Source organism: Micromys minutus (assembly GCF_963924665.1).
Source record: "Micromys minutus genome assembly, chromosome: 18".
NCBI classification, from domain to species: domain Eukaryota; kingdom Metazoa; phylum Chordata; class Mammalia; order Rodentia; family Muridae; genus Micromys; species Micromys minutus.
Genome location: NC_137953.1, coordinates 11,221,809 through 11,365,987, shown reverse-complemented (window position 1 = coordinate 11,365,987; position 144,179 = coordinate 11,221,809).

Sequence of the window (144,179 nt, the reverse complement as noted above, 5' to 3'; positions counted from 1 at the left end):
CGCCCCACAGCCGGATATCCGCGCCACCTTGTAATGACGGAAGCGTGGGAATGTGTGGGCGGCGCCCCACATCTCCCCCTATCTTTTATACTTTAAGCAAAGTAGGACACCCATATTAGGAGGGCGGAGATAGAGGTCAAATCCTCATTAAGGTGTATAAAGACCATGTACAGGAGTAACCGCTAGGCCTTTTGTAGCCCGCAGTACACCTGACCTGTCCTCTGCCGTTTTTCTGAGGGAGGGACACTGGGGCAGGAAACCCTCATACAAATGGCTTATCTCCCGGAGAATACCCCGCGACCAGGGGTTTCTCAGTGCGATGCTAAGCTCGGCATCCCTCAAGGGCTGCTCAAACCAGACACTCTAATCCTGTGCAATGAACCGAAGTTCTAGGAGTGCAAGAGCTGTCTGGCCGGCGACCTACTGCTTAAGCAAAGACAAACAGATATCGGCTGATGCTGCATGTTCTAGAGCGACCGGCGCTTGGGCAGTAACCACCTTGTCTCTTTTTTGTTTGGGCCTCGAGCTTACAAACCAGCCAGAGAAGCAACGCAAGTCCGCAGCAAAGGATTGCTCCCAAGAGTCTCACCCCCACCCAAGTTAGTATCGGGGGTGAAAAGGTTAGGGGAGACTGTAGCATCAAGTTCCACTGGAATTGGTTTCAGGAATGCCGACAGAATCGCCCATCTCGTCTCTTCTCTGGCTCTCTGGTTCCACCGCGTCAGGAGCAGGGCTGTCATCAGGAGTCTCTGCCGTTTTTCGCGTGAGCCTCTCGGGAACCCAGAAAGGATTATTTTCATCCTGAGGAAAAACACAAACAGCTCCCCTGGATCTTATCAACACAAGATCCGGTCCTTTCCATTCATTAGTTATGACATCTTTCCATTTTACCATCTCTTTTGGTTTATCCATGGGTAGGCAATGCCTTTCAGCTGCCGTATGGCCATGGTCATCAAGATTTAAAAAGTTTAAGGTGAACAGTGCCATGGATACTGCGGTCCTAGGCACGGGGGGCAAGGCCTGCATAATCCCACCTTTCTGTTTTATTAGATATGATTTAAGAGTGCGGTGAGCACGTTCCACAATACCTTGTCCTTGTGGATTATACGGCAAACCTGTAAGATGAGTCACAGCCATCTGGCTACAAAATTGTTGAAATTTTTGTGAGGTAAAAGCCGGTCCGTTGTCTGTCTTTAAGAACTTTGGCTTACCCCAGGCACTCCAAGCCTCCAAGCAATGTTGGATGGCATGTGAGGCCTTTTCTCCAGATAAGGGAGTGGCTACAATTATTCCTGAACAGGTATCAATGGATACATGTACATATTGCAGCTTACCAAAGGCGGGGACATGGGTAACGTCCATTTGCCATATTTGAAGAGGCTGGATGCCCCGAGGATTAACCCCCGAGTGGGGCGCAGGCAGAAACTGACTGCAATTTTGGCAATTGACAACAATATCGCGAGCCTGTTTTCTGGAAATGGAAAAGCGGCGCCGCAAAGTTTCGGAAGTTACATGAAAGTTTTTGTGAAAACTTTTAGCAGCCTCTAGCGGCGAAGACATGGCTATAGCAATTATTTTTGTAGCCCTGTCTGCCAAATCATTGCCTTGAGCCATAGGTCCTGGCAATCCAGAATGAGCTCTAATGTGAGTAATATAAAAGGGCGATCTTCTGGCTAGAAGGCAATTTTGAATTTGCGCAAAAATTGAGGCAACTCTGCTAGACGGTTTAATAATGCCAGCCGCCTCAAGCAAATTGACAGCATTAACAACATAAGATGAATCAGACACTATATTTATAGGCTCTGAAAAACGTCGTAAAACCTCAAGAACCCCTAAACGTTCTACCACCTGTGGGGAGGTTTCTGTGTACTGCCTCGAGTAGACCTGACCGTTAACCACAAAAGCCCCCAGCCCCGTTTTGGAACCGTCAATATAAATAACTAACCCTTCTTTTAGGGGACTACAGGACGTTACTTTGGGAAAAACTACAGGTTGAGTTAAAGCAAACTGTAAAATTGGATGTTTTGGGTAATGATTGTCTATTTTTCCTGAAAAGGAAGTGACTAAGATAGCCCAATCATTTGAAGTGGCAGCAAGAGTGGAAACCTGCATGGCATTATAGGGAACAATTAACAGCTGTGGCTCACTGCCAAAATGCGTGATGGCAGATTTTAGCCCCCTCAGCGCTAATTGCGCCACAGCATCTGGATACCAGTCAATTATTTTAGCTGGCGAGGCATTAGGATGCACCCACAATAAGGGCCCTTGCTGCCAAAGCACTGCAGTAGGGAGCCGGTTTGTTTTAAAAACACATAATGAGAAAGGTTTATCATAATCCATGCGAACCAATTGTGCATCCTGTATAGCTTCTTCTACCAACTGTAACGCTCTTTCTGCTTGCGGGGTCAAACTTCTAGGTGAGGAAACATGCGGATCTCCTTCTAAAACATCGAACAAGGGTTTAAGTTCAGCAGAAGGAATCTTAAGAAAAGGTCTAAGCCAATTAATGTCTCCCAGTAATTTTTGAAAATCATTAAGAGTGTGGAGGTGATCCCTTCTTATCTCGAGCTTTTGAGGGACAATCCTATCAGTGAATAAATACCACAGACCCTAGGAATTGACCAGTATCAAAAATCTGGAGCTTTTCTGTGGCAATATATAGGCCCTTACCTTTTAGGGCCTGTAACAATATAGGAAATGCCTCTTTTAAAATCATCAAATTTTTGTGGCATAATGCAAGACGCACCTGTTTCTTTACTCTCTCTGGGAGGAATGAGAAGGCTTTTAAAGGTGCGCGTGTCTCATAAGGAGGGGCTACTGGTAAAGGAGGCGCTGTCGGGACAACTGGGGACAAGCGCGTGGGCCTATACTGCTCGTCAGGATAATATCCTTTTTCCTCATAACTAGCTGCTCCTTCATCTACCCCTGCCTCCTCTTCTGGGTCTAAGCCTTCTCGCTCATAATCATCATTATCTGAAGTCTCGAGGCTATAAATGTTAAGAGCCTCAAAGTCTTCTACAGGGTACAAGCTGACTCCCCTTCTCCTAACATTAGAGGGCATAAGGGAATAATAATCTGAAGGTTCGTGGGTAGCTACTCTCCCGCTATACCGCGTTTCTGGAGGTCCTTTTTCCTTAGGGGGATAATACCTTTTCCTGCGCGCGCCCATTCTCTCACTCTGTTCGGCTTCTGATAGCCTATCCTGCGCTTCACTCAATACCTCTTGCCCCGCAGCGACAGCGAGCCTACAACTCTCATCTCTTAAACAATTTTGTACCATCGTCCAAATGGCCATGGTTCCGGGCCCGAGGTTTCCAGCATTCTGTGCACAGTTTAATTCTCTACCCAATCTGTTCCATGAGGCTGGTGAGAGAGACCCAGAAACTGCAAACCAAGGGGCAGTACGCTCAACCTCTCTTACAAAACGCTGCAAGATGCGGGTGGGCAATTCTAAATCTCTCTGCTTAAGAATTGACTGCAGGGCTGTAATGGTCGATCGAGTGTGAAGAGCCCATCACAGCGATGTAATGCCCGCGGCTTATTCGCTTGGCGGCCCAAGGCGAAACTGAAAGGCAAGTCTCAGCGCGTTCTCGCTTTTTTTATCTACAAAGACTTATGGAACGCAGGGGTGCCTCTGCTTATCTACGTCCGACTTAAGCACAAAATTAACACCAGCCCCGTTGGACACAGAGGAAATTAAGAGGAAGAGAATAAAAACTGCACTGACGAAGACCGGAGCCTCTACAGACCCTTCACACGGCCGTGGAAGATTTAAACCAAATTAAAGAAAGATCCAGGATCAGACATACCTTGCCGAACTAATCTCCCCGCAGTTCTGAATTCTGTGGTGCAGACGATGGAGTGGTCGAATTTCCCGGGTTTGAGGCACCAGATGTCCCGCGCAACCGTCTCGCCTGCAAGAACGACGCGGCACACAAAATAGAATCCTTCTGCGGTAAACTTTATTAATCTGGAAAAACCGGTACTTGCTTCACGTAACGAAAAGGACGGGGAAAACCAAGAGATCCAAGGAGACGAACAGGACGAACAAGCTCCACGAGACGGCCGAAAACCAACGAGGGGAAGAGAGGAAGAAGAGAGGAAGAGAGAGGGAGAGAGAGGCAGAAGAGAAAGGAAGAGAGAGAGGAGCTATCCAGCCCGTCCCCTATAAAAGGATCAGTCCTTGCCTTGGACGTGGAGCCCCCTGATTGGTTGAAACTCACCAGGCCCTATGACGCCATGGGAAGAGGCGGAACTCATGAAGCGGAAGTTACCCAGCCTGTGCGCACATGGCTTGTTTACTGCTAACTCCAGCCAGATATCAGCGCCATCTTGTAATGGCGAATGCGTGGGAATGTGTGGGCGGCGCCCCACAGCCGGATATCCGCGCCACCTTGTAATGACGGAAGCATGGGAATGTGTGGGCGGCGCCCCACATTTACTAACAGCCCATCATTTTTTCCAGGCATACAACATTACTGCATCTGTCCTCTTACACTTCTTGTTGCCTATCACACCTACTTTTATCTTAAAGGAGTATTTTTAATTTCATGTTCTTCTAGTGTTAGTGCTCTCTATTAAAGGGGTATTTTCCAATGTCTCTGCCTCCACTGATATTGCATACTCCTTAAAGTACTTGGGAAAATAGAAAAAGAAGAAACATAGTCAGACCCACTCCATGAGGCCACAGAGAGCGTGATGCCTAAACCACACACAGAATCAACTAATAAAGAGCATTTCAGACCAATTTCCTTTATTAATATTGATTCAAAATAATAAAAAATTTTGCTAACTGAATCCAAAAATATACCAAAATGATCATTCACCATGGTCAAGTAGGCTTCATTTCAAGGATGAGGGGAAGGTTCAATATATAAAAATCCATTAGTATAATCCACTAAGAAACAAATTCAAAAAAGACACATGATTATCCTATTAGATTCTGAAAAAGCTTTTGAGAAAATCCAACACCTCTTCATGTTAAAAGACCTGGAGCAATCATTATTTCATGCCACATAACTAAACATAATAAAAGCCATATACAGCAAATCAACAGCCAATATATATTTATTTATTTTTCTTTTTTTGAATATTTTTATTTACATTTCAAATGTTATACCTTTTCTTGGTTTTTGCTCTGGAAACCCCCTATCCTATCCCACATCCCCCTGCTTCTATGAAGGTGCTCCGCATCCACCCACCCATCCCCACCTCCCTGCACTGTCATTCCCACACACTGGGATATTCATCCTTCATAAGACCAAGGGCCACTCCTCCCATTGATTCCTGAAAAGACCATCCTCTGCTTCATATGTGGGTGGAGCCATGTGTGGTTCCATGTGTGCTCTTTAGTTGGTGGTTTGGTCCCTGGGAGCTCTGGGGTGACTGGTTGGTTAATATTATTGTTCTTCCAATAGGATTGCAAACCCCTTCAACTCCTTCAATCAATTTAAATGGAGAGAAACATTATTTAATTCTTCCAAAATCAAGGACAGGGCAAGGTTGTCCACATTGCCTTATCTATTTAAAATCATACTTCAAATCATAGCTAGAGCAATTTGACAATAAACATAGATCAAATATTGTGGTATATTTGCACAATGGAGTATTACTCAGCTATTAGAAACAAGGACTTAATGAAATTCTTAGAAAAATGAATACATCTAGAGAATATCATCCTGAGTGAGGTAACCCAGTCACAAAAGAACAGACATAATATGCAGTCACTGATAATGGGATACTAACCGCAGAAAGCTTTGTATACCCAAGAAACAATTCACAGACCATATGAATCTCAAAAAAAAAAAAAAAAAAAAAAAAAACGAAAGAAAAAAGAAATAAAAAGAAAAGAAAAAAGGCCAGAAGGTGGAATATTCAGTCGTTCTTAGCAAAAAAAAAAAAAAAAAAAAAAAAAAAAAAAAAAAAAAATGTATAACACCCTCTCACAGTGTACAACACCTTGACCTTAAATCACTAATAATTCAAGAGCTAAGAATATAGGCTTGTAAAAATTCCTGATATTTAAATAGTATTATGCTTAATCTTTACACACCAAGAAGACACTGACAATTTCCATGTTGCATTTCGTTTTACATGCATTTTATGCTCATTGTAACTAGTAAGGTTTCAATGCATACTGTCAAACCTTAAAAAAAAAAAAAAAAACAAGTACTGACAAAAATTTATTCATATTGTTTTATGTGAAGTTGCTATTAAAAATCTGTACATTTATCTCTGCTTTTTGAAAATAAAGGTGTTTAAATAAAAAAGAAATACAAATTAGAAAGGAAAAAGTAAAATTTTCACTATTTACTGATATAATTTATACATAAATGACCCCCAGAATTTTACCAGGAACTACTACAGTAGGTAAACAACTTCACATGGTATTTTTATGGAGACATACAGGTAAACCAATGGAACAGAATTCAAGAACCAGAAATAAACATACACATTTGTGGACACTTGATCTTTGACAATGAAGCCAAACAGCCATACGGTGCAAAAAAAGAAAGTATCTTCAACAAATGGTCCTGTGTCTAACTGGTGGTCTTCATATAGAATAATGCATATTGATCTATGTTTATCACTTTACACAAAGCTTAAATACAATTGAACCAAGGACCTCAAAACAAAACCCTATGCTTGCATACAACTTCCTGGATACCTCTACACAATTCTTTGGACTTACAGAATGCATTATTTTCTGCTATAGTAGATTTCAGTCCTGTAACAGGATCATAATAAATTTAGGTAAGTAGATTTGTTGTGACTGGGAAATGCAATTGTCAAATTTTGAGAGCTAATATTGAACCACATACAGAAAGTTGAGATGATCTGGAGAGATGATTCAGCCATTAAAATAATGAACTACTTTCTTCCAGAGGTCAGAATCAGTTACCGGAACCCATGTCAGACAACTAACAAGTAACCATAAGTCTAGTTTCAGGTCACCCAGCCCCCTCTACATACTTCATAGAAATATTACTTGTGTGCACAAGCTCACATATAAACATTATTAAAACTTGTATAATAAAATTCTTTATAATGGTATTTAACGGTCTAAAAGTAAGTCATAAAATTGCATATTGTGCTTAGAAAATATGTCCATCAGCAAACATCTAAGATTTTGTTCCTGTATATGATATCCAGGTTTTGATCCACTCTTAAGGTGAAATTAGCATATAACCTGCTGGGAAGTATTATAGTCCCAGCTGGAAAATTGGAGAAACTGGAAATGTACATGCAGCGAAGAATATCAAAATATCCTCACAGTAGCACATTCTTAAATATTTATGGAAGAGAGTAAATAATCCTGAAAATATGCCCGCCACAGTGCATGAGACAAACATGCACTAAAACATTCATTAAAATAACTGATCTTCTTTTTCCTTTTCAAGCTGAGCCACTGCACAAAGTAGATGGAGAGATGAGGACAAAAGAGTCATTTAATAATTTATAAGACATGAAAGCAGATGCCAGTGATGGATCAAGCTATATACTTTCTTGGAAATAAATAAACGCAGTTAGTTTGCTTTTCAAGACATCTTCAATAAATTTGCATACACACTGTACTATATGTCTCTGACAACTTACATTCAGAGCAAAGGAATTCAGAGACAGCATAAGAATTAGGATTTTTTTTTCCTATTTAGATATCCCAATTAGGAACTTAAAGGTTTTACTGTTCCTTATTAGTTAGTATGTTTAAGAACTATTCATTTGCTTATTTAGAAATTGGATTAGAGTCTAGCCTCAGCCTTGTAAGTCCTAGGAGTGCAGGAATGTATCACATTTTTCTCTGCATAAACCAGTTTTTGATTTTCAGTTATTGGTCACTAATCCCAGGAGTTACTAAGAATAGTATACCATATAATGCCAGTAACCTACTCATGAATATCCTTGATTTTTATAAATTATGGTGAGCATCATATGTCAGATCTCTTACCCAGGTGCCCAGAGTCAAATTCTAGAGAAGAGCCTCTAAACTCTTCAGGATATTTTCTTCTTGCTTCTGAGAATGGTGATGAGAATGTCAGAGACTCAGTGTTGATTTCACCACTCCCAAAACAAGCATCCAGCTCCACTGGCTCTGGCATATCAAAGCTAGGAGTATGGCCACTGGAATGAGTGAAGCTACTGGAACTCATGAAAATCAAGTTGAATGAAACAGCCAACACTTTTTTTTTCTTTTCTAAAGGCCTTAAATTGTAAACAAATGGGTTGATTTTCATAATCCCCATATAGTCACCCACTCTTCAGAACCCTGTGAACTGAAGAAACCATTCATCATGAACTCCTATACCATTTTATATATATATATATATATATATATATATATATATATATATATATATATATATATATATAGATATATGCAATGATATATATGCATGTCATCTTTTGAATAAAGCTGTCTAATTAAAAATAATGAAAGAATCAACAAAAAAGAAAATATTCAATTAAGATTTTTTAAATGTTTCTTTATCACTTATTTTTCTATAAATACATTCATTTCTTTTTCTTGGTTATTCCCTGCTGCATGTGTGTCCTTGTGAGGTTTTTATGTTATTCAACTTGGTATGGCAGCATTCAATCAATATATTAAAAATTTTTATTCTTCAGGAGCATTGACATTATTTCCTCTTTATCTTCTTTCTTAGATAGGTTTATGTCAGGCTTCAAAAAATAGTAATTCTGGCTTCAGAGTGAGTTAGGATGGTTACTACAAATGTGAAAATCACTGAGGTTAGTTCTTATTTAAAAGTAAAGTAAAACTGGTAAGTGAATGTTTGTACATCTGAGGGATTGTCTATTTTTTATATAATCATTGACAATCATACCATGCATGTCTTTTTGGGACTGGGTAACCTCACTCGGAATAAAATTCTTGGTTTCCATCTATTTGCTTGCAAAATCCTTATGTCTTTGTTTTTAATATCTGAATTGCTATTGAATAATTGCCCCACATTTTGTTACCCATTCTTCAGTTGAGGGACATCTAGATTATTTCCAGTTTCTAGCTATTGAGAATAAAGGAAATAGTAATATGTTGGATCAAGAGTCTTTGTGGAATGAAGAACAGCTTTTAGGTACAGTCCCAGGAATGGTCTGGAGGTAGAACTATTTCCAATTTTCTGAGAAACCCCCAAATTTATTTCCAAAGTTGTAGAAGTTTGCACTCCTGTCAGCAGTGGAGTAGCACCCTGTCACACACACTCCTTGATCCACATTGTCACAAGCACTTGAGATTTTAATCTTAGCCATTCTGACCAATGTAAAATGGAATCTCAGACTTGTTTTGGTTTGCATGTTCCTGATGACTAAGAACTTTGAATATTTTTAATTACTTTATTTATTTACATTTCAGGGTTGCCCTGTCAGTCCCCCCTTTCACAGTTCTTCATTCCATTTCTCCTCGTTTTTGCCTCACAAAGGGTGTTTACTCCTCGCAGAACTCTCCTTTTTCTGGGGCATCAAGTCCATTGAAGATTAAACACATCTCCCACTGAGGCCAGACCAGGCAATCCTCTGCTATGTATGTGCCAGGAGACTAGTAGCCCCTTTATGCTCCTGGATGGTGGCTTGGTCTCTCAGAGCTCCTTAGGATCTGGGTTAGTTGAGACTGTTGGTCTTCTTATGGGATTACAATTGCTTTCAGCTTCTTCAATTTTTCCTCTAATCCACCCACAGAAGTTTCAGACTGAAGTATAATCGTTGGCTGTAAGTATTTGCTTCTGTCTCAGTCAACTCTTGGTATGGGCTTTCAGAGGACAACCATGGCAGGTATTTTGTTTCTTGTGTTGAGAATTCCCTGTTTATCTTTGAGCCCCATTTTTAATTTAATTATTTATGTTGTTTGTTGTTTCACTTTGTGAGTTTTTTGTAAGTGTTGTATATATACCCTTTGTCAGATTTAGGGTTGATGAATATTCTTTCCCATATTTAGACTGCTGTGTTATCTTATTGACAATGTCTCTTGCCAGAAGCATTTCAGTTTCACAAGGTCCCATTTATCAATTATTGGTCTTAGAGTTTGAGCCTTGGGTGAGCTTCAAGAAACTGCCTCCAGTACCAATGTGTTCAGGGCTATTTACAACTAAAATAGCATAAGACTATCATTCATAATAACTCCTATAGAAAAACTTCCTGTATTTATGTAACAGAAGAATAGTTCATTAAGTGAATTTATTCTGTACTATCATACATAAACAGTATTCTCAATCTTATCATGATGGAAAGTCCAAAAGTGCTAAAAACAAACTGGACTAATTCTTGGTAAATGAGTGTAACCAAAAGGAGACATGAATAGAAAATATACTCTTTATACTTCTATGTAAGAAGAGCAAAATAACAAGCTCATAAATCACCTTTGCTAAAAAAATAGATGTGCTACTGAATGAAAGCATAGGGCCTGGAATAAAGGAGAAGATTCTGGAGAGGTGACTACGTTCTACACTCATGATCTGGGGAAAGGGAGAGGAGTTGATTCTTAAAAAATATAAAGCTCTATACTTTCTTGTAGTTTTCTTCATTTATAATACGCTTCAATCAAATGTTGAAATTGTTATTGTTTGACAGAAAATGTCTATTCAACACACTTGGGGAGAAAGAACACACAACGTTGTTTGTCACTGTTTATGAATTACCTGGATATCCCTATACATTGGTGAAGGAAATGAAATGGTTCAATAAGTTTGTTGTTGTTTTAAGCAACTGAAATAGAAACAATCTAAGGGATGTGCATCATTAGGTTTCCAGGGATTCATCTTGGATAATACGTTTAAACAAAGTTTTAATTAAAAGTCATTTTTTCATCATCTTTTTTTCTAATTAATCAAAGCAGAATCATAATCCATACTGTTACTAGAACTGTATTGACACCTTCCCCTCTTTGTTAATAAAAAGGCAGAACACATTTCATAGATATATAATATTTATTCTCAATTAAGACTATTAATAGAAATATTTTTAAAGAAGCAATTCAGTTTGCAAGCTAATAAATTCAGTTAAAGCATAAGAATATAAAATATCAATCAGCTTTTGTAAAATGCAATAAATATGTTTTACACTATGGAGAACAATTCAAATTATAAATTTATTATAATATTAATAATAATCTAATTAAAAACAAACACAAATGTATATATTTTATGTTTATGCACTTCTCTATATCCCCCAAATCAAGACCACTTAATGAACTCAGAAATCATTTAAACATTCTTAAGTTAAGAATGTATCAAGTGTGTAGAATAGGTAGCTTGTGATATGCTTAAAATCAATAATAAAACCTTGCAAGTCCAAAAGAACATGGCAGCAAATTTTGGATAAGGCAATATGTAACATTAAATTTTAGGTTAAGGGTAAGTTTATTGGTAAGAACAAATTTCCTGAGAATAGGTTTTTTTTCTTATGTATAATAGTACCATCCTGTCCAGCTGTTCAAAGATGAATTCAATATTGTGAGCTAGTGGCCTAGTATCTGTGAGCCTTGTAAAGTGTTTGAAATGGTTCTGCACAGTTGGCCAGTTAGAGTGCAAGCAGAACAAAAACAGTTGTCATGACCAGAATCAGGGTGCGGAGCACAGAAGACTCAACTCTGACTGCAAGATGCCCATTGACTGCTGACCTCCTGTCAAAGTGTAACCACCCTCAGTGTTTAGTGCTCTTCCCTCTAACAGCTTCAATTGACTAAAAGAGGATTTCACTTGAAGATGCTTGTGTGCCTCTGCATACATATGTGTGTGTGCATGCTCTTTGTGTGCATGTTTGTGTGCATGTGCATATGAGTGTGTGTGCCAGATGACTTGCTTTTGCTCATTCATTTCATCCTTACTGTCTAGCTTCTCTGCTATATTCACCTTTATAACTTAAGCATGATGGCCTTAGAGGATGGGCTTTCATATTTAAATTATTTGATAATCTGATCTTTTGGCCCTTAAAATATCATTTTCATAGGTGGGTTTTGTCTTTTCCTGTTAAAAGTTTAAGGTATAATTTTAACATCCTGAATGTGCACACTATTAGTCTTCATATGGTTCACATGATTTTCATATGCACTTGTTTTATTTCTTTTATAAGATCTGGTACCAGGAACATAATACCTTATAAAGCTCATCTGCTTCCATGACAAGTAGCTGTCCTATTAAAACGCAGGTAGGCAAGCTATAATTTCAGGGATGATATCTGCAATATCTCCACACAGTTTATCTTATTCACTAAATCTATTCATTATCAACTCCACTGAGCATGCTCTCCAGTATGTGTGCCAACTTCTTTAAGAATAGCAAATGAATATCTTTGTTTTGTAAAATAATGTCATTTTTTTTTAAAAAAAAAAAAAAAGAATAGCAAGCGGAGTAAGTTGGAGGTAGACTGAACAGATGTTCATAAATGATATGGACAGGCTTGTTTCTAACAGAGTTTCAAATTATATATTATAAGTGATTTTCTATTGAAACATTCCTTTGGATGAGAGAGTGCCACACCAATGTATAGAATTATGTAGGAGAAATTTTTGAATAAAGTTTAATCTAAGACAACATGAAGATAATTTGACTGATCTCAGAAGAAGTTTTGGTGATAACACTTGTGTACTTACTGTAGGAGCATTAATAGCACATCAGACACAAGGCTCTGTGTTTTTGTTATCATCACCCAGGCAGTTAAGTACCCATTCTATACAAAGCACATAGTATTTGCCTATTTCTAAACCTCATATACATGGAGTGACACAATAAGGTTTATTTTCCACATTATTCTTAAATGATTGTTTATGATTATAGTTACTTGTGTGATTTCACAGTCCATATATTCCTTCTATTATGTAGTAAATTCATGATAATTCTATGTTTGACTATTAAGAATATTATTGCTCTAGTCATTTAGGTATAAAAGTGGGTTCATTAACAACTACTATTAAAATTGATAGGCAGAATATTGTTCATACACATATTTAGACATATGGTTAACTGTGCTCTCTATGTATGACCATATATACTTATCTACAAATATATGCATGCATATATATATATATATATATATATATATATATATATATATATATATATATATGTGGGTGGGCATGGGCATGTATGTTTTCTAGAGTAGAAATTGCCAGATTTTCTGTATTTTCACTGGTATTTCCAGTGATGTTGGTGATATCAGCATCGTATCTGCCTGTGTGTCAGCATGCTTTCAGTTTCTTCTCTGATTATATGTCAGCTCTTTATGTTTGATACACTCTAATAGAGAACAAGGTGACAGCTGAATATGCATATAACTTTAACAACATGACAAATGAAGCTCAGGACATTTTCATTGTTCATTCTCATGCCCTTTAAGAAGTAAGTGGTCAAGAATACTACTTTTGTGGTGTATATGGGATTCAGTTATCTATAAAATTTAAGATTATTTTAGCTTTAATGGCTCTATTTTTAGGATGCTGTTTTTGCGTTTTTTATTATTCATTCCATTTATTTATATCTCAAATGATATCCTACTTCCTCATTACACTCCACAAACCCCCCACCCCATCCTACAATCTCATTCCCTTTCCTCTTCTTCTCTGTGAGGGTGCTTCCCTACCCACCAACCCTTTCCCACTCTATCTCTCAAACATTCTACATTGGAGCATCAAACTTCTGCAGGACCAAAGGCCTCCCTTCCCATTGATGTCAGACAACTTGTCCTTGGTCTTCTTTTTCATTGACATGTATATATATATATATATATATATATATATATATATATATATGTATGTATGTATGTATGTATGTATGTATGTATATATATGTGTGTGTGTGTGTGTGTGTGTGTATAAAATGCATAAATATGTAAACATGATCTCTTGAGTCCATTTATTGTTGTGTGTACACATCCTCAGACTCACCATACTTTTCCTGAGAAACCAGAGGCTATCTTTAGAGAAGTGTGAGTCTGCCTTTCTCAGCATTTTTTAGTTGCCTGTTGTTGTTCGTCTAGGGATGGTGCCCTGTCATCTTTCTCCAAACACATTAGTGTCTACTGATGCTGTTCCTCTTCAGGTCTTCTTTAGGCAATCACATCGTTGAGTCATCATGAGAGCAATTACCATGAGACACGATCTTGTACAAGATTTCCTGGTCTTATGGTATTTACAGTCTTTCTTCTTCCTCTTCTGCTATGTTCCCTGATTAATTTTTTTAAAAGAACTTTATTTAAAAACAAAACAAAGATAAATGTACAATTTTTTAAGCATTTTTTTAAGGTTTGATTCTCTGCATTAAGATCTTACTGGTTACAATGAGCAAAATGTGCATGCAAAACAGGATGTAACCCAGAATTAGTCAACGTTTTCTTAGTGTGTAAAGATTGAGCCTAATGTTTTTTTTTTTTTCCTTGAACTTCACACAGTTTGTGAATTGTTTCTGGGGCAGTCCAAGCCTCTGGGGTTAGCATGACACTATCAGTGACTGCATATTATGTCTGTCCTTTTGTGACTGGGTTATCTCACTCAGGATGTTATTCTCTAGATGCAACCATTTTCTTCAGAATTTGGTTAAGTCATTGTTTCTGATAGCTGAGTAGTACTCCATTGTGTAAATGTACCCTCTGTTCCCACCTGGCGGCTTTGGGGTGCAGAACAGGGCTCAGACCATCTGCCACCTGGATCAGCGGAGCCCTGGAGATAAAGGCCTGGTGAAAAGGGGATCCGAGTAGTCAGGGGGCAGAGAGATCTCTGATGAGCATGCACGGAAAGTGTGCCCCTGCCCTGCCTGATGCAGGGACCAGAAACACAGCATTGGGACCTCTGTTCCCACCCAGAGGCTTTGGGACACAGAACAGGGCTCGGACCATTTGCCACCTGGAGCAGCAGAGATGCAGGGACACAGTACAATTACAAGAGGAAGGCAAGAACCTATCACTGACAACAAGATGGCAAGAGGAAAGCAAAAGAGCATATCCCAAGGAAACCAAGACAACCTGGCAACACTAGAACTCAGGTATCCCATCACAGCAAACAGCGGAATGCAAAACACTCCAGAAAAAGAAGACACAGACATGAAATCCTGCCTCAAGATGATGATAAAGAGCCTTATACAAGCACAGGAGGAAAAGGATAAAGAATCAGAAGCTTTTAAAGAAGAAACAAGAAAAACACTCAAAGAACTCAAAGAACTAGAAGAAAACAGAACCAAAGAGTTGAAGGAATGGAAGAATGAATTTAAAACAGAAATGGACGCAATAAAGAAAACACTAAAAGAGACAACCCAAGAAGTAGAAATCCTAAAAAAGAAATCAGGAGTCACAGATGTAAGCATTTCCCTGATTCTTAGGTGTTGGAAATGCCTGCAGATATGACAGTTGGGGATGGAAACTTCCCAATCAGTCCTTTTTTGGCAATTTGAGCAGTTGTGTTTTCTAGAATGGACTCTGTCTCCCCAAAATGATTTTATTATGAAGTGTTAGAGCTACACTAACCTGTTAATATTTCCATTGCTTTAAAATGAACAGTAAGTCAAGAAGATGACAGAATGTAGTAGATTCCGAGTAAATATTGTCTTTTGCAATTGTAAGATCATGACTCACTTTTAGAATAATAATGTATTTGAAAAGTTACAGGTCTAACCACTTTGCATTGGGTATCTGATTAATTCATTCTAAGGTATAAAAGATTCCTTCAATCTAGTGATCATTAATTGTCTGTAGTTCTTTGTCTGTACATTGGACCCATGAAAATATCACTGTTTCAAGTTATTATGCTCACCAATTCTGAATTGTTTAGATCTTGTTTATTTTTCAATAATATAAAAAAGCTACTTCTCTACATATATATGTACATATGCATTCTTTTGAGGCTATCTTAAGGTTGTTTTTGTTTCGACAGTATTTTAGGATCATTTTGAAAATTATCAGCAAATGCAATATTATTAGATGAATAATTGAAGTTAAATTGAAAATAAATTGAATTTAGATATGAATTTGTAGAAAATAAATGCTTATATAACTGAAATTTAAATTGTTAAATATCATATCATTACTGATTATTTATTTTCCCTCAGGAGAAGCGTTTGGTCTAGCAAAGGCTCGTTTTCCCATTTTAGTGAATACCAAGGTGTTGAGGTGGAAGAGGGTGTATGGGAGAAAGAGCACCTTCATGGAGGCAATTGGAGGGGACAACATTTGAAAAGAAAGAAATTATGAACATGTGAACGTAATACATAAAGCACACATTTTGTTCACTCATACTATTTTAAATCTATATATTTTGTATTATTACAGTAATAGCTTTACTTATGTAAATAAGTAAAATTTGTTTTAATTCCCTTTTAGAATATGTGAATTAACTCATAGTTTTCACTTAAAAATTGTTCATACAATGTTGGAAACCATTTAATGTATAATATTATTTCTCAAATAATGATAGCATTTAGTATCTTTTATTTATTGAAAATAATTTCTCATAGGATATATTTCTATTATGATTTTTTCACTCTCATCTGTTTCAGCTATCATTAAACCATTGAAATTATTTTTTATCAGTTAAGATTGCAATAACCAAATATTTCTCCTTTCTTGACTCTTTTAATATCAAGTACTTACTGTTTGTCTTCTGGTATACTATTAATATTTAAACGGTTATCATTCAGTTTGAATTATTACTAAACCAAATATCTACACAAAAGAGAGCTGTTCCGAATTTTCTCAAGGATAGAGGAGTTGGCTTTGAGACCCCAGCCCTCTCTGAAGACATATTAATAATCAATAAGAAAAATCAATGAGCCCACCACTGCAGGAATCTATGGGAAGAAGAAAAAGGAGGGGTAACAGTGGAGAATGGTGAGGTGAATGCATTATAGTAAGTTGTATGTATGCATGGCGTATGAGCAAATAAAAATGACAATCATTTTTAGTAATCTACACGGTATTTCATTGGCAAGAGGGCCATCCATACACTGCAAAATTTTGCCTTCTAATTTTGTTATAATTCACTGTAGTCTCCAGCCTATCATTAATTTTTGCACATTTCTCACAAGCACCTTAAAAACACAACATGCAGAAAATTGGGGTCAGTCCTTCTACATTTGCACATTTCTACCCTATTATAACTGTGCATTTACTTTTTTGAGTTTTGCTTTGCCTGCTTTATTTTCCACATTCTCTCAGTCAGGAGATAAGGACTTTTAATATCCAGAATTTCATTGTAACATTTTATATTTTTCTTTGGAAAGATGAATTTATTTTTATCACTTTCTTTGAGGCTGTAATATCTGCCATTTTGTCACCTACACTGAGTTTACCCATGTGTTTTATGTAATGTTTCCCCTCTTCTGTTATTCCTCAAATATATTCAGAATCTCTTATAGCCCACAATGTTCATTTTTATCAACTTATGTTTGAAACAATAACTCTTGAGTTATTATCTTAATGCAAATGAAATGTTTATCATTTACAAAATGATGATTTATCATTAAATATTATATGATTTACTATCATCTGTCTTACTAATATCACTGTTAAGTGTCCTGCACTTAAATATAGTTCAGGCCATATGCAGTATTATTTTATTATGCTATCATATAATGTTATCAAATTACATATCTTCTAATTATTATATATTTTCAGATAGTTTTATATGTTATATGTTTAGATCTGTACATCTGTGTGTATGTTTATCTCTGTGTGTTTTATATACATAGGTTTCTTAAGATTTGACCTGTTTGTTATGATGACTTATATATCATAATTTATATTTAGGTGGAAGGCAGCAAATTATAAATGTGTGCACATTTTTAATTAATTTTTATTTTTAATTTAATTGTTACAGATATTTTTATGAAGGTAGAAAATAAGGTATTCTGACATTCTAAATGCATTTAATATTTCTCTGAACTTTCTCATTCTCTTGAATGGTAGCCTTATTTTCCTCTTGAACTTTTATAGAGAATATATATATATATATTATCATCTAGTTAGTTCTCATATACCATTTTAATATCTTGACTATTATGTTACTAGGGTTATCATTTTGATCATTTATTTTATTTTTGAAATTATATTTGCATCTTTCCCTCTTCCAAAACTTCATTGTTCTCCTTTGAATGCCTGAATGTGTATGTGTGTGTGTGTGTTTGTGTGTGTGTATATGTGCGCATACATGTCAATTTATATACTGTGTATGTACATATGAATTTGTGTGTATGTATGTATGTATATATATATACATGTATATATATTCACGTATCCATAAATACAATCTGCTCATTTTGTCAACATCTCATTGAGAAAGATTATTTTTTCAGCTCACAAAATTCCAGAGTTGCCTGTGATTCTTTGTATGGAATTGGGGACCCATGGGCTTTTTTGCATGCACTTTAAAATGTTGGTTGTTATCCTTGTTCATGCCATGTTTAGGTACTCACATAGGTGACAGTTTATTGGGTTATATTCTAATTCATGGGAGAAATAATTTCACAGTTAACTCTTTGACCTTCTGGTTCTTATAAAATTTCTGCCCTCCTTTCTATGATGATTCTCAGATTTATATTTTTTATTTCTGTTCACTCAGAAAGTCATTGAATTTTATTATAAAATTATTATGAATTTATACAAATTTGTAAATTTTATTTTAATTATGTGTATGTGTGTTTATGTACTCAAACCACTAGTTAAATTCTTCTTATTCACCCTCTTATAGCAGCATTTGAATTTATTGAGATCATGAAGGCTGAGTCCTATTTAAATATGTTTTGTTTTGTTTTAAACCCATGTGCTATGGTTTTGTTTAGATTTTTTTAACTGATGAGCTTGTTTACTGAATGTTTTCCCTCCCCATTAACTTCTAATTTTTAAGCATTACATCTGTTACAAGATAGCAAATATTTTATACAAAAATGTTAATTTTTGAAGATCCTATGAGTGACCAATCTAGAGCTTGAATTTTTGTTTGTTTTGTCATTGTTTATCTTTTACTTTGTAGGTTCATGAATAAATTATGGAAAATTTCACAAAGTATTGACTGTACATTTGTCTTGTAAAATGGTACTATTATTAAATCTTTCAAATTCCCAAACTTATGTTTCCAGTATGGCAGACAAATTTACGAAGTTGTCCTTGATCTTTTTGCCCTTCCTCAAAATCCAGACAGCTGTGATTATAGACTGTGTTAACAAGAATAAAATTTAATTAGTTCATACATCTCTACTTTCAGTTTGTCACCCTTGTTGACTGACTATGCAGTTCTACAGTCATATATTTTGTATTTCATTTGCTTAAATACATATTAAACTTCTATTTTTCCATAGAGCATTTTTTCCTCAGTGGATGTTGGCTAAGAGGTTTACTATTAGACATGAATCCAAGTCTTTGGTTTTCTTTCTGTCTATAACATAGAGATACTTTCTTCCATGTGTGTTTGCCAACTCCACCTTGACCCACCTAGAAATTTGTTTCATTATGTTTTATATCTCTTCAAACTAGTAGTGGCTTGGCATATGTAGTTCAAATAATTTTCCTCTTCTTTTGTAGAAGAATAGTATTTAGATGAGCAGAGATGGTACGTTAAAACTGAGTAATAGAAAGCACTTTTACATAATAATATTGTACACACACACACACACACACACACAAACACACACACACACACATATATATATATATATATATATATATATATATATATATATAAAATCGTAGAATGTATACATTAACCAATTCTTTATTAGATTTTGACTATTTTTGTGTTACTAATTTAAAATTTTTCTTTGATTATCTTTGACTTACTTTACAATTAGACCTCGAGGTATGATATTTTATCATGTATATAAATACCTTTTTCAAATAATATGTCTAAAAGCATTCACTGGGAAAGTATACAGAGGCTGAGTTTTTCCTTTACTTCATGTTTTTGTCAGGCCGATCTCTGTTTTACTATTCTAGAGATATTTAAGTTCTGAATACAATTTTATAAAAATTCAATCTTGATTTTGGATTTTTTTTTTACAACTGTATTTGAAAAAACAAAGATAAATGTACAGATTTTAAGCATTTTTTGCATAAAAGTATACAATACATTTTTGTCAGTACTTTTTTTTTTTAAAGGTTTGATAGTGTGATTAAGATCTTACTAGTTACAATGAGCATAAAGTACATGTAAAACAAGATGTAACCAGGAATATGTTAAATTTTTCTTGGTGTGTAAAGATTTTTTTTTTTTACAATGAGCAAACAGTACATGTAATACAGGGTATAACCTGGAATTTGTCAATGTGTTCTTGGTGGGTAAGCATTGAGCAAAAATTTTTTATTTGTTGTTTTGTTTTGTTTTGTTTTTCTTTTTTTTTTTCATTTTTCTTTCTTTTTTTTTTGGACTTGACACAGTCTGTGAGTAATTTCTGGGCAGTGCGAGCCTCTGGGGTTAGCATCCCACTATCAGTGACTGCATATTATGTCTGTTCTTTTGTGAATGGGTTATCTTACTCAAAATGATATTCTCTAGTTGCAGCCATTTTCTTAAGAATTTGGTTAAGTCATTGTTTCTGGTGGCTGAGTAGTATTCCATTGTGTAAATGTACCATAATTTTTGTATCCATTCATCTACTGAAAGACATCTGGATTCTTTCCAGCTTAAGGCTATTATAAAAAGAGCTGCTATGAACATTGTGGTGCTTGTATCTTTGTTGTGTATTAAAGTGTCTCTGGGGTATATGCCCAGAAGTGGAATAGCTGGGTCTTTAGATAGTACTGTGTCCAAATTTCTGAGGTATCGCCAGACTGATTTCCAGAGTGGTTGTATCAGTTTAAAACCCCACCAACATTGGAGAAGTGTTCCTCTTTCTCTTCAATCTCACCAGCATCTTTTGTCATCTGTGTTTTGGATCTTGGCCAATCTGACTGGTATGAGGTGGAATCTTAGGGTTGTTTTGATTTGCATTTCCCTGATGGCTAAGGATGTTGAGCACTTCCTCAGCTATTTCTCAGCCATTCGATATTCCTCAATTGAGAACGTTTTGTTTAGCTCTGTACCCCATTTTTTAATAGGGTTGTTTGATTCTCTGGTGTCTAGCTTTTTGAGTTATTTGTATACCTTGGATATTAGGCCTCTATCTGATGTGGAGTTGGTAAAGATCTTTTCCCATTCTGTTGGCTGCTGTTTTGTTTTCTTGACAATATCCTTAGCCTTACAAAAACTTTGCAATCTAATTAAGTCCCATTTGTTAATCTTTGACCTTAAAGCTTGAGACACTGGTGTTTGGTTCAGAAAATTTTCTCCTGTGCCAGTGTGTTCTAAGGTTTTCCATAATTTCTCCTCTAATAGTTTCAGTGTATCTGATTTAATGTGGAGATCTTCGATCCACTGTTGAGCTTTGTACAGGGAGATAAGAAAGGGTCTATTTTCATTCTTCTGTATGCTGAGTGCTAGTTGGACCAGCACCATTTGTTAAATAGGCTTTTCTTTTTCCATTGAATATTTACAGCTCCTTTGTCAAAAATCAAGTGACCATATATGTGAGGGCTCATTTCTGGATTTTCTATTTTATTCATTTGATCCACATGTCTATTTCTTTACTAGTACCATGCAGTTTTCAGCACAATTGCCTTGACATCAGGGATATTGATTCCTGCAGATGTTTTATTGGTGTTGAGGATGTATTTTGTTATTCTAGGTCTTTTGTTGTTTCATATAAAATTGCACTTTGATCTTTCCAACTCAATGAAGAACTGGGTTGGAAATTTGATGGGGATTTCATTGAATCTGTAGATTTCTTTTGGTTGGATATCCATTTTTAAAATGTTGATCCTTCTAATCCATGAGCATGGGAGATCTTTCCATTTTCTGAGATCTTCCTCTATTTCCTTCTTTAGAGGTTTGAAGTTCTTGTCATACAGTCCCTTCACTTGCTTAGTTAGAGTCACAACAAGGTATTTCATAGATTTTGACAATTGTGATGAGTACCTTTTTCCTAATTTCTTTCTCCACATGTTTGTCTTTTGAATATAGGAAGGCTACTGATTTGCTTGAGTCAATTTTTTTAAACGACTTTATTTTGCAAAACAATGATAAATGTACAGATTTTAAACATTTTTTGCTTAAAATTATACATTTTTGTCAGTACTGTTTTTTCAGACATTAAAATAAATTTTACATAAAACCATGTGAATATATTTTTTAGTCAGTACTTGATTTTTTTCAAGGGCTTGACAGTATGCATTGAAAACCTACTAGTTGCAATAAGCGTAAAGTACATGCAAAACAAAACGCAACATGGAAATAGTCAAAGTCTTCTCGTTTTGTGAATATAAGTATATTTTTTTGTTTTCTTTATTTCTTGGACTTCATACAGTCTGTGAGTTGTTTCTGGGGGTGTGCAAGCCTCTGGGGTTAATATCCCACTATCAGTGACTGCATATTATGTCTGTTCTTTTGTGACTGGGTTATCTCACTCAGGATGATCTTCTCTAGATGCAGCCATTTTCTTAAGAATTTGGTTAAGTCATTGTTTCTGGTGGCTGAGTAGTATTCCATTGTGTATATGTACCACAATTTTTGTATCCATTCGTCTTCTGAAGGACATCTGGGTTCCTTCCAGCTTCTGGCTATTATAAATAGAGCCGCTATGAACATTGTGGTGCATATATCTTTGTTGTGTATTAAAGTGTCTCTGGGGTATATGCCCAGAAGTGGAATAGCTGGGTCTTCAGGTAGTACTATATCCAATTTTCTGAGGTATCGCCAGACAGATTTCCAGAGTAGTTGTATTAGCTTGCAACCCCACCAACAGTGGAGAAGTGTTCCTCTTTCTCCGCAGCCTCGCCAGCATCTGCTGTCATCTGAGTTTTGGATCTTGGCCAATCTGACTGGTGTGAGGTGGAATCTTACGGTTTTTTTGATTTGCATTTCCCTGATGGCTAATTTTTATCCAGCCAATTTGCTGAATATGTTTATCAGAAGTAGGAGTTCTCTGGTGAAATTTTTGGGGTCACTTAATTACACTATCATGCCATCTGCAAAGGGTGATGTTTTTACCTATTCCTTTCCGATATGTATCCCCCTAATCTTCTTTTGCTATCTAATGGCTCCAGCCAGGACTTCAAGTACTATGTTGGATAGGTAGGGGAAGAGTGGGCAGCCTTGTCAAGTCCCAGATTTTAGTGGGATTGCTTCAAGTTTCCCAACGTTAAGTTTGATGTTGGCTGTTAGTTTGAATTATCTTGCTTTAATTATGTTTAGGTATGGGCATTGGATTCCTGTTCTTTTCAGGATTTTTAACAAGAAGGGGTATTGAATTTTGTCAAATGCATTCTCAGCATCTAGTGAGATCACCATGTGATTTTGTTCTTTGAGTTTGTTTATATGGTGGATTACATTGATGGATTTCCTTATATTAAACCATCCCTGCATCCCAGGGATGACGCCTACTTAGTCATGGTGAATGATCGTTTTAATGTGTTCTTGGATTCAGTTTGCAAAGATTTTGTTGAGTATTTTTGCATCAATGTCCATAAGTGAGATTGGTCTGAAATTCTCTTTCCTTCGTGGGTCTTTGTGTGGTTTAGTTATGAGGGTTATTGTAGCTTAATAAAATGAGTTAGGTAGTATTCCATCTGATTCTATCTTATGGAATAGTTTGGAGAGTATTGGTGTTATGTCTGCAATAAATGTCTGATAAAATTCTGCACTGAACCCATCTGGACCTGGTCTTTTTTTGGTTGGGAGGCTTTTGATGACTTTTTCTATTTCTTTAGGAGTTGTGGGATTGTTTAGATGGTTTACTTGGTCCTGGTTTAACTTTAGGATCTTGTATCTGTCTAGGAATTCATCCATTTTCTCCAGATTTTCCAACTTTGTGGAGTATAGGTTTTTGTAGTAGGATCTGATGATTTCTTGAATTTCCTCAGTTTCTGTTGTTATGTCTCCACTTTACTTTCTGATTTTGTTAATTTGTATACTCTCTCTTTGCCCTCTCGTTAGTCTGGCTAGGGATTTATCAATCTTGTTGTTTTTCTCAAAGAACCAACAATTGGTTTTGTTGATTTTTTTCAATGGTTCTTTTTGTTTCTTTTTGGTCTATTTCTGCTCTAAGTTTGATTATTTCTTGCTGTCTAGTTTTCTTGGGTGTATCTGCTTCCTTTTGTTCTAAGGATTTAAGCTGTTTTGTCAAATTGCTGATGTATTCTCTTTCCATTTTCTTTTTGAAAGCACTTAGGGCTATGAGTTTTCCTTTAAGTACTGCTTTCATTGTATCCTATAGGTTTGGGTATGTTGTGTTTTCGTTTTCATTGAATTCTAGAAAATCCTTAATTTCTTTTTTTGTTTCTTCTTTGACCCTGCTATCTTATACTGAGCGTTGTCTAGTTTCCATGTGTATGTGGGCTTCTTTTTTGTCCTTGCTGTTGTGAGAGACCAGCCGTAGACCATGGTGATCTGAGAGGATGCATGGGAGTATTTCAATCTTCTTATATTGATTTAGGCTCGTTCTGTGTCCAATTATGTGGTCAATTTTCTAGAAGGTGCCATGGGGTGGTGAGAAGAAGGTGTATTCTTTTACTTTAGGATGATATATTCGGTAGATATCTATTAATTACAGTGGTTCAAAGTCTCTGCTAGTTTTACAGTGTCCTTGTTCAGTTTCTGTTTCCCTGATCTGTCCATTGGTGAGAATGGGGTATTAAAGTCTCCCACTATTATTGTGTGGGGTGAAATGTATTTTTTGAGCTTTAGTAGGGTTTCTTTTATGAATGTAGGTGCTTTTATATTTGTAGCATATATGTTAAGGATTGAGAGTTCCTCCTGAGAGATTTCCCTGGTAATGAGTAAAAAGTGTCCTTCCTTATCTTTTTTGATAACTTTTGGTTGGAAATTTACTTTATTTGATATTAGAATAGCCACTTCAGCTTGCTTCTTGGAGATGTTTGCTTGGAACTTTTTTTCCCACCCTTTTACTCTGAGATCATGTCTGTCTTTGTCTCTGAGATGACTTTCCTGTATGCAGCAAAATGCTGGATTTGTTTATGTATCCAGTCTGATAGCCCATGTCTCCTTATTGGGTAGTTGAGTCCATTTATGTTAATAGATATCAAGGAATAGTTGTTTCTGTTTCCTGCTATTATTGCTTTTGTGGGTTGAGTTGTTTCTGTGTCTTTTTCTTCTTTTGGTTTTCTTGCTTAGGAGTTTTCTTGTTTTTATTAGGATGTATTTCCCCTCATTGTATTGGGTTTTCCACCTATAATTTGTTGTAGTGCTGGGTTTGTGGTCAGATATTGTGTAAATTTAGTTTTGTCTTTAAATATATTCATCTCTCCCTTTATGGTGATTGATAGTTTTGCTGGGTATAGCAGCTTGGGCTGGCACTTGTGCTCTCTTAGGGTGTGCATGATGTCTGTCCAGGCTCTTCCAGCTTTCATAGTCTCTGTTGAGAAATCAGGTGTGATTCTGTTTGGTCTGCCTTTATATGTTACCTGACTTTTTCCCCTTACTGCTTTTAGTATTCTTTCTTTGATTTGGGCACTTGATGTTTTGACTATTATGTGTCGGGAGGTATTTCTTTTCTGTTCCAACCTATTTGGAGTTCTGAAGGCTACTTTTATGCTCATGGTCATCTCATTCGTAAGGGTAGAGAAGTTTTCTTCTATGATTTTGTTGAAGATATTTACTGTGCCTCTTAGTTGATATTCTACTCCCTCTTCTATTCCTATTATCCTTATGTTCAGTCTTCTCATTGTGTTTTGGATTTCCAGGACATTTTGGGTTAGGAGCTTTTTGTTTTTTTGCATCTTCTCTGGCTGTTTTGTCTGTGTTTACAATGTTGTCTTCTGCCCCCGAGATTCTCTCTTTCATCTCTTGTAGTCTATTGGAAATGCTTGCTTCTGTGACTCCTGATTTCTTTTTTAGGTGTTCTACCACTATGGTTATCTCTTTTAGTGTTTTCTTTATTATGTCAATTTCTTTTTTAAATTCTCTCTTCCATTCCTTCATCTCTTTTGTTCTGTTTTCCTCTAGTTCTTTGAGTTCTTTGAGTGTTTTTCTTGTTTCCTCTTCAAAAGCTTCTGATTCTTTTTGCTTTTCCTCCCATTCTTGTTTAAGTATCTCTATCAACAACTTGAGGTATGATTTCAGGTCGCATCTTCTTTTTCTGGAGTTTTTGGAATTCCAATATTTGCTGTTATGGGAGAGCTGGGTTCTGGTGTTGCCAGGTTGTCTTGGTTTCCTTGGGATATACTCTTTCACTTCCCTCTTGCCATCTTGTTGTCAGTGATATTTTCTTGCCTTTCCCTTGTATCTGGTCTGTGTCCCTGAATCTCCACTGGTCCAGGTGGCAGATGGGCCTAGCCCTGTTCTGTGCCCCAAAGTCGCAGGGTCGTAACAGAGGTTCCAATGCTGTGTCCCTGGTCCCTGGATCAGGCAGGGTGGGGGCGTGCTTTCTGTGCGCACTCTGCAGAGATCTTTCTGCTCTCTGGCTGCCCACATCTCTTATTCACCGGTCTTTAAAACTTTAGGAACTGATGGTCCGGGTGCCAGATGGGCCGAGCCTTGTTAAGCGCCCCAATGTTGCTGGGTGGAAACAGAGGTTCCAATGCTGTGTCCCTGGTCCCTGGATCAGGCCGGGCAGGGACGTGCTTTCCATGCACACTCCGCAGAGATCTCTTTGTTTCCTTGCTGCCCAGATCTCCTACTCACCAGCAATTTTGGATTTTCATCTGCAACACACTATTTCAATTCACTATTTTAATGTATATTTACTGAGAAATTCAGACAGTTACTACAACCTTTTCTTCCTAGAATCTACTGTATTTAAAGTGCCCATTGAGGAGGAGAAACTTCTTAAGAATAAATAGAGAATGCATAGTGATACACCCACTGTTGGAGACAGTTTTAAAGACTTATAATACAGAATTTTATAGTTATATGGATAAGTAATATAAATGTTTCTAGAAATATTAAAAGAAGTAAAATTTTCATCCTCTAATCTTTGGATTCTCTAATTAGGTACAGCAAGAAACTACTCAACCAGCCACTCTATGAAAAAAAAAAAAAATGTTCAATTAAAACAAATAATTAAAAGGATTTGAATTTGCAGGCAATAGTATGAGACCTAATATAATTCAGTTAAAAGCATGTGTGTTGTTTCAGCTCATTAATATTACTGAAAAAATTAAAAATGGGTAACTTTTAATATGAGAAGGATAAAAATGCAGAGCGTTCCAAGACGTTGTTCTGGCTGGGTTACTTCAACTTGAAAAACAGTAGAGTCATCAAATGAGAGATCCTCAATTGAGAAAATGGGTCCATAAAATCAGGATGTTGTCAAGACTGCAAGATATTTTATTAATTATTAATTGATGGGAGAAGACCCAGACCTTTGTGTGTCATTTTTGGATTTGCCCTTACAGCATGTGCAGAAGATGATATTTCTATTACTGGAAAACTTTTCCAGTTTTTCCATTACATTAAAAACCTTGACTTATTCTAAGTAGCTTAAGGACCAATTTCTAGTGCCTGTTTTTGACTATTAAGTTACATTAAGCCAACTTTACCCATTTTCATTTACTGGCCTAAGGTTTAACTTTGACAGCATATACAGAATTACAAACTTTGTCAATCAATTTTGTAAATCAATTACATTGTACTTAACAGGACTATAGATACAGTTCTCCACATATTGAATAATTTTATCATTTGTAAGGTGATTATTAATTTAAACATAGTTATCTTTATCAATTTACAATAAGTTGGTGCCTTTCATGAGATTAAATCTTGAGTCAAAACTTATAAATTTTGTAATGAAGAATCTGGAGGATCAAATTTAACTTTAATCCACAAATAAATTCCAAGAGATAATGTAAACATCATTTCTAATTCTTTTGTACTGCACTTCTACAGACAACCACATTTTTATATTATTTAGTTTCTCCAAATAGCTAATTTTTTAACAATGACATCAAAGACATAACAAACAAATAAGTGGTTATATATGTGTTTTACACTGTTGTTAAACCACACTTTGATGAAATTAAGAAATACAGAGATATAGTTTACAATTTACTGTCAGTTTAAATGTAGTAAACAACACCAAGATGATGGTGCAGGAGATAAATCAGGGAGTTAAATATTGCAATTGCATTTTTCAATTTGCAACAATTTTGGAAACTGTTTACCTCTTAGTGGTTACCACACACACAGAATTTTTTATGGGTTGTTCAGTTTTGCTTTCTTTGCCACTGACACAGAGGCAGGTTGGGAGAAATGCTTTAAACTTACATTCTTCAGTCTAGATAAAGCATGGTAGATCTCATCACAGCTTTTCTATAAGGTAGAACAGCATGAAACTATATTTTAGTATTATCCATACTCAAAAAGTATTTGAATGTTTATAAGGTTGAACCTAGTGATTAGAGGAAAGACATGATTGAAGAGCAGTGTACGCTTGGTTATAAGATTTTTTGTAAGTGGATAGTAGAAAATTATCAGTGGTGAAAGGACTTTGGATCATTTGTTGCTGTGATAGAAGGTTTTTCAAAATTATATGAATTTGGAATATGAAGGCACCATTGTCTGGGTATTAACACTGTTTTTCCAAATTGCAATAAAAATGGTGTTGCCAAGACTAGTAGAACTTCTGAATTCAAGCAGAAAAATAGTTTTGAGTAGAGAAAGAACACATTTTTGGGGAGGGGGGATAATGAGATACCTTTATGAAAGGGAGGCAGTAAAGAACTTAAGAACTTAACTGGTCCTTGGGAATTCTGTTAGGTTAGTTTCAAGAGAAGAATAAAGGAACAAGGAGGGTGATATGACAAGAGATAAGTTCCCCAAGAAACAGTCTCTGGAGTATGAAGATGTATCAGAGAGATACTTAGGTTCATAAAAACTCCCTCATCCATGTGATGATGGATGTGCATTGTGGAGATGGGATGCTGCTTGATGTAGATACAAGACTTTTGTAGCATGCTTCAGGGTCCAGAGAGATAAAGCTAGCAGCACTGAGAAGACACATATATAGAATGAGAGATAGTGGGACAGGAAAGTGTAGAAAGACAGCTGAAGAGAAGATTCCTTGGGGAAAATGGTGGTAAAAGCAAGCCATCAGTACTACAAGAGGGCTGAGTCAGCAGTTTTGCAATCAGTTAAAGGAGTGACTAGATCCCTAAAGGGAGGACTCAGCATCTTCCTTGGGTTTCGGTATCAAGTATAAGTAGGTGCTTCATAAAATTCACCAATCACAACTGTCAGAACTTTTTTCAGACAGATAAGGTTTTGACATCTTGTAGCCTGCTGTTAAAGGCTCTTGAGAAATGCTTTAGGTTTCTTTTGCCAAACTCAGGTAGGGGTCAAGTTTTTGTAATCAGTACTGCCACTTTGAGATCTTGCTATGTGACATAACAGACTCATCCTCCAATTGAAACTACCATTATAAAAATATCCAGAACACCACACTTTAAGCAATATCTCTTACAACATTCACCATGCAGAAAAAGCCTGTTTTTTTATAAGCAAAGATGGATTAAGATGTTTTGAAATTCATAAACAATGTGATATGTTTCACTCAGACACCATGGTATTGAAGAGTCTAGAGAACATTATATTAATTGAGGTAAGTCAGATGTAGAAAGAGAAATATGGCATTTCTCTCTTTAAATGAAAATTTAAAACAACAACAGAAAACTCCACAAAACCGAAACTAAAATTGCAACAAAAGGAAATAAAAACCATGTAAGGAACTAAAGAGGTATTACTAAGAATTGAAAGAGGAGGGAGGAGGTATGAAGCTAAGAAGAGAAAATATCAGCAATGTGTGATGAGCAAGTCTACTTAACTAAAGTATTGAAGATTGTGCTGAAGCTGTTTGTATTTTAATGTTAATTTCACTTCCCCAAGAAGGGCTGCCCAGTCACATACTCAAGAGGTGACTATCTGAACCTTCCCATTTTAATTATTAAAATAAAGAAAAGCCAGTGACAGATGGGGAGATGCTAGTGAGGTAGAGAGAGGAGAGCTTTCAGAGGTCAGAGGACAGATGGTAGAGATTGTGGCAATATGGAGTTTCCAAAGGACCAGTTAGACCTAGGTGGGGTTGACTGGTGTAAAATAGCTATGAACATTAATGATTATCTAGGTTTAAAATCTCATATAGAAGGGCAGTTTGTATCTTTGTCTATTTGATGCAATCTTGTTGCATAAAGGGTTATGGATTGAGAGTTGAATATATAAACCTGTATGAAAAGCTATTGGGCTTTAGAGTTGTATTTATGTGGGATTTTGGAGTAGAGAAACACCCCAGGGCAGAGGCAGAGAACAGGCAGTAGAAAAATGGCAGGGGAGGGAGCTGAGCAGACAAGTTGGGCAACAGAGGTGTGCCTGGCCCCAAACCAAAATAGTGTCTGAGGAGTGAGAACTCAGGGCCAATAAAGAGATAAACTTTTCAATGCATATACATGCAATTCCCAGTAAATAGTATGTTAATGTGGTTCATACTACACAATTTAAAATGGATAACTGAGAGGCATGGTAGATATGCTAAACCACTATTAACCTTTTTACTATCTATATGTATCAATCACATCATGGCAAATTGTAATAATCGATAAAAAGAAAAAAATATTTTCTGTTTGCTAACTCATCTTGAGAGTTCATGTCTCTGACCAATACAGAACAATGTTAGATGTCCAGCACACACAGTTTCCTGAAAGAAAACTCACAGTTGAGTATTTGGGGTATCCTAACTTCAAGGCTCAAAATGCACACCTGGTAGATCAGGCAAAGGGAGGTTACTATCAAGCTTAAAACAGAGAGGAGAGGGACAAGTGCAGCCCAGAGACACATAGATACAGTGAGGGATCACTTCCAAACACCCACTTGCTCTCCATTTTCTATCTCGGTTTTCTTACTACAGGACTCTGCCACCACTTCTGAGCTGGGATTAAGATGATAATGCAGAAAACGTGGATGTAGATTTCTACTTTCATGGAGTACATATGGAAACAATGTTATTTTGAAGTTCTTACCATAGGTCTGTATTTTAATATTGTTACATCAAAGCAATATGAAAGGATCTGACACTGTAGTTCAATGATAAGGCACTTCCCTTCCATGCACCTTGGAAACAAAACAGCTTAACAAAGAATGAACTGATAATTTTTAGCAGAGAGATTTCTTTCCTTTTCCTTTACAACATGCTATAGGAGCTTTATTTAAATATATCCCTTTAAGTATTTTTATATGGACTTGGTTATTGCATAATTTTATTTTCAGGTTCTTAAAGCTAAACCACCCTCTAGAAAGTCACAACCAGTCCTGTATGTTCTATGCTTTGGATGCTAACTAATATGTAATTCTCAATCCATGTTTCTTTCTTAAATCTAAATCTATGTTGACTATTGCAGTAATGTGTGATTTTTTATTTGCCCCTTGATTTATAATTAAATCAAGATGCATTTGTAAATACCTCCTCTGGGCAAGGAGAGAAAAAATGTAGATATGTTTTTTTGAACTTTAATAAAAGAGGATTGAGAAAGTGTGATTAATATTTCATTTTTTCCATCTTTGAAAATATATGAGGATTTTGACAGTGCTTTGGGCTATAATGTGAATGAAGTAACCAACATATTTATCTAGTTACCACAAAATAAGAATTCTGACTTAATATTATTATATAATCTAAAATGTAAAGTTGTCAACAATAAGATATTGAAGGAGGTAGTATAAAATATTTAAAGAAAAAAATACTTGAACATACAACAAGCAAAGGAGTTGCTATATCTTGTCTTCTAATTGTCTTAATTTATTGAAAATAAAAGAATCATTAATTAGAAGATTCTAGGAATTCTGGATTTTATGACTATCGTTGATCTATTTCTGATAAGAGAAATTATAGTCATTCCTCTCTAACCTCTCTTTAATACCAGTTTCTATTTTTAGAGAATACTTAAATTTCAAAATATTTGTAAAACTTATCATTTTATCTTGACGTTCACCTGACTCTAATAACCTTTTGTGTCACAGATGTAAATTTTTATGTTTCATGAATGAGAACTCAATATTCATTGAGGTTATTTGTTCCCTAAATTTTTATTCTGTTGTTAAATATTCTAGATAATATTTTTATATTTATATATCTAAAGTTGATTCTATTTTGCTTTAATTTTATTTTCTATTTCACTCTCAGGTTTGCAAGAAAAATTTTCAAACTCATTTTGTGTTACTTTTCTCATCATATAATCATTTTCCTCATCATTTAGTTTTTTTTTCTATTTTAATTTGTTTATTGAAAATAACATCTTGTTTTACATGTACTTTATGCTCATTGTTACTGGTGGGATCTTTATCATACCATCAAACTTTAAAAAAAAAAACAAGTACTGACAAAAATGTATTGTATAATTTTATGCAAAAAATGCTTAAAATTTGTACATTTATCTTTGTTTTGTAAAATAAAGTTGTTAAAAAAAAGAACTGACAGTTCAAAATTAAAAAAAAAAAAGAAAATAACACTTTCAGCAAGGCAAATCACAAGTCAGCCTTTTGAAAGGAAGTTCTCTTAATTCTGCTTTTGGTAAAAGTAGATTCTTTTCTCATACAATGTATTCTGATGACATTTCCACTCCTTCTGCTTCTCACAGTCCTTTCCCACCTCCCTTATCTTCACAATACACTCCTTTTCTGTCTTTTATTTTTGAAGAGCAGGCTTCTAGCAAATAACAACTAAACATAACAAAACAATTTATTATGAGATAAAACAAAACATTCCCATCAAAGCTAGCCATAGGAACTCATTGAAAGATTTAGAACCACAGGAGCAGCCATAGGAATCACAGAATCACGTATATACAGACTCGGGGTCCACAAACATACTAAGTAGAAGAAAGCTATACTGGATACACAGAGGACATACTGCGAACTTATGGAGGCACTATTCTCACTAATTCAGTCTCTCTGTGTTCATATGACCCTTGCTCGGTGGAGTCAGAGCACCTTTTCCTGGTGTCCTCCATCCCATCTGGCTCTTCCATTCTTTCTGCATCCCCTGAGGTTCAATAAACTCTGAGGGGAGAAGTTTCATGGTAGAATCCCAATATGAGCTTCTCTCTGTCTCTGTCTCTGTCTCTCTCTGTCTGTCTCTGTCTCTGTCTCTGTCTCTCTCTGTCTGTCTCTCTCTCTCTCTCTCTCTCTCTCTCTCTCTCTCTCTCTCTCTCTCTCTGTGTGTGTGTGTGTGTGTGTGTGTGTGTGTGTGTATGTGTGTAGGTGTACTGTTTGACTGTTTGCTGTAAGTCTTATCTGCTCCCATCTTTTGCAGGAGGAAGTTTCCCTGGTAATGGCTGAATAACACGCTGAAGTATGAATAGCAGAATATCAATAGTAGTGATTAGTTTTGTCTTGTAGTTTTTATTTTTGTTGTTTCTTTGTCTGACAAGTAGTATTTGATTTTACCCCAATTCTCTGGACTATCTAGTCTATGGTTCTTTGTCATCCAATCAGTATGGAATGTGGGTTCCATCTCATGGAGTGGACCTTTTGTTATTACAAATGTCTTTTGGATGCTTCAATTTATTTACTACCCTTGCAGTGGAATATCTTGCAAGCATAACATGTAGGCCAATGTTTTTGCTGTGGGATTAGTGTTTACTGAGTAACTTCCTGGACTATAAGTATTAATATGTTGAGGTTAAGGCTCCATCTTTTACTGATATTTCCCTAAGGCAATTTGATAGCAAAAACTTTTCCATTGAAAATTTTCCCAGATCATATTAGGCTGTGACAAGTTAAAAATAAAACACATGCAACAAAAATGTTGTAATTTATCATTTAAGGATAAATGATCTATATTTACTTATTTTTTTCAACTTGATATATTCTGAGTATCTCTGTTAAATATCATCTATTATATATATTAATTTCTAAGATGAGTAGATGATTAGTTAATATGTTGGTATAAAACTAAATATATAAAATGCAGGTTTGTTTTCTATTAATATAACTAATATTAATATTAGTTCTTTTCTTAAGGTCCATGGATCTTTGAGCTGCATGCTTTTGAATTGGGTTTATCATAATGAGAATGAGTTTCCACCCATGGACTTAAAATTTAATCCCACTAGATCATGGTTGGTTACTCCCCTAACCTTTTTGACAATTTTGAATCAATAAGTATATCTTGCCAGACCAGTTGTTCTAACTCACAAGGTTCAGTAAGGCCATTGATGACATATATTCCACAGATGATTTAATAATATATACCTATTTTATAATTTTAATATATTTTAGGTGATAATTTTTCACTAAATATAATGAAATGTCAAAATATTATTATCAAACATTTACTTGGAAAATATGAATATCTATACATTTATATTTTTTCTTAAATTTTCTAATGAAGGTCCTAAAATTTTCCCATTAGAGTTAAAGTGTCAATACTTAGGGACTAGAGTAACATTTGAAAAGTGACATAAATATGTGTTGAAAACAGTATATAATCATCTATGAATGGATCACTCTAAAAAAATATACTCAAGAAACTAGAGAGGAGTATAGTGGCATATGTCAAAATTGTGATTAAAATCCAACTATCTTAAACAGAAGGTCATGTGGCATGTTAAATATTTACTGTCTTTTGTGCTCTTTCCAAATATTTAAAAGACTTAGTTTGAATGTATGGAGGTTTTGGCAGGGAACTGCAATACATTGATTAGTACTACTAATCAATTATTTGATTTATTCTCAGGAAATCCAAGGGCTCAAGGCTCCAGTTATAAGACGAGTGTGTTAAATGAGGTGTGCTATCTCTTTAACAATTCCACTTGCATAACATTCCCCATCAACTCAAAACAGATGGGCTGATGGAGTGTTTTAATCAAACACCCAAACAGATGGTAAGAAAATGTATAATCAGTGAACCTCAACATTAAAATAAATTGATATCTTTTGTATAACTTGTCTATTGGGATGTGTGTCAATCAATGTACTTCACTTTGATATATATCAAGAGAAAAATCTAAAATTAGGAAAAAGTAATAAGCACATGCTCCATTAGACAATGACAAAGATCTTCATGACATCAGTCCAACAGGAAAGAAGAAAACTGTCATAGCTATCCAAGAAACAGACTATCAAAAAAAAAATAAAAAATAAAATAAAACCCAATGCAAGGCAAGGGAAAAGCTCTTTTGAAATGTTAATCAAAGAAGTCTAAGAATGCTAAAAGATAATTAGCTGTAACTATTGTCCTTAGTTGCATCCAGAGATAGATGCTAAATCTCTCTTACTGATGACACCATATGAACAAAATCTAAAGGTCCAAACAGTATAAACCCTGAAAACTGGCCCTGTAGAGTAGCTTTTATGGTCACAAATGGAGCAATGGAATCTTTGAAAAAAGAGAAACAAGAAAAATTCCTACCATGCTATGATTCCTGAGATCTGCAACAATAACCAGGGTGGCAGGACAGACATAAACACTAAGAAACCAATACATTGGTACTATTTCTAATGGTATTAATATCTGCCCAACAAGATGTGAATCATTGCTGGTATTGGAAGCCTAGTTTTCACTGAGAAGTAACACTTTGAAACATGTTCATCATCTTTAGACATTGTGGAAATCAAAATTAAAACAGCCTTGTAATTTTATCTCACCAAAGTCTGAATGGTTATCTATTACTGTGGAAAACACGCAACCTTAAATGGAATACAGATCCTAACATAAGATGTGATATTATTATTATTGGATATTCTTTATATTTACATTTCAAATGTTATCCTGTCCCTCCACACACCTCCCTCCTCCCTCTCAACTTGATTCCATAAAGGTGCTCCCTCTCCCAATCACACTCTCCATTTCAGTGTCTTGGCTGTTGATTATGTTGTTCTTCCCATGAGGGTGCAAACCTTTTAGCTATTTTAATCCTTTCTCTAGCTTTTTCACTGGTGTTCCTGTGTTCAGTCTGATAGTTAGGGCAAATAGAGGAGCAGGGAGTCAAGAAAAGATCTATAGGGACTGCCTCACCTCAAGAACCACCACATGTACTGACACCAAACCTTAGCACTATTGATGATGCCAAGAAGTGTTTATTGGCAGGAATCAGACATAGATATCTCTTCAGAGGCTCCCTGAGAGTCATACAGATACAGTTGAGGATGTATTTTTTCTGGATTTTCTATTCTATTCCATTGATCCATGTGCCTATCTCTGCAGCAGTACCATGCAGTTTTTAGCACAATTGCCTTGTAATATAGCTTGAGGTTAGAAATAGTGATTAACACAGATGTTTTCTTGTAGTTGAGGATGGAGTTTGCTATTCTAGGTCTTTTGTTATTCGAGATAAAATTGGACATTGGTCTTTCTAACTCTATGAAAAATTGGGTTGGAATTTTGATGGGGATTGCATTCAATCTGTAGATTGCTTTTGGTAAGATGACCATTTTTACAATGTTGATCCTTCCAATCCATAAACATGGGAGATCTTTCCATTTTCTGAGATCTTCCTTGATTTCCTTTTTTAGAGATTTGAAGTTCTTGTCATACAGGTCCTTCACTTGCTTAGTTAGAGTCACACTAAGGTATTTCATATTTTTCTGACTATTGTGAAGGGTATCTTTTCCCTAATTTCTTTCTCCACATGTTTATCCTTTGAATAGAGGAGGGCTACTGATTTGTTTGAGATAATTTTATATCCAGCCACTTTGCTGAGCTTGTTTATTAGCAGTAGAAGTTCTCTGGTGGAATATTTGGGTCACTTAAGTACACTATCATGCCTTCTGCAAACAGTGATGTTTTTACTTCTTCCTTTCCAATTTGTATCCCTTTGATTTCCTTTTGCTGTCTAATGGCTCCTGCCAGGACTTCCAGTACTATGTTGAACAGGTAGGGGGAGAGTGGGCAGCCTTGTCCTGTCCCTGATTTTAGTGGGATTGCTTCAAGTTTCCCATTGTTAAGTTTGATGTTTGCTTTATATTGTTTCTATTATGTTTAGGTATGGTCCTTAGATTCCTGTTCTTTCCAAGACTTTTAACATGAATGGGTGTTGAATTTAGTCAAATGTTTCGCAGCATCTGGTGAGATGACCATGTGGTTTTTTTCTTTGAGTAAGTTTATATTGTGGATTCCACTGACGAATTTCCGTATATTAAAATATCCCTGCACCACAGGGATGAAGTCTACTTGATCATGGTGAATGATTATTTTGATGTGTTCTTGAATTCGGTTTGCAAGGATTTTGTTGAATATTTTTGCATCAAAGTTCATAAGTGTGATTTCTCTGAAGTTCTCTTTCCTTGTAGGGTCTTTGTGTGGTTTAGAAATGAGCGTTATTGTGGCATTGAAAAATGAGTTGCGTAGTGCTTCACCTGACTCTATTTTGTGGAATAGTTTGGAGAGTATTGGTATTAGGTCGTCAATAAATGTCTGATAAAACTCTGCACATGTAATGATTTTTAAAGGCATTTTGGAATAACACTGTACAAATATTACACTGAGATATATTTCTTCTTTTCTAAGTTTTTTTAAATTTATGAGTTGTACCCATTGGGTTTGGAGCTCACTCCCATTTTGACCAGTAACTGGTTTTGAGAACTGACATCTATGTTTAACTGTGAGTATAAAGTTAAGTATTTGATTGGATTGAAGTTAAAATTATCTACCACTAGGGACTATTTCTTTCCTATTGACTTGACATTATGTTGGGTTTGATATGTTGGTTACTATCAAGATGTGTGTGTCATTATTCCACTTTAGTGTTATCTTGCCATTATAGTAGTTCTTAGTTACCACAGCTGAGTAGGATTCTTGCATGTTTGCTTACCTCTCTATAGCAATTGTGGTCTTATAAAAACTAATACCAAGAGGAACCTTATAGGTCAGACCAGATCAAATCCACTGAGCCTTTTGTCTGGAGTTCATGGTGTTCTTAACAATAGGCTTTACCTTCAGCATCCAGGAGGCAGCCAAGAAAAACCACAGGAGCAGATAAAGTTAGAAAAGTCTCTTAGACTCCAGACCACCTGTGAAAGATGATTCTCATGCCAACTACATGAGCTCCTGTTCAATGTCCTAAATTTTTAGGGGTAGCATTATCAGCCCAAGTGTGTGTGTGTCTGTGTGTGTGTTTGTGTTTGTGTGTGTGTGTGTGTGTGTGTGTGTGTTTGTGTGTGTTAGTCAGGATTTCTATTCCTGCGCAAAACAAGAAGCAAGTTGAGGAGAAAAGGGATATATTCACCTGACACTTTCTACATTGCTGTTTGTCACCAAAGAAAGTCAGGACTGAAACTCAAATAGGTCAGGAAGCAGGAACTGATACAAAGGCCACAGATAGATGTTACTAACTTGCTTGCTTCTTCTGGCTTGCTCATCCTGCTTTATTATAGAATGCAAGACTACCAACCCAGGGATGGCACCAACCACAAGAGGCTGGGTCCTCTCCCCTTGATTTCTAATTGAGAAAATGCCTTTCAGCTGGATCTCATGAAGGCATTTCTTCAAAGGAAGCTTCTTTCTCTGAGACAGTTCCAGCTTATTTCAAGTTGACACACAAAACCAGCTAGTATAATAATATTTTCTAATTAAATGTTAAAGCTCTTCCTTTAATTATCTTAAATATGTTTGGTTATGTATTATAAAAAGCTTAACTGCAGTTGGTGGATCTTTAACTATAAAAACTTACAATATCAAAGATTTTAAACAGAAACTATTTTCAATCATTGATACAAACACACACACAGACACATACACACAAATTTATATTAGTTTTGCAAAGGTTTTTTTTTTTCTTCTTTTAGAACAATCCCTTACTTTAGTACAAGATATTTATTCTTTTTTATTAGATATTCTCTGTATTTACATTTCAAATGTTGTCCCCTTTCCCCGACTCTTATCTCTCCTCCCCCTTCCCTAGCATCCAAGAAGGTGTTCCCTCTCACAACCACCCTGTCCACTTCAATGTCTTGCATTTTCTTAATTAGGAAAAGGTTCCTTCACTGGACCAAAGGCCTTTTCTCCCATTGATGCCAGACAGTGTTATCTTCTGCTACATATGCAAGTGAACAATGGATCTCTCTATGTGTACTCATTTGTTGGTGTTTTAGTCCTTGGGAGCTTTGGACGGTTTGTTTGGTGGATAATATAGCTCTTCCCATGGGCTGGCAAACCATTTCAAATACTGCAGACCTTTCTCTACCTCTTTCATTTGGGTCCCCATGTTCAGTTTGATGGTTAGCTGCAACCATTCTCAACTATATATGTATGATTCAGGAAGAGTCTCTGTGGGGCAACCATATCGGGCTCCTGCCAGTAAGTACTTTTTGGCATCAGCAATAGTGCTTGAGTTTGATGGTTGCATATGGGGTAGATCTCCAGGTGAGGAAGTCTCTGAGTGATCTTTCCTTCAATCTCAACTCCTCTATTTTTCCCTGTATTTACTCTTTTTAGAATTTTGTTCTCTATTCTAAGGACTGCAGCCTTCCTTCTTTGTGAGTTTCATAAGGTTTGTGAACTGTTTCTTGGGTATTGCAAGCTTTTGTGGCTAGTACCTTCTTATCAGAGCTTATCAGATGATAGCTTCAAGTTTCATCCATTTGTCTAGGAATTTCATGAAGTCATTGTTTTTAATAGCTGAGTAGCACTTCAGCGTGTAAATGTACCAGAATTTCTGCTTCCATTCCTCTGTTGTAGGGCATGTAGGTTCTTTCCAACTTCTGACTATTATTAATAAGGCTGCTATGAACATGGTGTAGCATGTGTCATTGTTATATGTTGGAGCATCCTTTGATTATAGGCACAAGACTGGTAAAGCTGGGTCCTCAGGTAAATGTCCAATTTTCTGAGAAAATGTCATACTGATTTCTAAAGTGGTTGTACTAGCCTGAAATCCCACAAACAATGGAGGAGTGTTTCTCTTTCTCCACATCCTTTTCAGCATCTGGGTTTTTGATCTTAGCCATTCTGACTGGTGTGAGGTGAAATCTCAGGGATGTTTTGATTTGCATTTCCCTTATGACCAGGGATGTTCAACATTTCTTTAGGAGTTTCTCAACCATTTGGTGTTTCTCAGTTGAAAATTTTATGTTTACCTCTATACTCGATTTTAAATAGGATTATTTGATTTTCTGGAGTTGAAATTCTGTGTTCTTTGTATATATTGGATATTAGCTTTCTATTGGATGTAGGATTTGTAAATATCCTTTCCCAATCTGTTGGCTGCTGTTATGTCCTTTTGACAGTGTCCTTCTTAATGTCTAAATTCTTATGTGATAACCTAACAAAATGATACTATGAGAGTTGGTAAAGGTGAGTTATTTCCCTTTTCTATTCTGTCCTTGTCTTTAAATTTCAAGTTGGATTCAGTTCCTTAATTCTGAAGCAATGTCTACATATAGGCTTGCTCTACAGTTTGTACTTTCTTGTTTGTATTTCTCTTTTTGGGGTTCCAGAGTTTGTTCAGCACAATGCACCTTTACAGGTGGTCTTTTGACCTTGGAGATCTATGGTAGAGCACATTGGGTTCTCCTGCTTCCTTTTTTTCCTCTTTTCTTCCCTCTTTCCCCTTTTTCATGTTTTATTTTTTGTTTTGTTTTTACCTCTAAAGATTTTCTTGTTCTTCTCCTTAGTTCTGTTAATTTTCTGCAGTTTTCACACACTTATCTGTACTCTTGGTATCTGTGGTTTGATGTTGTAAATTATGTTTAGGCCATTTTCCATACCTTTGTTCATAAAGCCAAGGAAAGTTCATTAATTTTGTGGTTTCAATTCGATTTTATATTAAAATTACTTCAAATAGCTAGACAATTTCTCTCCCTTAAGCAACAAAAATTTTTCTGTGGAATTTATATGTTAATAGTGCAGAATTATAATAGAATTTTTGAATTGACCTTTTTGCAAATTTCTTTCCATATATCCACTATTAAGTCAAAAATCTACAATTGCATTTGACTTTTATAATTTTAACTCAATATTCAATAAAATCAACACACATACAATACACTACACATACAAATATAATTATACCAGCATGATATTAACAGTTAAGATATAAATTAAGAATTATTCTAAGACACATTTTTCCATCCATCTCTTTCCTTCTAAAGTAGAATTGCATTCAATTATTTTTCTGTATTACAATATGTTTCATACATTAAAACATACCTACATACTTATATCCCCATTATAATTAGTTAATGTCTTCTCTTTTACTATGTCTTTCTATTTATTTTTATTAATTATTTTATTTATTTATATTTCAAATGTTATGCCCATTTCCAGGTCCCTTTCTCCATAAGTCCCCTACCCATTGTCTCTCCTCTTTACCAGTAAGAGTGTGCTCCCCTACCAACCACCACTCCCACCTCACCCCTCCAGCATCACCCTTCCCTGGGGCTCAAACTGCCACAAGACCAAGCACATCCTCTTCAACTGAGGCTAGAGAAGGCAATCCTCAGAGGCCATGGGCCAACCTATGTAAAATTTTTGGTTGGTGGCTTAGATCCTGGGAGCTTTAGAGAGTCTGGTTCATTGTTAACTGTTTTTTATTTTCCTATGCAATTACCTTCAGTTTTTTCAGTCCTTTCCCTAACTCTTCCCCAGGGGTTCCTGACCACTGGTACAATGGCTGATTGTAAGTATCTGCATTTGTCTCAGTCAGCTGCTGGTAGAGCCTCTCATTGGACAGGCTCTGCTCTGTAAGTACAACATGGCATCAATAATACTATTGAAGTTCAGTGCTTGCTATTGGGACAGATTTAGAGTTGGGGCAGTCTCTGAATGGCTTTTCTTTCAGCCTCTGCTCCATTTTTGTCCCTGCATTTTCTTCAGATGGAAACAATCCTGAGTCAAAAATTTTGAGCTAGGTGGGTGGTCCCATCTGCCAACTGTGTGCTCTGTCAACTACTGGAGGTAATTTCTTGAGGTTCCATTTCTCCATTATTGGGCACATAGCCAAGCTCATCTCTATTGGGTCCTGGGAGTCTTTTAAAACCCTGGTGCTTGAGACAGTCTAAAGGTACCGCCCCATACCCACCCCATGCTGCTGCATATTTATATTCATTCTAGTGACCTTCTGGGCTTCTCTCCTGTCTACTCCTATACCTGATCTTGCCCTGCATTTTTCTTCCCTCTGCCCTCTCTGACCTCCTGTGATTATTTATTCTCCATTCTAAATAAGTTTGAAGCATTCTCACTTGGGACTTCCTTCATGTTAAACTTCATATCATGAATATTCTGAACTTTCTAAACACCAAATGCCTTTTCTTTAATAAACAAAAAATGTAATAATTATATACCCTTGAGTCTCTCAACTGAACCACAAACCAAAGAAGATACATAGGCAGAACCTAGGCTTCCCTGCATATAAGTGGCAGATATGCAGCTTGGTCTTCATGAGGGTCACAAACAACTGAAGTGAGAGGCTATGCTGCCTGAATGGTACATTCTAGCTGGGTTGTCTTGTCTGGTCTCAGAGGGAGAGGAAGCACCCAGTGTTGCAGAGACTTGAGGTACCAGGACTGGGAGATACTTAGGGGTGTCCCCACCTACTTAGAGAATAAGGAAAGGCAGTATGGAAAAATATTATGAGAGGGGTTGGTTGGGAGGAAGGCAGTGAGTAGGATATAATGTAAATACATACATACATACATACATACATACATACATACATGTATACATACATAAGATATTTTACAACCCAAATGGCCTGGCCCCCTCATGGTTCCCACTCTCAGGCTTCCCATCCTCATCTCCTTCTGAGAGGACAGCCCCTGGGTATTCATTCCCCCACCATGAGGAATTAAGTCTTTGCAGGATTAGGCATATCCTTTTCCACTGTGGACTAACAAGGGAGTCTTCTGCTATATGTATGCCAGGAAATTTAACCAGCCTGTCTGTACATGTGGATGGTAGTTTTCTATCTGGGAGCTCCCAGTGGTCCAGGTTACTTGCCACTCTCAGTCTCCCTGTGGAGTTGCCATAGCCTTAAAGGCCTTTCCAGTATCTCTTTCATAGGGGCTCCTGACCTCAGTCCATTGTTAGCCTGTGGGTTTCTGCATCTGTGTCATTCAGCTCCTAGGTAGAGCCTCTCAGAAGACAGCTTCCCTCTCTTCCTGTCTGCCAACAAGACAAAGGATTACTTATAGCGTCAGGAATTTTCCTAAAATTAGGCTTGTCAGTGGTCTGCCATTTCTTCAGTCTTTCCTCCATTGTTGTCCTTGCCTTTCTTTCAGATACAACCAAATTAGGTTGAAAATTTTGACTACAGGAGGTGATCTGTTCATGTTTCATATACCCAATGTTGGGAATTTTGGCTAAGGTCATCCTACTGACTCCTGGAAGTCTTTCCTACCCCACATCTCTGGGACTTCCTAGAGATTTTCCCCAGTCCACATGCAAAGCAGCTCAATATTTTCATTAATTTTTCTGATCTTCTGGGCACTTTCTCTCTCTCTCTCTCTCTCTCTCTCTCTCTCTCTCTCTCTCTCTCTCTATCTATCTATCTATCTATCTATCTCCATACCTATTCCTCCTATTTCCCTCCCTGTTGGCTCTCCCACTTAGGTTTCTCTTTTCCTCTGATTTCCAACATCCTTAGATAGAATGGATAGATCAAAAACTCAAGCAACAATTCACAATTCATGCTGAAAAATATGTACAAAAAGGGAAAGAATCCTTTTTAGGGAGAATTGCAAACCAAAACAGCCACTCTGGAAACCAATCTGCCACTTTCTCACAGAATTGGAAATAGTTCTACCTGAAGATCCAGGTATACCTAACCTGGTCATATACCCAAAAGCTGCTCCATTATATAAGGACACATGTTACACTATGTTCATAGGAGCCTTATTAGTAATAGCCAGAAACTGGAAGTAACCAAGATCCCCTTCAATAGAAGAATGTGTACAGAAAATATGGTTTATTTACACAGTGGAATACTATTCAGCTATTAAAAATGAGGACATCTGGATGGAACTAGATGATATAATCCTGAGTCAGGTAACCTGGACCAAAAAATACATGCATTTTATATACAAAATGATAAGTGAATATTAGCCAAAATGTACAGAATACCCAAGATACAGACCCAAAGAATGTAAATAGAAAGGAAAGCTCAAGTAAAGATTCTTGAATCCCACTTAGAAGAGGGAACAAAATAGTTAATATCTGTCTTATCTGTTTCATCTCTTTTAGGTAAATGGATTTCTGTCCACTTTTTGAAAATAATTTTGATAGCAGTCATATTTATGAATTTATATATTCATATCACATATGAGGATATTTAGGAGAATAAGGAGTTTGAGATCATTTGTGTCACATAGTGAGGTATAAAACTCAGGGCTACATGAGTTCTATAACAAAAAATAGAGAAAGTGAGGGGAATATAAGAGAGGAGGGTGGCACAGTGAGAGAGAGAGAGAGAGAACAGAAAACAGAGAAACAGAGAAACAGAGAAAGAAATAGAGAGAGAAACACAGAGAGAGTGAGAGTATTGGGTGGGGAAAGAAAACAGAGACTTCCAATTTATTGTTATTTCTTTTGAGGAAACATAAATTCAAAACCTATGTCTATCTTGTAGATTAACGCAGTTCAACAGGGACAATTAATAACAAAGTTGACTGTTTCATTATGACACCTTGTTCTAAGTTCTTCCTATTTATCACCACCTGAAGTCTATTACCCTTGTGTAATTTTTTACTTCATAGATACGATTAAACAGAAAATGCAAATCTATTAATCACTGTTTTTAGACCTTGCTGTTTTATCTAATACTCTGTCAGTTCTGAGGAAAACATGCTAGAAAAGAAAAATATTTAATACACATAAATTAAAACCTCAATTTATATAGTAAACAGCAAAATAGCCCTGACAAGATGTTGTCAAAAATAATTTTCAACCAAAAAAAAAAATTAGGTAGATATTTTTCTCCCCAGGATACGTGCAGAATCAATATAAACATTTTAAGGTGATATATCTTTCAATCAATTTGTTGTCATTGTAATTCTGAATTTGGCTACTATACAAATACTATAAACCCTAAGTTGAAACTTGTTTGTTGTCAGTAAACTAATTAGCATAGTGTAGTTTGCATACAGTTTGGGGAAGCCTATCAACTTACTACATAAATATTTAGTAATTATTTTTTCAACTCAACATGCATTTATTGAACAACTTCTCTATTGAAATGCTGGTTTTTTGAGAATTCATAAGATAATAGGAAAAAATATAGTAAACTTCAGTGAAGAAATTTTAGTGAGAAGATCATGTTCAAAGTCTGTATAGAAGAAAGATCAGCATCACAGATAAAAGTGTAACTCATGGTATGAAAAATAATCACAGTGGTAATGCAAAGGAGACTAGGGAATGTCTGTCAGAGTCTGGGGACTTAAATAGTAAGAAGAGAATGGGGTCAAGGTAGTTATAGAGACAATTATTACTAGAGGTGGAGAATTGCATGGGAAAGGGTATAAGAACTCAATAGCTCTGAAAGCAGCTAGCTAAGAAGACAGTTTAGCTTAAGCTAGGGTCAAATGCTACAGAAACTAAAAGCAACTTATATACTTTGTCAATCCTTGCAGATATGAACAGTTTATGTTTGTTCTTTCATATACAATGGTATAGGAAGTCATTGAATCAAGAATATCTTTGAGATAGTAGGTAATGGGTCTGCAGATTAATACACTTATAGGAAAGGAGGAGTCTTCATGTGTGCCTACATTCAGGAAGAGTTAAATTACTGATGTAAGTCATGTATCCAAATCATAGTCTGGAATTTCCTACGAGAAAATTTGACTCATTTCAATTCACTAAGTTCTAAGCTGTTTCACAGAATAAATGTATGAATTCTAAGACAGAAAACATGACCATTCTAAAATATAAATACAATATTAATCTGGCTTCCTGCTTATAAAGCTATCACATTTTAAAATCTCCACCACTTGTGATTTTTATTGCATATTTTCTTTACTTACATTTCAAATGTTATTCCCTTTCACAGTTTCTCCTCTGGAATATTCCTATCCTATTCCCCCTTTCCCTGCCTCAATGAGAGTGCTCACCCACCTACCCACCCACTGGCTCCCACCCACTCTCTCCCACCTCCCTGCCCTGTAATTCCCCTTTACTTGGGCATTGGCCCTTCACAACACCAAGAGACTCTTCTTTCCTTGATGCCTGATAAGGCTATCCTCTGCTACATATGAGGTCCCTCAATGTGTACTCTTTGTTTGGTGGTTTAGTCTGTGAGCTCTTGGGGGGTCTGATTGGTTGCTATTATTCTTCTTCCTTTGGGGTTAAAATTTTCTTTTACTCCTTCAGTCCTTTTTATAAATACTCCACTGGGGATCCTGTTTTCAGTCCAATGGTTGGTTCAGAGCATCTAACCCTATATTTGTCAGACTCTGGCAGAACCTCTCAGGAGACAGCTAGATAAGGCTATTGTCAGCATGTATTTATTTGCATCCACAATATTGTCTGTGTCTAGTGACTGTATATGGGATGGATCACCTGGAATGTTATATGAAGTTTAAAAATCTGCCTCTCTTAAAATTTGCTAGTAGACAAATAGCTTACTGCTTCTTCCCAACTAATGTAATATTTAAGATTATATGTTATCTACAAATAGTATTATTTCCTTCATTCTATTAATTTTCATTTGCGTTTTTGTTTCTTTTCAATGAATTTGGAGGTTTCAAAGAAACTCGTTTGTTAGTAAAATCTAAGAACACATTCTTCAGTGGAGGAATGTGCAGACTGAGTCCTTTCCCATAGCATTTTTCAGTTACCAGAGGTTTACTTATCCTAAACATCAGGACAGTTCTATTCCAGATCACATTTTCTGCTGAAGGCACTGTGTTGAAATCAGGGCTGAATTGCATGGCCCTCACTGTTCTTTGTTGTGAAGAAGAATTTATACTGTAACACATGAAATGAGTTGAGGTAGGAAGACTCTGATTGCTGACTTCTGCAGAAGGATGCCATTGTCACATGAAGAATCCCAACTGCCAATTTTTTCCCTAATATTCTCTTCTGAAAAAGACAAAGTGACCAGAAACTGAAATTAATATTATTTAATCATTAAAAATGTGGGATGAATTGATTATTGAATTCCAGTATTCTGAGCATCAGCAAACATGTATGACTGTTTCAGAATTCCTTACCAGGCAGGTGATATTCTATATTAACAGCTAACATTCTATGCAGAAGTAGATTACATTAATCTCATTTAGCCTCCAAATAATTTAAACCTGAAAGATTATTTGTGAATACTTGATATGGCCTTAGAACATCCCTGTGAGATCCAATAGCTTATCCCTCAAGTCATATGTGTTTCTATTTCAAAGAAATGTTCCTAGCATTTGAATCAATTTCAGGCAATGGATATACAGGCATAAGTGAATCATTTTCATACACTTGTGCCATATATCATATTTCTCTTCAAGTTACTGTTAAGAATGAGGAGACCATACTATAGTAGAAAGTATTAACTACTTTCCATCATGTGGAAATTTGAACATCCCATAAAACTGTCATGTTACCTTAGATATCACTCTACGGATTTTATTATTAAATACTAATAAAACATTTTAACTCGAGGAGAAAAAATTAAATGGAAACTAACATTTAATCTGGCATTATAGTATATATTTTAGTTCTATCTTTTACAGGTGGAAATAGGGGTATCTGGAATTCAAAGTCATCTTTAGATACAAGCAAATTCAAGTTCAAGGCAAGTCTGGTTGTGACTCTTAATGGTTTTTTTTTTTTTTAAAATCTGCTCACAAAGTTATGTACATATATATATATATATATATATATATATATATATATATATATGTGTATGTGTGTGTGTGTGTGTGTGTGTGTGTGTGTGTGTGTGTGTGTAGTGTGTGTGGGTGTGTGTTATAAAGAAATTATTTTTCCTTACAGTATTTAAATTTCTGAAGAATCAAAGCAATTAAAAATAAGTTAGTGATGAGAAAATTTTATATACTTGATTCTGACCTGTGTAAGATTTCTTGTTATACTCTTATGATGAGCAGAATAAAATATATGGTCAGAATAAACCATGCCTTCCCAGTTTTATGTTAGGAATAATCTGGAAAACAGATACTGTGGTTTCTTTGGAGGAATACTTAGAGGCAAGGATTTGTAATATAGGTGCAGATTGCTTAATTTTCTTGCAGAAAGAGTTAAAATCTTTCAGAGAAGTGCATTTGCCAAAGCCTGGTAAGAAAAGGGAAGCCCTGAAAAGGAGGGGAACATTTGAGTCTTCAAAGTGCTTATATAACTAGAAGCTCTGTGGCTCAGGGGACTGAGGAAGTTTTCCAGCTGCTGGAGATTTTGTAGGGGCTTGAGGGACAATCTCTGGATAATTTCACCAAGAACAAATACTTGTTCATGATCATTGATGAAGACTTTGAGAATCTCAGCTTTCAACTACACTCTTAAAAGTCAAATATACAAAGCTTAGGCCAGCAGAAGAACTTGCCTGGCTTCCGGTACTCCTGTGTCTCAACAGCATCTCTTAGTCTATATTTTATTGAATATAAATATTTAATAGTATCTTCTGAATTACTATTTTAAACCCAAGGTACATTAAGGTCAACCATCATTTTTAAATTCTAAAGATATACAAACTATGCTATTGATTGTTTTTTTTTTCAAACGATTCACAGAAAGTATCAAATATCAAGCACATTAATGACCATTATCATTTCTACAATAGAAGACATTTCATCATAAACTTGCTATTAGTTAGGTAGCATAAGCCTTGTAAATCCATTATAATTTAATTTTTTTCACAAGTATATTTTAAATCATATAGATGAATGGAAAGGCTTTATGTTTCCTTTTTAAGTAAGCAATACTCCTGTATTCTTTATCATTTTATATCCACTAAGTAAAGATGCATGTAAAGAGATATTAAGAGTTTATTTATAATATCAATAAAAAATGTCACCAAAACCTAATACACTGCATAATGAGATGAGTAACAGTCATGTAGTGCCTGGAAGAGCCCTGTTTCCTTCTTCTGGAGCTCTTCTCAGTGAATCAATGCAGTAAAGCAATTGAAAACTGTAATAAAGAGGTTTTGACTGAGGGTTTGAACAAAAAGTTTGTGTTCATGAATTTTTATTTGGAACTATAAGATTGGATATTCTTTAAGCATAGGATGAAATTGGATAACTCACCATCTGTCAATAGTAAGGGGATTTTAGTCTGAAAAAGGATAAAGCTCCCAGACCGTATGTTGATCCCTAGGATAAGAAGCTTTGTGCCTGGGAAGTATACAACTTGTGACACAGATCTGACATCTCAAAAACAGCTAAAGTGTCCAGCTACCCGAAAGATAAAATTTAATCTGAAATTTTATGCTATAATGTACTTTTCTTTGTTTATTCCTTTGCATTTGATCTTATCAAAGACTGGTATTCAAAATGTAGCATTTAAAACAAACTGAGGAACAAACTCTGAATTCATTTTCTCTCCAGCAATATAAAATCAGACCATCCTCCCAAGACATCCATACGTTTTCATATGTGAACTCTTTCAATAGAATGCCCACAAAACCACAGACTCCTATAAAAGAATCTGCATTCAATCTCCTGAAATTGATTGTCTATTTTAAAAATGTTAGTGTGGAAGAAGGAGAGCCAGTTCTCTTGAAATGTATGGCTCCCGAGAAATGGAGCATGCTGTTCAAGGATAGCATGGGTCCATCCATGTGTACTCTCTGCTTGGTGGTTTAGTCCCTAGGAACTTTGCTTAGTTGGTATTGTTGTTCTTATGGGGTTGCAAACACCTACAGCTCCTTCAATTCTTTCTCTTACTCCTCCATTGGGAACCCCAGTTTCAGTTCAGTGTTTGGCTGAAAGCATTTGGCTCTATATTTGTCATGTTTTGGCAGAGCCTCTCAGAAGACAGCCATTCCGGCTCCTGTCAGAATGTACTTCTTGGCATCAGCAATATTGTCTGGGTTTGGTGGCTGTATATGGGCTGGATCCCTAGGTAGAGCAGTCCCTGGATGGTCTTTCCTTCAGTCTCTACTATAAAATTTGTCCTCATATTTTTTACTGTGAATATTTTTCTTCCCCCCTTCTAATAAGGACTGAAGCAGCTGCACTTTGGTCTTCTTCTTAGCTTCATGTGATCTATGAATTTGATCTTGGGTATTCTGGACATTTGGACTAATATCCACTTATCAGTGAGTACATTTTTCATTTTTTTGTGATTATGTTACCTCATTCATGATGTTATTTTTCTTGTTCCACCTGCTTGCCTAAGAATTTCATGAAGTCATTGTTTTTAATAGCTGAGTAGTAATCCATTGTGTACATGTACCACAATTTCTGTATCATTTCCTCTGTTGAAGGACATCTGGGTTCTTTCCAGCTTCTGTCTATTATAAATAAGGCTGCTATGAACCTAGTGAGGCATGTGTTCTTGTTATATGGTGAAGCATATTTTGGGTATATGCCCAGGATTGGTATAGCTGGGTCTGCAGGTAGTACTATATCCCCTACTCTGAAGAACTGCCAGACTGATTTCCAGAGTGGTTCTACCAGCTTGTAATCTCAGCAGCAATGGAGGTCTGTTCCTCTTTCTCCATGTCCACACCAGAATCTGCTGTCACTGGAGCTCTTTGTCTTAGTCATCTGACTGGTGTAAGGTGGAATCTCAGTGTTGTTCTGGTTTGCATGTCCCTGATGACTAAGAATGACGAACATTTCTTTAGGTACTTCTCAACCATTCAATATTTCTTAACTGTGAATATTTCTTTAGATATGTCACCCATTTTTAATGGTGTTATTTAATTCTCTGGAGTCTAACTTCTTGAGTTCATTGTAAATTGGATATTGACCACTATCAGATGTAGGATTGGTAAAGATTTCTGCCCAATTTGTTGTTTGGTGTTTTGTCCTATTGCCAGTGTGTTTTGACTTACAGAAGCTTTGCAATTGTTTGAGGTCCCTTTTCTGGATTTCTGATCTTAGAGTATAAGCAATTGGTATTCTGTTCAGAAAAATTTCCACAGTGCCCATATGTTCAAGGCTAGTCCCCACTTTCTCCTCTATTAGTTTGAATGTATCTGGTTTTATGTGAAGGTCCTTGATCCTCTTTGACTTGAGTTTTGTACAGGAGGATTTGACTGGATTGATTTGCATTTTTCTACATGCTGACTGCCAGTTGAACCTGCATCATTTATCAAAAATTCTATCTTATTATCCACTGGATGGCAGAATTAATATAATAAAAAAATAACCATCTTGCCAAAAGAACTCTACAGATTCAATGTAGTCCCCATCAAAATTACAACTCAATTATTCATAGATTAGAAAGAAAACTATGCAAATTCATTCAGAATAACTAAATACCCAGGATAGTGAAAATTTATTATTTTTAATAATTTTTATTATTCTCAACAATAATAAAAATTCTGGGGAATTACCATACCTGACTTCAAGCTGTGTTACAGAGCAATAGTGATAAATACTGTATGGTACTGGTACAGAAACACATAGGTAGATCAAAGGGATAGAACAGAAGAATCAGAAATGAACCCACACAGTTGATTTTTGACAAAGGAAATACTTCTGAAAAAGCATGTAATGATAGGAAAAAAAACATGTTAGGCAATAGTTTCATAGATGCTCAGGGAACTAAGTCACAAAAAGTAAAGAAAACAGCGCCCAAGCAAAGAGGAAACAGAGAGAACGAGATATGAAGCCTAAAATTTTATGCTGAAATATATCATAGCTACAAGATCCTATTATAAGTGGAGTAACAGTAGATTTAGAAAGAAAACAAAAGAATTTATGAACATAAAACAAAATAAGTTGCTGAATTTCAGGTTAAAAAAGTTGGAAAATGTGAACATAATAAAAGTGACCTTTGAGGGGACATTTAGAAAGCCAAACTATGCATTTAGGAATTTACAGGATAAAAAAAAATAGTTAAAGATTGGGAGAGAAAAATATGAATAAATCATGATTTAAAAAAACATACTTTTAATTAAGTGCCTGGACATAAAATTCATAGAAGTCAAAAAATCCTTAAGGAGTATGCATTTAGATACTAAAATGAAAGTATAATATAATTCACATTTTGGGTCCAAAGGAAAACTACCATCTTATAAAGAACTGAACAGATATTCTTGATCCAATCAAGGTGACCAAGCCAGTAATCCCATAATAGTTATTCCTGGTGACTTCCTGATGTCTGAATCAAAGGATTCACCACCTAAAACAAATAAGAAGAATTAAAAATGTAGTTTGTTTAAAATTGTATGAATTGCCTTTTCTTTAAAAAATCAAAGATTTATTTAATCAAAAATAATGTATAGCACAAATAAAACAAAAAAAATTAAAGATGAATATAATCTAATAAAAACATTAAGTCTAGTATGATTTTTAAAAGACAATGTAAAGTAATCAAACTGAGTTATTAAATAGTAGTCTTTTTACTTTGTAAAATGCAGAGGTGCAGCATTGCATATTAACTCTTCACAACTAAGTCATTCCTTACCCTTTCTCAGTATCTTGTTCTGACAGAGAAATCAATCCATATTGTATGGTAGAATTTTCTGAATGGAGAATTTAGTATCAGTGGCTCTATGATCATAGGATAGAAGAAAATTCTTAAACACTCTGCGCTGAATAACTGAGAAAACTCAGTTCACACTAGAAATCAAAGAGAACTAAACTGATATCAAATTTAGTAAGCCAGAGGTGACAAGAAAATAGAGGAAAATAGATATCAAATGACCATCTTAATAGTGATGTATCAAAAATGGTATATTTAATAGATTTAGAACCATTCTTTTTATTATTATATGTTTTATCTTTTTTGGGAAAAGTTGTTTAGTTTCTTTTAGTTTTTTTTCTTTTACTAGCTAAGCCTTTTCTAGCATTTTATGTATTTATAGATCTTTGATTTACAGAATTTTTCTAGGTCACTTTACTGATGCCTTAAGCAATACTGTGCAAAAACAACTAGAACATCTTTCAAGAAGTAGGAAAACTTTACCAGTTTTGGATTGGAATAACTAATTCCCGGTATTGGTGAAAATACTAATTTATTGATTTATGTCCTTTATATTGCAATAAAATTTAAGAAAACATGCCATGCCTGTTGTGTAAGATGATCATGCATTTTACTTGAGCTTCTTTTGGGGATTTGCCAATTCCTGTATAGGTGGTGATCATGTAATTCATATGAAGGTGGATTGTCAGGTTTTTCTCTGACCATAACATTCTGTTATTTGTAAAACCTTACCCACGCAGTGCATTAAAAAAATAATAATAGGATTCTAGTTCATGTGCTTTAGACACTCACTCTCCCACTTTGTAGAGGAATTTTGGTCAACAGGGTGGTTAATAGAAGGCATCTCTGTAAGCATACATTTGTAGCTTAGCAACAGCCGGAAATCAGCCTGCACTTTCAGGGTCCAGTAAATGCAATTTCACTCAGTAAAGACCTTTCATGTCTGTCTTGTTGTTTTCTTTCTTTTATTTATAACTTTTGAAAGAAAACATTTGTTTAAAATTGCATTTGTTTACTATCAAAACAACATAGGACTTCTTTTCAAGTGTAAAATATATGGCAATGTATTGAAGCCTAATTTGCAGTAGTAATGTTTAGTTTATGAGAATCTAATTTTACTTCACCCGTGATAGAATCAGTATGCATGGCAACATGAGGGTACCTAGCAGAAGTCAGGCAGCATCGAGCTTATTTCTGAATCAATAGTCTTTCCACGATTTTTTTCTAAGATATTTCTTAAATATAATGACTTTAATTTTGTATAAATGTAAATCAATTTGATTTGTTTTATAAGCTTATTTTTTAATTTGTAAAATATTTTATAATTGTGCATATGTATGTATGTTTATTTGTTTATTTTAATGAGTCTTATTTAACTTATTCTCTCAAAAGGGATATAGTCATTCTCCCAAAGAAAAAAATCATATGAGAAGTATTGACATACTCTGGGTATTTCTATTTTTGAATGGCTGTTAACTGTCAAAACTATATCAAACACTTAAGTTAATCAAATAAATAGACAGGGTAGGATTACGAATAACCTTCATAACTTTCATACTGAAGAAGAGTTTTGTTTTCAAATAGTAGTAGTAATACACAAAGACTACAAAAAACACAAATGGAATGCTCTGAACTTAACCATGCCAATTTATTTTAATTTTAGAACCTGATGGAGCTGAGTTATAATTGAAAAGGCCATTCGAAGAATGTTTACAGGGTCTCATTGAACCTGACAAAACACAAGTCCTCAGAAAACCTTCAAAAGAAAAATTAGATCTTGAATGTTTGAAATTCTACATGTCTTTAAAGTGACATAAGTCACACAGGTCATCTCTATACACTGGGTCCATTTGTGCTCAGATTCTGCTTGGGTAAGATCAAGAATGGAAATATGGATGAGAAACAGAGGTCTAGTACCCTTAAAGGCCAAATTTATAAATAACAAATGAATTTATGACCCAACATTTATTAATTCATGATTGATTAATTATATCTGTGTAAATACTGTAACTATCCTGTATGAACTGTGCAGCACTAGAGAATGAGGTTCTGATGCATGTTTTCTGTGTGTGTGTGTGTGTGTGTGTGTGTGTTAATGCTGTCTCCATGTATTTTGCATTATACAAGTGTCAGAGTTTCATTATTCACACAAAAGATTTCATGGTTATTTTTTCATAGTCTGGAAATCTGAATCACTGACTTCATTAACTTAAGTCCTTCTTTCTTCCACACAGGGCCAGTGGACTGCTGACCTGAGCTACCTACCTGTCAGGGAGAGTATGGAAATAATAAGAGGTAATTTGCTTCCATACCTTCATCCCCAAAATGCACACCCAAAACACTGCAAAAGCATCCATCCCTTACCATTTTGGCTCTTTTGTATTCAATAGTATAACTACTTTTACAAATGGCTTCATTACAAGTAAATATCACTTTTTCAAAGGATTTTTCTTATGCCTTTTATCCATTTGTTTTTTTTTTTTTTTTTATTTTAAAACAGAGGCTTCCATCGGACTAAGTAAAGGGAAACAAAAACATTTTTCATATCTTTGTACTTCCAGTGAACCTTCTTTTAAAACTGAAAGATATTGTGAAGAAACAGAATTTTAAGATGCATAATTTCCATCAGATTTCTTAACATGCCTTTTAAATCCATGAGTTTTAAATATTCTATTTACCCAATTTTTAATAGAAAGTATTATACTACACATTAATGTTTGGATGCCATAATGAAGATATACAGAATATTGCCATCTAATATTTTGAAAAGCTAAAGTTCTGGTAAGTCAGATATATAACAACTCAGAACTATTAGACAAACTAAGTCACATAATGAGAACAAGCAGTTCACTCATTCTGTGTGGAGAAATGAAAGAGGATTGATGCTAATAAAGTCAATGATTCAGATCTCTATTATGGAAAAAAAAAAAAAAAACAACCTTGAACTCTTTTGTGTTGGCAGCAAAACTTTGATGCCCTGAGGGGGTCTATGATTGAGATTTGTGACACATAAACCCAGTGTCTTCTACAAACCTGGTTTGTGTTTGTAGAAGTGGTTCAGTAAAAAATGTACGTTGAAACTCTAACCTTACTGTGTATAAGTATGTTCTGAAATGTAAATACATTAACTAAAAAGGAATATGAATCTTCAAAGTAGAATAAGATCATATATGAAACTGTCAGATATGTTGCAGGTATGAATCCTGATTAGCCAAGACATCTTCGCCAGAATAAACGTTGTCAGACTTATCTGAAAAATAAATTCTGCTTTGATTCAAAGGCATGTAATAGACTGTGCCAAACTGAATTTCGTCCATGCAATTCCCAACACTATTAATGAAACTCTATTATACTTTCAGACAGGTTTTTAGCATACTTGTCCTATGAGAAACTCACACAAAAGCTAACAAAAACAGAGAGAGACCCACAGCTAAACATTAAATAAAAGAGTAGGGAAAGGAGGGGTTGATGAACCCCAAGTGGATATAGACTCCACAGAAGCCCAAGAGAGTCAACTAACCTAGATCTTTGGAGCTGCCAAAGAGTAAAACAATAGTCAAAAGGCATGTATGGCTGGAGCTTGGCCATCTGCACATATTTAAGATGTGCAGCTTGGTCTTGTCTCTAAATCTGATGCCTCTCTGCCTGTGGATTCCATTACCTAACTACGCCAACTTGTCTGGCCTCAGTGATAGAAGATGTACCTTGTCCGGCAGTGAATTAATATGGCAGGGTGTAGTGGCACCCAGTGCAGGTATGAATCTGCCCCTTCTCAGAGGAGAAGGAGAGGAATGAATGGGGGGAGCTATGTAAGGGGGCTAAGAGAAAAGTGTTGCTGATATTGGGATGTGAAATGAATGAATGAATGAACAAATTAATTAATTAACTAAAAAAAGGTTATGTGGAGGCCAATCACGATCATGCTGAATGCTGCAGGTCCTTTTCAATACCTACTAACACCCTTCTGTTGTACTTTCTGACTTAAATTTTGAATCAATTACCCACAGACAGTGAAGGCTAAGGAATCATCTACGGGAAAAATGTGGTCAATACTCAAAAAATACTCCTGCCAAAATTTTTCATGGGTAAATAAAGAGTAATACAAGCAATCATGAATAGTAAAAGTGTGGTCTAATGATAGGAGATATTGTTTAATTTTTCTCTCCGACCACAGGCGGCTACACAGCGGTTTTGTATTTCCTATCAGTAGCTCTGACATTAGAGTAAATTGTGTTCATTACAGTCTCAAAATATGATTTGATTTGGCTCAAAGTTCACCATTTTGTTAGATCACAGACACAGTATTTAACATATTTAAGCAGATAATTCCCTTGTACAGAAGATTGATTATGTCTTACTTAACCCTGTTGTGTAGATTGGATAAGAAAATATATTTATTGTATTTAAGATACTTATTGTCATGAATATATGTGCCATTCAGATATATATATATATATGAAATATAACTAATCAATATGTTTTCCACCTGGATTAATAATATTTCCAGTCTAGAAAGGATGAGCTTTTACTGATTAAAGTAATCAATTGAAATAATAACTTTTAGTCTAAGTATCTGGAACTACATTGTCTTATTCTACTGGAAACGGTTATGAGTTATAGTGAACTGCAGGATGATATCAAGAACCGATAAATAAAGTATTTGCCACAAAGTTAATGGGGAACACAAACAAGAAAAGAAACTCAAAACCATGTTCTAAAGGTAAGAAATAAAGCAAGTAACCATAATTCACAAAAATAAAATTTTTACTTAAAGCTAAACTACTATTATATTGTAAGAAATATAAACTTTAACATAAAGACAGAAGAAAGTGCCCCATATATGCATCAAGAAAAATCAGATAGGAAACTAGTTCAATTTGAACATTAATTTTTTTTATTTAAATTAAGTTATTTTACTAGGTAATCAAAGTATCTTGAAGAAATTCATGACTGGGTTCTATTTCAGTAAATTGAACTTCATTATAATGTCCAGTATCATAATTGTCAATCCTTGTATAATTAAAATATATACAGAGACATTACATCACGGAGCTTCATTTGTGTTCTAATTAAATTTTGCACATGGCTATTAGATCATTCATTATAGTTGGATTGTGAAAGAAAATGAGGTAACATGTTTTCCATATTTAGTAGCATCTAATTTTAGTCTGTTTTCCTTATCAAAAATATGAAAAATTATCATCACTTCTAAAAAGAATGGAACAAAAGAAATATTTCAATAATCACTTATATTAGTCTTCTTTGACCAATATATTCTGCTACCATTTGTCTCAAGTATAGAGTCAATGGTTTAAATATGATCTAAAGATTGAATGCCTCTAGACCAGTGTAGTGTTTCCAATCACTCAATGCATGGTGTCAATCCCATCCTCAAAAATCCTAAAACAGAAATAAAAAGCAAATGCATGTACTTTGTAATATAATCCAGAAAATGTATTTATTACTCATATAAGATGGCTATATATTTTTTAAAAATTAATTGTGACAGTGTTTCTGAAATGACATAGGTCAAGAGCCATAATATTAGACCTTAAACGCAATTTTTCAAGTACCACTTTTACAACTACTTTTCATTTTTAGGATATTATTAGACTATTTACATTGTCATATAAATAGAAAATATATTTCAAACAATTAAAAATGAAATAAAATTTCTATCTTGCTCTTTCAGTTCTGAAACATGTAAGACCTTGTTTCTTACATTATCTATTTAACAAAATAAAATCTATTCTAAGTTTGTCATTTGTGATAAACATTTTACTACTTTAGCATTTATTAATGGAACAATTAATATTAAACATACATACTCAATTACTTCATGAAATTAAATAGCAAATTGATGGAACTAGAAAATATCTTCCTGAGGTAACCCAGTCAGAGAAGAACACACAATGGTATGTACTCACTGATAAGTGGATATCAACCCAACAGTTCAGAATACTCACGATACAACTCACATATTATATGAAGCTACAAAAAAATAAAGACCAAAATTTGGATGCTTTAGTCCTGCATAGAAGGGTGTGGGGGAAGAAAATATTCAAAGAACGTAGAGGATTGCAGGGACTTGACAGGAAGGAGAGGAGAGAGAAAAGAGCAAACAGAGTCAGGTATTGGAAGGGACTGGAGAGAGGTACAGAGTGTTAGGAAATATGTAGCAATGGGGGACAAGAAGCTGTTGGATGCCACTAGAAAGTCCCAGATGCCATGGGAACCCCTTTCTCCCATGGCCCAGAAGGAATGACTTAAGTAGAAATACTCAACGAATGGGCAAATAAAACCTGTCAGTTGGTGCGGTCCCCCGTGGAAGTATGGGGAACCAACCCAGCCCAAAAATTTTAATCCTGAAATGTTCCTTTTCAAAGAAAAGAGAAAGAGAAAAATATAATGGAGATGGTAGGAAAGGCCATCCAGATTCTTTGCATTTAAAGACACCAGAACCCCCACACTATTGCTGATGGCAAGAAGTGCTTGCTGACAGGAGCCTGGTATCTCTGTTCCCTGAAAAATTCTACTAGTATCTGACCAATACAGATGAGATACCCACAGCTATCTATCAGACTGAGTCTAGGGACCACATTGAAGACTTAGGGAATGGACTGAGGAGTTTAAAGGAATTTTAATCCCATAGGAACAATGAGTTAACTCAGAGGTCCCAGGGACTAAACTGCCAACCCAAACTGTATACATGGAAGCAGCCAAGGCTCTAGATACATACATATGTAGCAGAGAATAGCCTTATCAATATCAATGGAAGGGGGCAGTAGGATGATCCTAGAAGGGTGAGGCAGGATTGAGTGAGAGGGTGGAGTAGCATCCTCAAACAGGCAAACAGGATGGAAGATGGGTGGGATGAATGGGAGATTGGTAAAAGGTTAACTGCTAATCGGTATATCATTTCAAATGTAAACAAATTAACAAAAGAAAAAAAATCATTTTATTAAAGTATATTTGCTTAAAAATATTAAATAACATTTACTTGTTAATTATACTCGACTTAGCATTTTAAGATGGGCAATTTTATATAATTTTTTTCTTTCCCTGTTCACTTTAAATTTGGGACATTGCATCCTATCTCACCCTGAACTATTTTCCCCTACTAAGTTTTGAGGTTAAGCTACCACATTTAAGAATCCATGCAACCATTCTGCTGCCCAAGCAGCTTCATAATCAATGTTACGTGCAAGCATTTAATGTTAAGTTATTTATTCACATTAATGAACACAACTCATGATGCTAAAGGCATGAGATCGGCAAGTTGCAGAAAGAAAACTATAGTAGTGAGATTAATCGGTACCCCTCAATGCTTACTGGACATCTGGAAAAAAAAAAAAAAAGCTTTTGTAGTACATTATTAGAATGTTGCTCTATCTATGAAACATTCTACAATAACTTGGATTTTTTTGATGCTGCTTTCCTGAAATTATTCAAGCTAACATTTCAATGTGGGAGTTATTTGTTGTAATAAGCTGCAAGTAAATTGTGTGCTGTAATTATTTGATGCTTTTATAGGCCTCGTAAGAAAGACTTGACATAAAATGAATCAAATGTACTCTCTTACTGCAGCTATTTTATCCCAATCATAAAAACACAAACATCAAATTACCATGAATTAAACATAACATTATCAGTGCCATGTTTTATTTCATTTTCCCTTTCTAAGAATAACTTTGCACTTCTGTCATGATGTTGACAGAATAGGCTCTAGAGCCAGGACCCCACAGTTATCCACAGGTATTTATGCATCGGAGCACTTAGGCACTATAACTGCCATAAAAAAGATGTTATGAAATTTTTAGGATTTTTTTTATGTGAGGTAATTTTACATACAGAGGAATCCATGTTTTATGCGTGGCAATTTTGGCTCATTTATTACCCACATTTTATAATTTCAAAGGTACCCCTGCCTCCACCATGTACAAGGCATAAAGCAAATGGTTCTCATTATCCAATACCTATTATCTTCTGTATTTTCATGGTTTTTTCCACCATTTTCTTCCTCTGAGACATCAAATCACACTGGTTGGTGACTTTGTGCAATGATTTGTGATACAATTCTCGATAAACAAGAAGAAGATTTTATCTAACAATACTATACTGAGGTAGGGTTAATCCTACACCAGGGCTAGGACTCTGTGTCCACAAAATCTCTATTCCTTTCTTTGAATTGGCATCCAGTGACTGTCACATGACCTCAAACTTTGGTCAGAACACTGAGACTAGTGGCCAAAGACAGAGAGCACTTTATGTACTAACAATAATAACTTATTCTGACTGTATGTTTGTGCCATGTAGATTACTTGTGTGTCTCATAGATATTTCTCCCCCCCAAAGCTATAGTTTACTTTCTGATTTTTCGCCTACAACATCCTCCGTGCAGCAGTATGAGAAGACATAAATATAAATATGTCAAAGGTTTTAATTCATTACTACTTTCTACAACATGTGGGCTAGAACTGCCACATGGCATTACAAATGAAATCCAGAAATAAGTGTAAAAGAGAACACATCTGCTTCTCTTAATTCATAATGGTAACCCGGTAAAACAAAATATTTTCCTAGAAAATATTTATTAATTTAAATTGTTTGTCTTTGAGGTATTGTGTTTGGATGGGGTTATTTGGAGGGGTGCAAAAATAAATTTCTGACAAATGATAAAACAAATTAAGATTACTACCAGAGACCAACTTGATGAAGCAATGGATTTTCTGGAGGTTTCTTACATGAACATGAATGAAGAGCATTTATTGGAGCAGAAGTGACCCAAAGAGAGCCACATCACACACCATGGGTAAAATGTCATAAAAGCTAGAGAGATGTAGTATACCATAAGAGCTCCAGTCTACTTACCAGGTTGGACAGAGTCTTCCCTAGGTAGCTTTATTGATCTGAACATCTAGCAAGCTCAACTAGTTAAACTTGTCTAGACAGATAAACTTATCTAATAACAACCCTGATGCTTCAATAAGCTTGGAGATATACAGCTCTAGTGGTTGACAACCTTAGTGATTATTATGGTCAGTGTCAGGAACTTCCTGAAGCTATTGATTTGTATCTCTCCTAAAAATGCAATATTTGACTCCTTTTAAAATACCCAATATATTGATAATATTGAATGCAAAATAGAGGGTTTTACTTTGGAGAAAATTGCTACAAAGCATTAAGCTATATTTACATGCAATAAAATACCCAAAAGTATGCAGAAAGTGAGAGACCTTAAAAGTCACATTCCTGAATATAAAATAGGCTGTTCATATATGAAGGATCAGTGAACATTGTCGCTACCATCTCTGACCAGCAGAAAGGGAGAGACAAGTTCTTCTCAAAGCAGTTTATTCAGGAACTTTACAGCATGGCAGTGAAAATCTTTCTCTCTCCTGGTCTGTCTCTCTGTTTCTCTTTCTCCCTCTCCACCCCTAAGCGCAGTCCCTTTATCCTCTCTCAACTCCACCTCCTCAGTCCATGTTGCGTATCTGCAGTTCATAGGTCTGCATCATCTGGCCTGATCTCGCATAATGGGTGCACCTGTGCAGCTCACATGGTGGGAGTGGCTAATCTTGGGGGAAGGAGAAAGTCAGGTGCAGTCCCAAGTGTCATCTTCGAACTGCCGCCATACCTGCCCTCCACAGAACCTAACAGAAGAGTCTGTTAATAGCCAGAGGGAAGAGAGGACACTAAGTAAACAAGGCTTTCTAAACACAGTAGGACCTATGCACATATTAACTCACAGTTACTGTGGCAACAGATGAAGCCTTCATGGGCTTCCAACTGGTGGGATCTCAGTCATGAGAAGAGATGTGGACACAAAGTTTCACCCATAAACCAGAAGTTAACTCAATTAATAACCCTTCCTAAATGACAAATTGACTTTTCCAATGGAATCTTACTGTGTATACAAAGCACTTTTAAGGGCAGGCCATAGTGTAACAATGATGATCAACACAAAATGAACTCAAAGCACTTTAGGTCCTTTTGTGTATATATTACAGTTCCTAGTTTTGAGAAATTAAGACATTTCTGAGTGCAAATATGTGTGTCTATGTATCTGTACCTGTTTCTTGTACTTTTTTCTTTGCTCCTTTTCTTCCGCTTATTCATCTGTCTTCTTGTATACTGGTTTATTTGTCTTTGCTTTATCTCATCTTATGCTATCTTATTAATTTTATGTGTCTGGTTCTTATATGTACAGAGAGAAAGGTATAGATTCAGATGGGAGAGAAAGTGTAAAAAAATGTGTGGTGATGTGAATCATGGAAAACCATAATCAGAATATATTTTATAAAACATATGTACTTTCTATAAAGATCAAGTAGAAATAATATATGGTTCCTGAATTAATGGAATGTTGTAACAGCAAATTCCCTGCTCACTGGGCAGTGCTGGATACTTTTTGTACTATAATTTCTGTAGTTTTTTTTTTTTTCTTAAACGATTTTATTTTTTAAAACAAAGATAGATGTAAAGATTTTAAACATTTTTTTGCTTAAAATTATACATTTTTGTCAGTACTGTTTTTTCAGACATTAAAATAAATTTTACATAAAACCATGTGAATATGTTTTTTAGTCGGTACTTGATTTTTTTCAAGGGCTTGACAGTATGCATTGAAAACGTACTAGTTGCAATAAGCGTAAAGTACATGCAAAACAAAACGCAACATGGAAATAGTCAAAGTCTTCTTGTTTTGTGAATATATGTGTAGTTTTTGTTTTCTTTATTTCTTGGACTTCATACAGTCTGTGAGTTGTTTCTGGGGGAGTGCAAGCCTCTGGGGTTAGCATCCCACTATCAGTGACTGCATATTATGTCTGTTCTTTTGTGACTGGGTTATCTCACTCAGGATGATCTTCTCTAGATGCAGCCATTTTCTTAAGAATTTGTTTAAGTCATTGTTTCTGGTGGCTGAGTAGTATTCCATTGTGTATATGTACCACAATTTTTGTATCCATTCGTCTTCTGAAGGACATCTGGGTTCCTTCCAGCTTCTGGCTATTATAAATAGAGCCGCTATGAACATTGTGGTGCATATATCTTTGTTGTGTATTAATGTGTCTCTGGGGTATATGCCCAGAAGTGGAATAGCTGGGTCTTCAGGTAGTACTATATCCAATTTTCTGAGGTATCGCCAGACCGATTTCCAGAGTGGTTGTATTAGCTTGCAACCCCACCAACAGTGGAGAAGTGTTCCTATTTCTCCGCAGCCTCGCCAGCATCTGCTGTCATCTGAGTTTTGGATCTTGGCCAATCTGACTGGAGTGAGGTGGAATCTTAGGGTTGTTTTGATTTGCATTTCCCTGATGGCTAAGGATGTCGAGCACTTCCTCAGATGTTTTTCGGCCATTCGGAGTTCCTCAACTGAAAAAGATTTGTTTAGCTCTGTACCCCATTTTTTAATAGGGTTATTTGATTCTCTGGTGTCGAGCTTTTTTTTTTTTTTTTTAAACGATTTTATTTTTCAACACAAAGATAGATGTAAAGATTTTAAACATTTTTTGCTTAAAATTATACATTTTTGTCAGTTTATTATGTGTCAGAGTGCATCAGAATTAAACCACTGATCAAAAAAGATCTGCTTTTCTTCAAAAGGGGAAAGAAGCAAACTAGCAAGAGGACATACACATATCTATTATTACAATAAAATACTAAGGCAATGAGATTTTTGTAATTTCTCAAGGGCACAAGTGTAGATCTCAGTGAATAAAAGAGGCCTTCCAAATAAGAAGTTGATTCTCACATGAAGTTGAACTCTTCTGAAGATGATGTATCTCAGTATGTGATTCACAGTCTCAGATATCATTGAATCACACATTAGAATGAGCCACCGGATGTTTTTAAAAAGTTCTGCAACACTGACAGTGTGATATTTTGTTTTCTGAAAAGTAAAGGTCTGCAACAGGCATATAATGAGAATTTAATATTTTTCTTCAATACATTTGTCACTTTATAGCATTACTTGTGAAGATTGTCAAGAAAACAAATGGGCTGCCATCTTTAATTTAGCTTTTACTGCTGTTTCATTTCATAACTTCTGTTTCAAAAGAACTTATAGATATGATTATAAAGTACTTTAAAGAAACACAGCACATGTAAACAGATATCGGTGAGTACTCTCTAACGTATAACTGACTGAAGTCCATTTGTGATAAAGAAGAGATCCAGAGTTATTGCTATTTGATCTCATCAAGTTATTTGAGGATATGAAGTCTCTAAATATCTGTTCTGTTTAGGTGTCTTGGGAGTGATGGATTTACACATCTGAATGCCTGATGAACAGAGTTACAAGATACATTCACTGCATATCTGAGGAGCCTGAATTGATCATTCTTACAGTACTTACACCGTTGTTATTTTGTCACTAAATCCCACTAAAAAGTGGGATGCTTTGTTTTTGCGTTGGGGCTAGCATGGTTAGGCTTTTCTTTGTATCCCAGTCTAGTCTGAAGTCACTACATAACTCAAACATGCCTGAAATGCAGACATCCTCAGCATCCGGACCACCAGATCAAGAAATACTCTTCATATCATCCGATTATTTCTTTTAGACTGTTTTAATCTTCACTCAAAATAGTTACATTAGTTTAATATGTAATAACTCTTGATTTGACAAAATTCATACTCTAGTACAATCATCTTGAATTTTCACCCTAGGAGGTTCATCATCTTCCAACTGCCCTGATTTTTCTCCCTACTCTGTTACCAAATGTAACTTTATGATTGCTTTGAAGAACACACTGTCATAATGGCACGGTCTACAAATTATTAAACATCAAAAAACGAATCATAGCAAATTAATATTTTACATCAAAGTCTACCCAAAATTAATAATACATACACATTTTAATAATAAAATATTGTAAAAGCATGATTAATTTAAATGTGACAACTGACAAGAGAGAGAATGTTTGATATGTCAGGCACCTTTTCTCAGGGAGGGTAATTTACAAGACATTGTCTGGATCCTCAGATCATTAAAGTTGTTATTTTTTTTTAATTATGTGACTTTAGTTTATTTAGGTCAGAGCCATTAACATTCTCATTAAACATTTCTATATTGGTTTTAGCACATGTTCCAAAGTCAGACGTTGAAACAATCATAAATCATTATTTATACCTTGTTATTATTAAATAAATCTAGATTACTTAATTTATTTAATATAGATAACTTAAGGAATGTGAATGCCAATTTTCCAGCTGTCTATGGTAATTCAGTTTTAAGACAACTGAGCTATTATTTCTTATTAAATAAAAAAAACAGCTTTAATATAAAATTTTCTAAAATGACAATTTTTAAATTGACAGTAAAATAACCCAACTAATATATATGTTACTCTTATGTTATTCTATTGATAAACAGTTGATAAATAATTTAAACGGGGGATCAAAACCTTGACATATTAATATCACTGTCATAAAACAATAGATCTATATTTTGTATATAATTTTCAAGAAGTATAGACTAAATCCTTGAAAAATTACTAAAGTATGAATTTAAAATTGAGCACCAAATAAGTCAGAAACTTATGAAATCCATGCTTGACTATATAACAACATATTGAAAAATCTTAATCTCTGATCGATAGCAAGGTAAGCAAATGAAACAGAAGAAAGAAGCAAAGGGCAAGTAAAGGAGCAACATGGATAAAGGTTGGGAAAGGAAGTAAGAGAAGAGAGCACCATCTCTATGTAATCCTTTCTAATGTTACTCTCCAACACATCACAGGAGTTCTTGGGTTAGTGCCTGATTGTAGATATAATCCAGAAATTTGCTGAATTAATACAGTGTTATTTAACATAGACAAAAAATTAAAAATGTATTATTCCCTTCCACACACATACACTTTAAAGTACAGCATCTATTCAATGGCTTACTATAATCAAGTGAAAAAAAAAAAACCCTCTAATTTTCATGTTTTTTGTAATAAAAGCTACCAAACAAGTAGACAAATTGACAATTATATTAGAAAATATAAAATAAATATTAGTATCTACTCACCTAGTAATATAACCCTATAATTGAATAGGTAGGTGGATTAGAACAAACAATGCCAGTAATTTTCTACACAATTTCTGATATCATCAAGAAAGTGGACCATAATTTCCATTCTCTAGTGTGTTTTGTGATTATTTTTCTAAAAAAGACAAGGCAAATGAGTGTGAAGAAATATAGAGGGAAGCAAATCGATATTTCCTTTAGTCATTTAACGTCAAAGTATGAGCTTATAAGTAACAAAATATATATAATGAGAAACTGATAATATCCATTTCAAATATTCTGATGCTTTTCCTCTTATAACCATTTCATGCTAATGCTTAGATTTGGTCATCACAGAGACAAGAGGGTTCCTTTAGCTGCAGCTAACATAGCCATAATTTAAGGTTTCTGGTACAGTAGATAAATAATATCAGGTAAGATTCCTACAAACTACACTGGGAAACTAGAAGTGTCTGGAGAAGTTATAAAAGTCAGTTTATTTTAAAAATTATCTTATTTTATTTACATTTCAAAGGTATTCCCTCTTCCTGGTTCCCACTCCAAAAGCCCTCTTCCGAATCCCCACTCCCCATTGCATCTAAGAAGGTGCTCCTCCACCCACACACCCACCCACTCCTGCCCCATCCCTCTAACATCCCCCTTCTCTGGGACATCAACCCTCCACAGGACAAATTGTCTCCACACCCACTGATGCCAGATAAGGCAGTCCTAGGTTACATATGAAGCAGGAGCCATGAACCTGCTCATGTACACTCTCTACTTGGTATTTTAGTGCCTGTAAAAATGCTGTTTTAACATTCAAAGAAAACACAACCCTTCAACAAATTGTATCACTTTGTGAACCCTATAAAGGAACTCATGTTTCAATTAGTGTTTATTAAACTCCTACTCATTAAGCCATTTTTAAACTCTGGATGTGGTAAATCCAACTGCAAAAAAAATTTGAGTACTACACTGTTAACTTAATATTAGAGAACAATGTTAGTGCTATGCAAAATTTTCTACTAAACATATAATAACCCTGACTATAAAATAGCAGTGTAATTCTTCTCTTGTTAAAATTTACATATAAATGTAGCAGATGTGCAACTTGGTCTTCATGTGATTTCCAAACAGCTAGAGCAGCGGCTATCTGAAAAGATGTGACATATTTTCTTCTATCTGGGCTGCATTGTCTGGCATCAGTGGGAGCGGATGCGTCAAGCTTCCAAGTGCCAGGGTTGGGAAATAACCAAGAGGACCCTCCTGCTTAGAGAAGGGCACAGAGGTATAGGGGAAGGGTTGTTGATGGGGGGGGCTCAGGAGCACAGCGGTGAGCAGGATGTGAAGTGAATAAGTTAAAATAAATAAATAAACAATAAGACAAAAATTTACATATGAAGGCACTTACAAACTGTGTAAAACAAGGGCTTATGATCTATTCCCAGACTCTACAAACAGCTCACAATTATCTATAACTCCAGTCTCAAAGGATCAGATGCTCTAGTCTGACCTCTCTGAGCACTACAGTGAGCAGATGCACAGCCAACTAAGAAAAGCCCCCATACACATAGAATAAATGAGAACACATTTTAGAAGTAACTGAAATATCCTGAAAAGGTATCTATAAGAGTGAGACTGGGAAGACAAGATGGTAAGAGTGCTGTAATTGGAATGTAAATCATATTTAAAAAATGATGCATTCATTAATTAAAATATATGTGGTATTATAGGTATGTGAACCCTGTTTTTAATGACAATATATCTTCTACAGTCAAAGAATACTGGGAATAGCAAGTTTACTATCAATGTTGATTCTCACCCAGAGACTTGGAGGTGATATTAATTATTTCTACTTATAGAATTATATTTTCTTCATTTCTATTATCATTCACATGAAAGTTGATTTCTATACAATTTCTGATGATCAATACATTTTTAAATCTTAACGATGAATTATATACATTTAGTGAATGCACAAACTATGAATAAACATAATTGTGAATTGCTGCATAATTCTGCATATTTTTGCATAACTCTTATTACTGCATTTGGCACTATCACCTACTTAGCAATTCATGGACAATTATGTTTTTTAATCTAAATAATATAAATGTCATTAAAATAATTTTGTATATATTTGCATGAATTATAAAATTATAATAATGTTTCTGTCTAATATATTTTTAGAATTTATGTATCTATGGGAAATGCTTAATATTATTTTATTACTTATTATATTTCTTGAGATTATAATATAATTAATTCCTTTTTCCCTTTACTTTTCTCAGTTTAAACCTTTATATTTTTGTTTTTCCTACTTTGCTCTCCTTCAAATTCATGGTCTTTTTTTCATTAAGGTTTGTTATAATCCCTAAGGATACATCTTCTATACCTAATATTTTAATAGGTCTTTGTATATCTTGAATGTTGTTTTTTTTTCTGTTTAAGTGAAAATGTTCCTCAAAATGCATTGCAAACTAGTTACTGAGTTGCTTTCAGTGTTGTGTTGAATAATAAACAAATTAAACACTATTTGTATACAATTTTTGGCATGGAAAAATGTTTTACACATTCAAGGGAAGGTTAACTCATAGGATATCATGACCTCACTGATCAGAGGGAGGTATCTTGGAAAAGGCAAACGATTGCTGTGAAGGAATAAATCAATAAAACAAAATGATAATTTTTATTAGAAATCTACCTGTTTTCCAGATGAAGACCAGACATTAATGGATATGTTCACTATTTATAGAACAAGCAAGGAACCTCATTGTTTTCCTCATTTGCATACTGAATGTCAAAGTACAGAAAGTGACAAAAAAAACATATGTTATGTGAAGGAGTTTAAGACATCTCACAAGACCTTGTGAAATCTTTACTATAACAAGTATATTATTGTCAACACTGAAATGTCCCTGTGGGTAGCTTAACTGAAGAAGCTGAATGTCAACCCTGGGCAGCTGGATGATACAGGTAAGAGTATCTGTCTCAGACAGTGTGCATATGAATAGTGAGTTTACACTATAAGTTGCCTGGCAGGATGACTGGCCAGGGCCTCCAATATATTTAGATGTACATGCAAGTCAGTTTTCAGAAGACAAGCATTTGTATTTCATTATATACTAGGAAAACTTAACAAGATTTTAAAAGGATGGCCCTGTGAATAAGAACACTTGATGCCATGAAGGAAATAAAGTCAAATAATAAATTGATCACACAGTGAAAGGTAATACAGATCCATGTATACAGTCAACATTTAAGGAATTATAAATAAGTGAGCAGAATAAAATTAATGATCATCTGACCATATAAAGAACAAGTAAGAAGCCTAAATGAAATGAAGGATAAAAGTGGGTCAGGCAACTATACCATTAAAAAAGTACTGAATGGCAGGGACTGCTGTTATTAGTGAACATTGGATAGACAATCAGTATACATCCTACAAACTGGTGCCTGCATTTCCTCAAGGTAAGATTATCTATATATTTAAGAAATAAGGAACCCATGTTAGTTCACTCTGGCAATCTTTGCTGTACACCATAACCTGAGCAGTGTTAACAACAGAAATTTATTTAGTCCTCATATTTCTGGAGGGTTAGAGAGTCTAAGATCAAGAGAGTGCATTGACTATAGTTGACACTGAATCTCTGCTAACAGTCACCCGGGTAACATCTTAAACTTTAATAGCAAACTAGAAAATATTTAGTTAAAACTGGCAGATAAAGAGAAAGATAGGAAATTGCATGATGTTTATTGATGCACTAATTTAAAATCTTTATACTAAAAAGATTTCTTCATCTGTTATCAAGAGGGAATAAAGGACTTTACCCATAACATACTGTCCATGTTTAAGAAAGATATGCCACATTTAACTGTCATCCAATGGAGTTATGAGAAAAGGGAGGAAGAGAGAAAGTCATGGTCCTACCTAATATCAGCAGTGAAGAGCAGGCAACTTCAAGCAAGACTTTCTGCCATAACAACCTTTCAAACCATTTTACAATGGAAAGTGGCAATGGTATTTTCTTAGAAGCAAATAAATCACATCTTTATTTGTGCCAAGAGTTACTTTACCACCATAAAGATGCTCCAATAAGAGCTGCAAAACTGTGTTTAAAATAAATAAAAAAAAAAATGTGTGATGCACAAGCATGGAGGCTTGAGATTGTATCTAATATCCCATGTAGAAACACAAAACAAAAACAAATAAACAGATGGACTATGGCAGCCAGGCATCAACAGTCTGCCTCAAGAATGTGGCAGAAAGAGACAAGAAGACTTTTGGGAATTGATATCTACAAGCCTAACTCAAGGTTCAGTAAAAAACTGGAGGGGCTATGCTCTCAGAGGTGAAGGAAAGTGGGAAGGGGGAAGAACTCTGTAAAGAAATATTGGGAGGAGAGACAACAGTTGATATTTTAATTAAATAAATAAATAAATACATAAACACATAAATAAATAAATACAGACTCTCTCAAGGAAATAGGGAGTGATATTCTTTATTTACATCCATATGTATACACATGTACTTACACCAAGTCAAACAACATGTCTACACATCACACTGTGTCTGCCTTACTGCATGTTTGCCTATGTGTACATACAGAGAGACATATAAAAACAGGTTTTTAGCACTTTATATTAATACCTTTTTTATAATTGCCACACTCAAATACATATATAAATGCAAACAAAAGAAATTACTCAAAAACATAGAAGCTATTATTCAAAATATGGGTTGTTATATTGGTTTCCCTTTTTTTAATTGAACAACTTTATTTTAAAAAACAAAGATAAATGTACAAATTTTAAGCATTTTTGCATAAAAGAATATGAATACATTTTTGTCAGTACTTGGTTTTTTTAAAGGTTTAATAGTGTGCATTAAGATCTTACTAGTTACAATGAGCATAAAGTACATGTAAAACAAGATGTAACCTGGAATTAGTCAAAGTTTTCTTGGTGTGTAAAGATTAAGCATAATGGTTTTTCATATCATCCTGAGTGAGATAACCGAGTCACAAAAAACGACATAACATTCAGTCACTGAAAATTGGATACTAACCCCAGAGAGCTCAGAACACCCCAGAAACAACTCATAAACTATATGAAGTTCAAGAAAAAAAAAAAGATTTCACTTTTATTTTAATAGTGCTCCCAGTATATTTGGATTTACACTTAAATTTTCTAATGCTATTGAGGTGTGTTCAAACCCTGATTCTTAAATGTCTTTACTTTGGTATACCTTTCCTTCATTTATTTCTTGATATTTAAAAAATGTATTTTCTGTGTGCAAGTGTAGGTGCACATGGAACTCTGTGTATGGGGAGCAGAGAACATCATTTGTAAATAGTCTCTGCCTTATACTGTGTTGAAGAAGGATGTCTTCAGATCTCTGTGTTACTGACTACTATATACTATATACTCTGAATATACTCTACACTAGATTAAAGAAAGCAATTCCTGTCTCCACCCACCACCTCGCTTTAGTAGTGCTGGTATTACAAAGAAATCCCACTATGTCTGATTTTCGATCATATTTTTGCTTTGTGATTATGTGACTCCCTCTTTCCCTCCCCCCCCCTCTCTCTCTCTTTCTCTCTCTCTCTCTAAACAGAAGATTTTAAAAATAATAATTTTAATAATTTGAAATTTGCCTTTACCAACCAAGTCAACTTCCTGGCCACATCATTTGAAGTTTTGTTTTCATTGATGAAACTAGGCCTATAGTCCCTATGTAACTAGTGCATTGCTCCACAGAACCATTTTCTAATCCTTGTCTGTCTTTTAAAAAAAATCTCATACATGTTTTAAAAGATTTCTTTATTATCAGAGCACTTTTATGCCACAAATATCTCTGTATATGATAATGTATAAAAGACTGAGATTGAATATTAAGTACTAAAATAATGAAAGAATTATGCTTTATCCATTCTTCTTCTTGATAGTAGACTAGTTATGAATGGTGGCTAATTACAATCAGTTACATGTGTAGTTAGAAACATGACTTTACCAGCTATTTCTGCTAGAATATTCTTATGTACTTGTATGTAGATTACAAAAAAAAAAAAAAAAAACCAGTGATCCTTAATCAGCTATGTGAATGCTGGATCCATTGGAACACATAAAATATTATAAATCCACCATGGCCTCCTATTCCTGATTCTTCCATTTTGCATATGCCAAATTATGTTGCCCTTAGAAACTAGAGGCCAAAGGAAACAATTGCTCGTGCATTTTGGTCAAGCCAAACAGGCTAAAAAAAAAAATCCTAATGAGATTATAAAGTTTTTCTGCATGCTAAAATTGTGTAAAACAACAATCAGAAAAAGAAACTGATCAGGCTGGATGTAGAGTAGCGTGCCTTTATTCTCACTACTTGCGGGGAAAGGGCAAACAGATCTTAGTGAGTTCCAGAACAGCACAAACTACACAGTAAGACCTTGTCTAAAGGAAAAATATTCTGAGCAATGGCTCCATTTATATGTCTATTCTGCATTGTTAGTGTGAAATTGTTAAAATAAGATACATGAAATTCATAATTAAAATAAGTACAAAGACCTTAGAGCAAGGAGCCAGAAATGAACCTTTTTTTTATAGGGTCTCTTGCTTTTCTCCTCACGTAGGTAAATTTTTGAGCGCTCTGCCTTGGTTAAAAAAAAGTACATTTTGTTGTTCTCACAAAGTTGTTATCTTCTCAAACAAGTAATGCCTCACACTGGGTAGAGCCTTTGGGAAAGAAGGAGCAAGATTAATAACTGTAGATTGTTTTAAGTGTAATTAAGGGCCTGGGAAATGTCAAAATCCAATAAAACAACTGTTGTGTTCCCTACAGGGCTCTGTGACAAATGCATCCATTTGGACACGTGGATAACTCGCATGGCGAGATAATGAGAGAGTCAATAGTCCATGGTGATCAGTGTAGCAGGTGACAAATCACTTTCCCTTGTTTTTCCTCTTGTGGTTCTTCAGGGCCAGCCTTATAAATAGATGGATTTAGAGCCTTAGGTTTAGTGAGTGCTGAGAACCAGGATGAATTTATCCTCATCCCAATTGAGATCCTTTTGCTTGAGCTTAGTAGCAGAAAAAAAAAAATTAAAAATGCCCTCTAAAGCTGTCTATAAAATTATGTATTTTAACTTGGAAATGACTTTTTCTTCATTGTTTTTCATCTCTAGTTGGACCATGTATTTAAGTTAATAGAGTAATTTCACGTTTGGACATATGTCTCTTCAATTATTTTCCTACTTTGTTCTCTATACTAGGCAGTTTTGCTTATTAGGTACCAAAAATATGGATCATACTGAGAGCTATGATCTCTATGGAGCCAAACATCTCATTATGAAATATCTGAGAATTACAACACTAATATTGTAAAACTGTAAATTTAGTTTGTAATTGTGTACCATTGTTGTCATTTAATTCTCCATAAGTATTTAAACTATTCTGCCTCTTGAAATGGAGGATGACACAGAGCAATTCCTTTGTTTCTTCCAGATATCAAAAAGTATAGCAAAGTAACAAAATATTTTGAACATTGTTCTCATGCAAATTATAACCCAACAGGAAATAAAATATGCACTCATTAGTTCATTATGTGCATAAGTGAAATATAGTATAATATATATTTAAATATTTTAAAAATATAAAGTTCATCATGTATTTTAGTGTGTTTGCTATGTACGTGTACATGCACATCAAGTGCAGAAGATGCTGTGAGTTTCAATGGAACTAGAATTATGAATGAGTATGAACCACATGGCATGGGAGCAAGGAATACACCTTTCATCCTGTAGAGGAGCAAGAAGCACACTTTATTTTTTCAAAAAGTAAGATTGGAAATTCTCTGTATTTACATTTCAGATGTTATCCCTTTCCCAAAATCCCCTCCTCCATCCACCTCCCATTGGTTCAGTGAAGGTGCTCCCTCTCCCAAACTCCCTCTTCCACCTCACTTACCATGGGAAAATGAGCCTTCACTGGTCCAAAGGCCTCTCCTCCCATTGATGTCAGAAAATGCTATCCTCTGCTGCATATGTACCTCAGACAATGGGTCTTTCCATGCTAACTCATTGGTTGATGCTTTAATCCCAGGAAGCTGTGGTGGCTTTGGTTAGTTGATAATTTTGTTCTTCCCATGGGTTGCAGACCATTTCACCTCTTTCAGTCCTTTCTCTAGCTCCTTCATTGGGATCCTTGTGTTCAGTCTGACAGTTATGTTCCAGCATCCTCCTCTGTATCAGTATGATTCTGGCAGAGCCTCTGAGGAGACATCCATATCAGTTTCTTGCTAGTAAGCACTACTTGGCATCATAAATAGTACTTGGATTTATTGGGCACATATGGGGTGTATCCCCAGGTGAGTCAGTCTCTGGATGATCTTTTCTCCAATTCATACTCCTTTACTTGTCTCTTTATTTCCTCACATGAAAGTTTTGTTCTTCCTTCTAAGAAAGACTGAGACATCCACTTTCTGTCCTTCCTTCTCTTTGAGCTTCATAAGTTCTGTGGATGGAAATCAGCTATGCTCTCCACAGAGCTAAATAAAAAGTTCTCAATTGAGGAATATAGAATGGCTGAGAACATCTAAGAAAGTGCTTGACATCATTAGCCATCGGGGAAATGCAAATCAAAACAACCCTGAGATTTCACCTCACACCAGTCAGATTGGCCAATATCCAAAACTCAGATGACAGCAGATGCTGGCGAGCTTGTGAAGAAAGAGGAACACTTCACTGTTGGTAGGGTTGTAAAATGATACAACCACTTTGGAAATCAGTCTGATGGTTCCTCAGAAAAATGGACATAGTACTACCTGAAGACCCAGTTATTCCACTTCTGAGCATATACCCCAGAGACACCCCAATATACAACAAAGATGCACTCACACAATGTTCATAATAGCTCTATTTATAATAGCCAGAAGCTGGAAAGAACCCAGATGTCCTTCAGTAGATGAATTGATACAAAAATTGTGGTACATTTACACAATGGAGTCCTACTCCGCTATCAGAAACAATGCCTTAACAAAATTTTTAAGAAAATGGTTGCATCTAGAGAATATCATCCTGAGTGAGATAACCCAGTCACAAAAGAACAGACATAATATGCAGTCACTGATAATGGGATAATAGCCACAGAAAGCTCTGAACACCCCAGAAACAACTCACAGACTGCGTGAAGTTCAAGAAAAAAAAATATACTCAATCCTTACACACCAGGAAAACTTTGACTAATTCTGGGTTACATCCTATTTTACCTGTACTTTTTGGCCATTGTAACTAGTAAGACCTTAATGCACACTATCAAACCTTTAGAAAAAAAAAAGCCAAGCACTGACAAAAATGTATTTGTATACCTTTATGCAAAAATGCTTAAGATTTGTTCATTTATCTTTGATTTTTAAAATAAAGTTGTTCAAAAAAATAAAGTTCTGTGGATGGTTTCTTGGGTATTCCAAACTTTTTGGCTTAGTAGTATCCACTTACAAGTGAGTACATACCATGAGTATTCTTTTGTGACTGGGTTACCTCACTCAGGGTATACTGAGCTTCATGTTCTATCCTTTTGCCAAAGAATGTCATGAATTCATTGTTTTTGATATCTGAGTATTTTTCCATTGTGTAAATGTACCACAATATCTGTATCCATTCCTCTGTTGAGGACATTTGGGTTATTTCCAGTTTCTAGCTATTATAAATAAGGCTGCTATGAACATGGTGGAGCAGGTGTCTTTGTTGTCACATCTCTTGCCACTAGATGACAGTTTTATAAATAACAGTTCATGTCCAATGAAAGATAGTATAAAATTCTGTGTAACTTTTACTGAAAAACCTTGGTGCCAGACAAGAAAGTATCCCTAATATGCTTTGTAAACAGATGAGTGCACATAGTGTGACTGTTCAAACAGAATAGTACATCCTGGCAGTGAATATCTAAAGACTCATTAAGGAAGCAAAAGAGTCATTTATAAAATAACTTTTTGAAAGCTTGATAGGTTCACTTGAAAATATATAGATATTGGAACTGACATAGATATGGAACCACTGAGAAATGTTAAGAGGATTGGGTTGCTATTTTAAAAACTATATTCATTCTAGAAATTGCAAAAGCCACAATTATAAAAACAATAAAATTAGTGTGTATTTAGATGCATTTCAAGATCTTAGATTATTAATGAGAAATTTTTAAAAACTCTATAGAGTGAAAGAATATTAAAAATCAGAACTCAAGGTAATGAAAGAAAAACAAACGTAAAATGTATAGGAACAGAGAAACAAATATTTGGTTCTTAGAAAGAATTAATGACTCAGGTCAACATGATACATATCTAAAGAGAAGATTATAACAGATGCCATCAAAGTCCAGAGGACATTAGCATAGTATTTAAAAATTTACATTCCATTAAATTGAAAAATTTGAAGAAATAGATAAATTTTAATGCTTATATGCTGTTATTATTATTATCATCATCATCATCATCATCATCATCATTATTATTATTATTATTATTATTATTATTATTATTATTATTATTATGTGTACATGTGCTTTTATTCCTTGCTCCTACCTATCAATGAAAACACCGCATTATATTTGACTGTGATAGTGAGTCATTTTGCTTGACAATACATTACACTGGAAATAAGAGTATAAAACTCTGCTAAACCTATTTATTATGTCTTAGACCTTCATTTATCTATTGCTGCACACCTACAGCAAATCTGTAATTTGAATAATTTGCAATTCTTGACACGAATCTCTAGAGTAAACTGACTGAAAAAAGATTTGATGGGCAGGTGTTCTACTTAAAAGACATATGGTTGAATAACATACAATGTTTATTTTATTTGTATCCCTACAAAGTTCTATAGTGGTTTACACAGAAACTGAACAAATTTGCATTTCTTCTGGTAAGATATATAACCATTGTTTTTCCAAGCATCATCTGTACTCACAATTGTTATTCTTTGTTCTCCTGAAAATATCCATTTTTTTTCCTGTATAAGATGAAATACTGATCTAATTTTGATTTGAATTTTAATCATGATTAAAATAGTCAACATTTCTAAATATTGATTATTATACTTTGTCATCTGAAAATTATATATTCATTTATATGTCTCTCTTGCTGGTTAGAATTTTGTAGTCCTGGTAATTTTTGAGGTCATTCTACGCCTAATAACCTGATAGTATAATAGGGATAATAACATACACATACACACACACACACACACACACACACACACACACACACACACAGATATATATATATATATATATAGATAGATAGATAGATAGATAGATAAATAGATAGATATAGATAGATATTCCAAAGATAGTAGTAGTCACTGTAGCCATATTTGGTGTGATCACCATCCTTATTCATATCAAAGTATCAGCAGGCAAGATACATTGTTAATTTAAATGCCATATTGAGATGCTTGGTTCTCACAAGTTGTGTTCACCTATGCCAAAAGTAGAGCAATAGAATGTGCTGGATATTGAACTTTCTATAAAACCAATGAAATAAACTTCAAGAAAAATATAAACAGTATGTATAACACATGTATGTAAATCAGTATATACAAAGAAAAATTAGAAAAATATTTATTTTCCTTTTTTACTCTTTCTAAATTAGATTTATTTTTACTTATAGTTCAAATGTTATGACTTTTACTGGTATTCTTTCTCAAATTCCACTATCCTTTCCCCCTTCTCCTGCATCTATGATTGTGCTCCCTGACCCAACTACCTGCTCCCATCTCTGCTCCATGACATTTCCTTACAAAGGGTCATTGAGTTTACACAGGACCAAGGACCCCTCCTCTCATTGATACCTGTTAAGGCCATCCTCTGCTGCATATGTGACTGGAGCTATGGGTCCCTCCATGTGAGCTCTTTGGTTGGTGGTTTAATTTTTGAGGAATCTGAGGGTTCTGGATGGTTGATACTATTTAATCTATGGGGCTAAAATTCTTTTCTGCTCCTTTTGTTCTTTTTAAAACTCATCCATTAGGGACTTCATCTCATTCCAATGTTTGGTTGAGAACTGTGTTTCTTAGGCTCTTGCAGAGCATCTCAGGGACAGTTATATCAGGTTCCTATCAGCATACACATCTTTCCATACACAATATTGTCTGTGTTTGGTGATTGTATATGGGATGGATCCCCAGATGGGGTCATCTCTTCATGACCTTTCCTTTACTCTCTGCCCCACACTTTCTCTCTTTAATTCCTCATAAGAATATTTTGTTCTCCGTTCTAAGAAAGAGTGAGTCGTCTACTCTTTGGTCTTCCAACTTCTTGATCATTATGTGGTCTGTGGATTGCATCTTGGGTTTTCTGAGCTTTTGGGCTAATGTTCACTTATCAATGAGTGCATATCATATATATCCTTTAGTGATTAGGATACCTCACAAAGGATGATATTTTCTAGTTCCCTCCATTTACCTAAGAATTTCAAGAAGTCTTTATTTTTTTTTAACGACTTTATTTTACAAAACAAAGATAAATGTACAGATTTTAAACATTTTTGCTTAAAATTATACATTTTTGTCAGTGCTGTTTTTCAGACATTGAAATAAATTTTTACATAAAACCATGTGAATATATTTTTTTAGTCAGTACTTGATTTTTTTTCAAGGGCTTGACAGTATGCATTGAAAACCTAATAGTTACAATAAGCGTAAAGTACATGCAAAACAAAATGCAACATGGAAATAGTCAAAGTCTTCTTGTTTTGTAAATATATGTATATTTTTTTTGTTTTCTTTATTTCTTGGACTTCATACAGTCTGTGAGTTGTTTCTGGGGGAATGCAAGCCTCTGGGGTTAGTATCCCACTATCAGTTACTGCATATTATGTCTGTTCTTTTGTGACTGGGTTATCTCACTCAGGATGATATTCTCTAGATGCAGCCATTTTCGTAAGAATTTGGTTAAGTTATTGTTTCTGGTGGCTGAGTAGTATTCCATTGTGTATATGTACCAAAATTTTTGTATCCATTCATCTTCTGAAGGACATCTGGGTTCCTTCCAGCTTCTGGCTATTATAAATAGAGCCGCTATGAACATTGTGGTGCATATATCTTTGTTGTGTATTAAAATGTCTCTGGGGTATATGCCCAGAAGTGGAATAGCTGGGTTTGACCTCAAGCTATATTACAAGGCAATTGTGCTGAAAACTGCATGGTACTGGTACAGAAATAGGCATGTGGATCAATGGAATAGAATAGAAGATCCAGAAATGAGCCCTCATGTATATGGTCACCTGATTTTTGACAAAGGAGCAGTAAACATTCAATGGAAAAAGGACAGCCTATTCAACAAATGGTGCTGGTCCAACTGGCACTCAGCATGCAAAAGAATGAAAATAGACCCGTTCTTATCTCCTTGTACAAAGCTCAAGTGTAAGTGGATCAAAGATCTCCACATTAAACCAGATACACTGAAACTATTAGATGAGAAAGTAGGGAAAACCTTAGAACACATAGGTACAGGAGAAAATTTCCTGAACAAAACACCAATGGCTCAAGCTCTAAGGTCAAAGATTAACAAATGGGACTTAATGAGATTGCAAAGTTTCTGTAAGGCTAAAGACATCGTCAAGAAGACAAAACGGCAACCAACAGAATGGGAAAAGATTTTTGCCAACTCCACATCAGATAGAGGCCTAATATCCAAGGTGTACAAGGAACTCAAAAAGCTAGACACCAGAGAATCAAATAACCCTATTAAAAAATGGGGTACAGAGCTAAACAAAACGTTTTCAGTTGAGGAACACCGAATGGCCAAGAAACAACTGAGGAAGTGCTGGACATCCTTAGCCATCAGGGAAATGCAAATCAAAACAACCCTGAGATACCACCTCACACCAGTCAGATTGGCCAAGATCCAAAACTCAGATGACAGCAGATGCTGGCGAGGCTGTGGAGAAAGAGGAACACTTCTCCACTGTTGGTGGGGTTGCAAGCTAATACAACCACTCTGGAAATCTGTCTGGCGATACCTCAGAAAAAAAGAAGTCTTTATTTTAACAGCTGAATAGTACTTCATGGTGTAAATGTACCATATTTTCGGGATCCATTCCTCTGTTGAAGGAAATCTAAGTTGTTTCTAGCTTCTGTCTATTATAAATAAGGCTGCTATGAACATATTGGTGTGTGTGTGTGCTTGGTATATTTTGGAGCTTCTTTTTGGTATATTCCCAGAAGGGGCATAGCTGGCTTCTTAGATAGTATAATGTCCAATTTTCAGAGGAACCATGGACTGATATCCAGAGTGGTTGTACCAGCTTCCAATCCTACAAAAAAAAATGGAGGAGTCCTCTTTTTCTTCCACATCCTTGCCAGCATCTGCTGTCACCTGAGTTTTTGATATTAGCCATTCTGGCTGGTGTGAGGTAGAATCTCAAAATTGTTTTGATTTGCATTTCCCTGATGACTAAAGATGTTGTAAATTTCTCTAGGTGCTTTTCAGCAATTTAATATTCTTCTTTTGAAAAATCTTTGCTTATCACTGCCACCCATTTTTAATAGGTTTGTTAGACTCTCTGGAGTCTAACTTCTTCAATTCTTTATATATTTTTGATATTGGTAAAGATCATTTCCCAATTTGTGGGTTGCATTTTTTTCTTATTTGAATAGTCCTTTGCCTTACAGAAGCCTTTCAATTTTATGATGTCCGATTTGTCAATTATTGTTCTTAGAGCATATGTTATTGGTGTTCTGTTCAAGAAAATTTCCGTTGTGCCTATGTATTCAAGGTTTGTCCCCACTTACTCTTCTATCAGTGTGAATGTATTGGGTTTTATATGGAGGTACTTGATCCACTTGGACTTGAGCAGCATATAGAAGAATATGAAAATCAGTTACAGCTTAAAAATGTTCACTCACTACAAGCATAGAACTGGCAGTTCCTATATTCAAATCAAATTAGAAGTTCATAGCGGCTCTATTTATAATAGCCAGAAGCTGGAAAGAACCCAGATGTCCTTCAGAAGATGAATGGATACAAAAATTGTGGTACATTTACACCATGGAATAATACTCAGCCACCAGAAACAATGACTTAACCAAATTGTTAAGAAAATGGCTGCATCTAGAGAATATCATCCTGAGTGAGATAACCCAGTCACAAAAGAACAGACATAATATGCAGTCACTGATATTGGGATGCTAACCCCAGAGGCTTGCACTCCCCCAGAAACAACTCACAAACTGTATGAAGTCCAACAAATGAAGAAAACAAAAAAAATATATTTACAAAACAAGAAGACTTTGACTATTTCTATGTTGTGTTTTGTTTTGCATGTACTTTACGCTCATGGTAACTATTAGGTTTTCAATGCATACTGTCAAGCCCTTGAAAAAATCAAGTCCTGACTAAAAAATATATTCACATAGTTTTATGTAAAAATTATTTTAATATCTGAAAAAACAGTACTGACAAAAATGTATAATTTTAAGCAAAAAATGTTTAAAATCTGTACTTTATCTTTGTTTTGTAAAATAAAGTCGTTTAAAAAAAAGAAATTTTTCCTTGATATTTTAATTTTACTTCACTTTCATTTTTTAAAAAAAAAGTATTCCTAACAATTTCAATATTCCCTATCATTACCCTGAATTGATGCTTACTTTTGTACAGGCTTTAGTGATACAAATGATTAAAAAATTAAATTATTTAACATTACTAACCCAAATGGAGGTGCGTATGTTTAAGTACATTGGTGTTTTTGATGATGAAAATTTTCATATCTACATTTGAAATTTTATTTTATTAAAGTAATTGAATGCTTTTTAAAATATCTTGCTGAAATTTCCTTACTTGTTCAGACATGTTGTCAAAATTTTATAGTAAATTCTTCAGTGCATGATATGTCTCTCTCTCTGTCTCTCTCTGTCTCTCTGTCTCTCTCTCTCTCTCTCTCTCTCTCTCTCTCTCTGTGTGTGTGTGTGTGTGTGTGTGTGTGTGTGTGGTTATTTTTTTACTGTGATTTTGTGGATATATTCCTGCAGGTGTACATGTAAAATTGTGTATGAACATGTGTAGGACAGAAGTACAGTGGTATCATTCATTTTCTGTAATCAATCTCTATATTTTGAAGCAGGGTCTTTCACTGAAGGTGACCTTCACTAATACAACTAGCTTAGTTATTTCATAATCCATAAGGATTCATCTCTTCCTTCTCCACTCAGTACTACTGTGATTATTGGTACAGATTTCTGTGCTCATCTTCGACTAGACTTCCATATATTCACTGGTGATTTCATAGAGCCAGAGTCATTCAAGTTCTGTTTAGGAACTCTCTTACCTCCTGGCTGCCCTTTGTTAATGAAACTGAAGCCTTTTCCAACTTTCACTTTTATTAGATTCAATATCTGCTTTTAGGTTGAGGTATTTGATCCACATGGAACTGAGCTTTGGAAAAGATGATAAATATGGATATAATTTCATACATACTGTCATTTAGACCTGTACCTCTTATTGAAGATGCTTCCTTTATTCCACTGGAAAATTTTGGCTTCTGCTGAGACTGATCACTACCTTGTCTGCTCCTGTGATGACACCACTGTTTGAAGTCCTCCCAGGAGTTTGTCTGCATGTGGAGCAACTGCTAAGGGCCAATCCCAAACAACAGCAACAGCTGGACATCCTGAGGAGCCCAACAGACTCATCACCCCCAACACCTCCCACTCAAATTCCACACCCCTTTATTCCTGAGCCTTCTACTGAGAAAGATTATCAGCTTGTTTGCTTCTCTGCAGACCCCACAGTCTTAAGGCTTCCCTGGAGTTCTGCTACACACATGGCAATAGTTTCCACAGTCTAAAGGCCTCTGAGGAGAACAGCTATGTGCACCAACAGCTTGAGTGCTCCTGTGAAGATGCAACAGTCTGAAGGCCTTTCCAGAGATCTGTGGCAGCCAGGCAAACAGATCACCAGGTTGCCTACACCTCTGAAGACCTCACCATCTGAAAATATCACAGGAGATCTACTACGTCCAGGGCCGCAGGCCTCATAAGAGACCTGCTGCAACCCAGCAACACAGAAGGCAGGCTACAGACCAGCTATCAAAAGAGACATCTAGATGTCTATAGTCAAGTGCAAGAACATAAGCAACAGAAGCCTATATACTTGGGCATTAGAAGAAGAACCTAGTTGTTCTGCCATAGCCAGCCGCAGATACACAACACACCTGAAAATTCTAGAAGTTCATCTAAAATTCTATCTAATGAATTAATAGAACACTTTAAGAAGGATATAACTATTTCACTGAAAGAAATGAAGGGCAACACAGGTAAACAGGTAGAATCCCTTAAAGAGGAAACAAACAAACAAACAAACAAAAAACTCTCTTAAAGAAATACAGAAAAGCACAATCAAACAGGTAAAGGAATTGAAAAAAATGGTCTGTCTTTTTCAGGTTTTATATTCCTGCATAAAACATCATAACCAAGTTGGAAGTTTGAGAGGAAATGATTTATTCCTCTTACACTTCAAATTGTTTTTCATCACCAAAGGAAGGCAGGACAGGAACTAATACAGGGCAGAACTTGGAGGCATGAACTGATGCAGAAGCCATGAATGGATGCTGCATACTGGATTGCTTACTCTGGTTTGCTTCTCTTGTTTTCTTATAGAATCCAGGACTGCCAGCCTAGGGATGACACTACTCACAATGGGCTTAGCCCTCTCTCTTCGATCACTAATTTAAAAATGCATGTAGAGAATATCATCCTGAATGAGATAACCCAGTCACAAAAGAACAGACATAATATGCCGTCACTGATAGTGGGATGCTAACCCCAGAGGCTCTGACTGCCCCAAAAACAACTCACAGACTTTGTGAAGTTCAAGAAACAAAACAAAACAAAACAAAACAAAAACAATTATGCTCAATCCTTACACACCCAGAAAACGTTGACTAATTCCAGGTTACATCCTGTTTTACATGTACTTTTTGCTCATTGTAACTAGTAAGACCTTAATGCAGAGTATTAAACCATAAAAAAAAGAAAAAAAACAAAAAAAACCAAGCACTGAAAAAAATGTATTTGTATACATTTATACAAAAATGTTTAATTTTTTTCTTTTATCTTTGTTTTTTTTTAAACAACTTTATTTTACAAAACAAAGATAAATGTTCAGATTTTAAACATTTTTTGCTTAAAATTATACATTTTTGTCAGTACTTTTTTCCGATTTTAACATAGTTTTTACATAAAACTATATGAACATATTTTTTAGTCAGTACTTGATTTTTTTTCAAGGTTTGATAGTATGCCTTGAATACTTAATAGTTACAATGAGCATAAAGTACATGTAAAACAAAATGTAACATGGAAATAGTCAAAGTTATCTTGTTGTGTAAAATTTTTTTTTGTTTTGTTTTGTTTTCTTTATTTCTTGGACTTCATACAGTCTGTGAGTTGTTTCTGGGGGAGTGCAAGCCTCTGGGGTTAGCATCCCACTATCAGTGACTTCATATTATGCCTGTTCTTTTGTGACTGGGTTATCTCACACAGGATGATATTCTCTAGATTCTGCCATTTTCTTAAAAATTTGGTTAAGTTATTGTTTCTGGTGGCTGAGTAGTATTCCATTGTGTAAATGTACCACAATTTTTGTATCCATTCATCTTCTGAAGGACATCTGGGTTCTTTCCAGCTTCTGGCTATTATAAATAGAGCCGCTATGAACATTGTGGTGCATATATCTTTGTTGTGTACTAAGGTGTCTCTGAGGTATATGCCCAGAAGTGGAATAGCTGGGTCTTCAGGTAGTACTATGTCCAATTTTCTGAGGTATCACCAGACTGATTTCCAGAGTGGTTGTATTAGTTTGCAACCCCACCAATAGTGGAGAAGTGTTCCTCTTTCTCCGCAGCCTCGCCAGCATCTGTTGTCATCTGAGTTTTGGATCTTGGCCAATCTGACTGGTGTGAGGTGGAATCTCAGGGTTGTTTTGATTTGCATTTCCCTGATGGGTAAAAATGTCGAGCACTTACTCAGATATTTCTCAGCCATTCGATATTCCTCAACTGAAAACGTTTTGTTTAGCTCTGTACCCGATTTTTTAATAGTGTTATTTGATTCTCTGGTGTCTAGCTTTTTGAGTTCTTTGTATACCTTAGATATTAGGCCTCTATCTGATATGGAGTTGGTAAAGATCTTTTCCCATTCTGTTGGTTGCTGTTTTGTTTTCTTGACGATGTCCTTAGCCTTACAGAAACTTTGCAATCTCATTAAGTCCCATTTGTTAATCTTTGACCTTAGAGCTTGAGCCATTGGTGTTTTGTTCAGGAAATTTTCTCCTGTGCCTATGTGTTCTAAGGTTTTCCCTACTTTCTCATCTAAAATTTCTTATCTCCTTGTACAAAGCTCAAGTGTAAGTGGAACAAAGATCTCCACATTAAACCAGATACACTGAAACTATTATCTTTGTTTTTTTAAAATAAAGTTTAAGAAAAAAAACAAAACAAAAATGCTTAACAGTTGGATCTCACATAGTCATTTCTTCAAGGGAATAAATCTCTTTTTTCTTTGATAACTCCAGCTATTTAGAGATGGCACCAAAAAGCAAATAGTTCACGGATGAAGACCTAACATTGGAAGTAGAAACAATAAAGAGAACACAAATGGAGGCAACCCTTGAAATGGAAAAATCTAGGAAAGAGATCAGGAATTACAAATGTAAGCATCTCCTATAAAATATGAGAGATAGAAGTATGGTTCTAATATAGGATTTACTGTCATTATACAGAGGAATTTTAAGACTATCAAATTGTAAACACAAATATTAGTATATATTGTTATTTCTCAAATAACTAATATAGCTGAGAATATATAGTCATATATGCTTCCAGGAATTGAAATTTGTTATTTGTTCATAAAATATGAGGGGAAGACAATTATCAAAATCACCAAAATTTGAATTTAATCTCATGATAAGGTTTTTCAAGAAAGTTGATTATTAACAAATGGAAGTAATGACTTACTATAGGAGAATTAAATATAAAAATGATTGTATTCAAAGGCAAAAAACAGAAGAAAAGTAATTTTGAAGAAAAAGGTAATATAGATTCTTTACTGATAATTTCACAATTTTTGTCTAGAATACAAACTGAAATTTTACTTAAGTGGCAGATATTTTACTATAAACAAATGACCTTTCACATGTCATTTTAAGCTTTGTTTTGATGAAAATTTTTATCAAATTCATTTCAATTATAGGACAACTTACACTTATGACTTATTTTAAAGTTTTGATTAAAACATACAAAAATTCAAAGATACAGAAATCAGACACTAATATAGTTTTGAACACAATCAAATAAATATATCAAGATTCATTAATCCTAGAAATAGTGTATATTTATATAGGCAAAAGTAAAATTATTTATTCAACAATTATTTGTTGAATACTTCTTACAGGGCAAATCATAATCACTTGTATTAATGAAACACAAAGCGATCATCTGCTTTCAAAGACATTGTGAAAATAAAAATAAATAAATAAATAAAATATGGATTTAAACAACATCTCTTGTTCTTGCCTGTGTAGAAGATTATTTGATTTATAGCAAAAAATATTGTTCTAGAATGTGTTACTAAATAATAAAATTAACCAAATATTCGCATATTAAAAGTTTGTGAATACAATATCAAAAGTACCCATGATGGTAAAAATGCTTTACAAATGTACTCAGAATATATCTAGATACCAAGGAACAGAAATGAGAGGCAGAGCATTTTTATATTTTCTTAATTTATAAGAAATACTATGTATGTATATTGTATATACACATGATTGCCTCTCTTTCTGCTTCCTCCAGCACTGCCACGAACCCCCATTAGCTCTCTCTTCAACTCATAATTTATTTTATTTTACTATTCATGTGAGATGTGTGTGTGTGTGTGTGTGTGTGTGTGTGTGTGTGTGTGTGTGTGTGTGTATTCCTGTTGCTCATATGTATAAGTTCTTAACACTGACAACCTTATATTGAGTAATCATTTAAGGGCCTCATCTCTGGAGTAGAATCATTCTCCTCCTTTTCTCTCTGCAGTCATTCATTTTCTATACCTTTTTAATCTAGAGGAAGAACTTTATAGATTTTCCCCATTCAGAACCACTCTGAGAGATGAGAAACATCGATACTTGACCTTGTTTTCAGAAACACAGCAGAAACCGATTGAATGCAGCTTGTATGATAGCTAAGCTTTGTCTTTTGAGCAGTAATACAGACTGTGAATCTCCAATGTGCAGTTGACTAGCAAGAATATTTGTTGTCTGTAAGATTCCTTGTGGCAAATCTGTCAGAAAGTTTTGACTTCTTTATGTCTTCTTATGAAATTCTCCCATTTGGTCTATACACTCAACAGGACACTTCTAGATATTACAATAATGCTCCTCATCTTCAATGATATTACAATGATGAAAAGAATTTATTCCAGAGAGCAGTCACCAATATATTTATTTTTTTCTTTTATAAAAATTAATTATTCAAAATAATGATTTTATTTTGACATTATCATTTGTGTATATAACCTATTTAAGTTACAGCAAACTGCCTGCATTGTACTCTCCTTTCCCTTTCTTTCTTTCCCATCATCGTCCTTCCTCTTTAAAAAACAGTCCCCTCATCTGCTATGTTTTTTAAGCTAGATTCTGAAACAGAGAGAACATAACATAATTTTCTGCTTCTGGCTTATTTCGCTCAGTATATTGATCTTCATACGTACCCAGTTCCCTGCAGATGTCTTCCTTTCTATATGGCTCAATAAAAGATGATTGTTTATCTGAATTTTTCCCTTACCTGCAATTCCTCAGAAAACCATACGAGAAAAAAATAGAAGATTGAAAAAAAATATTGGAAAGTTGGAAATTGGATGTCTGGTGTCCAGGTTAAAACTTGACTGTCAACTCAATGCAGCCTAAACTCATCTTAGAGAACCCCCCAAGGGATATTTTAGGACTGCTTGGTCTGTGGACATGCCAATGGAATTGTTTGATTGTTAATTGATGTAGAGGTCTTAGCCAGTCTATTCTCTGAGCATGTCATCCTTAGAGTATAAGACTTCTATAGAAAATAAAATGGCTGGTGAGTCAGCAAGGAGTGCCGTCCATAGTTTCTACTTCAATTTTTTTTTCAGTTCTGAAATTCATGGACTAAGATCTAAAGTCATATAAAACTTTTTTTTAATTAATAGTTTCTGGACAAAATGTTCTATTCTGGGACCAGAAAGGCAAAGAGAATATTTAGAACATAAGATTATGAATAAAAATTCGATATGGATAGTAGGGAAGTTAGATGTACAAGGTACAACTGAAATCCCCTTCTGTTTTCCTCAGCATACTTCTGTGCCCGCCCTCAGCATCATGGATTGAAATGAGACATTTTCATTTTTTTTCTTCTTTATTATGCAGATTATTCTATATTTCAGATGCTTCTTAGCTACCATGTTTCTCTGCTGCCCTGTGAATTTACTGAGTGATATAAGGCATTCTGATGATGAAAGAATAATGCCTATGAGAGTGTTCACCGAGGGGCATGAATTTCAGATAAACATTCCTGCACAGTGTCCTTTGTTTGCTTAGTATATAGGCATTTTTTTCTCTGTCTTCCTTGGAATTTCTAGAATTATATCCCACCTTCTCTATAGGGGTAAGTTTCTAAGTAGTACCTTTTGTTTTAATTTATTTTTTCTCTGCTTGCTCCTTTCTCCTTGATGTTTGAGTTTCCCCTCTGAGCCTTTTCGCACACATGTTCTTGTCTTACAATATTTTGAGAAGTGAGTGTTGTAAGTATAACTAGTTAGATAAAATGGAGAAATCTTGATGCAACATTTTTAAAAGATGTTGTACGTTTGAACACTAAAACAAACAAACAAATAAAAAAACAGGTGTTTCTTTGAAGAATGGGAGTAGATAATTTCCTCTATCTGCCAGTATAAAATAATAGTACTCAATTGTTTAAAATGTTACATCTTTACTAAATTTAATTTTTCACAATGAGGAAGTCTGGATGAAAGTGGCTAAATAATTTTATACATGGTGAAATAAGTTTATGTGGTATGTGAAGGACAGTTAGCAAGTTCATTTTAAGTAATATCTTGCCAAAGCAGCCTGTCCATCCCTAGCTCCAGTAGTCAGAGATCAGAATGCAATTATCCTGTTCTTACATATATAGTCTCCAATTGGTAGTGGCTGGCAGGAGGAGGTCTAAAGCACTGCTTCTCATCTTCAAAGTTTACTTTTGGTGAAATGGGCCTACATCTGACTGAGTGCAGTAGGCCCTGGCAATTGACTAACACACAATTTAGGAACCACAGCCAATGGACACTTCTGTGCATTTTAGCATATCTGTCCAATTAACTTTCATAAAGTGATAATTTCAGTGATTGAAGTATATCTCAGTCATGAGCCAAAAATTGTAGTGCTACAGGTCTCTAACTCACAGCATACAAATATGGCATGTAGACAATAAATATCATCATTCTATATTTTATCATAAAATGGTCACTTTCAAATAAAGTAAAGAAATATCTGCTATTTTTTTCAGACAACTTGCATTTCTTAGACATTTGTTTAACTTGAGTCTTTATATTATGTAAGAAAAGGCCAGTTTTATTATTCTCCATCTGAATAATGTTGATATCTAAACTCATAAACCACCCCTCTCTCTCTCTCTCTCTCTCTCTCTCTCTCTCTCTCTCTCTCTCTCTCTCTCCTTTTTCTCTCCTCTCTCTCTCACAGACACACACACACAACATGCACACAAGAACATTTACACATTCTATCATAATGCTATTTGAAATATTACAACATAGTAGTATTTTTTTAAATCAAGTTGTATAATGCTCCCATTGTTTTTATGACCCAGTATTGCTTGGGATTTTCTCCCCCTTTCTTGTTTCACATAAAATGAATTTTTGGCTTTTTCTGTTACTTTTAAATTGGAATCTGTGAATTGTTAACTCCTCTTCCAGGATATATTGAGGTGAAGAAAATTTAGATCAGTCTATGCTTAAAGTGACCTTGGAAAAAACAGGGATGTTAAGAGTCATGTGCTTGGGTAGAATCAGAGAAGCTAAGGTTAAGTTTCAATTACCTAACACCTTCATTTGATGCTCTTGCTTTTAAAATCTGAAATATTTATTTGAATTATTACAGAATGTCTTCTGAGAAATACCAGAATCTGGTAGAGATAGAGCTTCTCTGACCATGCCAAAAAACAAAACCAAACCAAACAAAACAAAAAAAAATAAAATATAGAAAGAAAGAAAGAAAAACCTCAGTGATTGAGTGATTAATACATATTTTCTTCATGTGGACATATTTTACTATGGGCTTACAGAAATAAACAACCATAGAATGCAGGGAAGTAAAAACAGCTGAGGAATGGTGTCTAATAATATAAATGATATATTTCAATAACCAAACACATTTTTTAAAATTTAAGTTTTTAAATATCACCAATTTTTCTTTCCAACCCCATAAGTTTACTTTATATATTTTTATAAAACACTGTAAGTTCACATATAATTATCCCAATATGTGATTAAGTATAGTCCCTTAGAGATCATAGGGAACTTATCAATAGTTACATCTCTATCAAATATTAAATATTATTTCTTCAGCTGTAATCAGTTGCTAAGGTTATCTCAGCAAGGGTTGTGACTTAATGAGTCCCTGCTCCTTCCATGCTGTGACTATGGCTGACTTGATCTTGTGGAGATCTTGTACAGATAGTCATAGCTTCTAGAGCTCATAAGAGCAAACATTTCTAGTCCAGAAAACAAACTTTTATGGCATATATCCTCTGTCTGTGGCTATTAAATCATCCCATCTAACCTTTGTGGAGATCCCTGTGCTGTGAGGAGCACTTTCTGAGATTTTATGTATCAGTCTATGATAAAATTTTCATTTCAACATACCAGCCATTCATGCATATTACTACCACCCTGATCAGCGTTAAGATATAGGAGCCCTCCTTTATGTGGCATCTTCTGAAGCTCAGCATCATGTTCAATATTTTGTCAACATAACCAATTTGTACAAAAATTGCCTGGGACTATTAATTGTCAGATTTCTCTGGCTATCAAACTTTAAGCATTCAGTACATCATAGGCTTTTCATCGGTAAGCTCCATGTTCAAAAGAGAAACCTTTTACTCCATTTGCCACTCTAACTCAAGTCTAAATCAAGGAGATAACTTGATGGGGTTATTTTTCCAATACTTGTGATAAAAAGCTTTGTGAATTTCCCATGTTATGACAATATATTTTAGATTTCTGAGAAATAGAAATCAGAGTCTCTCTAGCTAGAATATAAACTAAACCTAACAGGTTGCAAAGGCTTCAACAATACTCAAAGACATAGTGATTTCCAGCACTAGATAAAGCTCATGTCTGATGATGAGTGTTTGTCTTTGTGTAAGACAATGCTCATTATCCAGTTATCTACAAGATACACAAACACTTCCAAATTATTAAATGCCTCAAATACTACAGGAGTGAATTTTTCTCTAAGAAATGATCTAACTTTCATATTCTACTTAGGTTATGGTTTTATTTTGGATTATATCTTGAATCAGGCATTATTGACATTTAAAACACTCCAGTGATTATGGAAGTATAAGAAAAACTATGGTGAGAGACTATGAGGAGTATATGGGGGGGTGACACTAGCTAATATTCCTACTAATAGGAGATATAGAAATTGAAGTGGCTAGCTCCTGATTCCGGCAGGACTTCCAGTAGAAGAAAGGTGACATGAACCCAACCTCAAAACCTTCAACCCAAAGTCTGTACAGTTTATAACATATGCATTGATAAAGATGGAGGAGAAACTAAGGGCACAGCAAACCAATGACTTGCCTAATTTGAGACCCATCCCATGTGAAAAAAGCCAACTCCTTACACTACTAATGATACTTTGCTATACTCCTGAAAGCCTACATCTAGGAGAGGATTGACAACGATAGAAAGACCCATGGCCAAATATCAGGTGGAACTCTGGAAGTCTTGTGAAAGGGAATGGGACAGAATCGAGAGAGCAAGAGGTGTCAAGGAATCCACAAGAAAACCTACAGAGTCATGGAGGGCGGGTCACACAGACTGAACCACCAAACAAAGAGCATGCTGGGCTACAAATAGGTCACCTACACATCTGTAACAGATGTCCATATTGGTCTTCATGAGGATCCTCTAACAGAGGCCATCTCTGACTTTGGTGCTTGCCACTGTATCCTCTTACTTTACCTTGATTTCATGATTGGGCCTCAGTGGAAAATGTGGTGCTTGGTCCTACTAGATGTCCCAAAGTGGGGCTTCCCTTTCTTTGAGGGGTAAGCAAGAGGATAATGGGGCTCTTACAAAGGTGAAGCTGGGACAAGATGAGGGTGCTGCTGCTACTCAGATGTAAAATGAATAAACAAGCAAACAAATAAGTAGGAACTACAGTACAAAATTAGCTGTGCCTAAGAAAGCCATGCCTGAAATGTGTTGCTTTAATAAGACTTAAAATCTGATTAGGTGAAGAATTTTTTAGATATAAAAGTCATTTGGTATAATTATGTTTAGTTCCTAGAACAAATTACTAATGTTTTTTGTGTTGTGATAAATGGCCATGTAAGACAGCACACATAATTAAGAGGGTGGCATGGAACGGGGATGATTTATTTTCTATTACAGATCTAGCACTGGTAACATAGGATGTGGGCCAATGTATAATGGAAATATATTTCTGAAGTTCAATAATTAAATATATGCAATAATCTGGGTAAAGCAGACTTGAGAATCAGGAAGAAGATATATGGTAGTAAAAGCTGTCTTCAATTGTCTGCAGGGGATTATAATAGAAAATAATAAGAGTGGGTACATGAAATTCCTAGGAAAATTGATGTATTTAGAGAATTTCAACCTGAGTGAGGTAACCCAGTCACATAATATGTAGTTGCTGATAATTGGATACTAGCCCCAGAAAGCTCTGAACACCCAGAAACAACTCACAGACCATATGAAGCTCAAAAAAAAAAAAAAAAAAAAAAAAAAAAAAAAAAAAAAAAAAAAAAAAAGTAGGAAGTGCTCAACATCCTTAGCCATCAGGGAAATGTAAATCAAAACAACCCTGAGATTCCACCTCACACCAGTCAGATTGGCCAAGATCCAAAACTCAGACAACAACAGATGCTGGCGAGGTTTCGGAGAAAGAGGAACCCTTCTCCACTGTTGGTGGGGTTGCAAACTAATACAACCACTCTGGAAATCAGTCTGGCGATACCTCAGAAAATTGGACACAATACTACCTGAAGACCCAGCTATTCCACTTCTGGGCATCTACCCCAGAGACACCTTAGTACACACAAAGATATATGCACCACAATGTTCATAGCAGCTCTATTTATAATAGCCAGAAGCTGGAAAGAACCCAGATGTCCTTCAGAAGATGAATAGATACAAAAATTGTGGTACATTTACACAATGGAATACTACTCAGCCACCAGAAACAATGACTTGACCAAATTCTTAAGAAAATGTCTGCATCTAGAGAATATCATTCTGAGTGAGATAACCCAGTCACAAAAGAATAGAAATAATATGCAGTCACTGATAATAGGATGCTAACCCCAGAGGCTTGCACTGCCCCAGAAACAACTCACAGTCTGTATGAAGTCCAAGAAATAAAGAAAACAAAAACAAAACAAAACAAAAAAAATCTCTATACAACAAGAAAACTTTGACTATTTCCATGTTACATTTTGTTTTATATGTACTTTATGCTCATTGTAACTATTAAGTTTTCAATGCATACTATCAAACCTTTAAAAAAATCAAGTACTGACTTAATATATATTCATATAGTTTTATGTAAAAATTATTTTAAAATCTGAAAAAAAATACTGACAAAAATGTATTGTATAATTTTATGCACACAATGCTTAAAATCTGTACATTTATCTTTGTTTTGTAAAATAAAGTTGTTATAAAAAAAGAAAGAAGAAGAAAGAAAAGGCCAAAAAGTGGAAGCCTCAACCCTTCATATATATATATGTATATATACATACATATATATATATATGAAATATGTGTTGTATAGCACCCTCTCAGAGTGGGGTACATATAGACCTTAAACCATTAAACCCAAGAACTAAGATTGTGACAATTTTTGGAATTTAAAAAGCATTATATTTAATCTATACACACCAAAAAAACTTTGACTATTTCCATGTTATGTTTTGTTTTACATGCACTTTATACTTATTGTAACTAGTAAGATTTCAATGTATACTATCATACCTTTACAAAATCAAGTACTAACAAAAATATATTCATATAGTTTTATGCCAAAATGCCTTTGAAAATCTGTACATGTATCTCTGTTTTCTTAAATAAATTTGTAAGAAAAAAATGAGTATATGATTTTTCAAAGTTTTAAGTTAATGTCAGTTCCTTGAATAGCCATCAGCCACTCAAGGACATAAACCTGTGTATGAAAACATGGCCTCATGCAACAGCAACTGGAAATAGAGATAAAATAATTTAGTGCTACCATTGATGAAGGTAATGAGTTGCACATGCTGATTATAACTTTTCTACTAGCAAACGAACATAATAAACAAAATATTTTGATTTCTCATAAATCATTACTTCAATTACTAAAAGGACAGAATAAAAACTATTCTTCTAATTCCAGCTGGTCCTGTACTTTGACATTTTTGTCCTGTTTTATACAGAACAATTGAATAAACACATCAGAAACTATCCATCCTGTAAGGAAGCTGCTATAAGGAAAAAAAAAATTATATACCAGCCAAACATCTTGCAGAAGATTAAATTTTAGATTATAAAAAAAACATGCTAATGAAAGTAAAAAAATCCCATCTAAAATTGGGGTTGCTATGAAGTAAGGATGAGAAACATGAAATGGAATAGCTTTAACTAGGAAGAGGGTAGGGAAGAATATGGAGGGGGAGATAAATAATTCTACGGTTGTTTGGAAACTCAATAATGTAACAGATTATGTTTATTTAAAACTGCATAAAATGTATGTGGGAATATATATACATATATATGTCTATACAACATTCACATTTGAATAAAGGGATACTGTTTGTCACACTGGTCATTGCAAGAGCCATAGACATAAAACAACAACAAAAAATAGAAATAACAATAAAATCATAAAACCCATACCATGTCTTGGGAAGCCTCCCCTACTGCTCTTTCAGGAGTTAAGGAAATTCCCAACATATGATAGGATATTGCTGCGTATACTTGTTTGCCTTGCAGAACTTAAAATAAGAACCTATTGCAGAAAATAGCACAGATTTCAGAAGCAGGGTTTGAAGGTAGTCCTTAGTAATTTTCCCCAAAGACTCCTCCCTAAGAATTCTTATAGTGTCTGAAATAGATATGCAAGCGATCGATGGAAAACATGAATCAATAGTTCCACAAAGCTGTACTGCCTACAAATGACAGAAAATTTTAGCATCACAGTGTATCTCCAGTAGTGCCACTGTGAGGCTTTTACATGGAAGATAGCAAGCAGATTTCTACTTGAACTTAAAGCCCAATCAATACGAGAAACTTAATGCCTGGTGCTGTAAATCTACCAGACTGCCTGTAACTGATGAGGCCATGGAACCTAGAAGATAATCTACTTTCATTTTCCCAAACCACTATAATCTTTAATTGTATTTTTAATAGCCACCCTTAAGACCACAGATAGGATACCTCTACCTTGACATCAAAAGATTTTGAAGTTGATGACGAGGACTATAGCAGCAGCTGCCAAAATGCAAAGAAAAGAAAAAATGATCATAGAGGGCCCAGCTCCTGATACATACAACATAAACCATTGAACTATGAATCAGACAACATCACAGGATTAGTGAACAGATTATGACAACCATAGGAGCAGTTTCTTCAATATATGACTAGATAACTACTCTCATGAAATTTTATTATATTTCACACCTATTCGTATATCTATAATACCTAACAATATCAATATTAAGCTGTAAGAATACATCTTTTTATGGAGTATATTTGAGTGGTTAAGAGCATGTTCTGCTATTGAATAGGACCCACTGAAAATCCTCTTCTTATATGAGGCTTCATATATTCCCAACCACATATGACTCCTGCTAGAGAAACTGAAAATCTCTGGCTTTTATGAGCACAGCACTCACATGTGCATACCCATGCACGTGTACACATGCACAAAGACACACACACACACACACACACTGAGAGAGAGAGAGAGAGAAAGAGAGAGAATGCAAATATAAACCATTTAAATAAAAATGAATTATGAATCACAGAACCAGAATAAGCAGTCCATGTTCAGTCTAAATTTTAATTACCAATCCCTTGTTTATTTCAGGGAAGCATTCTTACTTCCTTCTTCTCTTATTATGCTTCTTTGGTTGACTAAATTTCATCATGTTTTTGTAAAGTGGTGATAGATTCTGTTTCCTTTTTTTCTGAATTGACTGCAAGGTACAAGATCTATTCTATTTTTAAAGCATTACAGTGTGATCTAAGAAAATGAAAGAAGATGTGGTGCATATTTATGTGCTTGGTGCATTCTCCCTAAATTGGTGAGTGTATGTAGGAAATATTCTTGCTATATGGACACATAGTTTAGAAATATAAACAGTGCCTTTCTCAGCCATCATCAAAGAAGCTTGTTCCTGCAACAGACAAATATGGAGACCCACAGCTAGAGTTTATGAAGCTAATAAAATATCTTGGAACACTGAACCATAACTGGGATGTCTCCATTTATCCCCTCTTCCAAGGACTCATAGAATCCTGTGAAAAAGGTAGCAGAAAGAATGTAAAGAGCCAGAGAGGATGGAAAACATCAAAATAATATCCTATAAATCAGAGTGAGAATGCACACATGAACCCAGAGAATAATAGAGATGTACACACAGGGTTTCCAGGGACCTGCGCTAGGTAATAGAAAAAGAATGACACAATTCATGAGAAGGAAAAGAATGCCAGCACTATTAATTGAAGAAGCACATATGACTCAGAAATTGAAACTGCATGTCTGGGCACACTCACTATTGGGAAGAGAGTCTAGACCATTTTAGAAGATGAAAGAACAGGTCAATACAAAAAAGCAGATCCCAACAGACACTGTATTGAGTGATTTTCTAGAAGAGTAAGTGTTCTTTAGATGATCTACTAAAAATGAAGCAATCTAACAGATTTAAACAAAAACAACAGCTTTAAAAATATCAAAAGGACTTAGCAAAGGACAGATATGGGTTCCCAATTATGAAGATATACACTTGAGAATCTTTAGAATAAACTACAGCTAGTAAGGTCAAGTCATTTTGGGAAGGATTTGTCTCAAAGTGGCTCTCATTTCTGAGACATCAATGAAATGATTTACCATATTATATTTAATATATGAATACCAATAATTTCACTTATTTTTAAAGTATCCCATGTAAATCTAATTTGTTATGATATTTAATTTTAAAATATTTTCCATTTGGTAATTATAATATTTAAAACCTCAAAAAGGAAAGAAAGAAAAAGTCCTTGTTTTCCTTTTATTTTTGACATCTTACTTACATTATACAAAGAAACCTATTATTTAGTCATGTAACAAATATTTTTTTAGAAACCAAAGCATGTATACACAAATTAGTTATTTTTATCACATGTCTACAAACAAAAATAAATCTATTATACAAATATAAAACTCAAGAAAAGAAAGGTAAAAAATGCGAAAGTTATTTCTATATTTTTCTTTTAAAAACCATAATAAAAAAAATCTGCATTGAATCTCAAAACTGAGACTGCTTCCAATTAAAATTTAACTCTACCATATTGTTAACTTAAGGATTATTTAAATAATATTCTGGGTATCAATAAATAATTCATTTGTTACTAATTAGCAAGGCCTGCATTGCCTTTTCAATGCCTGTTTAACAAGCATTCCCAGACTTTCATAAAGCCAAAAACTGTAGATGTAGATAAAGGAAAGCAAGCATAATCAATTATTGAGAATTTTCTTAGTAGATGCTGAAAACTCTTGAAATAAATCTGATGTTACAGAATAAAAATATTAATTTTATGTCAATTATAAGAGTGATATGTAAGTTACGTCAAATTTACCATTCCCTTCTTAGTCCCATTGGGACCAATCATATATTCAAAGAGTCTGTGAGTTTCTGTCAGAACTGTAGAATTTTTAACTAAGGGTGGTCAAAGCCTGAGTTGATGATATTCATGTAGAAATATGGTCACTCAGTGAATTGCATTATTACATTTTAAATATATTTTTGAGCTAGGAAAATACATTTGGAAATAACTTCTTTTAACTCTTTTTATAAGGAGAATATTGGCAACAGCTATAATGAGATATTTAAATGGAGAAAGGTGCATGCCACCATGTTAAACAGCTTTATTTCAATTCTAAAAACCTAGTGAAGGGATAAAGAGAACAACTTTTCTTCTTTTACTTCCCGTGTGTTTTGTGAAATCCATTGAGCCCTCTATTTGTTTGAACAGAAACACACACACAGCACACACTCACAAAAAACAAGTAGTTAGAAGATAGAGAAGAGAGAGAGAGGGAGAGAGAGAGGGGGGGGGGAGAGAACCTAAGTAAGAAGAAGATAACTTTAAATTATATTTATTGGCCATTCTGCAGACACAGAAGATATAACATTGCATGAATTTATCCTTTGCTACCTTTTCTTGGAACAAATATTCAACACACTATGTCTTGAAAAGTACATAAAAATTACAAGGTAGGTAGACTTTAATATGTGTATCTATATTGACTTTGCAGAGAAACAGACTGAATGATGATATAGATGTAGATAAATGATGGTTAGGGATATAGTTGGTGTACTGGTTGGATTTGTGTCTACTTGACTGACACAAGCTGGAGTTATCATAGAGGAGGGAGCCTCAGTTGAGGAAATGCCTCCATAAGATCCAGCTCTAAGGCATTTTCTCAGCTAGTGATCAAGGCAGGAGGACCAAGCCATTGTGGGTGGTGCCATTCTTGTGCTGGTAAACCTGGGTTCTATAAGAACAGAAGGGGAGCAAGCCAGTAAGTAATGTCCCTTCATGGCATCTGCATCAGCCTCTGCATCCTGAACCTCTTGAGATCCAGTCATAACTCCCTTTAGCATTGAACATCATTGTGGAGAGTGTAATCTGAATACTTCCTTTCGTCCACAACTTGCTTCTTGGTCATGATGATTTGTCCATGCAGAGAATACCTGACAAAGACAGTTGGGTGATAGAAAAGGTGGATTATGATGAACTGTTGATAGATAATAAATACTAAATAGGTGAGAAACATAGATAATATAGAAATCAACAAAGAATATATATATATATATACATAGATATATAAAGTGATATATATTTTTCATATATATATATATACATATACATATATATATATATGTATATATATGTGTATATATATATATATATATATATATATATATATATATATATATATATATATATATATATATACACATATATAGACTGCTAACTATGGGAGTTAAATATACAGCCCACAACAAGCACTCTACAACCTGGAAGTACAGAATTCCCAACATTTTGGCTCAATGTAAACTCAAAGCATTAGAAGCCAGCAGGCTAGTGGAGATTATGATGTGGCATTTGCCTTTCCTCCCAACCTCCAGCACATTCAATTATGTCCATTCACATGAGTTTCATTTTTTTTCTAGGTCTACACAATCACACAAAATCTCTTCTGGACACATTATCAGAAATATATGTATGGAATGCTTGAACAGTTTTCAAGATATCTTTCTTAATATAGTGGAGCTTTTGGATAAGGTTACCCATCCTAGTTGAAACTATAACATTTTTTCTAATGTATTAAAAAATTCTCTACATCCTTAGACATCAGGGAAATGCAAATTAAAACAACCCTGAGATTCCACCTCACACCAGTCAGAATGGCTGAGATCAAAAATTAAGATGACAGCAGATACTGGCAAGAATGTGGAGAAAGAGGACACTTCTCCACTGTTGGTGGGGTTGTAAACTGGTACAATCACTCTGAAAATCAGTCTGGCTATTCCTCAGAAAATTGGACATAGTATTAACTGAAGACCCAGTTATTCCACTTCTGGGCATATACCCCAGAGAAGCTCCAACATACAATAAAGGCACATGCACCACAATTTTCATAGCAGACCTATTTATAATAGCCAGAAGCTGGAAAGAACCCAGATGTCCTTCAGTAGATGAATAGATACAAAAATTGTGGTACATTTACACAATGGAGTACTACTCAGCTATCAGAAACAATGACTTTATGAAATTCTTAAGAAAATGGACCCATCTAGAGAATATCATCCTGAGTGAGATAACCCAGTCACAAAAGAACAGACATAATATGCAGTCACTGATAATTGGATACTAACCCCAGAAAGTTCTGAACACCCCAGAAACAACTCACAGACTATATGAAGTTCAAGAAAAAAAAGAAAGAAAATGAAAAATCATTATCCTTAATCTTTACACACCAAGAAAACTTTGACTAATTCCAGGTTACATCCTGTTTTACATGTACTTTATGCTCATTGTAACTAGTATGATCTTAATGCACACTATCAAACCCTTAAAAAAAAAAACAAGTACTGACAGAAATGTATTTGTATACTTTTCTGTAAAAAATGCTTAAAATCTGTACATTTATCTTTGTTTTTTTAAATAAAGTTATTCAATTAAAAGAAAAAAACCTTATCAGTGTTGTGTTTATTTCCACAGAGACTCTTTCTTTCATTCCTATTATATTTATTTATGAGTTTATTTATTTATTTATTGCCTAGACTTGTTCTTCCTATTGTTTTTTTTAAAGTTCATTATGTTAACTAGTATTTCACTATGGATCCTACAGAAGACTTTTATTTGCCAGGAAGAGAATCTACACATGACATTCAATACAGTGATGAGCATCAGATTCCATTCTCCTCCAACTATAAATAGAGGCCTTGGGTGGCAATTCCTTCCTCATTATTGATAGAAGTCTTTTCAGTTGGTCTTCAGGATGTCACAGTATGATGCCACAATCTGGTAATGTTGCCTCTTTCCCATTCCCATTTTGGATTTTTCTGCCTCATAATCTTATGATATTCTAGACAATCAAATGAAGCTTTAATCAGATTGCACCAATTTCAGCATGATAGATGATGTCTACTTCAGAATGAGATGCTATCTGACCTCAAGTGTTGAAATGTCAGAGTGATGGCATTATTCTTCATGCCTTTAACTTTATCCTGTATTAACTAACCCTGCAACTCAGCTGCTTAATTGCTATCTTGTGTTGGCTTCTTTAGATACTTCTGTTAAGACAAGAATGGCCTTCACTTTATTTCCTAACCAGTTCTTCACAAGTCCTTCTGACTTATCTCTCCATAGGTCCTTTTCCAAGTCATTTGCAATACTGTCATCTTTTTTTTTTTTTTTTTTTTTTTTTTCAAAATTGTTGCCTTGTGTTACCCTCAGTGTTTTGGTCTGTATGTCATCATTATTTTAGTAGCTCATGTCTTTCTTATTTCAGGCTCCATGAAATTGTGTTGAAAATGAAAATCTTTGTATTTACCTATCATGCATCTTGTTGCGTATATGACTAACTTTACTTTTTTGTTGCCTTAATTCTTATTATCCACAACTTATAGTAAACTTATATATCATGTTGATTGAGTGTTGATACCAAGGAGCAGGAAAGAGCTGCAAAAGTGTGGCTGTGATTTAGTACCCAAAATGCAAGTTAATAAAGAACAAGAGTTCACAGACAAAAAGAAGTGTTTAGCAAATATCTAATACCTACCCTGTCTTCACTTGGGATGATGTATTTATAAGTAGTCTGTGAATCACAACCCTGATGGTGCTTACACTCAAACTGTTAATTCATCAACACAAGTATAAACCTAGGTAACCACTAATACTTCTCAGGATATGATAGATTTTGTGAAATTATAAATCAGACAACAATTTAGTGTGATGGTATTTACACACACACACAGACACACACACACACACACACATATATATGGATATATACATACATGCATACATACATACACTAATTTTTATACTTAAATTAATCAGAAAAAAAACAGGAAGGCAATGGAAATATTTTAATTTACATTATAATCTAAGAAATATTGATAATTTGGAGAAATTATTATATTTGGATATGATTCTATTTCCCCTGCTACTGCATATTTGTGTGTGTGTGTGTGTGTGTGTGTGTGTGTGTGTGTGTGTGTGTGTGTGTGTGTTTAAGTGTGGCATGGGGTATGAGTGTGGGGCAATCTCATGCCATAGTATAGGCATAGAGGCTAAGGTCAAAAAAGCAATCAAAAATTCATTTTCATTTTTATCCTTGTTTGAACTAAGGTCTTCTGTTGATCCTCTTACTACCTCACCTCATCAGTACAGAGGTAAGTACTGCACAGCCATATATATATATAAATATAATTATTTTGTCTCTGGATATTGAAATGTCAATCATCATGCTGGTCTAGCAAATCCTTTAACAGCAGAACCATCTCCCCATTCAGTTCCAGACTTTCTAATGTGGAAAAGCTAAATGGCTCAAGCCATTATTCTGCTAACCTGTGAAAACCGTATGCTTTTATGACTATAAATATTGGAGACACTGTGAATTTAAAAGCTCTGTGGTGTTAGGTTTTAAGTCATACACTGCATTTAGATGCTGTATTGTTCTCATCGAAATTCATGCATATTTAAATTTTAATTACTTTCTTTGTTTTTTCTGTCTTTTATAATACTTAGGCCTTGTGTAATAGCTTAAAATGTATAATTCTTCATAAATTTTAATATAATTCATAAAATATAAATATAATAACTTTATAATAGATTATATAAACACACATATACACTTAATGCACATAAACATACAGAATTGAATAAATCTATCTTTGGTCACCAGTGAAAATTCAATATGCTATTTCATGCTAGAATATACTGATTTAGAAAAAAGTAAAAGATAAGAATTTAGTGAAAACTCCTACGAATACCTATTTAGAAAATGTATGACTCTGTTAAGTAAAAATTGAAAATTAAATACTGCCCAGGATGTTTTTCTTTGAGTCAGTGACAATGAGAAGCAGAGTTTCAGTGAAAAAAATCATAATTGACATTTGGTTTAATATCACTGTCTCAACAGGGCACCAGAATATTTTTTTCTCTGACAGTTTAGGAAACATTGTTGTTTTGGTGACATTGTAAAATCAAGAGGTGACTGTCTGTCTTCTGCTCTTTCTTGGCATCATATACATCACAGTAAAATGGTAAAATTTGAGTTTGAGCAAATGTTCCATCTTTATCTGTACATGTTTCTATTTTTAATAAATATTTGTTGACAGTTTTTGTTCATACAATATAGTCTGACATAATTGTGTTCCACTGACTCCCCTCTGTCATTTGTATGTACTACTCACTCAACTCCATGGCCTTTTTCCTTCCTTTTTTAAAGGAAAATAAGAGTTGTAAAAATGCACAGGTAAACCTGTAAAAACTTAAAATCGGAAAAAATAACATATAATTAATAAACTGGTAAGAAAAAAATATACAACTCAATGTGAGTCACAAAAACAAAACAAATAAACAAAAAAAAACAAAAAAAAACAAAAAAAAAAAAAAAAAAAAAAAAAAAACAAAGAACTTACTTAACTTGTTTTGGTTACCTTCTACTATATTACTCCCCTGGAAAAAAACTGATTTTGCTTTCCAAAAAAAAACCCTTTTCAGTTGGAGTCAGCTTTGTGGTTGAAGGTGGAAACTGTGTCTACTCCTCCATCTTAGTGTGGCATCCCATTTGGCATGAGCCTATACACACTCTGCATGCTGCTGCTATTTCTGAGAGTTCATATCTGCATCATTTCTGCTGTTCCTAGAAGATGCTATTTCCATGGAGTTATAGACCTCTCTGATACTGACAAGTTCTCTTTAGCACAATGATTAATTTTGTTCTTGTATTATCTGAGTACTGAGCTATACAACTCTTCATGCATATACCCAAAAGTAGCTCTAATATCTAACAAGGACACATGCTCAATAATGTTCATAGAAACCTTATTTATAATAGCCAGAAGCTGGAAACAAGTCAGATGTCCCTCAACAGAGCAATGGGTATAGAAATTTAGGCACATGTATGTAATGGAGTATTACTCAGCCATTTAAAACAATGATTTTTTGAAGTTCTTAGGCAAATGGATGGAACTAGAAAATATCACCCTGGGTGAGGTAACCCTGCCACAAAAGAACACAAATGGTATGTACTCACTGATAAGCTGATACTAGCCCAAATGCTCAGAATGCCCAAGATAGGATTCACAGACCACATGAAGCTCAACAAGAAGGAAGACCAAAGTGTAGACACTTCAGTCCTTGTAAGAAGGGTGAACAAAATAATTATGGGAGGTAGAGGCTGATTGGGACTTGGGAGGAAGAGAGAAAGAGAGGGTGAGAGATAAAAGGAAGGGCAAGATCTGGTGTGGGTGGAGACAGGGATATGTATGGAGGATAAGAAAATTACAAGAAATGTGTAGCAGTAGGGGTTAGGGCAGTAGTGGTAGCCACTAGAAAATCCCAGATACAAGGAAAGCAGGAGGCTCCCAGGACTCAACAGAGATGGCATTAGCTGAAATATCCCAAAAAGGGGATAGAAGACTTGTAGAGGCCATATCCAGAATTTAGGCATGGCCCCTGGTTGAGAGATGGAGCCACCCATCCACCTCAAAAATATAAACACAGACTTGATCCTGTCGAAAGGAAATATAGGAACAAAGAGTCAAGCACAAAGTGAATGAAAGGTCATCCAGAGACTGTCCTACCTAGGGATCCATCTCATCACCAGACTTCAAACCCAGACACTATTACTGATGCAAAGAAGCACTTGCTGACAGGAGCATGATATAGCTGTCTCCTGAGAGACTCTCACAGACCAACCATTGGACAAAGCATGGATACTCCAATGGAGGAATTAGAACAAGGACTGAAGGAACTGAAGGAATTTGGGAACTTATATGAATGAACAACAATATCAACCAACCACCCTCCCCCTGGAGCTCCCAAAGAGAACACATGGAGGGACCTATGACTCTAAATGTATATGTAGCAGAGGATTGCCTTAGCTAGCATAAGTGGAAAGAAAGTCCTTTAGTTCTGTGGAGACTTGATGACCTAGGTTAGGGATTGATAGGACAGTGAGGCAGGAGTAGGTGTGTGGGTGGAGGAGCACACTCAGAAGCTGGAGGAAGAAGGATTGAGAAGAGGGTTGCAGAGGTGAAACCAGGAAAGAGAGATAGCATTTGAAATGTAAATAAATAAAACTACCAATAAAAACATTATAAAAAGTGATTCAAAGGGGTAGTGAAGTATTTTCTACGGTCACCTTGAATCTTTAAGAGTAGGATCACAGCGAAGATGACTGAGAGAGAGTATGGTGAAATAACATGAAATAAATTATTGTATGTTTTTGATATTTTTTTGCTATCGATTACTAGTCATTAGTTATTGATTTCGATTTGGAAGCCAGATATAGTTTGATAATGTTGAGATTATTGATACTTTTCAAACATTTAAATTTGTCTTTTGGCATATTTAAAGGCTATTACAGTATCTACCTGAAATCTTTTCACTATATTTTGAACATTGTGGACATAGTGAATTTAATCATTCTCTAAGTAACCAAAGACTATTACAATTAAAATTACTTCAGAAACATAACCACAATACATTATAGAAAATGTTATTTTTTTGCCACAAAAATGTCCTTAGTTAAATAATTTTTTCTTCAAAAAAACTCATTAAACCATAGTTTTTGACCCTGGTCATCTGGAGATTTTTCTTTAGAATCTGAAAAACTCTAAGCTGAACAATTTAATTTTCATGTCAGTGCCCTGGACACAGGAACTTAAACTGTTTATCACTGTGGAAAGTTCGCAGAAGAAAGTGCTATGCTACTTTGTAATGTAGACAAAACAGTCACACCTTGGAACACCTTGATACTATTGTGTGCCTTTGGATAAAAATATCTCTAAATGGGAGAATGAGATGGTGAGACTAGATAGAAAACTAAATACAGTGAATACACTTTAAATCATGTCTTAAAACTGCCTTTTAGTAAGCATATACAAGACAAAGGAAATGTTGAAGTTAAAATGGAATCTCAAAATGAGTTATGCCAATATTTAAAATGCATATTGTTTTATTTGTTACTCTGAAAAATATTAGAGCATGATTTTTGATATGCTACAGTTATTAGAAATTTCATGGTAACATCTCTTATGCTTTAACCTTATTCAGAAATTCTCAATAAAACCTGTATACTAAATATCCTACATAAGATCTTCATATCACTTCTAATATTTCATTTTGAACTGAGAGCAAAAAAAAGTTTGGATACTAATAACTTTTCTGTCGTTATTAAATACTTTATGTGTGAATTATTGAACATCACTTCAAATTCAAAGAAAATCTACACTTTCTATCAATCTGCTTCCACACTATATTTTATTACCTAGAATTTACAGTGATAACTTTTGCTTTTTCACTCCTTTATTGGTGTAAACTCCATAACAAATGCTTCTGTAGTTGTTATGTTTGATTTTTTTCTTTTTTTTCAAGTAAGTTCTGCCTTAAATTAACTAATATATATATTAATTATGATTCCTGCTCTTTCTCTTCATCCAAGTTCCTTCTCTGCTTATCTTGTCAACTGGATTCCTCCCTCTTTCTGTCTCTCACTAGTAAAATACAGCATAGTTGATTCTGCAGGTGTTCTTTTGGTATCATTGATTCCTCTGGCTTGTCCAATACTTCCTCCACATCTTCAGCGAGATTCCCTGCTAATCTCTGCCTAGTATTTGGCTGTAATTGCTGGATGAAGCCTCTCTGATGACAATTAGGCTGGGTGCCAATGTATGATTCTAGCAGAATATCATTAGGGAGAAATTCATATATATGGTTTGGTTGAGTTTGTTTCTATCACAGATCTCTGAGATATCCAGTGTTTGGATTGCTACCCAGGAAAGGTAAGGAGCTTAAGTCTCAAGCTGTACCAATCACTATGTGGCCACTGAAACAATAACTGCACCCCAATTTTCCAAGCACATCTTATAGATATGACAAATTTCAAGTTCAGGGTTATTTGGTTGAGGTAGTGTTCCAGTACCTCTACTGGAAGCCTTGCCTATTTGTTAAACATAACTGGTTGAGCTTTTATATTTCCTGTTACTAGAAGTTTTCCCTTGGGTGACCCTTATTAGATTCCTGGAATTTCCATTGCAATACATCTTTAGCTTGCCCCTGATATGTCTCCTTATTCCAGTTATCTCTCCCAGCACTCTTTCCTTCCATCCTCTCTCCTTACTCAATCCTACCTTTAGCCTCTCCACCTGCTCTCCCCTCCACCTGTCATGTTCTATTTCATTTACCCTTCCCAGAGAGAAGCATGTGTCCCTCCTTAAGCTCCTATTGTTGCTTAGCTTCTCGGCATATGTGGAGTGTAGAGTGATTATCCTTTTCTTACACTTAATATCTACTTATAAGTGAGTACATACCATGTTTCTCCTTCTGGAACTGCACTAAGAATATTCTTTACATTGTTTTCTTGGGTTTTTTCTTTTTGTTTTGTTTTATCTGTTTGATTTTTTTGTTAGTTGGTTTGTTTGTAATTTTTGTAATTTCATTTATTGGCCTGAAATATTCATAATTCTGTGTTTCTAACAGCTCATCAGTATTCCATTTTGTAAATGAACCAATTTTCTTTATTCATTCTTAGGTAGAAGGACAGCTAGACCATTTCCAGTTTCTTGCTATTATTAATAGAGCTGATATGAATATAGGTGAGCGAGTGTCCTTGTGGTATGATAGAGCATCATTTGGGTTTATGCCCAGGATTTTGAGGTACAAAGATTCCTAATTTCCTGCCATTTTAAATTTCAAAAGTGGCTACACATGCTTGCAACCCTTACTCCATATTCTGTCTTACATAAGCTATCAGTTGTATTTAATATTTTATCCATTCTTAAATGTGCTATAAGGAATCTCAGATTTGAATTCATTTGCATTTTTTCAATTGCTAAGGATAATGAACATTTCTCAGCTATTTGAAATTCCTCCACTGAAATTTTTTTCTCTTTAGATCTGTACCCAATTGTTAAATAAGATTATTTGTTTTTGGTTCTGTTGTTTGTTTATTTGTTGCTGTCTTATTTCTTGAGTTTTATATATTGGTGAATTTAGCCCTCCATAAAATCTTGCATTGCTGAAGATCTTTTCCAATTCTATTGGGTGACATTTTGTGATTCTCTGAGAGAGAATAGACAATCAAGGTGTCTGTATGGCACCAACCTAGGCACTCTACACATATTGTGAACCTACACTCTACACTCTACATCCATTCTTGTGAACCTCCTAACAGGGGGAGCAAGATTATTTCTGACACTATTGACAGCTTTTGTGACCATTTCTCTCATATTTTGTTGCCTGGTCCAGCCTTAACAAAAGGGGAGATGCCTAGTTTTACTAAAACTTGATATGCCATGTTTAGCATATATCTATGTGAGACCTGCCCTCTCTTGCAGAGAACTGGAACACTGGATGTGGTGGGGAGTGTCATAGAGTGGAAGAATGGGAAGAGTAGGAAGAAAGGGAAAATTGCTGAAGGGATGAAAAATATTTTAAAAACTAAATGAAATGTTTTGTTTTTCTATGTAAAAAATAAAAGATAAAGAAATAAACAGGCTTCTATAGGATAGTAATAAAATAACACATAAGCAAAGACAAAAAGAAAAGAACCTCAGATGAAATGCCCTCAGATGAAATGGGGAAAGAGAAATTGTACAAACCATATCCGGCAGAAAGACAGGACATCAAGTGAGGGATGGGGCTGCTATCCCACAGTCAAATCTCTGACTCATAATTGTTCCTGTCTGGAAAAAAAAATGGTACAGACGAAAATAGAGAAGATTCTGAAAAAAATAAAAAGGTCCAGTGATAGACACAAAGTTGGTTCGAGCTGAAGGGGAGGTCCCAAGGCCTGGCACCATTACTGAGGAAATGGGGCACTCACAAAACCAAACCAAACAAAACAACAACAACAAAAGAACCTATCCTGACCACTCTCAGAAAGACCAAACAAACAGTTGAAAAATTCAGATGCAGATATTTGTACCCAACCAATGAACAGAGAAGTTGCACCTAACTCTCAATAGACTGGAAGCCCCAAGGAGTTTAGAGGTCTGGTGGGGTGGGTAGGATGGGAATAACCACGTGGAGATGGCAGGGATAGAAAGGAAATATGGGATGTGGAACAGATGGAGGGTGGACCAGGAGAGGAATAAAATTTGGAGTGCAGAAAGAATGAGAGAGAGAGAAGAGAGAGAGAGAGAGAGAGAGAGAGAGAGAGAGAGAGAGAGAGAGAGAGAGAGAGAGAGAGAGAGAGAATATGCAAACAAAAACAACAACAAGACTAAATACTAGGACAAACCAAGGAATAGAAGAAAAAAAGCCTAAGAGGGTGTGGGAAATGACAGGAAAAAGATGATAAAGAGCCTTTAAAATGCACACTTAGGTTTCCCTTAAAAATTAAATATAATTTATGTGTGTGTGTATATTTGTTTGTTTCTTTGTATAAATGTGTATGTGTCTTATATGTAGAATAAAATAAAAATTAAATTAATAGTGAGGTTTTAAAAAGAAAGCAAGCCCTGATATAACATAACGAGGAACCTGAATCTTAAATAGTTTGTTTCCCAACTGAGGCTCTTTTGTAGGAACTATGTTTTCATTAGCAAGTGGTCCTCAGACAGAGATAGTTTCTGGTTTAGAAATGAGGATATGTGTCTACTCCTTTTACGTTTAGTCCTATATCTGATATATCTCATGCCTGTTGCCTCAGTCTCTGTGAGTTAATATGCGCACCAGTCTTGTTTACTTAGAATATTTGGTTTTCTTGGTGTCCTCTATGGTTCATATACCCTTTCCCTTTTTTCTACTGCCATTTTCCCTGAACCAAGAAGAAAAGGATTCTTTCTGTCTGGAGTGTAGAGTTTCAAAATCTCTTATTATCTGCACATTGTCAAGTTGTGGGTTTTTGTGTTTGTTGACATATGCTGTAGGTGGAAACTTCTCTGAGGATGCTGTGTAAGTGTGAGGTAGTAGATCGTGAGAGAAAGCTTGTAAGGTCAAGCTAGGGCTTGAAGCCCAGGAGACCAAGAGGGTCTCTAAGAGCTTTGCCTGCTTCTGGTTTCAGGCTCCTGTCATGTCATAGTAGCCACAGAGACAACTTGGCCATCAATCACTTAGGAACAGCACCCATAATTCTCTCATGTAGATGAAGTATTTTAGGCTAAAATAATAGTAAGCACATGCTGCCAGATCCAAGCACCATAAAATTGTATGTATAAGCTCCTATCCAGAAGGAATAAAGGTGTGTGGGAATTACTCTCTCTTCTGAGAGCATGTGTCACAAGAACTATAACACTGCCTGGGAAGAGAAAGCTCTCTCCAGGCTTTCACCACCAGAAGCCCCCTGCATTCCACTCACTAGTCAGTCCTGCACTGGCTCAGCTTTAGAACAGTAGTATTTAATGTTTCTGACCTAAGCACTCTCTAGGTATTTAAGCATTGGCAGGTATTATGGGTTCCTCTTCTTATACATGTAAATTCCAGAAAGTTTCTACTTCATTAGGTTTACCTATTACTCCCCAAGTGAGACTTGATTTTAAACATCTTGCTTTGTATTCCCCATTTATCCCCCTCATCCTCATCTTACCTTCCCCTTCCTGCTTGATCTCCCCAAGCCATTTCCCTGTCAGTACATTGTTGCGCTCAACCTGGACCAGCAAGAAAGACAGGACCACGGGAGATCTTCTTCAAGCAGGTTATTCAGGAACCTTGAACAAGCTTTTTCTTCTACCCCGGAAAAAGAAAGGCAGCAGACTTTATACTTTAAGCTAGCAAACCAAGGTCAGCCATGTGGCGGATGCAGACAGGCTGTCACTATGCAGTACTAGTGGTGCTAGGCAGATGCCTCCAAATAAGGAGTTGTTTTTCTCAAGGAGCACTCACCATCCAGAAGGCAGAAGGTGAAAAGCAGCGCCATCTTAAGGGCGGGGCATGCCGCAGGTCTTAACAGTACATAACCATCTGTTTTATTTCCCCTTCCTAGGGAAATCTATCTACCTAATCGCCAGTCCCTTACATATATATCTATATGCTGTGGTATTGTAATACAATATACTATAGCATGTTTATTATTAAGTTAACATCTAATATATACATGTAAGGGAATATATGTCATATGTGCCTGTCTCTAAATCATGGTAACCTTTTTCATAATTTTTTTTTGTTTTTGTTTTTGTTTTTGTTTTATTTTGAGTTCCATTCTTTACTACCCCTACGTCCAATAGAGGGCTAATATTTAAAATTTATAAAGAACTCAAGATGTTAACCTCCAGAAGACCAAATACAGAAATAAACAGAGAACTCACAACAGAAGAATTGCTAATGGTCAAGAAACATTTAAAGAAATGTTCAAAGTCCTTATTCAGCAGAGGAATGGAAACACAAACAACCCTGAGACTCTACCTCATACCAAGCTGTGGGCCTGAGGTCCAGGGTCCTCAGAAGGTGATCTCTGTTCATGCTAGGTGCTAGGGTTCAGGGGAAGGGGAGAGGACTTGAGCAGTGAAGGGGACCATTCCTCTGGTGCTGTGCCGCCTCTGTTTTTGCCAATGCTGCTGGACATTGAGTTGGGCTGAGCCAGCAGGGGAGCATCTGGGGGTTATTGAGGTAGAGAGGATCTCTTCTCAAGAAGCAGTGTTACACCTCTTATGACAGAAGTTTTCAGGTGATGGAGTAATTCCTACACATGTTTAACCCTTCTGGATCAGCTTCTTATATACAGTTTTGGAATGGTTTAGGGTCTGGTAGCTGGCACTTCTCTTTGGCTTGATCTGAGAGCTTGGGGATACCTCATCTGCATATTTTGGGGAGGTGGTCCTGCTTCTATATGACTTGTCTGTTTTGAGCCTACGTGACATGTGGTCACATTCTCACCTGAGGACAGAAACTTGGTGTAGGACCTACTCGACTCAAACCTCTCTACAGAGGGCTATGGGGGGGTATAGCTATGTGAGTGTGTCCAGGAGACTAGGAAGCTACCTATGGTCCCTTAGGGTCCCTTAGGGTCTCTGGGAGGTCAACTTATCTCAACCAGAAATCAGGATACCCTTCACTGCCCACAGCACCAGAAGTAGAATGACTAAGCTCAAAAACTTAGGTGAGAGCACATTTTGGGGAGAATGTGGAGAAACAATCCTCCATTGCTGGTGGTATTTCAAAGTGGAACAAATACTTTGGAAGTCAATCTGGAGATTCCTCAAAAAATTGAAAATAGATCTACCTAAAGACCCTAGTAATACCACTCGGGCTTGTACCCAAATGATGTCCCACCATGCCATATGGGCCAGTCTGAGGCTCCTAGCACTAATATGCCAGAGGTCTGCCTGGTATGGCCTCAGTGGGAGAAGGAGCACTTAAGCTTAAGGTTTGAGAAACCTGTGGCCTCAGGGAAGTGTGGTGGTAGTAGAAAGGAAGTGTGCTCTTAGAGTCAAGGGGGGTAGCATTGTTTAGGAACTACATGTGGGGGGGGGACCATGAAGGAGGGCTCAATGACTGGAATGAAAACAAATAAAAGAATTTTGTAAAAAAGAAAGACAGGAAAATTTGGAAAAGACAAAGTTATGTTAAAATATTCTTTATCAGTGATTCAGAGAGGTCAGCACTTAGAATCCTAGTTGATAAGGGAGTGTGTGGATTCAGAGCATAGATGTTCTGACATAGGCTATGCTAGTTGAAACTGGGAAAGGTCTTCACCTGCCTCTACCACTTAGTTCTCTGACTATTGCGTTCTGCCTATAGAACCCATAAAGTCTGATTAACAAATAAGAAATAGATAGGGAAAAAATCTTCAATAACCCAAATTCAATAGAGGGCTAATATCCAAAATATATGAAGTCTACAGGAAGCCAACCACCAAAAACAAACAAACAAACCCATCCAAGAAAAAAAGGGGGAGTGTGGGTATTCACAACAGGGGATTCTCAAGTAGCTGAGAAGGACTTAAAGAAAGGTTCAAAGTCCTTAATGATTAGGGAAATGCAAATCAGAAAAAAAAAAACTCTAAGATTCCACCTTGCATCAATCAGAATGGCTAAGACAAAAAACACAGGTGACACCAAATATTAGTGAGGATATGGAGAAAGAGAAACATTCTTCCATTGCTGATGGGGTCGCCAACTGGAACAACCACTCTGAAAATCAACCTGCAGATTCCTCAGAAAACTGTAAATAGATCAACCAAAGATCCAGCTATAGCACCCTTGGGCATATACCCAAGAGATGCCCTACTATACCATAGGGGCACATGTTCACTATGTTAATAGCGGTATTGTTTGTGATAGTCAGAAGTTGGAAACAACCCAGATGTCCCACAACAGAAGCATGGATATGGAAAATGTCATTCAGTTATACAATGAAATACTACTCAGCTTCATGTGATCTGTGAATTATATCTTGGGTGATCCAAGCTTTGGGGCTAATATCTACTTATTAGTGAGTACATACCATGTGTAGTCCATCTTCTCTAAGTCCAGATCCTGAAGACGTCTGCTGTATATGTGTTAAGGGACTCACATCAGCAGGTTGATAGCCCAGTGTCTGAGGAAATCTCAGAGTCCAGAATAGTTGAGACTGCTGTAGTCCTTCTACAGGTCACCCTCCTCATCAGCTTCTTCCAGCTATTCCTAATTCAACCAAAGAGGTCAACAGCTTCTGCTAATTTATTGGCTGTAAATAATCTGCCTCTGATTTCTCAGCTGCTTGTTGGGTCTTTCTGAGGGCAGGCATGATAGGCCATGTTTTGTGTGCACAGTAATGGTGTCACTCCTTGGGACTTCCTTTGAGATGGATGACAATTTTGGCCTCTCACTGGAACTCCTTTTCCTCTGGCTCTTCTCCATTTTCCCCTGCACTTCTTTAAAACAGAAACAATTCTGGGTCAGAGTTTTTGAATGTGGGATGGCAACTCCATTTCTCATCTATTAAAAAAATAATTTTATGAAATTCTTAGGCAAATGGATCAGACTAGAAAACATCTTCTTGAATAGGGTGTTAACAATAGCAAACTGCATGATATAGAAATTTTAAACCTAATTCAATTTCTCTGGGATAGCAGAAGAATTCTTATATTCTGAGCCATTTCTACAGTAATGAAAATGATTATTTTAAAATTCAACAGTCAATATTAAATAATATTTAGTCCATCTTTGTACATTAGTTTGAAATCTCTCTTTTGTATCTTAAATTCATGAGAAAGGCATGTATAATAATACCAAAGTGAAATGAAATTTTTCTCATCAATGTTAATTCATTGAATTTTATTAGTAAAGACTGTGCTGGTAAGAGAAAAATCCTGTTTAGTTACTTATTAACTCAATCAATCACACATTGATCCTGCCATATTTCATTTATCCACTTGAAACAGTTTTTATTCACATACTAGAGAGAAAATGTTATATGTATATTTATTAACTTTTATTTTTTTATTTGCAAGTAGTACTTATATTCAACTTGTTCTGTTTTTCTCCATCCTTAGATGACAATGTGTTTACAATATGAAAATAAGACAGTATTTACTGATAGGATGTATCATCTCATGTTGCTTGTGCATCAATGAGAAGGCTCAGTGAGAATCATCTATGGTGTGCAACGTTGGCAACTTGACCTTGATCACCAAGTAAAGATGGCTACAAGTAGACCCCACAAACTCGTCTTTCAGTTGCCACATATCTGTGATGGCTTAATACACCATCATTACATTACAAACAACAGAAAACTACTAAAGTGAATTTAAGTGGCCTTACATAATCTAGCATCTTTAGATAATTCCCTTAAAAGGCAGTACTTCAAAGATGAAGTGCCAAATGAACAACTAATGGGAATATGAAGAAATTTTGATCCTGACATAGTATACACATATCCATTTCATATCTAGAAATATTGTGAGATATATATTTGTTGATTATCCAATATCGTGGCATCTTTACAGTATTCATGAAAATACTACTTTTGTTATACACATGATATTTAGTGTTCATTTTATATTTCCTTCTATCAAGCATTTAAACATTAATATTACTAAAATATTTTGAAAAAAACAAGACACATTAAAGGTACACTTTCTACCCATTGATTAGGTGGCTGTGTAGTGCAATGGATAGCACATTGTACTTCTAGAGTTCGAAGATATATTAATAATCAAAATATACAAGTGTATACTTTTTTCTGGTTAAGTATACCAAAGAAAATTATCAGAAACACTAAACCATTAAAAGACAACAGAAATCATTAAACAGAATATAAACCATATAACTAACATAAATCTTTTCCTTTACAATGGTATATTCTGACACCAGTACTAGCCTAATCTTTACAAATGTATTTAGGATACAACCACATAAACAATGTGCACTCCTTTAGGTTTGTTAGCTCTATTGGGGCATATCCTGATGATTTAAACAAACGGAATGATGAAATTACAGGTTAGAGGATCTGAAGACAATGATCTTGGAAAAAATAAACATTGGATTAATGTCATTTCTACTTAATTATCTCTTTTAAAAATCAGTTTCTATTTTAGTTAAGTAACATGATATTTATAATTAGTTATCAATACAATGTACTATGATTGATTTTGAGGGAACAGTATTTCATTATGTGGCCCATGTTGGCATTGATCGCTTTAAACTCATCACTGGTGATTTTACAGATACTTAATGGTATTTATAGTCTATATAATTAAAAATCCTTTAATTAGTGATAAAACAAATATTTTAAAAATAAGACATTTTACAACTCCAGCGCTACATAAGTGATTTGGGCACTGTGGATTTTTGCTGTAATTAATACAGACCTCCATCCTTTCTGTTACTCTGTGGAAGAAGTTATGTGCTACTTGATAGAAACTGCAATTTTATTACTTTCAAATGTGAAACCATTGCATTATCTTTCTTTTAAATAGTATTATCTTGCTCTTTGTGAAAATAAGTTTTAGTGATATGTTCTGTTGGCTTGAAGTTTTAAATAATGAATCTGTATTTAGTTAGACAAACAATGCTGTACACAAAATACTCAAATTTATAAAAAATATTTTAAACATTTTAAGAATTTTCAACAGCCTAATAAATGTTTATTTTGAAGAAAATAGATCATCTGGTTAACATAGAACAAGACAATTGTAAATCAGTGTTAAATTATTATAAATAAATATTATTTCAACATTGAAAGTGTGTGCGCAGTGTCTGAAAGTTTCCTATTTTAAACCAGACTGGAAAAATTTTTAAAGTGATTATTGTGGCTATTTGTGGTCATTGATGAAAATTGACAGATGGTATAATAGAGCTATTTTAAGCCACCTATCCATCTGTCGAGTCAGTTAAGATGAATATATGATTTATCAAAAAGTCATTGATCATAATATTATGCTAAAGCAATACAATCAAGAGGTTGACTCACATGGATATCAGATTTGTTGGCATAATTATGTGGTAATAACCCGAGGCAGTAATCAGCATAACAGATGGTGACTTCAAAGAAATGATCAAGGCATGCCTACAATTATATCCAACCTCACTTAGGGAAGTACATACATAATGCAGTCACTGAGATGCTGTAGTATAATACACTGGACTCTGGGTACACTATTAATTTATTTGCAATTTATTTGTTCATTTACTATATGTAGATATTTTCCATGTATATTTATAATGAACATATATGTTAATTGCCTGAATGTTCATAGGTATTTAATTTAATTTTCATTTTTAAAGTGTCCTATGTAGCATATTATAAAGTTTGCAAAATTAATCTAATACACCTATATAACATTTAAGATATTTATATCTGTGTATGTGTATACATTTCTATAAAGCCTAGAATACAGTCTTAGGCATCCTATTAAAGAAATCTGCCCATCTTCTTTGAGAAAAATTCATTGTTTTGCCTCAATAATTAGACCAGATTGGATGACTTTTTCATATTTTACTAAGCAAGGGGATTATATGTGAAACACAAAGCCTGGCACTTTTATATGAGTTCTGGGAACTGAAGTTAGGTTTACTTGTTTATAGGGCAAGAACTTTTTAAACTGAACTATCTCTCACTCATTAGTAACATGGTTTTAATACAAGTATCTCTTGACACTTACTCAACTAAAATTTTATGTCTGTTTAGTGAGCAAAATCAGAAAGCAAATATGCCTTGTACAAGATAAACTATTTATGTTGATTTGTACATTAAGACGGTAAGGACAGGAGAAGATGGCTCACCAGTTAAAGGCATGTGCTCTTCTGGCAAAAGTCAGAACTTCATTTCCTAGCACCCCCATGGTTGCTACCTGTATCATGATCTGTAAGTCAACTCCGTTCCTCCTTCTGGCCTCTAGAGCCACACATGTGGTATAATAATATGCAGAGCAAACATTTTAGAAAGAGTTTAGACTTCAGGAATAATTTCTGTTGTAAACATTTCAAAATAATTAGGAACCTATGTAAGTGGATCATCAGTCAATGACAGTTAAGAGCTCGACATGTGACAATTTTTGGTATTTAAAAAATCATGTTTAATATTTACACACCAAGCAAACTTTAAATATTTCCATGTTATGTTTTGTTTTATATACTTTATGATCATTGTAAATAGTAAGATTTCAGTGCATACTATGAAACCTTTAAAAACATCAAGTATGGACAAAAATATATTCCTTTAGTTTTATGCTAAATGTTTTTAATAACCTATACATGTATCTCTTTTTTAAATAAAGTTGTAAAGAAAAAAAAAAAGGTAGACACAGATTCAAAATAACAGTCAGTGAGAAATAGTTAACTAGAAACTGGAAGTTTGATTACCTGTTTAAAGTTATTAACTAGAAATGCTAGGTGCTACTAAGAGTCCCAAGCCAAGCTGAGAGCTATTGAAAAATAATATACCTAATAAAAAATGTGGAGTAGTGATCACAGTTACAGAAAAATGTAGAGAAAAGGAGACCTAACTAATACACTAGATGTCTTCTCCAGATGCGTAGGTGAATCTATCCCCTCAAATTAATAGCCTCTTTTCCTATATTATTGTTACATATATACATATGTGTATGTATATGTACCCACAAACACTTAATTACAACCTTAAAAATGTATTCATATACTTTTATGCCAAAATGTTGAAAATTTGTACATTTATCTTTGTTTTAGAAAATAAAGTTTTAAAAAAGAAAATGTTCATGTGCTCATTCTGTGTAGCTCAAGTCTAGAGTTAAAGACTCCAGACATAAAGTTTATATGCACATTATCTTTGTTTTCCTAAAATAAGCATTTGACATAAAAAGAAAATCAAAGAAAGTCATTGATGAAAATATTTCAAAGAGCGGTATCTTTTAAAATAGAAATAAAAAAGTACCAAATATAAATAGACATAATTGTGAAATTGAGAATCATGTAATTATTTTAGGAAGCTTGTTGGTAATTTCCTACAAAGGAAAAAGTATATTAGTTATATGGTCTGATTAAAAACTCAAATTAAAATATCAGCTAATCATCAGAATCTAATTACTTACAATACAACTTGATTTAAGGAAGAATATTAATTTATCATGATAATACAATCAGGGTGGTGGGTAAAAGCTGACTGATGAATTACACTCTTCTATATTACTTTTTTATAGAATTACTGAGTGTGCAAATGGGCGGGTCTCCGAATCATATGAGTTTCTTCTTACTTCTTGCTCACTTCTCTGTCCCTTACTTTGTTTTATTCAACTTTGAGGTGATGGTTATGTTTTTTCCTATTATACTTCATATTGTTATGTTTTTTTAAAATAACTGAATAAAATAATGTACTATCTTTATATCTCCTGGGAGAAGGAAATAATTTCTCTCCAATACAGTGATAATGGAAACATCGATCACTCCCTCATGTTCAGGAGAAGTTCTGTTGTATACTTTTACTTATTACTTGGTGTATTTTTTCTTTTCTCTTTTGTTTTTTTTTTCTTTCCTTTTCTGCTTTCTTTTGTTTTGTTATTGGTTGTAATGAAGTTGTTCTTTTACTTTTGCAGTACTATTTTGTTTTCGTAGTTTTAAAGGGTCTGGGATTTTTTTTTAGTTTTTTGGATTTGCTTTGTTTGGCTTTCAGAAATAACAGAAAAAAAATGGGAGAATGAGAGGATTTATAAAGACAGATAAATGGAAGAATATGGAAAATATATTTAGTTTTAAAAATGGTTGAAAATAAAAAATAGTTAATGTTAGAAGAATGCTTTATATGCAGTCACTGATAATTGCATACTAACCCCAGAAAGTGCTGAACACCCCAGAAATAACTCACAAGTCATATGAAGCTCAAGAAAAACAAAGGCCAAAAAAAAAAAAAAGAAAGCCTCAGTCTTTCTTAGGAAAAAATAAATGTATAGCACACTCTCAGATTGTGGTGCCCCTCGACCTTAAATCACTAATAATCCAAGAGCTAAGAACATAGCCTTGTGGCAATTTTTGGTTTTCAAAGATCATTATGCTTAATCTATACTCACCAAGAAAACAGTTTTCATGTTACTTTATGTCCTTCATGTACTGTATGCTTATGATAACTGGTGGGATTTCAATGCATGCTATCAAACCTCTAAAAAAATTAACTACTGACAAAATATATTCATATAGTGTTATACAAAAAGGCCTTTAAAAATCTTTATATGTATTCCTCTTTTTTTAAATAAAGTTGTAAGAGAGGAAAAAAAAGTGCTTTAGATGCACTTTGTTTAGAGTTTTCTCATTTTATATGTATAAATGTTTTGCTTTCATGTATTTTTTTTACCCAATAAGTACCTGCTGCCTTTAGAAGTACTGAAATTATAGATAAAAATGACACCAATAAGTAGATGCTATGAATTAAACCTGGTGTTCTTCAAGAACATCAAATAGTCTTAACTGTAAAAGCTCTCTAGCACTCATGTTTGATAGGTTTATGGGTGATATGTGTATTTAATAGTTACACAAATGTATAGCCTGTCCCAAATTATTAATATAGGTTTATAGATTATGTAGTTTGTAATAAATGAAATGTACTCTAATAACATATTGTATAATGAATTAATTAACAGAAAATAATTTATGGCATATTATTATGCTAAGTACTCTGACAAAGTAGTGGGGGCAATATTGACTTATAGAATCAATTCAAGAAGGTAAATATTAAGAAAATAACCAGAGAGAGAAAGAGTCAGACAGACAGACAGACAGAGGTTAGTAGGTGACTAAGAGTGGGGGCCAGAATAAAGAAAAGCATTGTGACTTGAGGGATAATGGTCCCTATAGGCTCATTTGTTAGAATGTTTGATATTCAGTATGTGAAACAATTTGGGAAGTATGAGGAGATGGGGTCTTGTTGGAGAAGGTGTGTCATTAGGGGTGTTTTTCTAAAAATATTTATATACTTATTTCATTTTTTTATTTATTTAGAGACAAGATTTCAATTGTCCCTGGTTGGCAGCATCTTGCTATGAATCTGCTTGAGCTTCTGCTTCTTCCAGGCTCGGGTCTCAGTTGTGGCTACCATAGCTTTATAATGATGCGGATGAGATCCAGGACTTTGTGCATAGCAGACAAACAATATCCTGGCAGATTCGTATCCTCAGCCCATTCTATAATATTTAAGTGGAATTGTAAAATATAAATCCTTCTCTGTCAATTAATTTAAGAACTGACGATAGTTGATGCTATCCACATCTAAATTTTGAGTATACATAGCTCTTCTATATACTTTGGAAAGTAATATTCAGAACTTGGAATATATATATATTTGTCATAAATACTGATGTTCTGAGTAACCACTTACAGGTGACACCTGAATGCATTGTCTTCTACTTCCACTAAATTAAAAGGTCTGTTATTTCAAGAATAATGTCAATGTATTAGGTCTATTTAGACTTATTTTGTTTACTATAAAATATTTGCAAACTTTCTCTTTTATGATAGGGAAAGAAGTGAAGTAACCAGTTTGTAGTGTCAAACAAATGTTCAGACAATGGGGACAAGTTACCACTAGGTTAAAAACTCTGTCTCTCTTTTTAAACTCTTCTTTGTAGGACTGAATTTCTTTCCTCTAATTAGGATGTTATTACTCATCCTTTGTTGAACTTATGAAGCAGAACACATTTTAGCAACTGTCAGGGATATACAGAAGATTTAAACTTATGGAGGGAGTGTAAAGGGTGATTGGTCCTGTCTGAATCCAGCATTGCAATCAAGGTTTACGGACCCCAGATGCCTATGGGAAATAAATTATATCTTGTGTTGTTTGCAAGCCAATCATCTTTGGAGGGTTATAAATGTAGGACAAAAACACATGTCAGTAAGAGTAGTTGTATCATTAAACACACAGCTAATAAGTGTTTTAATAATTTTATGATGACTTATATTATCATTTAATAAGATTTTTATAGATAGGTATATATGAGGCCTTTGATATTACTATTACATATTATGAATGTATGATGTTTTAAAAATGAAATAGAATGAAAAAAGTACATGTCATATTTAATCCTAAAATTATCTCTCTGAATATCTATTGATAACTGATGTGGTGTTTCAAGGCTTGGGGTAGGGTGGAGGAGAAGTCATTGTCATTGTACTGAAAGGTGAGCACTAGTTTCAAGTAAACCATTTCTTTCCTGTGGCTTTCATAGATGGACCCAATAAAAATTAAATTTGGAGGCCCATAAAACAAACCAAAAAAAAAAAAAAAAAAAAAATACACGTGTATGAGAAGGGGATGAGAACTGCCACCTGGAAGTGATTGACAGGGTTGGGAGGAAGACCATCAAGGATGGTAACACAACTGAACTGGATTCAAATGACATGACATATCGGTAGAAGTCTGAAACAACTGCTGAGAGAGGAAAATGCCTGCTCAGCACTTCTCTAATGAAAAGTTTTCTGCCCTGAAATCATATATGCACAAGCCACATCAAACCCACTTAGCAGGTGGGCTAAGTGTTTGTATTGTAACAGTAACAACTAATGAAAAAAATATTTACTAGAAAAGGGGAGAGGGTAGGGAATGAGGGAGGGCTGGGGAAACAAGGGGGATCAAAGAAAAGTGATAATGTAATTATATCTATTTTTTTTTCATTTCTTGAATATATATTCTTCTCTCATTCAATATATCCTGATTACAATTTATTCTCCATTTGGTCCTCCAGGTCCTACCTACCTCACCTCAGGATTCAATCCTTTTCTGCCTTTCATTAGAAAGAATAAGCTTCTAAAAGATAATAACCAAACATGAAAATAAAGTAAAAAAACACATTGAACCTGGACAACTCAAACCAACAAAAGGAAAGTAGCCCCCAAAACAGTCAAAATACCCAGAGACCTACACATTCACAATATTCAGAATCCCATAAAAATACTTAGCTGAAGGCTAGAATATATACAGAGAGGTGAAAGCTATAATATAAACTGAGACTTCATCTGAACCTTCCCATTTTAATTAGTTAAATAAAGGAAAGCCTGTGAATGGACAGGAGGTGAGGGTGGGGGAGGTAGTTAGAGAAGTTCCAGGAGAGGTCAGAGAATCAGGGTGGAGGCATGGCAACATGGAGGTTCCAAAGGACCAGCTGGACCCAGGTGAGATTGATTGCCGTTAAATAGCTTTGGACATTAAGGGTTTTATAAGTCTAATATCTCATATAGAAGGGCAGTTTGTATCTTTGTCTATTTGATGTAATATTGTTGTATAGAGGATTTGTGGATTGAGAGTTGAATATATAAACCTGTATGAAAAGCTATTGTGCTGTAGAGTTGTATTCATGTGGTATTTTGGGGGTAGAGAAAAGTTTGACAAAGTAAGCTGTAGATGGAATTCAACCAACTCAAAAGAGGGCAGTAAGAGAAAGGCAGTTCAGTTTGGGGCAATTGAATTTGTTCATTTCTCTTCAGTTTAGTTTTATTCAGTTTATACAGTCAGTACAATTAACACAGTTCAGTTCATTGAGTTTGGAGGCCATTTTGCCAAGCAGAACAATCCAGCAAGAAGCCAAAGGAAACCAATTTAAATCAATCAGCTTGGAGAGGCATTTGAGCCAGAACAGCTGAGTTGAACTGTCCAGGTAGAATTAAAAAAAAAAAAAAAAAAAAAAAAAAAAAAAAAAAAAAAAAACCTAGAAAGTGTGAGCTTATTTAGCAATAAGTTTTAGAGAATGTAAAATCTTAGTCTTAGGATAGCAGATGAAAGCTGGATTATGAAGCAAAGGATTAGAAAATATTTGAAAGAATAAATAAATAAAAAGTTAAACAGCTGCACCATAACAGAGAGGCCTGTTCTAAATGGGCATGAATTATTAATGTTACATATTAGTTGGGAATTGGAACTGAAATGGGAAGACTTAGAGCTTAACTTCCTTTATGAAGCAGCATGAAGACCACCAACAAGTGACTGTAGGACAAGTGCCCTTCACAGCAAGTGTCAAACCACAGGTTTATGTATCTACTAATTGCTCTCCCGATAATAGGTTATCACCCACAAACCTCCTGATATTTGTTTTTCTTTTGTTGTTTCTGTCTGACAAAAGAAGCTTTGGGAAAGAAGGTTTATTTTAGAGGATGGCAGGGAAGTCAAGACAGCAGGAGTTTGAAGCACCAAGCCAAACTCTATCTTCCAAGTATATGTACATTAAAATCCCAGAGGATTCTAGGTTTGTTTTAAGTTGACAACACTATTCATCCCAGTGATAACTATGGATTTAAAATATTTGAAGTAACTATGTATAATTATTAATCTTCTGTAAGACTGTGGACTCTGATGGCTCTAGCTTGCTCTACAGAATAGACATACACTTAAGAGTTTATAGGAAAAAGAATAAGACTCAAAGCCAGCGTGGAATGGAGTGTATCTTGGACCAGATGGTAAAAAGATATGCAGGTGTTAAAAAGAAAATGACTGAAATTATCAAATACTAATAATCTATCAAAAGCAAGAAAAAGAAAAGGAACTCTTTGTGCTGAGCTCTAGCCTTGTATTTGCAAAACTTGGATACGGCTCTCATCTCTTTTTCCAAAAAAGTAAAAGTATCATTTTCACAATTGCCCTACTAAAATACATGGAAATTTTGCAATATCCAAAAACCATTTTAGAATTGCTGAAAATGCTAAAATGTTTTTGTTTATTAGTAAGGAAATTATAGTGCACCTTGTAATATATTTTAAATCAATCAAACATTAGAAGTTAAGCCTAACTTAAGATCATTATGTAAATTAAAAGGGAAATGCTGATATTTCTGAAAAGAAAGTTAAAAGTGTGATTAACCAATGAATAAGCACAAAATAATAAACATTTAAAAGATGTATATTAATTTTTTATTTTTTTTAAAGAGTAGTGTAGAGTTAATATAAAAATAAATTATTTGGTACTACCTGAAGACCCAGCTATTCCACTTCTGGGCATATACCCCAGAGACACTTTAATACACAACAAAGATATATGCACCACAATGTTCATAGCGGCTCTATTTATAATAGCCAGAAGCTGGAAGGAACCCAGATGTCCTTCAGAAGACGAATGGATACAAAAATTGTGGTACATATACACAATGGAATACTACTCAGCCACCAGAAACAATGACTTAACCAAATTCTTAAGAAAATGGCTGCATCTAGAGAAGATCATCCTGAGTGAGATAACCCAGTCACAAAAGAACAGACATAATATGCAGTCACTGATAGTGGGATGCTAAACCCAGAGGCTTGCACTCCCCCAGAAACAACTCACAGACTGTATGAAGTTCAAGAAATAAAGAAAACAAAAACTATACATATATTCAAAAAACAAGAAGACTTTGACTATTTCCATGTTGCGTTTTGTTTTGCATGTACTTTACGCTTATTGCAACTAGTACGTTTTCAATGCATACTGTCAAGCCCTTGAAAAAAATCAAGTACTGACTAAAAACCATATTCACATGGTTTTATGTAAAATTTATTTTAATGTCTGAAAAAACAGTACTGACAAAAATGTATAATTTTAAGCAAAAAATGTTTAAAATCTTTAAAAAAAAATAAGCTGTTAGTCTTTTGTGTAGATGGAAATATCTCAAGAAACACTTCTTGTTATGATTAATAATTTGAGTCTTATTTGTAACAGATAAGAGACCAATGTATTTTCCATGTATTTTCATGTTAAAAAAAAATAAATCTTGTTTTGAAGACAAAAAAATAAATAAATTATTTGGGCATTCTAACATATTTAAATTATACACACACACGTGTGTGTGTGTGTGTGTGTGTGTGTGTGTGTGTTTGGTATCTATTGGAATTGCTAAGTGTGACTCAATCAAACTTTGTAGAATTTTTAAATTGAACTATATATTCTAAAATGAGCATGCAGTATAGGTCTGTAATTTCTGTCATTGGAAGGCAGGATTTTCAGGCCAATCACTTTGCTAAGACACTGTTTCAAAAGAATATACCAAAGAAGAAAATATTAAGAAGACAAACAGAGAGATATAGTGAGAGGTAGAGGTGTGTGTGTGTGTGTGTGTGTGTGTGTGAGAGAGAGAGAGAGAGAGAGAGAGAGAGAGAGAGAGAGAGAGAGAGAGAGAGAGAGAGAGAGAGAGAGAGAATTGGGATGTATGAAAATCATTCACTACTCACAAAATACTATCCCAATAAAGACAATACAGATTGTGTCAAACCATGAACATTTAATTGTGTGTGTGTTTATGTACAATACTACAGTTGGTATGAAAAGCTACATAAGTTAACAGATTGTTACCTGTCAGTTCTAGGTTTTAGGGCAACTGTTATACTGTTGACTTCTTCACTGTCTTATCTTTATATTATTTTTACATTATACAAAATAATTGTCAGTGAAATCACAATTCAATTTGTCAAGGAGGTTCTTCTGTTTTATATAACTTGTTGCCTGATTATCTACAAGGAAGTGATTAAAATTATATCCTCTACAAACAATTGTATTGGATTCTATGTATTTCCCACTAAGTAAGGATTAAAAAATGTTTAAATTGACATTAATCACTATTGTGCCATCATTTCTGCTTGTGATTCTAAGCCACAGACTATGTATAGTTGGCATGAGGCCTTCAGAATAATGTCCCATTTTCATAACCCTATGCTTCATTCATTGCATATTTATCTACAACAAACTTGGACTCATTCCACATGATCTGCATTCATTTCAACACATGGGAAAACTCCACAAGGATTCACTCTTGGCCTTTTCCATTAGGCCAGTTTCATGCCCTTTTATAAATCTGGATTCTAAATTTGCTTTATGATAATACAGCCATGCCAATGGTGTTCTCATTTAGAGCTTTGATGATAAAGGTCACTCATCCTCTCCAAGGAGCTCTTAAGGACTCAGTCTGTTCTAGAAACCCAAAAATATTTCAGCTATTAAAACTAAAATTACCCCTTTAATAAAACACTCATGGTGTAAGAATATTGGGATGCTTAAAAAATGTTTCTAATTGAGTACATGATCTCCACTTGAACCCAATTGCCCTACTTTTATGGTGTTTGTCATTAGAGCTTAAAAAGAGATAGGCTTAGAAGAAAGAAAGGGGAAAAAAAAGACTAAAAACTAAATCTCATTACAATATGCCTTAATTTGCATTTCTGGGTTAGTTCATAACCTATAACCACAATGAGATTTAAAACAACAAAAATAGTGTAGTAGGACTGGAGATTATATCAGATTTACATCAGTAGCACAGTTCACTAAAAGGATCAGTTGAGTATGGGCATGTGGTATGATCAGAAGACTCCAGTGGTCTAAAATATCTGTTCTATCTAGATAAGAGTTTTAGGATTCTAAAAATAATTTTTACCAGTTCCTATCTGTGAAGAAGAAGAGGTTCTTTAGTTATATGTAGTTACATAGAACATTAAAATGCTCTAGACAGTTTCTCTTGCCATTTTCTTATATTGCATTACCATTTGAAATACCAGTGGTTAAAGGAGGTGTTCAGAAGTGAGAGTGTTGTGTGTTCATGTGACTCGGAGATGATTAGCTTGGCACATACTTTAGCTGAGAAAAGTCACCAATGCAGAAATTGTAAAAATCTGATAACCATCAAATACATTGAAATGAAAACTGTAAGTACTGCTGTAAGAACTGTAAGAACCTCAGTAGTGAAGAACACTTGCTGTTCTTTCAGAGGCGATAGATGCAGCACACAGCATCTACATGGTGGTTCACCACCAACTGTAATTCTAATTTGAGGAGATCTGATATCTTCTTGTAGTTTCTATGTGACTCAGGTTTGCAAATTGGGTACAAATGCTTTGGAGACAAAAACTCTCATATACATAACACAAAACAAACATACTTAAAATTAAAATTGTAAGAAAGAATACTAGAAAGATAGTAGTTAAAATGTACTTATAAGGAAAATTATAATACTTACCTTTAAATATTATTACCATTAATGTGAGACTTCCAGAAATGGTCATCACCTATCAAATGGAGTTTGATCAGATAAACTATTGTTAAGACATTTTATTCTTGACATAGTGACAGATAATTGCGAAGGGAAAGGATCATTAATTCAGTACTAGCTGGAATCATAATCTGGGTTAGAAACTGTCAAGTAAAAACAATAGAAAAAAAAACGTTTTTGTTTTATTTTGCACTCTTTTTTCCTTTTTTTCCCCTAACCAAAGCTGCTACACCTTCCAAGAACAATGGCAGATGTAACTAATTTTTAGACTGGAAACCCAAAGGTAGATTGGGAGAGCTGTGTATTGATAGTTTATAAACTGACCTCCACAAATTCTACAAGTGTAGAACTATAATAAGGCTGCCACGTTGGTAACATTATGTATATATTATAAGAGACAAATACAATTTGGTATTTAAAATTAATTTCTTTCTTGTATACCTAGAGATGCCGTGACAGGCTGAATTTCCATAGAGTGTTTTCTGGTCATACTGACCACCAGTTAAGGATATGGCTAAAAAGGCAACTACTGAAAAGGTAGCACAAAACAATCACTTATATTAATTAATTAATTAATTAATTAATTAATTAATTTATTTATTCTTTCATTCATTTATTTTTTCTTCCTTCAGTTATTCATTTTGATTGAAAATTGAATCTCTTTCATGCAAGATATCTAGATCATAATTTAATTTCCCTACTTCCCCCTATCTTTCCTCATTTCCTCTCAGGCACAGACACATTGTTCCCCCTCTGTCTTCCTTCAAAAAAGAGAAGGGTACCAAGAAACAGAAAACAAGTAGAACACAACAAATTATAGTAAGTCAAGGCAGAAGCTTTCACACCAAGGATGGACTAGGCAACCCATCAGAGGAAAAACAACCCCAAGTGTTGGTAAACAAATCAACCTGCTCCCACAATTAGGAGCCCCATACAAACACACCAAGTTAATAGGTACAACAGATACAGAGAGGACCTCGTATAAACACTTTCAGGGCTCATCCTTGACACTTCAGTCTACAGGAGCCCATCCATATATGAGCTGCTTAGTGGTCCATGTTCCTCTGGAATTCTTCTTCCCCTCTGGCATCTCCAATCACTTCTTCTCCTTGCACAGGATGCCCTGGCAATTTAGACATTCTCTCTGAAAATGTCTGGCTTGGGGGGGTTCTCTGTATCTTCTTGCATCAAAGAGACTAGAACATGGTGCAGACACCAGCTCAATATCTCTACCTTTCATGTTGTCCTAGGCACTGGGGCCATAGGTTGCCTAGACTACATGTGGCTTTGGTGGGGACAAAGTGATATGGTTACTGTCCCTGTGACAAGGCCCCTGTGTGGGCCTCCAGAAGGCTGCTGTGGGCATTAGGCTTGTTTGTACAATAATGAAAATATTTTACAGTCCTCTGAGGAACTACCTTCCTGTTCCCATTAAAGACGCAACAATAACTAGAAACAGCAGGAGTCCAGGAGTTGAAGGTGTGGCTACTTCTCAGCAAAATGATAAACATTGGTATCCTCAGGACAGCCCTTGTTGCTATGGGAGAGAGTTCTAAATACTTGTATTCAAAAATATATAGTTTCTCAACTATGCAAAAAATATAGATGTAATATAATTAAATAAGGTGCTTCCCAATCTAAAGAAACAAAAGCAGCTGTGCTGTGAGCCAACTAGTTAGAAAATTACTAAGGAAGGAGAAAAAGAAATTTAGAGAGTGGTGATCACATGTGATCTTACTTTAGTTTAGTTGTTTGTTTGCTTATGATTTTAAAGGCAGATAGGTTCCTGAGTTCAGGATCAGCCTAGGGAAGACCAAATTATGCTAAGGCAAAGTGGAAATGGTAATTTCAGAGCAGGGTCCCACCCAAATAACTTATCATTTGTGTTTAACAAAGTCAAACAGAGCTCTGAATTCTTCTATCATTTTTTTTTTTTTTTTTTGTATGTTTGCTGTCTCCTAAGAATCAAAGAGATGAAGTCAAGGGGTGCTGTTTCATAACTTAATCAAAAGATAATCAAAATGACTATACTAATATGTAAAAGTTTCCTCCCATGTTCTGTAGAAGCTGAGCTACCCAAAGAATTATCATCATCCTCATGCTCATCCTCATTATTATTATTATTATTATTATTATTATTTATTATTATAATAAAAATAGAGAACTCCTTGGAAAACTGACACCAGCAAGCAGGGCATGGACAGAGAGATTTCTTAGAATAAAATTAGAACAGGATAAAGGGAGAAATCTGCAGAGAGGAAGCAGACTGGAAAAGCTGTATCAATCAAAGCACAGGTTGCCAGCATGGATCCACGATTTGACTTTGAGTTCTTCTCTTGCTGCCCCCAGACACCAATTATCCAAGAACCCTCTCCAAGCAATGTCTGCTGAGAGCACCAGCCAGGATCACTTGGGTCTTCTCAAAAGACCTGCCCAACAAACTCAACCATATGAAACCTAGTCCTAGCACAGGGAAACTTGCCTGGCTTCAAGAGATGGCCAGTCCAACAAATACCATATTCTCCATTACCAGGAGGATTCACTAGGGTCACCATCATAGATTCCAGGATGATTCATTGGTTCTAGATTCACACACTTTACATCAAATGTCACTGGATTCCAGCTGTTTTTCTCTGCACTCTCTCCCTTCCTCCCATTCACCCCTCCCACCTGATCCATCCTGATCCCATTCCACACACCCCAGCGCTTCAGAAAATCTATTCTGTTTCCCCTTCTGAAGAAAATCCATGCTTCCCCTTTAGAGCCTTCCTTTGTATTTACCCTCTCTAGGTCTATGGAGTATATCTTGGTTATAGTTTACCTAATGGCTAATATCCATTTTTTAGAAAATACATTATACATAATGAATTTGTTTTTCTGGATCTGGTTTTACCTCACTCAGGATTTTCTTTTTCAGTTCAATCCATTTGTCTGCAAGCTTCATGATGCCATTTTTAAATCAGCTGAGTTATATTCCATTATGTAAATGTACTATAAAGTTATAGCAATTTAAAAAAATAGAGAGAGAATAAAAAAAAAAAAAAAACCCTGATATAGGCATAAAAAAGACACACTGATCGATGGAATTGAAGACACAGATAAATACATAAACCTAAGAACATCTAATTTTGATAAGGAATTCAGAAATGTATACTGGAAAAATAACAGCATCTTCAACAATTGGTGCTGGTCAAACTGGATATAATTATGTAAAAGAATGCAAACTCATTCATATTTTTCACCTTGTACAAACCTCAAAGTCAAGTGAATTAAAGATCTAGACATAAAATCAGATACTATGAATCTAATAGAAGAAAAAGAAAGTAGAGTCTTGGTCCCAATGGCACATGAAAAAAAAAAAAAAAAAACCTTTCTGAAAAGAAAACCAATAGCAGAATCATTAAGCTCAACAATTAATAATAGGGAACTAATGAAACTGAAAAGTCATCATGAGGAAAAAATAGCAGACAACAAAATGGGAAAAGGTTTTTTTTTTTTTTTTTTTTTTTTTTTTTTTTTTTTTTTTTTTTTTTTTTTTTTACCAATTCCACATCAAATATAACACTAATATCAAAAATATAATGAACAAAATAAACTTGGTATCAAAAATAAAATAATCCAATTAAAAGTGGGTTATGAATCTAAACAGAGAATTCTCTAAAAGAAAAATTCAACAACTGAGAAACAAATAAACATGTCAACATCCTTAGGAAATCAAAACTATTTTGAGGTTCCACCTTATCTGTGTCAGAATGGCTAAGATCAGTTACACAAATACCACCTCATGGATGGCAATGATGTGGAGAGAGACTCCTCTGCTGCAGGTAGGTGTGCCAATTTGTGCAACTACAATGACTTTTGAAATCCATATGGTGGTTCCTAAAAATCTTGGGAATCTATATATATATATATATATATATATATATATATATATATATATATATATATATATATATCCAGACCTTTATCTTGTTTGGATGTCACCATAAATGTAAATACCACTTGTCATTCTTCAGAGGAAGTGATAAGATGAGAGCCTAACCCAAGTCATGATAATACATAGATTGGGCAGAACCAAAGTACCTCCTTCTCTGTTCTAACTAACCCTATGCACCCTGTGTCTCAGCCTGGAAGCTTTCGGCTCCTGTATAATCTAAAATTCTGATTATTCTGACTGATTCAATGCAGTGTCTTTCAGCTTTTGACTGAATTGCTTACCTGGTCACCTGCTACTTATAAAAATATATTCCGGTCTTCTGTCTCTTTCTCATTTTCTAGCTCATTCTGTCTTCAGAACACTGCCTGAGATCTAAGATTAAAGACTTTGGCAACAATACCCAGTTGCCAATTATCAGTCTTACATATGAATTGTTACTAAGAAACTAAACAAATTGTTACCCAGGTCTCTATTACAGCAACATTTACATAGCCCAGAGTAACATCTTGGCTGTCACTTGAGTTCAGCAGTCTCCTGTATTTGGATACTTATGTTAGTTACTTAAATTCCTGTAATTAAGATAATACAAACAAATTGTGAAATCATAAAATATATACAACAAATTTACAAAAACTTTTAGACTACTTATTTCATGATCAACAACTCAGTTCAAGAGGAGAACAACAACATTCAGTAATTTTTAATGAAATATGATTGTTTCTCACAAATATCAATGTGGCACTATTGAATAATATGTATGAAAAAATATAATAAAAGGTTTCTGCTTGGGAATTTATTGCTCAGAATAGAATGTCTGAAGTAAAGTGTGTAATTACTGAAACTCATAAAGTCTCATGGGTAACAACATTATTTTCTGCTGCTAAGTTTTATTTGCTTGAGGTGACATGTCATTTTCACTGTTTGGGCCTATTCTATTGCATGACTCAAGTTGCAGCCTGGAACTTATAAAGTTAATTGCTATAATTTCTACTACTATTGAACAAGCAAGTGAACAAAGACACTTGGGTAATGTAGGTATGATTATATGTAACCATTACAACAGTTATCGATGTAAATAAGGCTACTATTTCAATTTTTATATACTGAAAAACTCATTTTCAAGTGAAATAAGAAAAGATATTGTCACCATATTAGCCAGGTGTTGATGATGCATCCTTTAGCCCTAGAACTTAGGAAACAAAGACAGGTGGAACTCTGTGAGTTTCAGCTCAGCCTGGCCTACACACAGAGTTCCAAACCTAGCCAGGCCTACAAAGAATGAATCCCTTAAGAAAGTAAAATCTAAATGTAATGCAGATTTAAATGCCAATCATTTTATGTATTTGCATGATCTGCTAAGTAGTTAGACTGTAGATATTTTACTATTTAGATAAGTAATGGTAACCAATAATTCTGATAGGTTGCAGGACAAATGGTTAACTACTTAAGACACAATCAATGTCTGGTAGCCAATCATCCCTCAGTTACAGTGTTTAGATTCATCTTGTCTCACATCTCACATTTCCTTGTATCTTATATTAAACTCTGCATCTAAGCAACTGGGAAATTCTCCAAGTAACTGTGCTGAAATTATTTTTTGAGTTGTTTGCTTTATTTTGTTTTGTTAATAAAATTCTACTAGTTTGGCTTTGCTGGTCTCTTGACCGCTTTGGCCTCTTGGTTGCTGTCACCCTTGTTCCCATCGTCTCATGTCTTTTGACTTCTGTCTCTCCTCTCTTCCCTCCCTTATATCCCTATAAAGTCCAGTTCGGTCTTCCAGCTATAGTGGACTCTTCTAGTTGCTTCTCCCTAAGTTCTCCCTCATACCTACAATAAGCCTTCCCCTCTACTGTACTGGCTTGTTTTGTGTGTAAACTTGACATAGCTGGAGTTATCACAGAGAAAGGAGCCTGAACAGGAGAAATGCCTCCATGAGATCCAGCTGTAAGGCACTTTCTTAACTAGTGATCAGTGGGGGAGGGCCCAGGCCATTGTGGGTGGTGCCATCCCTGGGCTGGTAGACCTGAGTTATAAGAAAGCAGGCTGAGCAAGCCAGGGGAAGCAAGGTAATAAGTGACATCCTTCCATGGCCTCTGCATCATCTCCTGCTTCCTGACCTGCTTGGGTTCCAGTCCTGACTTCCTTTGGTGATGAACAGCAATGTGGAAGTGTAAGCTGAATAATACTTTTCCTCCCACTTGCTTCTTGGTCATGTTTTGTGTAGCAATAAAAACCCTAAGACAGATACTATATCCATGAGTCCCATGTCATCATTATTTTTCATTCAGATTCTCTGTAAATAGAAAGATTTTTAAATCCCAACTTGATTTCTTTTTAATTATATATTTTAGTTTTTGAGATTTCTTTCCCTTTCCTTTACTCCCTCTAAATATTCCCATATAATCTCTAAATTGTCATTCAAAGACATGTTTTTATTTTGTTGTTGTTAAACACACAGATTTATAAATGCATATACAGAACATAATTAATCTGTATAATGTCACTTACATTTTTTATTGGATATGCATTTGTGTTCATATTTTCCTGTCTATAAGTGTGATTCCTTTTATAGCTTACTATGCTTAAATAATCTTAAATTGTGTCCTTCACTTATCAAAATGAAAAATATCACTTATTAGAAAATAAGACAGCATTTGTGATTCGAAGACCACTAAATATTCAGTACTCAATATTCAAATGAAATAAAAGGTTTAAATTATCATAATTGTGAAAAGCAGAGCACCAGGATACTAGTTTTACAGGGAGAGAACTGAATATTTTAGAACATTTGATTTTGAATGTAACAATCTAATGTGGAACATTTTGTTACTTAGTTGTTTAGATTATAATCATATATTTTGGCTCAAATATGAATAGAAGGTCAATCTGAAAACAAAGCAAGAAATGCCCATGAGGTTCCTCAACTTGCCCTGTGACTAGAAAATAAGAAGTTATCACACTGGTAATCTGGCTGCCAGGATCCTGTAAGTAAGTTATCCCTTGCCTTAGGAAGCAATGGGTAACAAAAAAAAAAAAAAAAAAAAAAAAAAAAAAAAAAAAAAAAAATGAGCCTAAGAAGACAAAGAAGCTACACTGTAGAGTCAGTTGTACAACAGAAAGACTATGTACTCAGCCAACTTTGGAAGAAGCCAATAGTTTGTTCTATCTATCTATCTATCTATCTATCTATCTATCTATCTATCTATCTATGTATATAATTGCAAGGTTTATTTAGTGTTGCTCATATGTATTGTTTTGTTCCTGCCTTTTTTTTGCCTAAACTATGTACACTTCTAAAATATAACTGTCAATTACCGAATTCTGTTACCGAGAGAAGGCTTATCCTTGAATCAGCTCATATCTCTTCATTGACACAATCTTATAAAATGCATTCACTACTTGAGACATGACGTTTTTGTGTTTTCAAAGCATTTTATTTATTTTTAAAGGAAACAAAGACTTACAGTGAATTATTCATTAGTGGAAAGGAAGAATGATAGAAAATTGAATCTTATGGTAACCAGAGCTAATATTCTGATGAATACACATATCTAATTTTCATCAACATTCATAAAATTAGGTCAATTGTTGACATATCCAAGTAATATTTCTTTAGTACTTGTTGACACATTATCATTAGTTTGTGTACAAAATCCTCATGCTGCTTGTGTTTGAAGCTTTGCAAACAGGTGATAACTTCTGTCTTAGAGGTTATGTGCATAAAACATGTATGAAGGAACAGTAGAAACTCAATAATCTATATAAATCTTAGTTTCTGACCATTTAATAACTATGTAATAAATTTTGAGATATTGATGTTAAATGTTTATATGATGTATTCAAGATTCCTATGAGATAAAATATATACTTAAATTTAATAGAACTTTTTATACAATATAGTTTGATTATATATATCCTCTACCAAACCTTTGTAGATGCTTCTCACATGCTTCTATCTTTAGAGATCAAACAAAGAAAAAAAATAAACTAAAAAATGAGGCAAAAGCACATGAAACACACACACACACACACACACACACACAAATAAACAAATAACCAAGAAGTCACAAAATCAGGAAATATGACATAGTAGACAAAGACCAGTAAGACAAAAATGTGCAAACCAAGCAATACGAGAGAAAAAGTTTGCACAAATATTGTGTACACTTTTTGTTGGCTATTTAGTGTTGGGCATGGGGCTAGACCTTAAGTATAGTTAATATACATAGTGGGACACTATTGAAAAACTTAATGTTTTATTTTGCAACAATTGTTAACTGTAATTGGGTAATATGTTCCCTCATACCAAATCTAGTTAAGTAGTTTATGGATTCATACTTTTTCCCCCCATGATGCTCTTATAATTTTTCCACTGAATTGTGCTATATCATGTAACACAGACTGATACATTCAGCTACATGTACCAATTTCCTGCCTGCCTTCACTAGGTAGCTTGTGACATAGCTGAAAGGACATTTTTCAATTTCTTTTCCCTCCTTCACACTATATAATAATGATATATTCTCTCCATATTTTTTCTTCCAACCCCCAGGCCTACAGGTAAATCATCCTCTTGTTTATGCACATATGAATTTAATAATGTAAAAATTACTTTCCATATTTTAAATCAATTTCCCATGCCAGGGAAGGTGTTATAGTTAAGAAAGTTGAAATAAAGAGGTTATTTCTATTCAACAATGACTCTAGTGATATTACAGTCTATAAAATTTAATCCCCTAAATTTTCACATTAATAAAATACCAGTAAAGATATTATTTTGTGAATTTTAAATTACCATAATTAAACTCTTATAATGCATACATAGTTAGTATCTTTATTCACATTTAAATGTGTAAACTCCTTACAGTTGACCCCTCTTTGCTGATTTCTTACTCTTACATTCATTTCCTTTACCAACTGTCAATTTTTGAGATTTATTGTACATATCTGCAAACTTGCAAAATTTAAAGGACAGTCAAAGAATAAAAACAATTTAAAACATTTTGTAATTCAAACATGTCATATACTACAGAATAAAATTCAAAATACTATTATCTATGTAAAATGTTTTATATTAAAATGGATCAGAATATTTCTTCTTAATCCTATTTCTTGGTCAATTTCTAAAGTTTCATATATGTGAATTATATCTTCTTGTCACTCTTACCTCATTCTTTAAATTTGCTCCAACCTCTACTATTTTCTCTTCTCTTACATTAGTTTCTGTTCCTCATTACTAGATTGGATAATGGTCAGTGTACAGTAAACTTTATCCAGCACCTTCTGTAACCTTAAGTTTAGATTTAGCTACCATAGCTTAGATGGTTCACTATTGGATATACATTATTCTATGTCTTTTCTTCATCCAGAATATGTTGGCTGCCAATGTAGCTCACATTACGAAAGCTTAACTTCTCTGGACCCAGTTCTAGTATGCAAAAACACTGTAAATTTGTGGTTCCCATGTTTATGTCTTTAAAAATTCTATTTAGCTCTTTGTATGCTAAATTAATTCCTCCCCAGGTGTCTTTAGTCAGACAGCCCCCAGAGCCCGCCTCCAAACAAGAATCAACGAATTTCTCTTCATTATTCAGAAGAATTAGTTGACAAGATTCTATTGGTTTAATTTCATTCTTTGATCATAACTTCACTAGAGAACAAAAATATTTTGGCATATTGAGTCAGTAATAAAATTAAATTACTCCTGCTTTATGCATAAGATAATTATATGGCCTAGCATCTGTAAAGACATATCAAGTAGAAATAATCAGAAAGTTAAAGCAGAATAAATAAATAGAGGAATATGTAATTGAAGGTACTAAAGGCAACGTTCCTTACACTCATACTATAGTATGTCACTGGATTATCTATCATAGGCATTTTTATAACATTTTCAACCACTTCAAATCTTCCAATATTCTTACTAATACATTCACAATCAAAATTGTGGTCTATCATTCCAGAGATGGATACATTAAAAAAATATCTGTGTATGAAATGGCTTTTTTTCCTCAAAGGTTATATGGGTATTTAAAAATTCGTTACCAAAATGACTTAATATCAGTATTTCACTTATCTTAATAGAAAGCATAAACATGATTGACATGCTTCACTTAAGGGTACTGGAAAGGTTACTGTTAGAACCAGACACACTGGGACACATCTGTTAACTAGTATCTCAGCTATGTTTTATGCTATGAAATTATGAAGGTATGGCTATTCTAAGGGATATGAATTTCTCAGTTTTATCATATTCTAGGATGGCCACCATTGTTCATGTGGGCTGAGTTTGAAATGTTTCACTGGAAGGCATTATTTACTATTAGTTAAGAGTAACTAACTTATTAGTTACTCTTCTGATAATGTGATAAAACAAGCCCAACAGCAATGTAATAGTGATTACCACATCGTACAGTCTCAGAATGCAAGCAGCAGGCATGGCTTCAGAAGCAAGAAGCTGAATGCTTGTATCTTCAGGGGAAGGGAGAAAGAGAAAAGAATAAACAGTAAGCAGAGTAAAACTTTGCATCCTATAATTTGTTAGTCTAGACTTGTGGTGGTTTGAATGAAAATGTATCCTATATGATTCTACAGTGTGGCTGTCTTACGATGCCTGACCTGCTTACTGTAGATGAGACTTTGTTGGAGAAAGTGAGTTACTGGGAAGTGGACATTGAGATTTCAGAAGCCCAAGCCAAGCCTAATAGTTCACTCTTCCTTCCTACTACCAGAGGATGCAGATGTAGAACTCTAAGCCCATATCCAGAATAATGTATGTCTGCATTTCTTCTCATTTTTCTCCATGATAATGGTCTAAACCTTGGACTTGTAAGCCAGACCCCAAATAAATGTATTTTGTTATTGAGTTGCTGCTGTCATTGTGTTTGTACACAAAAATAGAAACCCTAACTATGACAATATTGTACATCTTGTGTTTCCTCAAATAGAATGACTAGCCATAGAAAGGTATTAAAACACTGCAACCTACTGGGAATCTTCCCATTCAAAGCCCAGCAACATCTATCAGAACCAATTATGTTGTACTAAACTATCAAAAATATACATTAATTATACTAAAATAAAAATATTAAATAAGAGTTATGTTTTAAATTCTTCATTGACTTAGTCCCTTTAGTATTCAAAGTCATTTTTAATATCACCATCTCTGTGGTAATTGTCATTTTTACACAAGCAGAGAACGAAATAGTGACAAAAGATTGACAATTCAAAAATACTTTGACATAAAAAAAGCTTGCCATCTTTCCTCAAATTTTGATTAACTTGTTCTACTTATTTGAGCATATTTAAATTCCTAGCTGGAAATTGCACCCTTATGATGTAGTGTAGAATAACAACAAAAGTGTCTGAATTGGTGCTGTGTTGTACAGCAATTGTCTAAATTCATTAAGACACTGTTGTTCAGTTGCTTCAATCTGGCTCAGTGGATTCATCCTATGCTGGAGGATTGTGGTGGTTTAAATGAGACTCCCACATAGCCTCATATGTCTAAATGTGTGGTTCACAGTTGGTGGATTATTTAGGGAAAACTAAGAGATGTAACCTTGTTGGAGGAACTGGGATTCAGGGGTTGGAGGGTGTGTTATGCAAGTTGTGAATCACACTCCAGAATACCTAATATTTGTTGTCTCTCTCTGTTTGCATCTTGTACATCAGAAGTGAAACTTCAGCTACTGCTACCTCACCAGGCCTAATTGTGTGGTGCTACACTTTGCACCATGTTGGTTATAGATCTACAATTTAAAACTGTTAAGAAGGCCTCTAGCTAATATGTTTTATGATTTCTGTTGAAATGATATGATTTCATGTATGATTCTGAGACATGGATATGGTATGACAATGTGCATTTGATGGGGGCTGGAGACATGCTTTAGTGGTTAAGAACATGGTCTGTTAAGAATATTCTCTCAATTTTGAGGAAAAAAAAAGGATTCTATTGATCATTAATCTATTTTAAAGAAAATAAAACTTTAACAAAATGAAGCAACAAATGATGATTATAGACTGAAATATAATAGATTTCCCATTCCTAAGATATTTTCTGTTGTCTATAAAATCTTGCTGTGTAAAATTATTAAATGAAAAATTCTACTAGCACTGACTCATATATTTTAAATGACATGTCATTCTGATTAGTATGTTAAAATTCCATACTGTCCCATTCTACCCAATACATCCATGGTGTATCCACAGTCTGCCTTTACTGACTTAGTTTCCATGGTTATCAGATCAGCAGAAGTGCTTTGTAGAAGAGAAATATTAACATAGCAATATAACGCAACATCTTAATGCCTCATTCATTATCTTTGTTCTTGTTAGCACTCAGGTCTTGCATAAGCTGACATCATTAAACAAAGATTAGTGACTTGCAACTTTTTCCTTTGAAGACCAGAATAATTTCTATATACTCCAGGTTGAGGTAAAAATGACAACCCAAAGACTTTAAATTAATTTTAGCTTGGTTAACCATTGCATCCATTGTGCTTTCTTGTAAGATCATGATGGGAGAGTTAGTTACAGTTGCGTGGGTGTGAGAAAGGCAAATACAGTGCCAAGAAACACAATCAAGCCTAGGTATAAATCCATGCAAGTAACATGGTTGGAAGTTCAAGTACAACACGTAGATAGTTTGTTGAGCAGGGTATCATCTCTACTAAAATTTTGTTTACTCATACTGTGGCCCTGAGGAAGTCTTTTGGAAGTCTTATTATTTTTATGATTTTCCTGAGCTTCATATATTTCCTTGCCTCAATGTGTGTTGTAAACATTTTTTTTCTCTATGAAAGAATGTTTGAATTCAGAGATGTGTCACACTATCAGGGGAGATATGTTAACTGTATTCAATATAAAGTTTTCTGCTTTGAGTCTCAGTAATGGGCAGTGTTTAACTTTCAAATAGGAAAACTTGAAAATTTTATAGGAGAAGTTATATTAATTCTAAATTGATTTTTACCATCAACTAAGAAAAATTTAACAGTATTTTTGTTATCCACAAAAATTCTATACATTGACATTCTCCAAATACTTTTACCATTATGTTTTAATCATTGAGTCTTTCTGTTATGCTAAACAAATAATTTCTTACCCTATCCTGTGTCAGACACTAGTATAGATTCTTTAATTTTGAGGCAACTAAAATGATTTTAATTTTAATACTTTGACAACAACTGGTAATTTGTAGCTTACCTGAGATCAATTAAATGTAATTTTTTTCAATCAATTCTGATATGTGTGGTGTATATTTCTATACTTGCTTCATGCTATTTTTTGGAGCATTGCATCCCTGAAATTAATGTAATTCTGTTATAATTAATTAATTATAATTATAATTATAATTAATGTAATTAATGTTATAAAGTACTTAGTAATATTATCTCACATATTATAGTGTCTGAATTATATTTAGTTGATAAATTGTATTTACTAAATTTACAGTCATCCTAAGAGATATTGAATTTTGCCAATATAGCTATTTGGAACATAGCCAAAAAAAAAAAAAAAAAAAAAAAAACATGAACAAAAAGACATGTAAACACATACATCACCATTCTATATTTTCAAATATGAAAATACATGCCATATACAAAAAATAATCTTCTCTAAGTAGATGAAATTAAAAGAAAATTGTAAATTTATACTACAGCATATTGTATAAATTTAAAGAAAACATAGCCAAAATGGTTGTATGCTAAAATCAAGTTGTTTGTAGAAGAGAATCTGGATGTACATTCTTAGAAAAGATGTATGTTTGATGATAATGTAGATAATGAAGTTTGGAGTCAATCCTGTATTTATCAAGAAAACAATTATAAGAGACTATTTACATATATTGTGTTTATATTAATTCAAGTTGTATAGAATAAAATGAGTCTCAAGACATTTGTTAACCAGATTTTTATATATTATGGTGTAATATGAATGGTTATACAGATTATCCTTCTGTGTTCAAGGCAGGGAGATCTTGTAATTTTTATCTTTTAATGAGTATATCATTAAACCATAATGGAAAATACAGCTTTATACATATTCACAAGAAAGTCATTATGACAAAACAAAGCATAATTAACTACAAAGGATGTTTTCTAATATAAAGATTTATTCCATATAATTTATTATTGTTTGTTAAAAATAGAGCAAAGCAATACATATTAACTTCTTGATTTAATGGGCCATACAACAAAAATCCATTTTCTTATTTGTTTTCCTCTAATTATTTAGCTGTATAGTAATAATATAATTAAGTTAATGTAATTGCTTCATGGAATTGCATTTGTTAAAATAATAGGAAAGAGTTGATACAACACTGTAAAGTCTGGCAAAAATAAATTTTATTTGGCAGGGGATGTCATGGGCTGTCACTTGAGTTTTTCAATTGTTGAGTTTGATATATGGATACATAAGAAAGGCTGTATGTAGTGGCAAACATAAGTTAGGTCTCCTGTGGATAGGTGAGAGTCACTGCAACCCTGAAACTCATAGGCATGATTTTCAGGAATACATATGACAGCATAGAAAGACCCAACCTTACGGTAGAAGGTATGAACCAATTCTCAAAATTTATCATCTTTTCACCAAATATTACACATGCCATAAGTATACAGGTGCATGTGCATGCATTACAGTGAGGACACACACACACACACACACACACACACACACACACACATACAGAGGCACATAAAATTAAACAATACATGATATTTAAGAGATCTTGAGAATTTTTTTAGTAAAATCATGCAATATTTACATGGGTATAATTACCTAGATATAAATTTGTAGTTAGAATAAAAGAATTTAGATTCTAAAATATAAACTGCTTCCTTTAAACTTGATATTTGAAGAACCAGTGTTTTTTGAAATTGACATCAATTCCCTTTGTTCCAATCTCTTAACTCTCAATTTCAACTTTTAAAAAATTGAATATTTTATTTATTTACATTTCAAATGTTATTCCTTTTCTCATCTTCTCCTCCAGAAACTCCCTTTCTGATCCCCTTCTAACTGCTTAAGGCCTTCCATTTGATATTGTTGTTCTTCCTATGGTGTTGGAAACACCTTCAGATCCTTCAGTCCTTTACCTATCCCTTCCATTGGGGTGCCTATGTTCAGTCCAATGGTTGTCTATGAGCACCTACGTCTATATTTGTTAGGATCTGACAAAGCCTCTCTGAAGACAGCTGTATCAGAATCCTGTCAGCATGTACTTCTTTGTGTCTGCAGTACTGTCTGGGTTTGGAGTCTATATATTGGATGAATCCCAAGGTGGGGAAATCTCTGGAAGTCCTTTTCTTCAGTCTCTGCTCTAAACTTTGTCCCTGTATTTCCTTTAGAAAGGAACATGTTTGGGTTAAAATTTTGGAGAAGAATGATCACCTATTGCTTACACTCTAAGAATGATATCAACAAATGAAAACTCATACAATTGAAAACTTATGTAAAGCAAAAAACACTGTCAATAGGACAAAACAGCAACCAACAGATTGGGAAATGATCTTTACTGATCCTTCACCCAATAAAGGGCTAATATCCAATATCTACAAAGAAATAAGAAAGTAGAGGCCAGAGAACCAAATAACCCTATCAAAAATTAAGGTAGAGAGCTAAACTGAAAATCTCAAATGAGGAATATTGAGTGGCAGAGAAGCACCTAAAAAAATTCACCAGCCTTAGTCATCAGGGAAGTGCAAATCAAAATAACCTGAGATTCCACCTCACACTAGTCAGAAGGACTAAGATCAAAACCTCAGGTGACAGCAGATGCTGGCAAGAATGTGGAAAAAGAGAAACACTCTTCCAGTGTTGGTGGGATTACAGGCTGGCACAAAAACTCTGGCAATCAGTCTGGCGGTTCCTCAGAAATATCTATGTCAGTCCTGGAAATATACCCAAAAGATGCTCCAATATATAACAAGGAAACTTGCTTCACTTTGTTCATAGAAGCCTTATTTTGAATATCTAGACACTGGAAAGAACGCAGATTTCTCTCAACTGAGATATAGACATAAAAAGTGTGTTACATTTACACAATGGAGTACCATCCAGCTATTAAAAACAATAACTTCATGAAACTCACAGGCAAATGAATATAACTAGAAAATTG